The 128,257-nt window shown below is 30.5% G+C and overlaps 6 protein-coding genes across 6 annotated transcripts; 5 read left to right on the top strand and 1 right to left on the bottom strand.

The window, feature by feature from the left end:
- Positions 1-4,657: 4,657 nt before the first annotated feature.
- e(r) (enhancer of rudimentary) lies at positions 4,658-10,029 on the bottom strand. The gene is made up of 4 exons (XM_075381220.1): positions 9,888-10,029; positions 9,103-9,190; positions 7,504-7,624; positions 4,658-5,054 (listed from the first exon to the last, which is right to left on the bottom strand). The coding sequence occupies exons 1-4, from the start codon at positions 9,888-9,890 to the stop codon at positions 4,946-4,948; spliced, it is 321 nt and encodes a 106-aa protein (XP_075237335.1). The 5' UTR covers positions 9,891-10,029; the 3' UTR covers positions 4,658-4,945.
- A 251-nt stretch (positions 10,030-10,280) lies between these two features.
- On the top strand, positions 10,281-16,799 carry LOC142333748 (uncharacterized). The gene is made up of 2 exons (XM_075381219.1): positions 10,281-10,712; positions 16,239-16,799. The coding sequence occupies exons 1-2, from the start codon at positions 10,413-10,415 to the stop codon at positions 16,593-16,595; spliced, it is 657 nt and encodes a 218-aa protein (XP_075237334.1). The 5' UTR covers positions 10,281-10,412; the 3' UTR covers positions 16,596-16,799.
- Positions 16,800-24,614: 7,815 nt separating this feature from the next.
- LOC142333638 (uncharacterized) lies at positions 24,615-30,881 on the top strand. The gene is made up of 3 exons (XM_075380986.1): positions 24,615-24,871; positions 26,359-26,469; positions 29,571-30,881. The coding sequence occupies exons 2-3, from the start codon at positions 26,386-26,388 to the stop codon at positions 30,444-30,446; spliced, it is 960 nt and encodes a 319-aa protein (XP_075237101.1). The 5' UTR covers positions 24,615-24,871; positions 26,359-26,385; the 3' UTR covers positions 30,447-30,881.
- A 3,196-nt stretch (positions 30,882-34,077) lies between these two features.
- LOC142334013 (uncharacterized) lies at positions 34,078-71,970 on the top strand. The gene is made up of 9 exons (XM_075381680.1): positions 34,078-34,171; positions 38,447-38,599; positions 42,737-42,865; positions 47,726-47,836; positions 48,300-48,428; positions 52,406-52,534; positions 56,911-57,018; positions 58,694-60,116; positions 71,795-71,970. The coding sequence occupies exons 2-9, from the start codon at positions 38,450-38,452 to the stop codon at positions 71,968-71,970; spliced, it is 2,355 nt and encodes a 784-aa protein (XP_075237795.1). The 5' UTR covers positions 34,078-34,171; positions 38,447-38,449.
- A 16,984-nt stretch (positions 71,971-88,954) lies between these two features.
- Sld5 (DNA replication complex GINS protein Sld5) lies at positions 88,955-93,104 on the top strand. The gene is made up of 2 exons (XM_075381130.1): positions 88,955-89,454; positions 92,311-93,104. The coding sequence occupies exon 2, from the start codon at positions 92,311-92,313 to the stop codon at positions 92,950-92,952; it is 642 nt and encodes a 213-aa protein (XP_075237245.1). The 5' UTR covers positions 88,955-89,454; the 3' UTR covers positions 92,953-93,104.
- Positions 93,105-98,278: 5,174 nt separating this feature from the next.
- DCTN2-p50 (dynactin subunit 2) lies at positions 98,279-127,868 on the top strand. Its single transcript, XM_075381591.1, has 9 exons — positions 98,279-98,417; positions 103,404-103,478; positions 106,484-106,623; positions 109,415-109,526; positions 111,358-111,515; positions 116,095-116,311; positions 119,843-120,037; positions 123,377-123,479; positions 124,022-127,868. The coding sequence occupies exons 1-9, from the start codon at positions 98,382-98,384 to the stop codon at positions 124,204-124,206; spliced, it is 1,221 nt and encodes a 406-aa protein (XP_075237706.1). The 5' UTR covers positions 98,279-98,381; the 3' UTR covers positions 124,207-127,868.
- Positions 127,869-128,257: the final 389 nt, after the last annotated feature.

Below are 128,257 nucleotides of genomic sequence, written 5' to 3'. Positions count from 1 at the left end.
ACAGTGAACACACATATATGAACATTCGCCTTTTATATATATAGAAAAAGAAAGTCTGTATGTATATTTGTTTGTATGTTTTGTAAATATATCAACACCGGTGCCGCATATAATTTTTGCAAAAATGTTTCTTTTCACGTAATATATATATATATATTCTGAATATGAGCTAAATCGGACTGTAAATATAATTTTTCAAAAAATCTCTCAACCGCCAGTAGTGCCACCTAGCGGGTCCATTTTTTGCAAAAATATTTCTTTTCACGTAACTAATATATATATTCTGAATATGAGTCAAGTCAGACCTTAAATACAATTTTTCAAAATATCTCGACCCCCAGCACCATTAGCGGGTTCAAACTAATTCAGAAACCTTCACGGGCATGACCACAACACCAAAGTTTCATTGCAATCAGATGAATGGTATAGGAGCGCGCATACGGGACAAACAAACATTCAGTTTATATATATATATATATATATTTATATATACACACAGGTGACTCAAAGAAACGGGAAATTTAAAAAATTAAATAACAATGAAAAATATTTTTTAGAAAATGAATTTTATTTCATGTAATTGTACAAATGTTGCCATTTTAGGATACCTACAGTTTAGTTTATTTTTTAAAGATCACATCTTGCAGGTGACGTCATCTACGTAAACACTCACGAAGTCTCTTCGTTATATTGTTCATGGTTTGATCTAACATCTCGACTGGGATTTCCGCAATTGCTTCTCGGATCTTTGCCTTCAGTTCTTCCGTTGTAGCAGCTCTACTGTGGAACACTTTGCTTTTAAGGTGACCCCATAAAAAGTAATCGCAAGCTGAGAGATCAGGCGATCTGGGAGGCCATCTAATGTCACCGTTTCGTGAAATGAGACGTTGTCCAAACAATCTGCGTACAGCTGCCATCGATATTTGTGCAGTATGTGATGCTGCTCCGTCTTGTTGAAACCAGGCTGTGTTAAGAATCTGCGGAAATCTCTCTTGTTGTTCCACAACAAAGGTTTTAAGCACGGCTATGTAACGTACCGACGTCACTGTAATTGCAAGACCGTTGTCATCCTCAAAAAAATAAGGGCCTATAACACCGTAAGATGACATAGCACACCACACGGTCACTTTCTGGCTGTGCAACGGATGCTGGTGTAGCTGCGTAGGATTTTCTTGTACCCGGTATCTGAAATTTTGCTTGTTAACAAATCCGCTGAGGTGAAAATGCGCTTCGTCTGACATCCACAGTTCGTGAACAAACTCTTCGTTATCATTTACCTTCTGAAGCATTACATATTACATATATTCGTACATTACATATTATACATACAAAATTGTGCTCGCACATCTGCATCGTTCGGTTTCAGTTTCTGGACGATCTGCAACTTGTATGGATGGAATTGCAAGTCCTTCACTAACATTCTTCAAACACTTGAATATGCAATTGTAAAAATGCTGAGAGACGACGGATTGACCGATGTGGGCTTCATGTGACAGCATCATGTAAAGCTTGAACATTCTGTGGTGTACGGACGGTTCACTCATGGCCTGGAGGTTTCTTTTTCATTGCCGAACCAGTTTCCTCAAAATTAGATATCCATGTTTTAATTGCATGTGCTTATGGAACACAGTCGTGCCGTCCCAGATTAAAATGACGGTGAAATTCTCTATGCGCTCCCTCCACACTGTCATTGTTTTTGTAAAACGCTTTGATAGCAAATGCACATTGCGCACCACTCCAAGGATCCATGACAACTAAATGGCAGGTTAGGTTAGAGAGGCTGGCGCCACTTATAAAGTAGTACCAATCGCCACGGCACCAACACAACTTTCAAAATTTCCCGATTCTTTGAATCACTCTGTACATTGAGGCAAGAAGACGGCCTCTCGCCACTCCTTTTTAACTCCGCCCTTGAATTTTTCATGAGAAAATGGTATAAAATAATTCCCAAAAATATAAAAATGGGTACTAAGAAAAACTCCATCGCACTAAATTCCCTGGGATTTGCAGATGACCTCGCTCCTTTAGCAAATAATATTCAAGAAGTCAAAACACAAATCATGAGCCTTCAAAACCTAGCACAAAAGATAGGGCTGCATATCTCTTTCGAGAAAACTGAACTGATGGCCATAGATCCTCTGGTAATAGAGCACATTACGGTAAACAATCAGAAAATTAAAATAGTAAAACAAGTTAAATATCTAGGGGAAATAATAACTTATAATTTAAATGAAAAGGTGACATGGCAAAACAGGACAAATTTTTTTTTTTGTCTTCAGTCATTTGACTGGTTTGATGCAGCTCTCCAAGATTCCCTATCTAGTGCTAGTCGTTTCATTTCAGTATACCCTCTACATCCTACATCCCTAACAATTTGTTTTACATATTCCAAACGTGGCCTGCCTACACAATTTTTCCCTTCTAGCTGTCCTTCCAAAATTAAAGCGACTATTCCAGGATGCCTTAATATCTGGCCTATAAGTCTGTCTCTTCTTTTAACTATATTTTTCCAAATGCTTCTTTCTTCATCTATTTGCCGCAATACCTCCTCATTTGTCACTTTATCCACCCATCTGATTTTTAACATTCTCCTATAGCACCACATTTCAAAAGCTTCTAACCTTTTCTTCTCAGATACTCCGATTGTCCAAGTTTCACTTCCATATAAAGCGACACTCCAAACATACACTTTCAAAAATCTTTTCCTGACATTTAAATTAATTTTTGATGTAAACAACTTATATTTCTTACTAGCTTGTGCTATTCGGCATTTTATATCGCTCCTGCTTCGTCCATCTTTAGTAATTCTACTTCCCAAATAACAAAATTCTTCTACCTCCATAATCTTTTCTCCTCCTATTTTCACATTCAGTGGTCCATCTTTGTTATTTCTACTACATTGCATTACTTTTGTTTTGTTCTTGTTTATTTTCATGCGATAGTTCTTGCGTAGGACTTCATCTATGCCGTTCATTGTTTCTTCTAAATCCTTTTTATTCTCGGCTAGAATTACTATATCATCAGCAAATCGTAGCATCTTTATCTTTTCACCTTGTACTGTTACTCCGAATCTAAATTGTTCTTTAACATCATTAACTGCTAGTTCCATGTAAAGATTAAAAAGTAACGGAGATAGAGAACATCCTTGTCGGACTCCCTTTCTTATTATGGCTTCTTTCTTATGTTCTTCAATTGCTACTGTTGCTGTTTGGTTCCTGTACATGTTAGCAATTGTTCTTCTATCTCTGTATTTGAACCCTAATTTTTTTAAAATGCTGAACATTTTATTCCAGTCTACGTTATCGAATGCCTTTTCTAGGTCTATAAACGCCAAGTATGTTGGTTTGTTTTTCTTTAATCTTCCTTCTACTATTAATCTGAGGCCTAAAATTGCTTCCCCTGTCCCTATACTTTTCCTGAAACCAAATTGGTCTTCTCCTAACACAGGACAAATAAAATGATTAAATCCAAATATTAACTCTGTCAACATATAACAAAAAATGCCTTTTGACAAAACAACACTTAAACATTACAAAACTGTAGTTTAGCCAGAAGTCACCTACAGAAGCGTGACCCTTTTCAAAATCACTCAGAAAAACCGAATCGATAAAATTCTGAAAATAGAGAGGAGAAGTGTCAAAACATGTATCAAAAACACCAAAAAAGAAGGCTGGTGGATTGTGCCAAATGAGGTGGTGTATCGAGAAATAGAGCCTGTTACTGATACTATGCGGAAAAAAGAATCTCTTTCTTTGGTCATCTCATAGGACACCGGAAACAAGACTGTCGAGAAATATCATTGAAAAGCTCTGGTTCCAAAAACTAAAGGTAGGATGGATCAAAGAAATTAGAGAAGATATGAAAGAATTGGGAGTTTCCCTGACTGACCTACAGAATAAAACTGGAAAAATTACAAAGCTAAAGACAAAAACATTAGATTTAAACAAACGACAACATACAAGCAAGAGGCTGTTTACAGATGAAGAAAAGAAAGCAAGATCTGAACGGATGGAGAAATTCTGGGCAGCTCAGAAGAGTAAAATAACACACTTTTCTCAGAAAAGATCTAACTAAAATTGACTTAAGTGGTCCCATGTTGGCTGTAAAAGCATAATAAAATATATATATATACATGATTTGCCCATTACCTTGATTTATGCCTTATTATTTGAAGAAAATTAAACATAAAACTTGGGATTGAAATCTTAAATATTTACTACCTTAAAATATTTATAACAGGCAGCCCTTTAATGAAAAATAGAATTTTGACATTTGCTTACTGACGTTTCATTTAAAAGACAAAAATATAACCCATTCTTCTTACATACGAATATATTTTACTTTACCTGTTTTTGTGATTAACCAAACAAATTGTATATGAATTTTATAATAAAAAATTTCTGGTAAATGTGAATTATATCTTGAATAGTTTTCTGTCAAATAGTTCTTGAAAATTTAATCGATGAATTCCTACTGGGTAATAAATAAGTTTTGATATTTGACAGAACATAAATAAGGTAGTTCAACTTACATTAATTTTACTGGAATAATAAAATTTATTTTTAAATTAAAGATTCATAATAGTAAATAAAACTTAGTGATTTCAGTAAAATAATAAAGAATTAAGTAAAAAACATAATAAAGAAAAAACACAACATGAGAATTTTAAACGGTGTGTTTGGTTGTATTTATAAGTATAAACAATAATACAAAATTATTGATGTAAAATATAATAATTAAATAATTATTATGCCAGTTTATGACAAATTAATGGAAAAATGATGGTCATGACGATATATGATGACACTAAAAAAAATTTACAATGTTTCAATGAATGAATGATGATGATGATGACAATGTTTTTAACTTGACTGATAAAATGATTCTATTACATTAATACCAAGGAGAGAGGTGGAGTGGAAGAAATGAGATAAAATGTTAATGTTTAACCAATTAATGATCTTGATGAAGCCTGTCTCCTTAATAACACGTAAATTTTTTCTTTAATCCATTCCTTGTTATACGGTGCATAAGTGTTTGTACTTTTCTGATATCTGGAAAAAAAAACAACAGGGAAACACATTAATGATAATATAGTTAATATTAACAATAAATTTATAATATTAGACAAAAAAAATAATTACAACTATATGAATCTACAGAAAAACCGAATCGATAAAATTCTGAAAATAGAGAGGAGAATTGTCAGAACGTGTATCAATAAAAACTCTCTCTCCTACAATAAAAACATGACCATACACCTGAATCTTGTAGTTTCTTCACAGTCAGACTTTACCTTTTTTCTTTTTGCTTGCCTAAATAAAAAAAATCTAACGTGGACACCACATGACTTCCTTGTACACCTATTAAAATACATATATACACATTTTTTTTTAAATGAAAAGTATATAAATACATCAGAAGTACGAAAAGTATATTTCATTAATAACTTTTGATATTTTTTCATTTTTTTGTTGTTGAATTATTTATTATTCAATACACATTTTTTTTAGATTAATAATTATTAATAAATCAATATATTTAAATGAAGTCTGATTCGAACCGATGTGACTTCCCCTTAAAAGATCCAAATATTTAATTAAAATTTCATTTGGTTATAACTTTCTTTTTCCTGTTTAGCCTCCGGTAACTACTGTTTAGATAATACTTCAGAGGATAAAATGTATGAGTGTGAATGAAGTGTAGTCTTGTACATTCTCAGTTCGACCATATCTGAGATGTGTGGTTAATTGAAACCCAACCACCAAAGAACACCGGTATCCACAATCTAGTATTCAAGTCCGTGTAAAAATAGCTGGCTTTACTAGGACTTGAACGTTGGAACTCTCGACCCAAATCAGCTGATTTGGGAAGACGTGTTCACCATTAGACCAAACCGGTGTGGGTTCATTTGGTTATAACTGGAACCAATGAAAATACCACTTATGATATATCATTTAAAAGCTCTCAATGAGGGCTTATTACTACAGTTAAGAAAAAATCCAATTTTTGGGGATTTTGGGCTTTTTTACACACTTTTGGTTCAGTTGATTGCGGATGAATGGGAAATCATGCAATGTTTTTGCCAGTTTTTTCAAGTATGTACTTTCAGAAAATGTAACAAAAAAATAAAAACCTAACAAAATGGTGCAAAACTAGATGTTGCAACAGTCCTAAATCCAAAATTAAACATCCTATGACTAATCGTTTTTTAGTTATTCAAGATACATATGTAAAGATGTCATGCTGTAACTATTCAAAATGGATATTTCCGTTGAAATCTGAAAATCAAAATTTTTCGATCACAATATTTCCTTTACTTTGTACAAGGAAGTAAAAAATGGATGTTGTTAGTTTAAACTATTAAAAGGATTGGCTTCTATCGCAACTATGGAAACCAGCATTTTCTCCCTAAAGTGAATGCTCAGTTCAATATTAGAAATTTGGAAGAATAAAAAAGATGCAAAATATGAAAATAACTATCAATTTATAGTTAAAAACATTTCTTAAAAATTATTTTGAATATCTAATAAACTTTTGGAAATTATTGTACTCTAACTATTACTGTAATATTTCAATAATTACCAATTATTGTTATTCTAATTATTGTAACAAAAACAGTGATCTTCTGTTCCATACCTCTATTAAAAAAAAAAAAAATTTCCATATGTGCAATATAAGCCACTATAATATAAATCACTAGTTTTGCAGCACAATTTGATTTTGAAGATGTGTAGTAACTTTTTTCTGCCAGGGTCAGGCACTGTCTGATCTCTCTCTGACCCAGCACCTGCTCAAATCATTGACACATTCTTTATTATTTTTTATCAAGCTTTGGTCCAATCCTTCAATTTGAAGTCTCGGTTAATAAAGTAAAGTAAGTTTTTCATGTGTCGCATAGTATTTTTTTTATTTTCACCACTTCACAACCGCCTAGAAGTGTGACATTTTCTTGATATTCGATTTCCAGGTCTGATTGATATAGGATTGGTCTGATTGATGCAAAGGTAACACCCAACTTGCTGGTTACAGTCTGGAATAAAATCAACTTCAGGATGTATGTCGCATTACAAATGAAAAACATATTGAATTAAAGTGAATGTTGGGTGACAAACTTGATGAGTTTTTATATGAGATGAGACCTCAACCGAATCTGTAAGTTATTTCAATAAATGTGTATATACTTTTAAAGTTGTGAAGTCCTTTTTGAATCGCCTAGTAGTTTGGTAAAAATTATAATCGATAAAAAAACCCCAAAATGTTTAAAAAATGTGGAATATTTTTGTTGACTTTTAATGATTGAAGCTTGCAAAATACTTTCCAGCTTTACCTGCAAGGATTTGTAATGAAAGTCATACAATGTTTTGCCAGTTTTTTCAAGTATGTACTTTCAGAAAATATAAAAAAAAAATTGATTTTTTAACCTAACAAAGTAGAAACTCCTCTAACAAACACAAATAAAAAAGCAAACATATAATATAAACGATATGAAAATTAACTTACACAAGACATGATAAGTCTGTCAAATGGTCAATAAAATCGAATAACTGGCTGATGTCATATGTAATGGCTGGTGTATTTGGATTTAATCTTTTTAAATGCTCTTCGTATATCTTGCATACCCCTGTAAAACATAAAATTATAACAAACATTCAAGATTAAATAAATTAAAATTAATGTTATATAAATTATTTATAAATAACATTTATCAATTAGCATAACTTACAGAATACAATTAAAATTTAATTTTTATTACTGATTACAGCCAGGTTAAATTTTGTTATGACAATAAAATTCATTTAGTATTTAAGAGATTATATAAATAACAGCAAAGTAATTGAAAATATTCTTTTATGGAAAATTCAAGGGGTGGCTGAAATGTAATGCATGAGAAACTTAAAGGGATATCAGTATTAAACTGGGGATCAGAATTAAAATTTGCACCAATATCTTCACATGAACTTAGGATAATTTATTTTGTACAACACTGAGAACCCACATATTATCCACCTTAAAAACATCATCTTTAAAACAAAAATGAAATACTACTACTGACCAGGCAAAGAACATACAGATGCATGTAATGGTATGGAGATATATAACACAACATTCTTTGATTTCATCTACTTTATAATGAATATTTAACTGATTTTATTATTTTTAATGTCATCGGTTTACTTGATTTTAACCATTCGGCAATTTCTGATTTTTGGTCAAAGCATTTGGAATTTTTTCTATTTCCAGGCAAAAACCACTGCATAAAAATTGTTACCATTCATCTCATCTTGATATTCTTGGGAAGACCTGGATTCAAAAACCTATAAAACGCCGTTAAAAACCCCACTTTCACTCCCTATGTGCATTAATATTAATCATTTACATTTTCCAGCCTACCTTGGTTGATAAACCTATTAGCGCTCTCTATTTCGTTATACATCAATATATGTCCTGTATTAACACAAATTTTACCTAAATAACAAATTGTCTACCCTCTTCACAAAATCACTTAATTTCTCTTAAATGAAAATTCATTGATTTTATAACACAATGTAATGTACTTCAGGAATAATTTGACTGTTCCAAATCATGGCATTTAATATTTTGTTCAAGTCAGGAAGCTTGCTAATGAAATAAAACAGATTAACATTTTTCCTGATAGTGGTTTTATAAATCTTTTTAAGGCTAACATGTTTACCATCAATATTGTGTTTATTTACAATATTAAAAATTGTTCTTTTCACTAATTCCTGTTAGGCTACTTGCTTTCCAAGCAATGTCTCTTGACTGGAGCTTCAGGGTTATCTTGTTTTCATATTATATATACATTGTTATTTTTTTCACAGCTATTTAAGTTTTCTTGGTTTATGTTTCATGACAGAATCATTAATTGTTAAAACCAGATATGCAAAAAATACAAATTTTTTCTGATTCACAAGTAAATTAAAATTAATGAAAATAACACTGAATAAAACTGTTATAAAAATGAAATATAAAACTGTATTGTACCGTACAAGGCCAAAGAACATTAACTTTATTTCAGATTTCTCCTGAAAACCTACAATCTACATTAAGATATTTTTGACATAATCAATCAATACATACCTTCCATACAATCGTTGACAGACTCATAATCTGAATAAGTCCTAGTCTCAGGTTTGATACCTGGCTGAATCAGTAAAATGGTATGGCTCTGAAAACATACATTTGAGGCTAATCAGATAATCCACATAAACAAATACTTAAAAAAGAATAAATGAATACACAAACCACACACACACACACACAGAGCATTTAATTTTGGCACAAAAGTGTGAAATATTCTTCAAATTTTCAATGGCAAAAAATTTATCGAGTTTTTCTATCGAGACAGTCAAAAGATTTTGTATTTTTAAATAAATTAACACCTTTAAAAGAACAAAAATATTTTTAATATAGGTTTACACCAACATTCTGTAATAAACAAATACAATTTTGTTTTCGAATATCTACATGAAACGTATAAAACAAGATTTGATATAAGTTTAACAGAATCGGTAATTTATACTTGTTCTGGAATGATCAAGGCAATAGTAGAGGGCAAAACAACCTATGTTTACATGAAATTAAACAAACAGGCTTAAATGAAAGTTCATTTAACAGACTGTAAAAAAATTCTTACGAAAGCACGGGCACAAATAAATTTTTAAAAAATTTGATGACATAATGAATGAATTAAACTATTTTTCACAAAATACTAAAAATTAAAAGCACGCAGTCCCAGCCGAAATAGGAAATAAAGAAAAACACATCAATCAGAAAAAAAAATCCCCACGTACAATAACAAACCACTAAAAATAAGTGTTATTTAAAAAGAAACTTGTAATAAGCTACTTGTATATTATACTCACCATTTTTCGTAAACTTTACAATCAACGACACTAACGAACAAAAAACACGGTAATACACAGTATGGCCGCCGTCGCCGATATTATCCGAAGCAGACTGAAATATTTGGTTAATTTTTCTAAGTTCATCGTTTACGAATTTATTTTAAATTTTGCATTCTAATATTTTATTAATAAAGTGTGTAAATTCTTAAAAAGAAAACCTTAATTTATTTTACATGATTAAATATATTCTTTTTTATTTGTTTAAATATTACGTATTTTTTAAGTTTATAAATTGATTCCCTAATAAAAGCTTATTAAAACACAATCTATGTCAAAATTATTTAATGGTATAAATGTCAATATAAAATAGGTTATAGATTTTTTGTTTTTACCTGAGACTTAGTTGTGCGTATTGGCAACATTGTTAAAGTAATGTATGGTTTAGTTACAGCTTCGTTTTTGTTTGTGTTTTATTCTTTGTGTTTGTTTTAGTTAAGAGTGCTATATTAATGCGTTTGTTGTAATAAAAGTAATTGAAACAAAATGAATCGCAATCAGTTTAATTCGCCGTTCAGTCAAAATAATAGCCCGGACGCTAGATGGAGGTCATCGTTCGGAGAGTCTCCGAGTCCTGATTTTATACCGTTTGAATACAGTAGCCCACTAAGTAGTTATAAACAAAATTCTCGAAAATTTAGAGCATGTTATCAAAATAATCAAATGAGAGTTTACGATAAAAGTTTCAGTAGTCCTCCAAGTTCTGCTTCTAGTATGAATAGTTCATTTAATAATTCGTTTGGTTTTTATCAAAGCAACAATTCTAACAAAAAGCATGACTCTTCTGTAAGTATTAAAAATATTGTTTTCAAGTTAAGTGGGTTATAGTGACTCGAAATAATTTTTATTGAATTATATATAAACGATAAGTGATTAATGATTATTCATTTAATTTTTTTTTTTTTTTTTTTTAAAGGTGTTAACCTGTTTATCATCTGTACTGCTAATGTTTTCAGTTTATTTCAAACTCAGTGAATATTGCCATACCATGGTAATTTATCTGTAACCTCTCTTCGCAGATTGAATTAGCATCTGAACAGGTCCAAATAACTAACAAACTGACTAGATTACTGATAGTGCAGTGCAGACTTTGACCTTTCTGGTATTTAGGATCATGTTTTCCTGATCCCAAGCTTATCTGCTATGATGTATTACAATATGAGCAAAATTGAAAGGGATCGAGTAATTGCTCAGAATTATCCTTATTTTTATTTTTATTTTTTTTAATTTGAGGGGTTTGATTGATTTTAGTCATGAGAAAATATGTGTTGATATCCTAATAAACAGAATTTTAATTAAATGTAATAGATTTCATCATCATTTCAAATGTAATTCATTTTTTCATTTTAAAGATTTCTTCTATTACTGATTTCTGTATATAATTTTGCTATCTTTATTCTCTTACAGACACCTACTTGTTTTGTTATTAACATTTTTATTGTTATTAATTTAACCTGTTACAAATTATTGTTAATTTAAAAAACTTCTTTTTTTAAAAATTGTACCTGTTGCTAACTATTGTGTCTTGCTTGAATTGCAATAATTACTTTCATTGGACATTATGCTACAGGATGATTGAAAATTTTAGCAACTCATATAGGAAAAAAACACTGAACTCAATAATTTCATTCTAAAAAATTTCATTTAATTTTAATTTCATAACTTAGTCATTCATTCTGCTATAATAAATGATCATAATGTCCACAGTTCACAGCTATATCTGCATTAACATGTTTCTTTATGTTAGCAGCCACTTTCTGATGGTTGCAGTACTGATAATGGGATATTTTGGTTCATTGATTTAATTTGATAAGTTGTGGGAGGATTATTTCTGAACACTTTTTTAAATAACCCCCAAGAAAAAATCTGTGGGAGATGAAATCTGGTTACTTAAGTCACTGTTTATTGAAATTGTCAGAAAACTAACAATCTCAGAAATCAACAGTGATGAAATTAAATTTCGTACAGTAAATAAAAATAATACATATAAAAAAACCATTAATAAGTAAAATCTGAATATGATTGGGTTTTGATGGAAATAATAAATTTAATTTAAATTATACACAATTCATAATTTACATTTAAAAATTATTATTATCTTTTATGACCGCATAGGATGAAATAAAATAACCGACTTCAGACAGTCCATTATCCAAGTCATGTGACTGTTTAGGCCTTGCGATTCTCCCAGTATGTTTTCATACATTTCGATCTTTGCCTTTTTAGTATTGATAATGTTGTGAGTGTGAAACAAGTGTTTTTGTTCTTGATTTTCTTGTTTACTTTTACCTTATCTGTCATTTTTTCTGGTGTACGGCCATTTTCCTTCAGATCCTCTCTTATTTCTCTGATCCGTCTGCATCCTGTCTCGAAATTTAACTGTACTATTTCAGAAGTTTTGAATTTTGCATCCTCATGATATGTCCAAAGAATCCTAGTATCCTCTTACACATGTGTCAATGATGGGTTCTAACTCTTTGTACATGACTTTGTCAGGCACAATCCACCATTGCCAGTCTTTCTGCTACTTTTTATTGATGCGAGTTCTTCCAGTTCTTTTGATTTTCTGGGGTCAGTCTGTCTGATTGTTCGTTTAGGTGGAAGAGTATTTCTGCTGCATCTTTTTATAACTTCTGATTTTTTATAACTGTGTTGTAGTGTCTTATTTTTGGGTTTATTGGTTCTTCAAGTATTTAAATCGGGTTACTATTTTGATTTTATTGCCATTTATGTTTACTTCTTTTAATAGTGTCAGTTTTCGGGACATAATTTCTGTCTTTTTGAATGATATTTTGAGGCTAATTTTATTTGCTGTGTTTTGAAGTTCTAATATCTGCGATATAGCTTCGTTGATGTGGTTTGCTAGCAGTGCCAAGTCGGTGAAACCAGGACATTTTGTTTTAATTTTTCGGTCTGTATTTACTTTTGGGGGGCATTTTTTGAGCCATTCCCTCATTACTATTTCCAGAGCGCATTTGAATAATAGCAGTGAGTGCCCATCGATTTGGTACAGTCCTGTTTTGATCTCAAACGGTTCCAAAAGCTCACATCTGAAATTTATCGTGGACTTAAGTATTTGTGAAGGTCAGTTTTATCATGTTTATTAATTTGGTATGTAGTGCGAGGTGGAGAATTTTTAGTAGGGATTCTCAGTGGATGCAGTCGCAAGCTTTTGTGAAATCTTCTAATTTTATCACCATGTTTGTTTCTTTCCCAGTTAATCCATTATCTTGAGACTCATGATCTGGTCTGGACAGCTTCTCCAGTATCTGAAAACAACCTGGTACTTAACTAGTTCTTTCTGAAGTCGTGAACCGATCCTGTTGAGGATGATTCTTGAAGGAATTTTGCATTTTGTGCCTAGGAGTGAGAGTCCCCTGTAATTATTAGGGTCTGTTTTGGTCCTCTTTTTTGTGTAGCAGATAAATGTGTACATTTAAAAATATATGGTAACAAGATAATTATTTCATTTCTACCAGTAAATTATAGAAACAGTATAATTTATTCATTTTATGTTGATTTTTGGAAATAGTAGTAAATAGCTTATTCCTGTTACCTGTTTCAGAGCAAACTGTTTTCTTTTGCTGTAGGTAGCTATATTACTTAATACTGATGAATCTCTAAGGCAATCATTTTCTATTATTCTCTGTTACAGTAATGATTATTTCTGAGTATTTAGGTCTTTCCTGTTATGTTCCCTGCACTTTTCCCCTCTTATTTATAAGCTTGTTTCTTTTTTCCACATATTTGTTTATTTCAGAACCTACAACTATTGGAACACAAGACTTGCACTTTTCACTCAGACACTGAGAATTTACAGTAAAACAGGACAATTTTTATCTCTTATAGTCGTGTCTTATATAACAATAACAATAGTTTTATACCATACTATTATAGTAACTAACAAAACATTGTAATAACTTTACAAAGAAACATATGTCTAAAATATTTACAAAATGCACTATCCGCTTTATCCTTTCACTTACCGCTTTGTAATTGGTTCATCCAAAAGCAGACTTTTCTTATGGAGAAAAGTAACCCTTTAAAAACTTGCTGCAAACTGAACTAATAGTTATAACTTGTTCTACACACTTAACTAACCTAAAAACTACTTCCAATAACTAAACATTATTGTGCAGATACGTTAACTTTTGTGCACAAAACAGCAAGGTATTAACTTGACATACAAATAGGCAATACCAGATCATTGTTACCTTACCTGTAAGTCATACAGGACAACAAAATTAAAATAAATTAATAATAGTATAACAAAATTATTTAAAAAGACTATTTAATCATTTAATATGATTATTTAAACAATATTAAGAACAGAGTGTGGGTTGGATAATAGAAAAGACCTGACTATTTTATCACAAAATTGTCAACTTTTTTTTTATCTTGTCTTGTTCATTACAACCTTGTAAATCAAATCTTAAATGTTTATGGATTTACAAAATGTACAGCATTGTTCTTTTATACTTTTTCTTGTTCATCTAGAATGATTATCTTCCTCAAAAATCTGTTGAGGACACCACATGACTTCCTTGTGCACCTATTAAATTATGTATACACATTTTTAAAAGTACATACAATTTGATTTCATTAATAACTTCTTATATTTATATATATATATTTTTTTTTTTTTTATTGTTGTTATTGAATTATTATTTATTGTAAAAATTTTTATAATCAGAGGTTAATAATTATTATTATTAATAAATCAATATATTTAAATAAAAAGAAGTTAAAAAAAAGGAGATGAAGTCTGATTCGAACTTCCCCTTCCCCTTGTAATATCCAAATATTATATTAATTAAAATTTTATTTGGTTGTATAACTCTTGAACCTATGAAAATAAGTATCATTGATGATATATCATTGAAAAGCTCTCAATTGAGGCCTTATTACTGCAGTTAAGAAAAAGTCCAAAATCCAAAAAAATTTGTTTTTTGGGCTTTATTGGACACTTTTGGTCCAGTCGATTGCAATCAAAAGGAGAGGTGCACAACTAGATGTTACAGCAGTCATAAATCTAAAATTTCAGCATTCTACAGCTAATTATTGAGTTACGCGAGATATGTATGTACAGACTTCACGCCGACCCACCAGGTTGGTCTAGTGGTGAACGCGTCTTCCCAAATCAGCTGATTTGGAAGTCGAGAGTTCCAGCGTTCAATTCCTAGTAAAGCCAGCTATTTTTACACGGATTTGAATACTAGATCATGGATACCGGTCTTCTTTGGTGGTTGGGTTTTAATTAACCACACATCTCAGGAATGGTCGAATTGAGAATGTACAAGACTACACTTCATTTACACTCATACATTTCATCCTCTGAAGTATTATCTAAACTGTAGTTACCGGAGGCTAAACAGGAAAAAGAAAGACTTCACGCCGAAACTAGTCAGAATGGATATTTCCATTGAAATCTGAAAACCGAAATTTTTCACAGTACTTTCTTTACTTTGTACAAGGAAGTAAAATCCTCTTCTTGTTTGTGTACTTGATCTGTGTGGGTTGCAAATCACATTCTGTAAAAGATAACACAAAACTGATGGACGGGGAAATAATGAATTACATTAAAACTTTTAATGCTGTATTGTATGGTAGTTAAGCATACATATTGAAACCGATTAATAATAACGAGTCAGAATTTTAATTTGTTGGGAGAAGGTGTTATATTAAATTAAAAGATTTTTTTCCAGGGGTGGCTGAAAGATAATGCACACGGATACATAAAGGAAAAAATGTCACACTAAGCATTATGTGCTGTCATCTTACAGTTTCATTCTCTTGCTATTAACTTTCCAAACTCTTTACCCACCTCTCACCTGCTGTCAGTTGTTATTGTTAAGAAATCAAACACTGCTATGTCAGCCCATCTAAAACAATGTGCTGTGATTGAATTTTTAACAGCAGATAAATTGAACACTAATGACATTCATTATTCATTATTATCTAAAAGCCGTTTATGGTGATAAAACTGTTGATCAAAGTACTGTAAGTAGGTGGGCATTAGAAAACCGACAAAACAAATTTTTAATATGAATCTTGTAACGGTTGATCGGTTCCTGTAACCGATAAGAAACATCAAAAGGAGATAGATGGATCGATTCAAAATGACCATCATCACACAATAACGCATCACCACCTTGATAGGCATATAAGATTTTTAAGCAAATTAAATTTTTTTATTCCATATTTGTTTCATTTATGAGTTACATGCGAATGACTTCATTATATTTCAGCCACCCTTCCTAATATGTATGTTTATATTGCTATGTGTTATTTATTTGTTTGTTTTGTTTTCAGCATAAAAGTAGGTATAAAAAAAAAAATAATAATAATGATAAATATGATTCATCATTATATTATCATGAGTCCATGATTGAAGATCCGTGGGAACATTTAGAAAAAAAATTAATAGAAGAAGGTGAAATAAAGATTGATGAAAATGACTGTGGAAGAGAAGAATCAAATGCTAGCGATAGAAGTAATTTAGGTAGCAATAGCAGTAATAGTAGTAATATAAGTACAAAACATAAAAATTCTAACAAAGAGACAGAAGAAATACAGAAAGATGACAGAAAAGCAGTTTCTGTAGCAGTAATATCAACAACAGAAAAAATTCCAACAATTATTGATTCTACGGATTCTGATTTACAATAAGAGACTTTTTTATTTACGTTATTTTTATCTATGTTTGCAAGTGTGTGTGTATAATAATTTTATTACATTTTTGTAATACTGTAATATATAATCGATTTTCATCCATCTGTTATTTTGTTCAGTTTATTTATTTATTTTTCAATAAATAAAATGTCTACTGAAACATAAAATGAATAGAAAAAATAAAATATGATGTTAATTGTGTACTGTATGCTCTTTAATTATGTACCTTATTCATTTACATTCCCTCTCCCCTTCAAATAAACCACACCCGATTTATTTTTTTTTAGTTTGATTAAAATAAACTTGCTCAATCCAAATGTGTATGGATTTTATTTAGTAGCTGTACAAATAGGTTCAGAATGAAATATGTATTATACATTTCATAATACTGGGTATACAAAAAAATCAGGGTTTAATTTGTTATTTCTCTTGGATGTGGTGTACGATGTTGATTTATGGCCAAATTAAACAACAAAAAGCTGGTTATATACAGAATATTAACCAGATCTATAACAAGTATATTGCCTTAAAAAAAAATGAATGAATCCAGTTTTAACATTCTTATTACCTTTACCTCATGTTTTACAAAATTTTCAGGGGCGATCTAACCCTACTTTTTTAGGGATAAAATAAATGTCTGTTGATGTAGTAATAATAATAATAGAATTTACCAAATTATTTCAAATGTTATTATTGTATTGTAATGTAATAACATTGTACCAGAAGGGAAAGTATTGACTTTTTGTAAAAAAAAAAATCATCCATAGAGTTATACATATGTTTTCTGATCCATGGTACATGGTATACGATATCCAGTTAAAATAATATATGTAATATGTGTTGTTGAAAGTATGATAAACCAATGGCTGAAATGAATGAACGGAAACTGCAAAGAAAAACAGCAAGATGTATTATCAATATTTATAAAATATACAAAATGATATATTTTAAGTTTTGTTATTTTTCCACAAAAAAAGGGATAATTTTTATTTGTAAATTGAATTCATAATTTATTTATAAATATTACGGTTTAAGTTTCAGTAATATTTATTTATATATTTAGAAAATTATGTCTTAAAAGTAAAAAAATCCTTTATTGAAAATTTGCGTTTTAAGTGTACATTTGATTTAAACATTTTTTTTTTTTTTATTTAAGTATTTCTCAAAATTTACTTAAAAAAAAGAATGGTAATATCTCTCTCTCTCTATATATATATATTTTTTTTTTTTTTAAAGATAATGAATAAAAAGTTGCACAAACTTTAATATTTATTTTTATTGCCTTCAATTGAATCTGAATCAGTATTTCTTGAAGGAAAAGTTCAATTAGATATTTCCCTGAACTGAAAATAAATCTGTTAATAAATAAAATACATTAGTTTTAATTGTAATGTTTAAAAAAATTGCTAAATTTATGATCAGAGGACTGAGATTATTGTCCTCATGCTTGTGAGAATAATACTGATTAATAACAACTAAATCCTGTTAAAATTCATAAAAACTATTAGTGTATTGAAATTTCTGTAGAGCAATAGTTTGGTCAACACAGGATTCAAAATCTTGAATCTCAAGTATGTGGGTTTCAGAATAGTATCATATCATCCCTGTAGTCATCTTAAAACTAAAAGTTATTACTGGTTACCTGTCCTTCATAAAAGAAAAAAAGTATTTTGCATTGTTCTTAGAGATATGTGACACACACGACTCATTTTTTTGTTTTGTGTTGTGTTTTTAGTCAAGTAACAGAAGGCAGGTCTAGCCAATCGTATCACATGCACAATAATAATGGGAGTCAATGGCTGTGTTTGTTGAGCTGCCACACCATTCATTGTTGCACCTTTAAAGCTACTTTTCTTCATAAATGAATGAGATTGAAAAAACAAGGGATCTTTTTTTGTAAAAAATTTAATTTCAAATACTGCAAGCGGTCTCCAAATTCAGTTAGGTCAAAAGTTTGACTTTATTAAAGTTAAATGTCAGCAATGAGGATAATCAGATTGTTACCACAACCCATTAAAACGGCCACAATCTTGAGATGATGACACATTTTGTTGAAATTTACGATGCAATCACTGAGTTAGGTAATCGCAACACAGAAGTAAATTTTTGCTGGATCCCTAGCCATGTAGGGATTCCAGGTAACAAACAAGGGGGTTATCAACCCCCTTTCACTACCAGAGTTACTACTTTTGATTTTATTAATCGTGTAAAACAATTGCTGAGTGCAAGGTGGCAAAGTGACTGGGTGACTACCATCGATAATAAACTCTGACGGATTAAAGATTCAGTGTTACCATGGGGTGGCTCCTCTTACAGAAAAACTCGTCGTGAGGAAGTGGTCCGCTAATATAATATAAATAAATATAATATTATGTAATATCTAAGAATTTCTTTTTTTTTAAGGTAACTAGTAAAAGCAATAAGGAAAAATAATTTTAAAAAAAGGTAAATATCTATTTCATAGTTAACTGATCATAATCATCGTATCATGGAAAGAAATGACAAAAAGGAAAAAATCTTTGGGTTTGTTATTATTGCACGTTTTCTGAGAGGATTACTTATTTTTGTTACTATTATCTGATCCCATATTTTCCCTGGTTCTATACAGGATGTTTCTAAACCGGGGTAGGCTAGCTATACTTTTTCAGGTTCTACTTGTAAACTAAAAAAAAAAAATATCCTAAGGAAAAATGGCAATTTCTCCTTTGTTCTCCCCTTGTCTGCCATTTTGTTATTTTGATATAATAATTTATACCTCAAGTTTGGATAGATGAACCGTATTAATATTTGGTAAGCGTCTTGGTAATAAAGTTTTAAAATTAGCAAAAAATCAGACAAATTTAAATAACTTTGTAAATTATAAAATGGTGGCCATGTTCATTTTCAATTAGTTTTATCAAAATTTATGTTATTACTAAAATATTAAGCCTTTTATTTTGAACAAAATGATGTTTTATTATTTTAAATCAGTTAAGAAATAGCCAAGTTATGGCAGAAAATTGATGTAATTATGTTTGTTTTTATGTCCTCTACATAACATTCAATTCGATGAAATATTGTTTTTATTTATTGTTAATTCTAGAATTGTAAATTAGTATCAGATTAAGTAATAATTTTCTCACAATAATAGACCTAATAATTATGACATAACTCAACATTTTTTAATTGATTAACTATTTACGATTATCAATTATCAATCTTTTTTTTGTTGAGATGAGTGGTTTGGTCATTTTTTCCTATGAAAATGGAATTGTAACATGAAAAATCCTATGCCTGATTGACATTCAAACCCAGGACCTCTGGATGAAAGCCTGAGAAGCTATCATGGATAGTGGAATTATCAGTCTTGTCATTTTATTGTAATAAAATTATTACCATTTCCAAAACATACAAAAAACAATTTCATATGATTATTAAAAGTAAATAAAACAAAAATAAATGTTTTAATACTGTGCTCTAAGTACACACTGATTGGCAGGAGAAAAGTTACTTTTATTGAGGTGTTGAAATACCAATTAATCATTTTGGAAAAAAAAATTTTTGTCAGTCCGTCAAAATTTCTTCATAAAAATTATAGATGTAAAAGCATGCAACTTTCTTAAAAAATAATATTTTAGTGATGCAAGATATTTATTAAAATACTGGATTTAAAAAAAAAACAATTTTACATGAAATTAGCTTGTTAATATAGTATCCTGATATTATAATTAGTACTTTTCTGTTAATTGTCCCCCAATCTGGAATTCTTTACTCAAACAAGTTGTTAAGCTTATTAATTTTGAAAAATATAAATGCCTATTGTATAGGCCATTGTCATGTAAAATTTGTTCAAGTCGATTGATGTCTGGAGAATAATCATACCATCATAAAACGAAATTCATAAAACGAGCTATCCAACATGGCATTTACTGTGATCCTGTTACATTTGTGTTCTCCACAATCTTCTAAATAGTTGTATATTGATGAGATGTTGGATTAACTAAATATTCTGTTAACTTTAAAATGTGATAATGCTTATGCCAATTATACATGTTATTACATAATTAAACCACTTATAAAATCGTGTTCCTGGAGATATTATAAATAATTGGGATTATTATATTATAGCTATGATCTCCAACTTAAAATAGGACAAACCTTTTTACTTATTCCATCAAATTAAAAATTGAAGGTATTCATAATAAGCCAACCTTCAAACCACATTTTAGATTTTATTCATTACAAAAAATAAAGCAATATTCATAATAAGCATATCACTTTGCATTTATATAAACACCTCAATGGAATTCTACTTTTTCACAGAACATGAAGATTTTTGCTGGATCTTTCTAAGTGTATGGAAGGTAATTATTTTTTATTGATGGGTAGGTTTTAATTTCATGTTGTTTTTAAAAGGGTGGTTTTTGGGATTGTGTTCCAATCCTACTTTTTGATTATGATAAAATTTAAATTGGGTTATTTCTTGGGAGAATTGTAAAATTGTTCTGGTGCAATTCCCCGTTAATTCCAATCTCTGAAGACCTATCAGTCTAGCAAGAAAGTCACTGGTGGAGTCATAGTTTAGTTGAGGATGTAATGCACTCCATTTATGGAAATAATTAGAGATGGTTACCCGCCTTTTAAATATTTTAAGAGAAATCTGGGTTCTGGAGATTCTTTTTTAGTGATCTGGGCTATGCTGTTTCTGCTTTCATGAGAGTCTTCTTGCTGCTTCATTCAAAAGAATTTATTTTCTGTTAGCCTCCAGAACCACCGTAAGGTATTACTTCAGAGGATGAATGTTTTCATTCAAAACACCTGAAATGAAAACGCTGACATTCTACATTCCTATTCATTCATTAGCATTATTTAGATTAAAAATTTACAGCGGATTGCTAAAACTAAACTGGTTTATGTAGAAAAAATTTTGTTATAGAAATTTAAAAAAAAAATTCTTAACTTATAAGACAAAATTTAGTTTCTCTTTTAGGAATATTTGATAATAAGTTTTAATTTGGTTATACAGCTATTTTTTGGTAAAAAACATTACCTTAAAGTTTTTTTTTCAACTGATAATGAGAAATGACAAAATAAACACAAACATTTACCAAAATTGATAGCAGAACACTTTCAAGTTTAACAGCATAATACTTTGGTGTAGAAAAATGGAGTTTGGTTTTTCAGTTACCAATTTTAATAAATTGCCGAATATTCTAAATTATCTGATCAATTAATAAATCAGATCCTTTTTACAGAAATGATTTTACTATGTTGATGAGGATTTTTTTAAAAGGACAAAACTTTTATACTCCTTAAGAAATGGAATTTTTTTTAACTAAAATCAATTTTCATTGTTAAATAGGTTATAAACGTTAACAGAGAATTAAAAAATAAATAAATTGTTTGTGAAAGCCAGGTAATTTATGTTCTTTTAAAAGGATATCAGATAGAACATTTTACTTCATTAATAACTTATATTTTTTTTTTATTTTCATTATTTATTATAAAACATTTTTACAATCGGCAGTTAATAATTAGTAATAAATCAATATATTTAAATAAATAAAAAAAGGAAATTAAGTCTGATTTGAACCAATGTGTCTTTCCCTTGTAAGATCCAAATATTTTATTAATTAAAATTTTATTTGGCTACAACTCTGGAATCGATGAAAATAAGTACCGCTTATGACATATCGTTGAAAAGCTCTCAACAAGGGGTTATTACTGCAGTTAAGAAAAATACACCATGATTGCAATCAAAAGGGGAGGTGCACAACTAGATGTTACAGCAGTCCTAAATGCAATATTTCAACATCCTACTGCTAATCGTTTTTGAGTTATGCAATATACATACACAATATGTAAAGACGTCATGCTGAAAGTAGTCAAAATGGATTCAGGGATGGTCAAAATGGATATTTTCATTGAAATCTGAAAACCGAAATATTTTGTGATCACAATACTTCTTTTACTTAATACAAGGAAATAAAAATATAGTAATTTAATTTTAATTAGGTAGTTATGTAATTTTAAATAGCAATTACATTTAGCTACATAAATTCACATTGCATTTGAGACATTTGAATGCCTCAACAATTTGGTTTGCTACACCTGCTGTTACAATAGGATTGTATAGATTGCCTTGCTTTCTTCTAATAATTGAAGGTAAGGGCAAGCCATTTTTTCTCTGACTTTCTGTAGAATTTGCATCTTCTTCCTCTGTAGTTTCTTTTATATCATTCTCTTTGATAAGTTTTTTCCTATATTCCACCATATATGAGCGCAGTTGTACAATATTTTTTCTTGGAACGTATTACTTATTCATTTCTACTTGGTACTGCAGCCATGAATTAGTTACTGCCAAGTCTAACAATTGGAGTATCACTCTACTGGTTCAATTGTGAGAAGGACAGTAGGCACATACGGTCAGTTAAATCAACTCCACCCATACTTTTTATTGTAGGATTTTATTACTTGGAGCTTTTTAACAATATGAATTTATTGGCAATTTTTGACCATCTTTTAACTTTACCCACTGGAGAGTCAGATTCATGAGTGGAGAGCATTGTAACTGGTTTATCAAACCATTTTGTTGCTACTAATTTTCCATCATTACTTTGATAACATAACTTATGCTTTAAATTACTATTCAAGTGATATGTGTTTTGAAAGACAGTTGTTCATAATAATGCCACAAAGTAGTAATTGTTCACAGTCAGTTTAACACTTGAAAAGTATTTAATACTTGTATATGGCTAGGTACTAATGAGCAAGACAGATGTAAAACTGCAGCTGTCGCAAGACCAACCCCTTTTTTGACTTCTTTGGGAAATCATGATATATCCAAAAAAAACAAATGATTCCATTTGGGTTTGCTTGTACAAAAACTTTCAGCCCAACTGGATTAGGTTTATTTGGCATGAATTGTTTCATACCAGAATTTCCACATAATCATTTCATTGAATACAACTCTTGATTTTTAATTTGTTTCATGCAACCAGACTTTATTTTATCTAACAGTGGCTGTACTTTTCACAGTCTATCTTTCTTTCTTCCTCATTTATATCATTGTCAAAAACTTATTTTAACGAAGATCTTATTTGGAAAAATCTATCTCTTGATATAGCATCAGCAATGATATTAATTTTACGTGTTTTTATACTGTACATCCTTCCCTCTTGAAATTGTAATGCTGCCATTACAAAGCAGCAGCCGAGCGAAATCTTTCAGCCTGTATAACTCGCTAACGAAGCGTTTTTGAACCTATGTTTATATGAACTTTTTTCTTACTTTTAGCCTCTAGAATGAGTTGTCAAAGTATTGCCCTATCCTCCTGCATCACTCTGTATATAATATTTATTTATAAGAACCACCAAACTTAACTTACGTTCGCTAACGAGCGTAGGCTGTTTGGTGGTTCTTACAATAAATAAATATATATATATATATATATATATTTATTCAAATAACCGAACATGGACAGATATTTATAGTGGTGGTCATATTACTTATGAAACCCTAACTAATATTTTTCAGTGTTAGTACTTGTGAAAAAATATTGGAAATATTTATATTTCGAATGAATCATTCGATTATTTATATCATTCTATTACTAATATCTCGATTGTTAAAACGTTCGATTTTGCCCATCTCTAATTCGACTACTTAACTTTTAATTAATGGATTTTGTAACCACCTGCTGAAGATTTTCCCACGACCTCCTTGATTCTTCTAGATAAATGCTGGAATAAAATAATTTTTTATTTGTCGGATAAATTACCATTTTTTATGCGATATGGATGATATTATGTTCTCAAGATAAAGTATTTTTTACGGGATTTCATTAAAAGCATACAGTTTAAATCATATTTAAATTTTATTTTATTATTTCTCTACACTAATACTTTTTACTTAAAAAATCGTGAAATGTACCCGTAGCATAGACTTTTTTTAAATTAGACAATTTTTTTAAATTAAGGGAAATTTACATAAACATTTAATCGTTACGACTTCATTTTTGTTGCCTATTTTCTCAGCTGTTATTGACAACGGCTGTATTTACTTTTTTTAGGTTAACCTGAACTGACGCGTAGGTACAAAGTTTGTAATTCGTTGACTATAAAGAAGTTCGTTGTTTATGAGTCGTGTATTTCTATAAAAAAGATTTATATAAAATTTGACAACTTGAAGTTGAAATGCCACTTGTGAAAATAATTGTAATGTTCAGCTTCCATGACTTATGACCTATTTAGATTGTTAATGAGTGTTGTTTTCAAACATAACTTAACGAAAAGGTAAATTTATGGAATGTATTCGTAATTATTATTATAAAATTTATTTTATGAAAAATTATTTTAAGTAATTAACAGCCCTTATTGTGCAGCTTTAAAAGATAACTTTTGCAGAACAACGGCAATATATCACTGTTAATGAGTTTCCTTATGTTTTATACAGAAATCTTTCTACGTAAAACTATATTACATTTTAACACTATATTTTTTTTTTTTTTGTAAATAACAATTAATTTATACTTCAATACAAAACTATACTTGGGTACTGTAAATATTTAATGTTAAAATTTATTTTAAGGATTCTTATAATTTATTTATTTATTCATTGGTAAACAATAGAGCAAATCTACTTACAGTAAAACCCTATTGTAGAAATGTAATTTTTATTGCATATGAAAAATCCCATGCCTGACTGGATTCGAACCCGGGACCTCTGGATGAAAGATCGAGGCGCTACCATTTGCCACGAATATCGGCTAATATAGCTAACAGGAAAATTTACCCAAATAATTCATTCTTTTTGTTGTTAACTAGCATAATGTATTACTCAAAAGTTATTAATTATTAAAACTACTCACAGATTAATGGAACTTATTTTACTTAAAGTGCCGAAGGGCTAATTGTCAACATCTTATCCAAACGTTTTTTTAGTAGTTTGTTAATGGCACTTGCCAAGGAAAAGGAGAGGAAATCCTATAACTATAAGTTTGGGTGAGTAGCAAGATGCTTTGTTATGTTGAATTTTTAATTGCAGTTATCTATGTTTTATCAGGTTACTTGCAAAGATATAATTACCTGAATTTAAAACTGTCGACTACACCACTCTACTATTTTATTTAGTATATCGAAACTTATGAACAAGTACAGTTGTGAGAAAATCTAACCTTAATTCATTTTAGGTAACCAGTGTTGCTGACATCAAACTGAGTGATTTCCCATGTTTCAGTCACATCACTGAATAAGAATTTAAATACAGCTTTAAAAAAAAACCTTAAAATTTGTTTAAGAAATAATAAAGCAAGTCATTTTGTTTTTTAATAGTGTATTATTTGTTATGTTATAAATAATAATAATTTACTGTTAGTTTTCAAAATGTTAATGCTAAATTCCAGAAAACATTCAATGTACATAGTTTCATAAAAATAAAAACACATGCACAAATATATATTTTTCTTAATTTTTACATTTTAAATAATTTCTATAACAATTGATGAACAGCAACATAATTAAACTGCATTATAATAAAACAAAAATGAAAGTACTTAATATAAAAGACGCTTTCAGAGCTACTCAAGAATTGTTTCTCAGAATACAGTGACATCAAGTAATTGTCTATGGAGATCAAGTTATAGGAGAGAATTATTTATAAATAAGAATCTATTATGAAATCATATTTATAAATAGCTTTCCCACAGTGAGATTTTTCTGTTAAAACAAGTTAAACTCAATTTTTGTTACTAAAAGCATTTTATTTACATTTTCTTTTTCAGATTAATTTAAAATCAAACGGATAATTGATGGATGCAACGATTGAAGAATGTAAGGATAGTTCACAAAATAGTGATAAATTTAAATATGAATTACCAACAGATGACTTACAGGTATTTCGGTTTTATTTATCTATCGATACAGATATAAATTGAAAAGTGTATTTATTATATGGATGACTTGTGTAACATTAATTCTCATATTTCCCATATATTTTAAAAGCTTAAATTTAGCTTAATCGGGTGTCTAGGAAGAGTAGGAAAATTATTTTAATTAACAATTCCAAAAGGTTAAATTAAAATAATTTGAAAAGGTGTGGTAAGATCAAAAGAGTTTCAAACTTGGAATAAATGTTCCTCTAGTAAGCTACCCTGCTGTTAAGAAGGGATGTGCTCCTCACATATTCCTTGGGGTGAAAAGATGTGAATCATTTTATGAATATTTATTTTATTATGAGACACTGAATTTTGCATACAATGTAGTTAAAATATAGTAATATTAAGTAAAAATATTTGAATATATAAAAATGAATTTTATTTTTGTACATAAATATATATTTACATAAAACAAGATGTTTATTCAGCTACTTAGAGACAAATGGATATAGTGGACAAAGCTATTTAACATTAGTTATGTCTATTAATAAGCTCAACTACCAAAAAGCCTGTTTGAGGTAGGTTCCAAGATGGTTGACTCAAAATCTTGAAGACACGTTTGTATGAAACTTTGGTTTTTAGTAGAAAATATTGTTTTAGAGTAGACTGCAGAATAACTTGTAATGATAGTGTAATTTATTGTTTTTAGCCTGAATCCAAAAGTGGAAACAAAGCAGTTCTTCTGCCAGGAAAAAACTATGCAGCAGCCAGTAAAGTGATCATAACAGTGTTTTGGGACTTTAACGGCCCAATTTATTTTGATAATTGGAAGAACAACATACAGTCACTATACCTACAATAAATGCAGTACTATTGTGATGTACTAGAAAATAAAGCGAAACCTGCAGTATAGAGGAAATTGTCCTGGTTCTTTCTCAAACAGCGTAATTCGTCTGCATCATAATGTCTGCCACCATAACTCCCAAAAGATACTGAAAGCTTATTCAAAACTCGAGTGGGAGGTGCTACCAAATTCACCTTACCATCCTGATCTGGCAGCATTTTTTTTTTTTTTTGATCTCTGATGTTTTTGTGGCACTGAGTTCAACAATAAGTAGGTAAAAAAACGGCTCAGTCATGGTCTACAGTTCTTTAGAACTGGAATGAGAAAGCTTAGATCACTCGTCCATCTTTGTGTAAGCTAACCTAAATGTTGCAAAGGATTATAGTTTCATTACCACTGAATAAAAATAATAATTTTTCTGCAGCAATTTATTTCTTTAATTTTTGAATGACCCATGTATGTTCTCTAATACAGGATGTTAAAATTAAGGATGTAGGACTTACCTTTGTATCTTGACAAATGGTTGTACACTTACATACAACTGCTACCACTGTTGAAAAGTGGTAATGTGTCTTGTTCATATGGAAAATTCTAGGTTCAGATCCCACTTGGATATAGAAATTTTGGTACCACAAAATTCATCTCATTAAAAACAAACAAAATTGAAGCAAAATGAATAAATAAATGTGTTCCACAATTATGTTTATTCATGCTTTTGGTAGTCATCTGATTGATTGAAGGTGTCCATCATACATATAAGATTTAAAAGGTTTTATAATTTTTTTGTCACCAGTCATTTGAGTGATGTGGTGTTATTATGTATTTCTTTCTGTTCTGCGTTACTCTTTTAATTATCTATTATTTATATTATATAATGTATAAGATGATTTTTTTCCTTGCTGTACAATATTTACCCTCTACACTTCTCCGTTTTACCAGATTAATTAAATCTGGATGTCTAGATTAATTAGATAGGTGTTAAGTCTGTTAATTTCTTTACAAGATTTTGCCACAAATTTCTTTCTTTACTATTATTAAGACATTTTTATTTGATAGTTTATTGCCTCGCATAATTTTCAACATTCTTCTGTAACACTGCATCTTGGTTTTGTTTCATGGTTTTTATCCATGTTTCATTTCCATAAACACTTACTACAACCTACACAAATATTTAAAAGAGAATTTTCTGATTGCTAGGTCTCTATATTTGATGTTAGCTGACTTGTTTTTCATCAGCTGTCTTTGCCCTTGCTTGTACCAGTCTGCTTTTGATGTATGTCGTATTTTGTTGATCCTTATAGCCTAGTTAACAGAATTTTGAAACTTAAGTTATATGAGATCTGTTAAGAAAATAACTGAATATTTTTAATTATGTGCCAATGCAGTTTAGTGATGTGCAGTTGGCAGCATTGTGTTCTGCATAACCTCTTCTGTAATCTGTAACCATATGTTCTTGGGTTGTTGATATCTCATTTAATTTTTGTGATATTGTTTTTGTCAGTCTGCCGAATTCATTTTCAAGTGTCCCTAGAAAAAAATGATTTTTTCCTTATATCTCTAATAATTTCTCAGTCTCCTTGTAAAGTTTTTTTATAGTTTCCATTCACCTCCAATTTCTTTTGGCCTTAGGATTCTTCATTCTCTTTTTCTATTTCAGCTGTCTTATTCATAGTTGAACATTCAGCTGTACAGAGACTTTCATATCTGATCTTGCATTGTAATATAGAATTTTTGGTTTTATTGAATGGTATTCTTTTGTTGTAGGCAGTTTTAATTAAATTATGTGCTATTCTTGTTTGGTTTGATTATTTATCTAAACCATTGATTCGCATCATTTCTCCCAGATATTTAAATTTATTGACTTAGTTTTTTCATATTTTGTATGAGTATTTAAGGACTGGGGAGAATGTTATGTCGGTCATGAATTCCATCTCTTGAAGAAAATTTTTAGCTCTACTTTCTCAGTGATTTCTTGTAGGTGGTTTACTTGTTCTGCTCAAATTCTGTTTCAAATTTTCTGAGAAGATTTCAATATCGTCGGCAAAGGGTATGCAGTTAACTGCATAGTCATTCAGTTTTGGATCCAATTTTATTTGGTGATGTGCTTCAGTTTACTTCATCTTCTTTTCCTATTCTGTTATTACTTTTATCAGTTAAAAGAATTTGTGATAAACCATTCTCCTGCATATATAAATACAGTTTAGAATTATTATTATTATTTTTTTTTTTTACCTGAAAATATAATTATTTATTTCTGTTCTCATTTTATTTTCAGATCAGTAAAGAAAGTAATATAATGATCATTAAAAATGAAGAACAAACGAAAGAAGAGGAAGAAGAAAATGAGGAAAAAATAATTAATTATAATAATAACAATAATGACATAAGAAGTATTAATACAGAGTTGTTAAATAGTGACAATAAGGCTCAAGTTACAGTTTGTGTAGAAAATGATGTTAATGTACAAAGTAATAATGTTTCATCAAAAGATAACGAACAAAATGCAAATAAGAAATTAAGTACTTTAATATACATTAATGGTAAACGATTTTTTAAATGTAATGTTTGTTTAAAAAATTTTACAGAAAAAAGTAATTTGAATAAACACTTAAAAATTCATAAAGGAATTAAGAATTATAAATGCAACGAATGCGGAAAGTGTTTTATACAAAAAACACATCTTAATAGACACTTATTAATACATTTAGGTAAAAAAAATTTCCAATGCAATGTTTGTTGTAAATATTTTATGCGTAAATCTCATCTGGATGAACATTTAAAAATTCATGTGGGAGATAAAAAATTTAAGTGTAATATTTGTTTAAAATCGTTTATTCGCAATATCGATTTAAAAAATCATTATAAAATTCATACAGGTAATAAAGAATTTTCTTGTCATCTTTGCGATAAATCTTTTATACGTAAAACGAATTATAAATCGCATTTAAAAATACATACAGGTATTAGAGAATTTATTTGTACAATTTGTCAAAAATCATTTATGCAAAAAACTAATCTTGTACGACATTTTAAAACACATATCGGTAATAAAGATTTTACGTGTAACATTTGTGATAAATCATTTACTAGGAAAAATAACTTAGCCGCTCATTATAAACAGAAACATGAAAATGTTGTTGATTTTATGTAATGTTTTGTAATTATTATTTTTATTGTATTATAATTATTGTTGCTGGTAATGTTTATAAAAATGTTTTTCAATACTTCATTTATGTTTTTATCATAAATCCATAAATCTTCACAAAGAGCCTTCATTAGGAAAGGCTAATGGGTTAATTACAAGTGAGATGTATAAACAAGATTGTGATTTAATTTATTGACTAACTACATTGGTTTGTATAAAGAAAATCATTCTTCACCTAAAAATATTATATATATTTTTTTTTTTTATTTTTTTTTGGGTGGAGGAAATGAAATATATAAAAAAAAATTATTTATTGTAGTCCTGTACACTAATCTTAACATAAATAATTTATTATTTATTTAACAAGAAAAAATAAAAATCTTTATGTATCGTTTTCTTTAGTTACATGTTCTTTCGATAGGATTAAAACTTAAAAAGCTGTGTGTTATTTATTTATTTAATTAAATAAATCTCAGTAAATTACTTGGCTTTATTGACTTTTAACAGATAATTTGGCCATCTGAGGTAGTGATGAAAAAGAAGCAATAAAATAGATAAATATTTTGAAAGAGGTAGCTGAAAAAGCAGGCTAACTAATCTTTTTCAAAAAGATCAAATATAAGTCTAACAAAAAATAATTCCCCATACAAAAACTTCATATGAGATATAGATCTATGAAGAAAGTTAAATATCTGGTCGAAATAATACAACCGATGAAGATGATACAAAGACTAATTAATAATTACTATAAAATGCCCATCAATATTTTTAGCACCAGAAATAACAAGGAATAAGAGTGGGTTTGGATTGAGGCTTTCGTGATGTGATTATGGAGAAAGAAAATAAAATGGACAAATAAAATGTGAAATGAGAAGTAATGTACAGGAGTAAAGAAGACAGTGCACTTGTGTGGGGAAACTGGTCGGGACATGTGGTTAGAGGAAGTTGAATTTTGACAGCTGTATGGAAAGAGTCGAAAGAAAAATGTAAGCTAGGAAGAAGGATATGAAGTTAATAGATGACATGAAGATTGGGGCAAAGGGGAAGGCTTTTCTTTTGCTTGATATCTTTGGTCTCCATCAATAGATGTTTATGAAATTTTGCTCGACGACTTCAAAACATCAGTCATCGATACTGATTAATTTTAGTTACAATTGATGAAGGTGGGGATATATGATCAAAATGGGCGTTTTATCTAAAATGTTGCTCAAAGAGGTAGAATATTTTTTACGTATTCCGTAACTAGCATTTTACTTTTTCTAATTTTCCTCCTAAATAATAGTCTATAAAGTTCGAAGCCCTACAGCTAGATAACTGGAGCGGCAAGTCTTTTTTTATTTGTCATTATTTGCTATCTTGTGATTGTAAAATGTTAGCCGAAAAGGTAAGTAGATGCCAACTAACGAGATTTTATTCCTTATAAAACAATTTTCGTAGTAATTTCTTGTAGAATTTATACTTTTTTTATAAATAAATATTTACTGTGACAGGAAAATAAAATACATCATATAGATCACACATTAGTGTACGATAAATTGTAAATATAAAAATAAGTAATATTGATTCCATAAAAAAAAAGCTTGTAATTTTAAATAGATTGGTGGGATGCAAAGATTTTTCAACACAATTTATCAAAAAGGCAGAGTATACACATTTGTAAGTATAAAGAAAAGTACTAATTAATGTAACTAATTTTCTAAATATAGGTTTTATACAATTCATACTTACGAGCATTAGATAAAGATATAACAGCCCATTTTTGTGTCGTAAAAATACATTTTGAGTTTTTGATGAAGTACCAAGAGGTATTCTTAATGTGAGAATATATGCTGGCATAAAAAATATTTAATTATGACCAGCACAGCATTTTATTTTGCACTGGATTTTTATTTTACATTTATATTTTATTCCTTATCCATACTCTTGCTTCTATTCCACTGATTTTATGTATTTAATGCTTCATTAAATCAAGATTTACGATTACGATGCCTTTCAGCCATCTAGTTTTAATTTTATAATGTTACAGAATATTAACAGGTTTAGAATTACTTACCATTAGGTATCCAAATTTATAGCACGGTGAATAAATTATATTACCCCTTGAATTATTACTGCATTTCATGATATCTGGTTAACTGTTGTATATAGTTTACCTTTAATTTTGAGGTTGTCTCCTCCACTGGTTTATCCATCTTGAAAATTATTAATTAATGTAAATGATTAAAGTGTAAAACCACAAAGCTCATCGTTATTGTGAACAGTCGTACAACTGTGCGAGGGATTCCGCTTTACTTTTCAGATACAATCGTTAGATAATAATTTCATGTTATTAATAATTACTAGTACATAACTATAACATTTCTTTAATGGATATTGCAAATATCTACTTGCAATAAAAAAAGTTTACACCAGCTGTTATTTATTTCAACCACACTCTAAAATAGGTTAAATCGATTTAAAAAACAAACTGCCTAATAATGTCATCTTATGCAAGTTTGAAACAGCTGCGAAGTAGACTACTCAGTTGCTGTCAGGTCATGGCTGCTTCAGGTTGTACATGTAGTGCAGTGACTACGATTTTTGCCCTTATTGTGGCGCCCTTAGCATCCACATGTGATCTTTGTTTGCATCCAGGATTTGAATCCCAGTCAGGCATGGAATTTTCACATGTTATTTGTCATTCATCTCGTCCTCTAAAGCAATACCTAACTGTGGACCCAGAGGAAACCAAGGACGAAGTATGTGACTGTAAGGGACCCGCTAGATACGAACAACAATCGAATATGATTTCCGTGTTAGTGAGGATCATCACTGTGTGTAAGGGAGCGGGAGAATAGAATGGTGGCTACTGAAGTGGGGCGTCCACCTGCCACAGTTAGGTTTGGTTAGACCATGTTCCGAAGGCTAAACAGGAAAAGAGAAAGTAGTCTAGTGGTGAACTCATCATCGCAAATCAACTGATTTCAAAGACGAGAGAAGGTTCAAATCCTAGTAAAGGCAGTCAGTTTTATACGGATCGTGGATACCAGTGTTTTCTGGTGGTTGGGTTTCAATTAATCACACACCTCAGAAACCGTATACCTGAGACAGTACAAGCCTCCTTTTTATCCTACTGTACTAGGATATGAAGAGAGAGGAGAGGCCCGACGCGTATGCAATAAGTACGTGTTCTATCAGTACCCGTGGGGTGCGTTATGTTCCTTGCCGACCACTTTTTGACAGAATCGTTTTTCACGAATTACTTTTTGTTTCTGCGCGGGGGGGGGGGAGACTAGAGGATGAGAGTCAAGGCATTAAAAAAAAAGACAACTAATTTTTATGAAATATTTAAAGTATGTTTCTATATAATATATATAAATTGAATTCGGTTTGTCGTTACAGAAGGGTGTACTTTAAATTAATATCACCTTTGACCGTCACGGACAAAAGTCTACAAGTAATTAAAAATGATTACTGGTTGTTTAATTTATTAAAAATGTTTTGAATTTTTACGTATAACTACGACGTTTTTTTTTTGTTTTATTACTTTTATGTTTAACAAAAACATTATTATTGTTATTGAAATTTATAACGGGATGTCGTATGTATTGAAGTATACAATTGCATGTGTTGGCATCATTGATCAATCAATAATTGTGTGACGATTGGCTAAAAGCGTCCTTAAGGAGAGATCTATATTCTAATATCAGTTTTATTTGTTTATTGGTGTTCACTTTTGTTTATCTGACTTAGTAAGTAATTTTATAGCATTCTAATATAAATTAACAGAATGTAAGTTTGAGTTTTATTTGTTGATTAATTGATAGTGGGGGCTTTAACTAGGCTTACCATACGCCCGGATTAGCCTGGACAGTTCAGGTTTTTTAGTGCGGTCTGGCGTTTGGGAATTTTATGACGCGAGGATTTTTTTTAAATTTTGGATATATATGTTCGACATCGCATTTTTAAACATTCTCTTAGGCTTGTGCATCTCGGCCGCACTGACGTCGATTTTGTGAGGCGTAGCTACCGGTCTCGCCACAACTTTATTCTTTGGCAACACAAAAGGGAAAGGTGTTTATGTTGTTTTCGTGTGTGAAGTAACTCGTCTACACGTTTTTGATCTTTTGCCTCATCGTTTAGCAGTGGGCAAAAGAAAATGTGTTTAATGTTAACCTGCAACAGGAATACAAATTTTTGAAATTGTGTAATAGTAACGTTGAATGTGCTCAGTGCGCACTATGTACTGGAGAATTTTCTGTTGCGCATAAAGGAAAGGGTGATATTGAAAAACACATGAAAACAACTAAACAGTAGTGTTAATGCTTACTGCTTCAGCAAACATAATAGATTTTTTTAAAACCAAAGATGAGAATTGACAATAACAGTGACCTGGAGTGTAGTGCTAAAGAAGCTACATTTTCATATTACACTGCTAGACACAAACTCTGTTTCAAAACATCAGACTGCACATCTAAATTAGTAGAGTACCATATAAAAATTTCAAAAACAGTTGAAATTTTTATATGGTACTCTATATATTCAATTCTATCACAGCAACAGAAACTTTTCAGACATTCTGAATTAATTTGTCAGCTTCAAGAAAGAAAAACCCACAAATTTATAAAAGCAATTATTTTAAGAAAATAATGATGTTCAGGAACAAAAATTCTTCTCAAGTATAGACAATTTTTATAATTCTAGTATCCATTACTTAGAGTTGTGGAGAGCCAGTTTAAGTTTCAGTGGATAAATTTACAAACTGAAATTGCCTGGTCTGATTTAGAAGAGAGTGCACAAGTTATTAATGAAATTATAAAAGATTCCATAAATATTGATTACCTATTTTAAAGTCATGTCTAGTGAAAAATACAAATAAAGTTTAATGTGTCTGTAAACTGTTAAGAAGTAAGTTCAAAAATATGTCCTGGGTTAGACCAAAATAAATATAGTAAGCCTAGTTTTAACCTGTGATGTAAATTCATTTGAGTTCATTGTAAAATTGTTTATGTAATCATGTTAAAAAATTCATATGTTGTGGGCTTATTATTATTATTATTATTAGTTGTTTTGAATTAGTAATTTTGGTACTTGTGCAGTTTGTTTCACCCCAATGTTTTTATCTAATGTCATTACTCACTTGCTATACGTTTAATTGCTCTACAATGTAAAATCATTTCTTAAAATATTACTGTGTTAGTCAAGGTTACTGAGCGTAGGTTAAGTTTTGTTAAATTATATTTATAATATAAATGGCCATAAAAATGGTAATATAATGGTTATGTCAGGTGATATTAACAATAACCCAAAAATTTGCTGTTTATTATTATAGACATAAATTAACTAAACTTAATCTACGCTCGCTAACCTCGACTAATTAACAGAAACGTTTAGATTATTTAAGTTTTAAATAATTCCAATAATTACCGAATTTATTATTTAAACACTGAAAACATTAACAGTAAATGACATATACTATAAAAAAGCGTTGGGGTGGAACAAACTGCATAAGTGCCATAATTTTCTTTATTTTTATTGGAAATTATAATACTTATTTTTTTAATCTGTTATTCTCAGATACTAATAAAAAAGAACAGTTGATAGTTCGACAGTTTTGTAATAGACTGTTAAAGCTTTCAATTATGTTATAATTAATTGAAAACAGATCTGTTTCATGATAACTCCTAGCAAACCTTAATCGTTATTGGTAGTGTTAAGAACGTGCTAAAATAAATGGCGATAAGTTACAAAGAACTATTGTGACATTGAACAAAGGAAGAAAACCATCTTCACAACTTTATTAACATACTCAATTACTCTGATAACATATATATTTCAGAAAAATACCAAATATATTTAAATAATAATAAGTTAATAAATGAACTGATAAAATTGGATAATTACATTTTATACAAGCAGATATTAAATAGTAGTAATAGATTTTGTTGGCCAAACTAATCCATATCCATTTTAACACAACAGTTGAGACCACCCAATTGACAGGACATTTACGTTGACTTAATTTTAAAACGTATGACGACCAACTGTTATGTTTTAAGCAAATATCACAGTTCTTTATGATTTACATGTGAAGTTTTAATTACTATTACAAATAGCTTGAATATGAGAGCTCCTGAAGATGGAATTTAATTTTGAAAGCGCTTCGAATTCAATTGTTGGCATGAGGTTTTTTGTATATTAACTTATACCAACATGCTCAACAAAATTATTATAAAAGATGTACACACCAATATTATGAATTTGTTTCACAAACATTACAATAATATAATGAATAAAAGTTCCATAAACTTGTCCTTATTGACATCCATATGCCTAAACAAGCTGGCATTTTTCATTTTTGTGAATTCTGTTTAATCTGATTAATTCTCAGTTAGTATGTTAGTATTTCCCCCCATTTTTGGTAACCTTTATTAGTGTGAGCATGTTAAAAAAATATTTTAAAATCAGGCCTTTCTGGAACCCCTTTGTCTGAACTTGGTTCTTTTCCAGCATATATCATTTCCATGCATAACCACAGACCAAGGCATAATTTAAAAAATTTCACCCCGTGCTGATGCTTTTTTTTTGGACATTATTGATGAAAGACAAGCTGTCCCCTGAAAAGAATTATTTTTCATCAATTCACATCTCTAAATGAGGATTCATTGCATGTTGAAACTTTGGCAGAATCTAGACTACGAGTTGTTAAACTTTGTACAGTCTTTCATCCTATAGGATGCATTTCCATTATTTGAAGCATGGAACATTCTCAGAAGAATCTCGAGTATGATACAATAAATTAGCTTATTAACTTGGTTAGAATACAACAGACTTGCTATTTATAATCGGCATTTTACCAAGACCCATCCACAAAATTTTCTCATAGAATCTTTTCATTTCATTTATGTCAAGTGGATTCCATTTCTTTAGTCTAAAATTATTTTATAATTCTCGATTGCTCTATTTCTCTTTCCAAACTCAATTTTTGTTTTGCATAATGAATTGTTTCATTGACTAATAAATTGAAAATGGCATCATTGATGAAAAATGCATAATATACTTCTTGGGGGTTGACGTCTGTACCTTTGCTGTAATTTCATCATTAACTAATAGTGGAAAGGTATTGGGATAAGGTAACACGGTACTTACATATTAACGCCACCGCAGCTACACCTTTGTTTAAAAACAAAGTAGTCAATAGGATTTCAGTGGAAAATGGGCTGATATAGAGTTTAACATAGATTCAAAACAGTCTCTTTATTAATTTTAATAAATGGTTATTTATATTTATTTATTTTATAAATATAATTTAACCAAACTTAACCTTCGCTCGCTAACCTTGACTAATTAACAGGAGTGTTTTGATTATTTAAATAATAAATGATTGCAATAATTACTGAATTTATTAAATAAATACTCAAAAAATTACGGTGTTAATTGTTCATTTTCCACCGAAATCCGATTGACTACTTTATTTTTAACTAAAGCTGTAGCTGCAGTGGCGTTAATACGTAAGTACTAGTAACACATATATTTAAGTTATTTACTTCTGAGGATATTAAAGTAAATAACATCTATTAAAATTTAGTTTAATAAAATTTAAAAAAACCGAAACTAGATCTGAACCAAATGAAAGCGAATAGAAAACTTATCAATAACAGAAATAAATGAATAAACATATATTAAAATAATAAAAAAATCACATACATTACTATGAATCAAAGAATCAGTGAGCAAAGAGCCATGTCACATGGCCTCATAGAGAGATTTAATGTGAGCCACGTATGGCATCATGTATTAATATTATTCACCTGTTCTTATGTTTTTATCTTTTTCATTGAGAAAACTTACATCAGTATCACATAATAACCTCATTCAAGCCACCATAAAACATGATCAAACAACAATCATTAAAGAATTATAAGAGCTGTTTATGAGAAGTGTAAAAGATTCAACAGTATTTTTATATATACATTTTTTTTTTTTATTATGGATATTTATTTTAATTTTTGTTTTTTTTTTTACAGATAATGAATGAGCCTGTAAATAATACTTTTAGTAATGAAGCTCTGTCGCCTAATAAAATTATTAAATTAGAGACTGAACAGCATAATGTAACACAAATGATTTCCTTTTTTTTACCACATCACATGAGTGAAACTGATACATCACATGAGCATGTAAGCTTATTTTAATTTTTTTTTTGTATGTTGAAGCAATATTTTACTTTACATTCAATTCTCTTCTGCATATTTTCTTTCCTGGTTTTCCAACAGTTTCATTCTTTTGCTTTATTTTTTCCTTCTCTCTTCGGACCAAATATTGTTTCTTTTTTCTATTTTTTTTGAAATCTTTATTGGTTTTCTGAACATTGTTCTATATTGTACTATCTACTTCAAATAGTTTCATTTCATTTACAATTACTGAAATCTGTTGATTTCCATTCTTATTTCTGTAATTGTGGTTGAAAATCTTTTTTGCAAGACTGAAAAAGATTTGACATTTTCTCAGTTTCATTGTATTTGTAAATGTCTTTATTACTTGTTAATTTGCATCCATTTTCTTGTATTCGTATTTATTCCAGAATCTTTCTAAGTTTTTACTCTATTTTTTATTGGATTTATTTACCTGATTTCAAACTGAAGATGCATCTGATGCAAGCAGGTCCTCTGGTTTGATTACTGTATTTTAGTGCCTGATTTTGGCATCTACTGAAATGTCCTTTTTGTTGAAAATATCTTTTGTAAGTTGGTCGGTTAATTTTATTTTTCCTATTCTTGTTTGATTGGCTTTTTTATGTAAATCATTATTTTGGATTATTTCTCCTATATATTTAAATTTGATAACTTTATTGATTTTTCCATATTTTGGACTTGGAAGGAATCTTGGTTGATCATGAATTCTCCATTTAAAAAAAAAAATTTTAGCTATTTGTCCTTCATATCAGCAAAAGGCTAAACTGTTAATTACAATTCCTTTCAGTTTCAGACTCAATTTTATTTAGTGGTGTGTTTCAACATTTTTCACCTTCTTTTCCTGTTCCTTTATTGCTTTCTCTAGGACACAGATAAAAAGAACTGATGGTAAACCACACCACCCTCGTCTTAGTTCTGTGTTAATTTGTGATTCTTCTTACACTAATATGAATTTTACTTCTAATTTTGTGTTTGGAAGAGTCTGTTTATTAATGTTAGTTGTGTTGGGATCCACACCAAATTCTTCTAGGATTAAATAGTTGTTCTATAGATTGAGTTGTATACCTTTCTGAAATCTATGAAGACAATTTTTATACAGACTGTATTATATAAATGTATGACCTAAAATTCTGCAGAGTTAATATTTCTAAAATTTGTAGAGAATCTCTTAATAAAATTGACTATTTTTAGATACAGTACAACCAGTGCATTCACTGAAGGATAACTTTCTATCAAAACATTCAGCTAAGTCTTCAATATAAGATACATTTTGTATTGCAGTATTATTTTGTATTATTCAGTTGCATAGTTATATCAACATTTGCAAACCTTCCAAATTTGAGTTTGAAATCAAATTTTTTTTTAAGTTAGAAGAAGTACTATTTAAGTTAAATCATTTTTACACAAAGTTCAAGTCAATTGGAAGTAACTGAATATCAATTAGATTTGTAATAGGCTTAAACAATTTCTTATCATCTGCTAAAAAAAAAAAATGTGAATAGCGTATGAATATATTAATGTCATTTATAAATACTATGAAAATTGGAGAACCTAAATGCATGCCTTGTCTTGCTCCACATCTAACCTATAAGTAGATTTAGAGATAAAATTATCAATTTTAACATAGGGAAGTCTGTTTGTACAAAAGGAATGTATCCAAGATGACAATTTATTATTAATTCCACACGCAGCAAGTTTTTTTATAAGTAATTTGATATTAACCCACATCAAATGCACAATGAAAATCAGTATAAATTGCATCATGATAATTACCATCATTTAGTGCAGCAACAGTATCTTCCATTTATACTCACAAGTTTGTTCACGGAGATTACCTTCCAAAATCCAACTTACTTTCTTTAATGTACCCTGTTTTAGTCGAATTTGTAAGACATTTTATTAAACAACTGCCTTTTTGATGAATATTTTAATGTTAATATCTTATCTTTCTTTAAATCTTGCCATATGTATTTTATGAGAATGATTTTCATTAACCCATGTCTCATCTATGTAAAATGTACGTCAATCATCACAAGACGCTTTTAATTTGTGAAGTGCCTTTAAAGATTCAATTCTTTTTAATACAATATCAGGTTTTTCCATCAAGAAACGTTGACCATATTCAGTTTGTTTTTTATAACAAAAACCAATTTTTTTCACATTATGACGAAAGGTCGTAGATGATAAATTTGCATTCAGTTTTTCCTGTATTTTCCTCTCTAAACTTCTTAACAGTAGGGATTTCATTCTGAATGGTAGTGGTTAGTACTGATCTATGATTCTGTGCAATGTTAAAATCGTCCAGTAACAGATTTGCATTTCGTGTCCTATTTTTCTCTGGTGTTTCAAACTGAACGCAACTGTTGTTACTATCGCACTCCTTAGCTGTCCTACATATCCTTTGTACTGATCTATAACTAATGTTGCATTTTCAGCATTCAGTTCATCAACTTTATCCTAGTAAATCATGCTATGGAATTTAAAGTCAGATAGCTTTTGGAAAAATTTATATTCATTGTAGATTACATTTCTCAAACTACTTTTAATTGTATGGCCCTGTTGACCAGAAAACAAAGGTGTTTCAATCTCATTCATATTAGATTTAAGATAGTTAGAGAAAAATTACAAAAAAAAATCTTTAACTTAAAACCTGATAAAAAAATGTAGATTAACTAATGTAGCACTGTTATATAAACTTCCTACGAAACCAGCACGATCTGAACATATGGAAATAAAAAATCCATATAATTTATTAGATATCACAGCTAAGTACCTCATGAGCCAATCAGACTGAAGACTGGCATTGTAGTTATTTATACTAATATACAATGACATAATATCAATATATTATTAGATCAATATTGAGAGTAAACTGCTCACTGAGACTGCTTCTTCATTGTTTCATATATTGCCACAATTTTAAATCAGTTATTATGATTCTCACTATAAAACATGAATGTTTATTAATTCAGCTCTACAAATAAAAAGGCTACAAAATTAATGCCTGATATTAATGGAAATGTTTATTTTGTACACCTAATGTTAACTGAAATATGACTTTTTTACTTGAAACAACCTGTACACTCAAACAGTAGTTGTTTTGGGCTAAATTTTAATTACAATTATTGAGAAACAATGCTTTAATGTACTTAACAAAAGTAGAAAATTTTTATCTCTATTCGTTTGGATTTTATAGCAGTTCAAAGTTTATGTCAAAAAAAGTGCAAAAAATCTGCTTTTCATGCCCCTAATTTTCAAACAAATGGTTATAACTAAAATCAGCCGAATCCAGTTCACAAAAATTATTACAGTTTCGGATGACGTTCATTTTAATTATGCGATGCAATAGTTAAGTACAAGGCCATCTTTTGTTGTTTTTTTTTTTTTTTCGGCAAAAAATGCTTTGACATTAATAATAATCACTTGGTCTTTCAGTGTTCACTGTAAGAGATAATTGCAATTCCTCTGAAAAAATGTCTTTATCATGATCAATGACAAATTCTGGTCAGGTGTGACATTTTTCATATGCTATAAAATTGCATTTCCATATTCCACACACAAGCTTCAAGCTTGTGTGTGGAATATGGCAGCACAATAAATAAATAAATATTTACTATCAAACTCTCATTTATTAAATGTTGAGTCTTAAAAAATTTATATTTTTATAATCTGGTATGTATTAATCAGATATAAGATTAGAATTCAGAATCTTATGTAATGTTACCTCTAAAGGTAAATTATATTTATCACAGAAATTTTACCATAAACAATATTAACACTAATGTTTGTAAGATTAGAAAAAACTGAATCAGGAGAATTACTGCAACAGTTTACTAGATTATTTGATTGTAAAAGATTACAAATTTTTTGTAGGAAAAAATCTGTCAGGTTTTTTAACATTTAAATTTGGATGTTAAAATTTGACGTAAGAAACATTTTCTAGGTTTTCCCATATAAAACCTGGCCCATTAAAGTCACCTAATAATAGTAATTTGAATGTGGCTGCGCTGTTAATGTGTGTGGTCTGTGAATTAGAGATACAAATTATTTTAATTTTATAAATTATACAAAAATCATGAACATTTACTTTGTAGCATTCATTTTTTTTATTTTGTGTTGCAGCAAGAAGATTCAGTACAACTGAAAGAGGAACTGGTTGATATGATTAATGATGATATTCCAAAAGATCCTTTAGCAATTGAAGAGACCTACTCAGTTAAATCAAAAAATGTAAAAGCTGAAAATGAAGTGGTAAGGGTGATAGATTTTGCATGCAGTGGAACACTAATTACACTGATAAATATAATTTTTGTTTCCTAACATGCAATACATGATGTTAATCTGTTTTTTGTTGTTGAAAACAAATATGAATTCAGACTCTTTCTATCAGCCACAATTTTTGAAAAATTTTTATATTTTAATTAAAAGATTTTTTCATTTTTTATTGTTTAACCTTGTTAACGTAATTTGTAAAGTAATACAAACAATACTAGACAAAGAATTAAATCATATCATAGTCACATATTATGACATCGTATCTAATAGAAGAGTGAGCCTTCATGATAAACAAGATTAATCATGTCTGTGCAAGTCAAAACATGTAGCTGAAAACACAGCGATGTTGTTTGTACTAAGCACTAGATATAGGAATGAATTAATTTTGTTCAGTCTTATTGCTGTCTTAAGTTTGTTAACAGTGCAAGTGTCATTATGTCTCAAAATTGTATAAACGATGTGGATGTGTTTTGTTGTATATGTGGTGAGTTACCTTAAAATCAAATAGAAAAAACGTTACACCTTTAATTAAAAAAGCATATCATTTGTACTTTCAGTATAAAATTGGTGATCAGGGTAAGATGTGGGCTCCTCATATAGCATGCACTAATCGTTCTGTTTATTTAAGAGGATGGTTGAAAGGTACGTGGAAGACTTTGCCATTTAGTGTACCTATGGTTTGGCGTAAACCACAGGATCATGTAATACTTTTGTGTAACAAATGTGTCTGGAATTTCTAAAAAATCTAAACATACTGTAAAATATCCTTCATTGCAATCTGTAATCAGGCCTATATCTCACAGTGAAATTATTCCAGTTGCTGAGCCACTTGTGAATGTATGTTTCGAAAGCAGTGATGAAGAATCTGATAGTACTGAAGAAGACAAAAATGATTTTGATTTTAAATTATCTTCCAATAAGCTGTATCTTATGTCACAGGTTGAATTAAATGACTTTGTTAGCGATTTAAATTTATCAAAAAATCAAGCTGAACTGTTAGGATCAAGACTGCAAGGTTGGAACTTACTTCAAAAAATACAAAACTTTTGGGTTTTCGAAGCCAACAGAAAGAACTTTCTTGGTACTTTATTGATGAAAATAATTTGTTTTATTGCACAAATATTGGTGAGCTTATGTTGCACTTGGACAAGTTGATAAACCTGAGGACTGGTGCCTTTTCATAGATTCATCCAAGTACAGTTTAAAGTGGTTCTACTACACAACAGTAAAAAATATCCTTCAATACTAATCGCTTCTGTTATTAATTTGAATGAGACATACAATTTGATGAAAGACGTTCTTGGAAAAATAAATTATAAAAAACATAGTTGGAACGTATGTGGTGATTTGAAAGTGATAGCTATTTTGTTGTACTTGGTATAGTCTAACTCCAAGCCACATATACTAAGCCTAAAACATGCACTAAGTATGTGTGTTTTTTTTTTTGCAAATGGGACAGTCAAGCTAGGGATAAATATTACGTAACTTAACTCCAAATGGGAAAAATATTATTCATGAGCCCTTAGTTTAACCGAAAAGAATATTTTTATCCCCTTTCCATATCAAGCTAGGTCTAATGAAAAATTTTGTAAAAGCAATGAAGTAGGATAGTCCCAGATTTTTGTACACCAGGCAGTAATTTTCAAATGTAAGTGAAGGAAAAATTAAAGAAGGAATATTTGTTGGTCCTTAAATAAGAGAGTTAGTCAAAGATTATGTATTTAACTCAGTGTTAAATAATGTGCAGTTCATTAAAGAAGTTTCCAAAACTTTTCTCAGCAAACAAAAATTTGACAATTACCACGATATTGTTAATCAATTTCTTCTTACTTCATACAGAGCTGTGGGATGTAATATCTCTTTGAAAATACCTTTCCTCCACTCGCATCTGGATTTTTTCCTGGAAACCTCAGAGACGTAAATGTTTCTCATCATGCTTATCATCAGTAATATCCCCCAAGAAAATGAGAGTCACTCTGAATTACTATCAGCTAAATCATTTAAAAGTTTAGTTATATCACTATAATTTACACATAATGAACAGGTCATATTGAATATGTGCTACTAGCGCTTCACTGTTAAAATAGAGTAAAAATGGAACTAGATTTACACATGCTTCAGTAACCCATCAACAGAATAAAACAAGTCAATTCATAATGATGAATTATTTAGAGAGTGGCACTTTTCAGTAAAAAAGTAGATTACAAATTATTTCATCAAGGGCAATTTTTATCAAGGTTAATGAAGAGTTATTTCATCAAAAACTGTTAGGGGGGTAAAATAACTATTAATATCAGTATTTGGTGTCATAAGTTACACAGTTTGTTTGGCTGAATTGCAGTTTTAATCTCGCTTGTTTAATCAAGTTGCTTTTATGTACATGTTTTTCCCTTTCTTTCATATCTCCTTCATCATTTTCCAGTATTTTACTTTTTTCTTCTGTCCAGGTAAGAAATATTTCTATGGTTTTTCTTTTTCCTGAAGACCTGAAATATTTTGTAATTCTTTCTCATAATAAATGTTCTTTGTTGTCTTGTGTTATTTTCATTTCTTTTATGTCTTTTTCAGTTTCTCTGTTTCAGTTATTAGTTTCTAAATTTTTAAAGTGTATAGATAGCCTGTAGGGTTCATTCTTTGTAGATGACCATAAAAGGAGATTCTTATTTTTCTGATAAAATCTGATATTTTCTCCATGTTCATGTAAAGTTCATTGTCTTTTTTTCTGTCTTTGATTGGCTGAAAAACCTTCTTTTTTTGAGTATTGTTTGTTTCTTCTTTTTTTTTGTTATTAGAAGGTCAAATTATTATTTATTTTGTTATTTGTTTATTAGAAATTTTGTTACTAGAAGTTGTCAAATGTCAGACGTTCAGTTGGATATAGAGCTTCCGATCAGATGACTGTGTAGTAGTGCATTAGTTTTGCATTCAGTGATATTACTTTTTTACTGCAGGTTTTCTTAGTTAATTGATAAGCTAGCCATTTACTGATTTTGGACCTAATGTCTTCTTTTTCAGAGTTATTGACTTCAATAGTCCTTCTCTGGGTATTTGAATTTTTCAGTTTCTTTCATTTTTCCTGTATGTTATTTGTTTTTTAAACAGCTGATTAAATATCATAAGAAATTTTCTAGAGTTTACTTTATAATGTAGTAATAATAAAAGAAACTATAAAAGTATGGTTTATATTAGTTATTCCAAAAAAAGTTAATAATTTATACACAGTTTAACAAAGTTAAAACAATTATTCAAATTATAAAAATATTAGTGTCATTGTATGACCTTGATTGCTATTTGCTGATACTGAATTTGCGCAGTTATATTGTCTTATATACGTGCGATGCCGATACGGTTATTGGGCTTTGTAAGTGTGTAATATAGTGAGAGTGTATAAAAATCTCATTGAGGGCGCTGCATTGCCCGACCCCTGGTGTAGACCATTCATTCTCAAAGTGAGCGATACTGTCCCCTTGTAATCGCTGGTGGCTTTCAGGGGTGGTGGTGGTAGAAAACCCACAGAAAATTGGAGGCGGTCAGGTGGTATAGGAAGGTAAGGGCTGATTAAAAAAAAAGGCAGAAATTATGTTTCCTGATATTTCAAACTAAAATTAAATATCTACTATACTAGTACAAAAAATTAAAGGGACGCCTATATTTTGTGATAAAAAATGATTGCATTCAAACTGCTTTAACTTTGCAACAAAGAGGCTTAGAGAGACAAATAAAAAAAAAATTAAAGCTTGAATACTTTTTGACAGTATGCTTCAGATTTCAAAAATCATCAAATTTAAAAAAAAATCGGTTAGTTTTTCTTTGTGTTTGATTGAGTGCATGGGGGAAACTAAATTTTCAGTAAACTGCATTAAAATTGTTTGAAAGCTCTTAAGACTTTAGCTTTAATTTCTTTTTTTGTATGTCTGTATGATTTTTCTGAACTGAAATATTCGACTTTAAAGAGAAAAGGACACTTTTATTTTTAATGCTCTACATATCTCCCGATCAAGCAACGTATTGATACAAATAGATAGGGAAATTAAAGGGTTTTTAAATGCTGTTTTGAAGAGAAACAGCAATTGCAATTATTATTTTTAACAGATGGTAAGTTTAAAAATGTTGGGGGCGCTAGAAATTTTTGATTCTCAATGTGGTCGGTGGGTGGAAAAGTTTGAGAATCAATGATGTAGACCTATATTTAGAAAATTAAATGTCCTATTCTATCCTTGTTCATATATTTATGAATGTATAATCTTTACTAAAAACAATTGTCACTTATTGTTAAAAAAATAACCGTGTCCAACTGAACTGAACCAGACAACAATACTGTTTTCACATAACTTGATACAATACTTAAGCTTACTAGAAAGAGTTTTATTGTGCATCTGAAAAATCTTCCCACCAGTTTATTTAAAATACAATTAAAAATCTCTTTTACGGAAACAACATTCCTCTGTTAATGAATTTTTAAATAATACTAATTAAAAAAAAAAAAAAAAAAAAGGCGCAATTTATCTGCATTCCAATCAACATATATTTAAATATATGCTCAGAATAATTTTCAATAGTTCCCTCTAAGTTGTGAATTATCTTTTTGTGATTTTTTAAGTTTAAATATTTACCTAAACATTATTTCATGTGTTGTATGTAAACAATATTGACTTTAATCATATCTATTTTTATCTTATAATTTGTTTTTCTGTTAATAATTTGTTTTATGATGACTGGATATAATTATATAATGGTACGACTAACTTCCAGTCAGAATAAAAAAAAAGATTATTTTTTGAATATTAATTACTTTTCACATTTTGTAAGGTTTTTTCTTTTATCTTATTTTTAAAGGAATCTGAGCAAGTTTTACCACGGCTTAATCTTAACATGAAAACCAATGAACTTGAAATAAATCATTTACCCACTGTGAAGACAGAAGAGATGGAATTCTATCCAGGTCATGTAAGTATTTTTGATTATTGGATATTGTAACAAACAAGATTTGTCTTTTGTTAATTTAATTACTTAACAAAAACAATCCCTTTGTTATTGTATTTGTCCATATTCCCCTCTATACTAATATCTAAAGTAAGTGATGTTTATTGTGCTATAAAATTTCACCAGAAGCATTAACACTAATGTCAGAAAGATTAGAAAATAAAAAATCATGAGAATTACCGTAAGAGTTTAAACAATTATTTAGATTAAACAATTATAAGATGAATAGCAGCATTTTTTGATAAAATTTAGCAAAATTTGTCATCTTATTCACCTAATAATAATAATTATTATTTAACTGTAAGTGCACTATTTATATAAGTGGTAAGCAATTTAGAGATGCAAAATTTATTTTTATTTCATAAATTATACAAAAAGTCATAAACATATTTATTTTGTAGCATTCATGTTTTGCTTTTTATTACAGCAAGTACATTTACTACAACTGGAAGGGGAACAGCTTGACATTAATAATGGTGATATAGAAAAAGATCCTTTAGCAATTGAAGAGACTGACATGGTTAAATCAGAAAATATAAAAGTTGAAAATAAAGTGGTAAGGGTATTAAATTTTGCATACAGTGGAACACCAATTATACAGATAGATCTTTGCAAGACCAAGTCTGTATAGTTGAAAAGGACAATTTAAAAAAAGGTTTTATCATATATATTGCACATATCAATGTTTAATAGATACACACTAAATATAAAATTTTATATATATATATATATAAAGTAAATATATTTCAGTAAAATTAAAAAGAGATTTGGTACACATATATAATCTAACAAAAGAAAATTCAATAATATGGTTAAAAAAATATATTGTGTAGAGAAATTTACTTTTATAATTAGTTTTACAAAGGCCATACATGTGTGTTTTTGCTAAATAAATTGAAAAAAATTAAATTAAAAACCCAGTAAAATTAAGATAGATTAAAAGAGTTCCTATTGAAGGGAAGATTTACTTGAATAGTATTTAAATTTTTCAAATAATCAGATGATGTACTAGTATTTTTTTAAGTTAAATAGTCTAAAGCAATCTCAATTAGTTGGACATCTGGAAAATTGGTGTTCCACTGTTATCTTTTAGTCATAGATTACTATGGTCGTTGGCTCCAAGTTTTCATTATTACCATTGTTATTATTACTTTAATTTTTTTCATTATTATTACCTAATATGTATATTTTGGATTACATACAGTATGTTTCTTAACATATATATATATATAAAACTTTGTGAAGGTTCAATTAATTGTCAGCATACTGATCGCTCTACCAAATAACCTCGAATAACAAAAAAAAAAAAAACCACCATATACAGTAACAGAAAACTAGAAATCTAATACCAAAAGTTGACATTTGTGAAATCCTGCATCATCAGTCTAGAAAATTTCATCAAACAAAAATAAATAAATAAAAACTAAAATTTAGAAAACATAAACCCTAATAATGACAAAACTTGAACACACCTCAATACCAAATGGAATGATAATCATTCCATTTGTTCAAGTTTTGTCATTGTTAGGGTTTATGTTTTATAAATTTTAGTTTTTATTAATTTAAGTTTTGTTTTTGTTTGATGTAATTTTATACTGACTGATGAAGCAGAATCTCGTGAAAGTCAACTTTTGATATTAGTTTATTAGGTTTCTGTTACTGTGTGTTGTAGTTATTTTTTTGTTATTTGAAACATATATATTTATCCCACCAGGCTGGTCTAGTGGTTAATTTTATGCAAATCAGTTGTTTACAGCTATTTTTGAAGTTGAAGGTCCTCAAGTTCAAATACTAGTAAACGTTAGTTGCTTTTATAGGATTTAAAAACGAAAGAGTGGATACTGGTGTACTTGGTATTTAGGGTTTAGTTAACCACACGTTTCAGGAATGTTTGGCCGTAGTCTGTACAAGACTCCTTTTGTTTACATGTCATACTTATCATTGTCATCTAATTGTGACATGGTGAACCAAGTTGATATGATGATGACTGAAGGATGTAAATGTTCATCTTGTATGCATGTTTTTCTCAAAATAAAAAAAAAGATATCAAAAATGTAAAAAGATGTCTGCAGAAGACATTTCATGTATATTCCTGCTAAATATATAGCAGAGTGAACAAAAAACTCCTTAATGAAATAGATGAGTGGGTAATAATGGTGTATGAATTATTTTTCCAAACATGTTTTTTTTATCCTAAATGATACATAATTAGTTAATTATTTAATCCAATCTTAACAACATTTTGGTTTTTTTTTTAATATAAAATCCTTTTTCAGAGCTAATCAAAACTAATAAAGGAAAACTTAAGGGTAATTTATAATTAAGGTCATAATAATATTAATACTAAGAATATTTGGCATATTTTGTTGTGTTATTTAAATTGTTACAAGTTAGTGTTAACAACATAACAGATAAAACAATATTCATTTTACTCCAATTTGTTCAATATACAAAGCATAAAAATATATACAACAAAATTTCTACATGATCAATATCACACATAAATATCTACATTATTTTCATATTCTTGTATCTTCTTCATATTACTAAATCTAGAATGTTGAATTTTAATGCACAAGTACAGGTGGTCCTTTTTTATAGTATTATTATGTTTATTTTTATTCTTTTATCATATTTTTAACATAAAATTTTAATTAATCTCAGTCTTTAACAATTAATTTTTTTACTACATCATATACTTACGTAGGACCTTTTAGTTGCTACTGTTTATTTAAAAATAGTTTTTATTTTTATATCCCCGTTTTTATAAAGTGGCTCATGCCTGGGCATAGTTATCCTTTGCTGGTATTATGTTTCTTAATTATATATTGTAATTCTTTTTTTTTCATTTCATATTTTGTACAATGGAAATAAAGGTTTATTCATTCATATATGATACAAATAAACACTTAACTTTAAAAACTTTTAATAAATTAATTTTTATGAAAATGGTTCATACATATTTATGAATTTAGGCAATCGGATCAAGATCATACAATAACAGCATACATTCACCTTTACCTTTGACAGAACTGTTACTATATTTCAATTTAAAACTAGTTTTAAATAATTATTTTTTTAAAGTGAATTAAATATGAATTTAAAAAATTTTTGAAATATGAAGATTCTTTGAGAGATATTGTTGTATTCCTTCTTAGTGTGGAAATTTCTAAAACGAGGGGCAGCACAAAGACCGACATGACATTCATAGCAGTAATATTACAATTCCTATCTAATGTATTTGTTAAATAAACATCATCTTGTTTTGTTCAAATTTTTTTCTGTATTTTGAATATACGACTGAAAATGCCATTACACAAAGAATGAGAGGTTTATCTTCTTCAGAGGGCCTACCTTTTTTGGGAACGACATTATGATGAATTTCAACAGCCACTTTTCTTATGTAACACGAGCATTGAATATAGTGATATATAAAAGTTGGCAGAGCTGCTTTTATATCGCCCTTTTTCTTTTGATTGGGTATGTGCTCAGCATTTGATCCATTCTATCAACTATGTCCATAAAAATATAATCATTGACAATATTTGGAATTATCACCTTCTTTCCTCTTTCTGTACTATTTCTACGCATTGTAATGTGCGTTTAGTTGTTAAACACAAGACATCTCGTTTATCATGCGATTTCAACAACATTTTACCCTCTTTATCACACGCTGAATGAATTTCATTTTTATTTAATTTTAAAGTAGATTAAAATTGCTTTTGAAGATTATGGAAGTTTTTCTCATTTATAATTTTGATAGAAAGTTTACTGGAGAACCGCTCTGAAAATTAATTTTTCAGTAAATAATTTTGGTACGTGACAGTCAACATTATTATTAATGCATAGTTGTAATTCCCTCACAAAAATTTTTGTACCATCAATATCAAATCCCAGACAGGCATTTACATATTTCATACGCTATAAACTTCCATTTTCATGTTCCACATGCAAGCTTCATACTTATTTAGCGATGTAAAAAATAAATATTATTTACAATCAAACTCATTTAGTAAATGCTGAATATTACAAAATTAATATTTTTATAATCTAGTAAGTATTTATGAGAAATAAGATTAGAATTCAAAATCTTGGGTAATGTTATCTCTGATGATGTTTGTGATAAATATAATTTATCGCTATAAAAAAATTTCACCATAAGCAATATTAACACTGATGTCAGTAAGATTAGGAAAAATTAAATCATGAGAATTACCAATACAGTTTAACAAATCATATGATTATAAAAGATTACAATTTTTAGAAAACAATACCACCTTACAATTTGGAAGGTGAGTAGCCGCGTTTGAAATACTTAAATTTATATGATAACATTTAGCAAGAGAAACATTTCCTAGGTTTTCCTGTACAAAACCTGGCACATTAAAGTCATCTAATGGTAATAATAATTTAACTGTGGCTGCAATGTGTGTGGTGTGCGAATTAAATATAGAATTTATTTTAATTTTATAAATTGTACAATAAATGAAACATATTTACTTTGTAGCATTCATGTTTTGCTCTTTATTACAGCAAGCAGATTTGCTACAACTGGAAGGGGAATGGCTTGATATTAATAATGGTGATATTGAAAAAGATCCTTTAGCAATTGAAGAGACTGACTTAGTTAAATCAGAAAATTTAAATATTGAAAATAAAGTGGTAAGATCAGATTTTACATACAGTGGAACACCAATTATCCAGATAGCCCTTTGCAAGGACAAATCTGGATAATTTAAAAAGATTTATCTTGCATACTGCACATATCATAATGTTTAATTGGTAAGACAATAAAAAATTGTTTCCAGTAAAATGAAAAAGAAATTTGGAACACAAGTACAATATAAGAAAAAATAGATTTGGTATATCGTTAAAAAAATACAGTGTGTAGAAAAAGTTGCTTATTCTGAATTTGACCAGTCCAGTTAGAAATCTGGAAAATTGGTACCCCACTGTTATCTTTTAGTCATAGATTGTTATGGTTTTTAACCCAAAGTTTTCATTATTATTACCATTTTTATTATTTTAATTTTTCATTATTATTACATAATATGTATATTTTGGTTTACATACAGTTTGTTTCTTAACATATATATATTATTATTATTATTATGCTTTTACGGCCAACATGGGACCACTTAAGTCAATTTTAGTTGGATCTTTTCTGAGAAAAGCGTGTTATTTTACTCTTTCGAGCTGCCCAGTATTTCTTCATCCGTTCAGATCTTGCTTTCTTTTCTTCATCCGTAAACACCCTCTTCGTTGTATTTTGCCGTTTGTCTGTCTTTTGTTTAAATCTAATGCTTTTATCTTTTAGCTTTGTAATTTTTCCAGTTTTATTCTGTAGGTCAGTCAGGGAAATTCCCAATTCTTTCATATCTTCTCTAATTTCTTTGATCCATCCTACTTCTAGCTTTTGGAACCAGAGCTTTTCAATGATATTTCTTGACAGTCTTGTTTGCGGTGTCCTTATGAGATGACCGAAGAAAGAGATTCTTTTTTTCCGCATAGTATCAGTAACAGGCTCTATTTCTCGATACACCACCTCATTTGGCACAATCCACCATTGGCCTTCTTTTTGGTGTTTTTTATTGATACACGTTCTGACAATTCTCCTCTCTATTTTCAGAATTTTTTCAATTCGGTTTTTCTGAGTGATTTTGAAAAGAGTCTCGCTTCCGTAGGTGACTTCTGGCTGTACTACAGTTTTATAATGTTTAAGTTTTGTTTTAGCAGAAAGGCATTTTTTGTTATATGTTGACCAAGTTAATTTTTGGGATTTAATCATTTTATTTGTCCTGTTTTGCCATGTCACTTTTTCATTTAAATTATAAGTTATTATTTCCCCTAGATATTTAAATCGTTTTACTATTTTAATTTTCTGATTGTTTACCGTAATGCGCTCTATTACCAGAGGATCTATGGCCATTAGTTCAGTTTTTTCGAGAGATATGAAGCCCTATCTTTTGTGCTAGGTTTTGAAGGCTCATGATTTGTGTTTTGGCTTCTTGAATATTATTTGCTAAAAGAGCGAGGTCATCTGCAAATCCTAGGCAATTTAGTGTGATGGAGTTTTTTTTAGTACCCATTTTTATATTTTTGGGATTTATTTCATACCATTTTCTCATGACAAATTCAAGGGCGCAGTTAAAAAGGAGTGGTGAGAGGCCGTCTCCTTGCCTCAATCCAGTTTTTATGTAGAAGGGTTGAGAGAGTTCACCTCTGAATTTCACTCTGGACTGGGTATTGGTTAAAGTTAATTTTATCATGTTTACGAGTTTAGGGTGAAGGCCCAGGTTTCTCAGAATATTCAGCATGGATGGTCGGTGTATACAATCATAGGCCCTTTTAAAGTCGACGAAGGTGATTATTAGTTGTTTTTTCCGTCTTTTATATAAATCCATCATAAGTTTTAGGGATATTATTTGCTCCGGGCAACCTCTCCATGGCCTAAATCCGCCTTGGTATTCCCCAATATATATATTGGTATATATAACATATATATATATATATATATATAAAACACTTTGTGAAAATTCAATTAATCATCAACATACTGATTATAGGCTGTGCCAAATAATTTCAAATAACAAAAAAGGATAATCACCACAGTAAAAGAAGCCTAAAAAAAAACTAATACCAAAAGTCAACATTTTTGGGATCCCATCATCAATCTACAAGACTTCATCAAACAAAAACAAAAAATAATAAATAAAAATTAAAATTTTGAAAACATAAACCCTAATAACGACAAAACATCAACAACAAATGGAATGATAATCATTCCATTTTAATTTAATGGAAAATTTTTATTTTTATTTATTTTTTGTTTTTGTTTGATTTAATTTTGGAATTTTGTTACCGACTGATGATACAGGATCCTGTATGAGTTGACTAGCCGGTGTTTTTATTAAAAAATTCACGCAAATTAAAATCATTAAGTTTTATTTAATACCGGATAAATGTTTCTAAAATAAAAATAAATGTATTATTACATTTTTAATAAAATTACCTAGCAACAAGCAAACTTATTAAAATGTTTTTAAATCTCTAACATAAACTTCATTCTTTTCCTTTAACGGTAACGATAAAGGACGTTTCGAATATATTTAAAAATGATTGAAACATGGTTTATTTTTTACTTTGATTTAATATATTTATTTAATAAATATATTACTTATTTATGTGCTCGTAATTTTACTAAAACTTTTGAAACCTTTATTAAATATGTTTTCTATCCTATTAATAGGAAAAACAGGTCAAAAAATGGAATGACCTCTAATCTAACGTCCATAAATCTTCAGAGATTTAATGAAGCTCTATTAGAAGTCAAACTTAGGGCAAAATTGGGGTTCAAAATTTGGTTTGACCTCTAATCTAACGTCATTAAATCTCCAGAGATTTAATGAAGTTCTATTAGAAGTCAAACTTAGGGCAAAATTGGGGTTCAAAATTTGCTTTGACCTCTAATCTAACGTCATTAAATCTCCAGAGATTTAATGAAGATCTATTAGAAGTCAAACTTAGGGCAAAATTGGGGTTCAAAATTTGGTTTGCTAACAGCAAATCAAGCCCAACTGTACTGCGGTTCATTAAACTTTCTTTGTATATCTCTCTCGCATGCGATACGACATCTGATAAAGACAGAAATAGGGTGAGGACGTAGAGAAGGAAAAAAAGGAAGCCTGACTACACGAACGAAGAGAAGAAAACAAACGGTCCAATGAATGGACACACACAAAGATAAATAATATAGAGAAAATAACATAAAATTATTATCACTACAATGAACATTTAATAAAAGATTCCAGGGGAAAAGGCCCATATACACTTATAAGACTATTTTTATACAATCACCATTTATTTATTTATTACTAGCTGTCACAACCAGCTTCATCAGGGCCTTCTCATCACTTGAAGTCCATTAAAATAATTAATACTTTTTATTTTTAATAAAGTGATGGTTATATATTTTTATTTGTCAACAATTAAGTACCGTCTAATATTTTTTTTTTTTAATGATACTTATTCTTGAGAAAGCTTTGAACGACCTTTACTAGGAGTTGCGGTTCTCTTATGAGCAGATTTTATGTGGCATGCACTTTCAAAACTATTCCGGTTTCAAAAAATTGTTTTCACATTACTTACGTATATTTTTATCACTTTGAGATTTTTTACAACAGACTCGCATATGATTTCTTTGTTACAACAGTCACCGATTTTGTTTCAACACGCACAGTGCTTTGTCTTGTGGCAACGCCTTGTACTGAAACCAGGTCTCATAACAGTTTGGCCTGTGCAACAGTCTAACGCAGCTGCTATCTGACAGAGAATGTGTAAACTAGAATTTAATTGTGGTTGCTTCAAGATATTGATGAATAAAATACGTATAAAAAGAAACCCTATTAACGAACTCAGATCCTCTATAATAATAATTATATTACCACTGGACTAAATCAAATCTATTAAAAAAGAAAAATTAAAATGTCATATAATGCTAAAGTGATTCGTTGCAGATAAAATTAAAAGGTAATAAAAAAGTTATATTAAATAAACTTTTACTAAAATTTGTTTAAAAACATGTAAGAATTTTTTTTCTTAATTTAAAAAATATACGAGTATATTACAACTATAATATTAAAGTAGTTCTTATCAGACAACGAATAAATGAAAAATAGACAAAGAAGTAGAGGAAATGAAGGAAAATTTAAATTGTTCAAATACTGTTAGGTAACACAGTGCCACCAACAAATACAATTTAATTATACTGTCTAAAAGCAACTAAGTACAGTAATTTATGTTTCCCCGCTAAAATGTCAAGGTTTTCATAGAGAGATATGTACATAGATAGCAAGGAAAGAGAGCGAATAAGAGGCAGGGGGTGAGGTGAAATTATACTATTTTGTTAAGAATTTCACTATTACTTCACCTTATAAATTATATTAACTGGAGTTTTGCTTTAAGAACTTTAATTTTCAGTGAAACTAATAAATATTAATATTTATTTTCTAATAAACCTGTTTTGCTTTTTATTACAGCAAGTAGATTTATTACAACTGGATGAGGAACTGATTGATATTAATAATTGTGATATCGAAAAAGATCCTTTAGCAATTGAAGAGACCGACTTGGTTGAAAATGAAACGGTAAGAATTTTAGATTTTGCATACAGTGGAGGAACACCAATTATCCAGACAATAAAAAAAAAAGAAATATAGTAATATGGTATAAAAAGTACATTGTGTAGGAATTTGCTTTTATAATTAGTTTTACAGAGGCTGGTATGTACCAGCCTGGGTGATTACAGTTATAAGTCCCATAATTTTTCATTCCATTCTCTGGGGGAACCTTTTTAAAATTATTTTCAAAGTGGTGGAACCCACCCTCTGCTATACCTATCCCCTCAAAAATCTTAACTGGCAATGGTAATATTTAATTATATTAATTGACAACCCAAAAAAAATAATGAATTTTGGTGAAAAGAAAATTAAAATCCATCCACCCCTTCGCTTGGTAGGTGCAAAAAACTATTTGGGGTAGTACTTTTTTAAATTCTAGTCCACCAAACTCGCTATAAAATTATTGATATTACTTCTTAAACCATTTGAAATAATCAGAATCTGTAAATTAAAACTATGAAAATTATTTTTAAATTACAAACATAAAATTTCGTCCTAAGTGTTATTTAAATTTTCAGGGGTTGAAAATTTACTTTTTTTAAATTAGACAATGTAGCTTGTGACACTGGAAGGCCCTTTAGTGCCAAGTAATTTTGTACAAATAAAATAAAAATTGGTTTACTGGTATTTATGTTATGATTAAAAATGTGTTTTTTTTTAGGTTATGTTGAGATACAGTGTTACTGACCCAAAGCATTAGGTCTGAAATCATCTGTTCTTGTTAAAAATATATGGGCTTTAGGTTTCTCCAGCATTGAAAAACTGTACCAGTAAACACAGGTCTTTTTCTTTAGTTGGACATCTGAAAAATTGGGGTCTCACTGTGTTATCTTTATATTATTATTATTATCTAGTATGTAAATTTTGGATTGTATCCGGTTCATTTCTTAACTCATACATATTACTATTTTTATTTCCAATTATTCCCCTATAGGAGAGCGTGTGAACTTGAGGCAATCATGACTTTACTTCCTTCTCTTTTTTATTCTTTCCCAAACCTCTTCATCCATTCACTTTGTTACTTCTTTTTCTACTCTGCTCATCTTCTTCCTATTGTTTCTATTTTTTGCTCCTGTTCAGTTTTCTAATTTCAACCCTAAATTTCCTTCTGTCCTTGATTTCTACTTCTGAGATCTTTACTCTTTCCAGATTGTCTTGTGTTTCTTTCATCTAAATGGAGTTTAATATTGCTTGCCTTGACGATGTTGAAAATTTTCTTAGCGAGTCTATCTCACTCAACCTGCATAAGTTTATACATGTTTTTGGTAAATGAATTGCAAGTAAAGATTTATTTTTTCAAATAATTTATCTTGTATACATTTTTTTTTCTGCATTATTCTAAAACTTTCCGCATATATCTTAGATTTATTTATGATTTTATTATATTGAAAACCTTTTAATGTTTATTTTTGCATACTTAGGTATAAGTGTGGTAGAGCACCATTTTCTTGGAAACTGTATCCTGCAGGAATCTGAGGAACAGCAAAGTTTTCAAGCAATTGAGGTACATTTGCCTTGTAACAATGGGCTCATGAAAAAACAGACTGATGGTGCCATTTTTGTTCCGTCATAATCGGACATTGATTTTTGGTTTGTTTCTTTCATTTGCGATTGTAATTATTAGTTATTTTTAATCTTACAGGTTACTATCAATAAAGGAACCATCAAGGGAAGTACCAAGCATTGTATTACCTGCAAGAGATGCATAAATAATTCTGTGCATGATGGAATTATAAAAAAAAAATCCAGTGAATGTAAGTGTGCATATGGTGATGTAACGACAGAAGAAAATTTAGTTGAGAATATAAGCAGTGAAAGCACGTTACCTATCCAGGAAGGAAAGAAATTGATTTGTGAATATTGCAATGAAAGATGCAGTTGTAAATGTTATTTAAAGAGACGCATCAACGTTCACGGTAATGAGTTAAAAACCCACCTTATTGCGCATAACAAAGAGAAAAATTATATTTGTAACTTTTGTCAGAAATCTTTTAATCGGAGTCATACTTTAAAATTACATTTAAATATTCATACAAAGGAAAAAAATTACATTTGTAACTTTTGTCAAAAGTCATTTAATCATGAAAAGAGTTTAAAGACGCATATTAACATTCATACAAACGAGAAAAGTTATGTTTGCAACTTTTGTCAGAAGACGTTTAATCGGAGTTCTACTTTAAAATCACATTTAAATATTCATACCAAAGAAAAAGTTTATGTTTGTAACTTTTGTCAAAAGTCATTTAATCGTAAAAACTGTTTAAAGACGCATATTAATATTCATACGAAAGAGAAAGATTATGTTTGTACCTTTTGTCAGAAGACTTTTAATCAAAGTTCTACTTTAAAATTACATTTAAATATTCACACCAAGGAAAAAAATTATATTTGTAACTTTTGTCAAAAATCATTTAATCATAAAAAAAGTTTAACGACGCATATTAATACTCATGCAAAAGATAAACATTATGTTTGCAACTTTTGTCAGAAGACTTTTAATCAAAGCTCTAATTTAAAATCGCATTTAAATATTCATACAAAGGAGAAAAATTATGTTTGCAACTTTTGTCAAAAGTCATTTAATTATAAAAACAATTTAAAGGAACATATTATTAATATTCATACAAAAGAGAAAAGTTATGTTTGTAACTTTTGTCAGAAGTCTTTTAAACAAACTTCTGCTTTAACATTACATTTAAATATTCATACCAAGGAAAAAAATTATACTTGTAACTTTTGTCAAAAGTCATTTAATCATAAAATGACTTTCAGGACACATATTAATACTCATACTAAAGGAAAAGATTATGTTTGTAACTTCTGCCAAAAGGTTTTCAATTATCCTTCTAGTTTAAAGACGCATCTTAATATTCATACAAAAGAGAAAAATTATGTTTGTACCTTTTGTCAGAAGACTTTTTATCAAAGATCTAATTTGAAATCGCATTTATATATTCATACAAAAGAGAAAAGTTGTATTTGTAACTTTTGTCAGAAGACTTTTAATCAGAGTTCTGCTTTAAAATTACATTTAAATATTCATACCAAAGAAAAAAATTATATTTGTAACTTTTGTCAAAAGTCATTTAATCGTAAAAACAGTTTAAATAGACATATTAATATTCATACAAAAGAGAAAAATTGTTTGTAACTTCTGGCAAAATGTTTTTAATCGTCTTTCTAATTTAAAGGTACATATTAATTTGCCCATCAAGGAGAAAAATTGTTTGTAATGTTGGTCAAAGAGATTTTATACTTTAAAAAGAAATCTCAATAATATCCATATTAGAGAATTGTTATGACCATTAAAAATCTTATATTAAGAAATTTGATTAAGAAGAAAAAATGAATAGCATTCTTTCAAGTTTACATAATTCAAAATAAGTATAACAAAATTTATCTAATGTTTGTAATTTAACATTAACCACCATTCTCATTGATGTAATACCACCATTAGATATTGCATCAGAGGATGAGATGAAATGGCAGTTTTGTGAAACGTGAAAAATACCATACCTGATTACAATCTAAACCCAGGACATCCGGTTTAAAGGCCGAGACACTAGAACCCACCACAGAGGCCAGCCTTGCATATAAACTACTTAAAAAAATTAGATTTATATATCATTAGTTTATAAATATGCAGATGACATTTATGAACCTTTTTTAGCCCATAACCATACCAGTCAGATAATTTGATAGGTAGTGCGGAATTGCACCAGTTCATATAAGTGGTCTAGACACAATGTGTGTAAATTTCACAAGTGAGAGTTGTTTTTGACATTGTTTATCTGAAATGCACTTTCACAAATAACACTGATCTTTAATGAATCTAAAGCATTCTGATTTTTTATTAAAGTTTACTGCTTCACATAATGTATCTTACATTTTAGTATTATTTTCAAATATTAAAACCAAACAAGAAGTATATATCTGATACATGTGCCTGTTATCAATGTTGACCTCAAAATCTTTATTAGATTTTAATTACAAACTTATAAAAAAGTGACTACTTCTTTTATATATCAACTTATGTAAAAATTTTTTTTTATTGTTATCTCCTGGTTGTGAATAATTTTCCACTTTTTCTTTCACATTAACAAACATGATTAAAAATGTTTGATAACCTTGAAATTAAACAAAAATAACATTTTTAAATATACATCTCAGATCACAGTAGTTATATTAAATATATATATTCTGTTCACAGTACTAACAACAGAGGGCAGAAACTTGATGCCAGGTTACTCACTGTGTTCTGAAATTCTATCTGCATCTCTACTATAAGTTAACTTTAACTCCGCAAATATGAATTGATTTTTGAAAGTATATACTGTCAGAAAATATTTTTAAAAATGTTATATATTTTTTTACTCAACAAGGTAAAAATGTTTTACACAACCTCCCTAAAAAAATTAAGAATCTAAAAAAAAATACTTTATTACATTTCTTTAAGAAATTTTTTGTTATCTATTTAAGAGATTTATATTTAAGAATCTCTGAAGAATTCTTCATCACGCAACTGAACATCTATCTGTCCATTCCTCCTCGTGTCTTGCTGCAGTCTCCTCCATGTGGATAATGTTGCTGATCATTTCTCAGCAATGACAGGGCGGAACCACCGGTACACTTTTCTCTTTTCTGGGCCCCTACACCAATTAGCCCGCTGGCAAACTCTCGAGAAATTCTGACCATCCCTTCACAGTAACTTCCAGATCCTCAGAAAACATAGTTGAGACCTCATCTACCACCTCTTTGGCTTTTTGTGAGGATGGATTCCAGTGCGGTACCCTAACTTGCCTAGCCGGGCATCCCCCAGCACAAATGTTACCGCAATATGATCTGTTGCTAACTCTGCCTGCCATACCTTACATCCTGACACCAGTGGCAAGATTTGTTCCCAAACTGCCGTAACATCCACAATAGAGCCTTTTCCTCGGCCAGCGTACATAGGGGCATGACTCCTATTACACGCAATTAGTGCCGCAAACATCGACACCATTTCATAACCCCCTACTCAATAAGGTCCTGCCGCCTAATTCAAGGCTTTCTGAGTACAAGTCCCCCATTAACATTATTGGTTTTCTGCACCTCCAAATCCATGTCTTTAGATCATCCACAAATTCACGAAATTGGGCGGTACCTGAGTTTGGGAAGATATATTCCATACATAATCTGTGAGCTCTATCGAACAAATCTTTTACCTCTCCTTGTCCACAGCTGGACGAACCTGCCCGAGACGTTCAAAATTGCGGCATCTACCTCCTGGTCAACTTCCCAAGTGTGAGCCGCCACTTTCCTTACATTTGGTTCTGACAGCCAATAACTTTATCTGCTCCTTCATCACCATCTTCCAAACTAGATCGTGTGCCACAGCACTACAGTTCACATTTATCTGTATAATTTTCATTGTATGTCTTGAGAATGGGGCCCATCATCAATCAGATGTCCTGCAATGTCAGTAGATAACTGCACCTGTTAGTCTACGCCACCTCCCACCAACGATTATCTAGAACATGTTTTACGACTATCTAGAACACAATCAAAGGTGATCAGAGTCAACAGCCTCGTTACTTTATGCCTTTCTTGATTTTAATTGTTCCGACAATTCAAAATAAATTAAGCGTTAGAAAATGCATTGGAAATTGTTTGTTCAGTTAAAAATTTATCATTTATTTCTATTTCCCAGCAGAACCATATACCTTTTTAAAATTTAATTGTATAATTCTTGTATTTCACCATTCTAACTCAGATTATTAATTTTACACAAGCTATTTGTTCCACCAAGGTCTTCCCTTTCTATACAACTCTGATATATTCTCCAAATTGTTTATTGATTTCCATTTCTCTTCTCTACAACTTTTATAAGATTTTTAAAGGTTACTGAAAGAAGAGAAATGCCTCTGTAATTATTAACTTCTGTTTTGTTAAAAAGGATGAATTTGGGTAAACTGCCATTCTGTGGGATTTTTTCTTTCCTCCAAATGTTCAAAAAATAATTTTTCTAATAGATCATACATTAATCAGTTAATCATCATAATTTCAAAAGTTGCATTGATTCCTCACTGGATGCTTTATTATTTTTTAGAGATCCGATTTCTTTACTTCTTGTTTATTTGGGGGCTTGAGTTTTCTTGTTTACTTACTGGTTTTAACAGTATAGCTTTTCTTTGGATTTTTTGCAGTTAATAGTTCTCAAAAAGTAATTACTAAAATTTTAGTATCGCAAGTTTTTGTGACATAAAAAAAAATTTCCAAATTTTTTAGAAATTAATTTTCTTTGTGAAATAGACCATTTTATTGCAATAAAAAGTACAATTGATTTGAATTTCAATTGTGATTTTGTATGTGTTTTTAATAAATAAGATTTTGTTGATAATGTATAAGATTTCAGAATGATATAGTTTGATTTTACAATGTGTCTGTGAAGTCAAAACTTCATTCACTAAAATATTAGCATTATAAATTAATTCTCAGGTATACATTATTTATTTATTTATTTGTTTAATCTAAGTTATGTATTTTTTAATCTAATTAACAATGTTCCACAGAAAACTGGTTGATTTTTATTTAAAACTTACCCCATTTTTTCATAAAAACAAATTGATTGTATTTTAGTGTGACCAGATGCAAGTTTATTGTTTATCTTTGTACTAGTTAACGATGATTAAAACTAAATTCAAGCTCCTCACTTTGTCCAGCCTTGTAGTGAGAGTGGTAGATGTGTGTGTACATTCAGGTTTTAGGTTTGAATCGTGGTTTTTAATTTTAAAATGTTTTTTGATCAATGTGTTTTAAAAATGATGTGTAATCTTATCCTTTTCATTTAAAATTTTTAGTGTCCCAACCATCCAACCATGGGGGTTTGAGTATGATGGCCTTATATAAAAATTAGGTGGTTTTGAGGTTGTAGCATTTTTAAAAATATCATTTTACTATGTTTATATGTCATTATTGTAATCTTCCTTTATTTTCTTGTTTACGAACAATGTAGAAGATAATTTATTTCAGCATATTTTTTTTTTATGTTTTGGCTCGTCACCTTTTTCTATTTCTTAACTCGTAATTGAAAATTAATTTTATAAGAGAATTCTGATTTTTCATAATTCCCACAAGCGGGAAAGTCTATTTTTAGTAACCATGATCATTTTTATGTAAGAAACTTATTAATTTTTTTTTGTACTTTACTTGCTTTCAGGAAGTTCCATTCCATGATAAATAGAATACAAAAATGTAACCTAAAAATCGTAAAATACCACCATACTGTCCCTCGATATTATACGAATTAAAAGTTTCAGAATCACAAGACACCAAGGAACGGCAATCAATGACAGACATATTTACTGACGTGTGACGTCATCATAGATTCAGCCAATCCAGACCGTTTTCGATCACATGGCGCCAGCTAAAAAAAATTTTAAGTTTTTTCGGGTTTTTAATAAATAAATAATCCATTATTTTTTAGTTATTTTAATTCAAATCACTTTTAAACCCCATAATCTATGCGGTTATCAATAATTATGATATTATTATTCACACTGTCAAATAGCCTATTTTGTAAGCGTGAAGGCATAAACGCTTGTGCAACCAGTTATTTTTTTGAATTGCTAACTGTAAATTTTGCCTTGAAATTGATTTTTCAGGGCTTTTAAACATCTTTGGCGTATATGCCAAAAAGAATTAGAAGAACCACTTTTTGACAGCTTGATAAACACCACTAAATAATCTGAGATGGTTTTTAGAAACCGGTCAAATAGAACATCATATGTTTGTTAGACTGGACCTCCCCGCAGATGCACAGCTCATCAGCTGCCAGGCGGAACTGAAACAAATATTGGTTCAAGCTCGCGTGGTTGGAGAACACCTGGGCACCCGTTACCCTTAAAAACGAAGGAGAGGCATACCATCCCCCTCAAGTCCTGTATAAATCTATCCAAGGACCTTCCCTTAGTCGTGATGTGCCATTCTTGCTGCCATGCATCCGTCGTGAGGCTGTAAAGCCTCCTCCTTAGGTGGGAGATGGGCAACTGAACAAAATTTAGATCCGGTGCATTGTGATCACCTTTCCGCTCCGGTTCAAAACCGTATTCCAAATACCTCGGCCTCCTGCCTCTTCGCAACTTCCACATGGCCATCTGAACTTTCATCACTAAATCGATTGGGAGAGTCTTTCCCAATACGGTGGTAGCCTCGTAGGAGGTTGTTTTTAACACACCAGCGCATACGATTAAGGCTTTGCACTGGGCACTCCTTAAATTTTTAACAAGTTCTCGATTTCTTTCCAACCTATGCGCCCAAACGGACACAGCATAAGAGATCATACCTTCGAAGACATCTCGGTACACCATCTACAAATGACGGCCTGACAGCCGTAATCCTTCCGAGCAATCCTCCTAAGCTTGTGCATCACAGAGATGGCCTCCAATGCTCTACTTGCTGTTAAACAGCTACTTCTCATCAAACAAAACACCTAGATATTTATAAACTCTAACTCGACTGATTACACAGTCTTTATACTTAACATGGGAGTGACGACTGTACGATAATTTGTTTGCACCCTTGAGAAGCATACACTTCGTCTTGGGCACAGAAATCTTTAAATTTTGCATGTCTATCCAGCCCTCTGCAGTTGACAAAGACGCTTGTGCCCGATCTTCTAGCTGTGGTTGTCAATTACCACGAACTAACAGGAGACAGTCATTTTGGTGAAAGCCTGGGCCGTGACCCCTTTTTCTGGAAATGTTAATCCCAGAAATCTCGAATACCAGGTTCCACAGCAAGGGACCGATAATGGAACCCTGTAGGCTTCCCCTAGTGACTGATTTTTCCACATCTAGGTGCGCATCCTTAAACAGAGCCATACAGTTGGACAAATAGTCACATACCACGGCCTGCAGGGCTCATCGGGAACATTGCAATGCCGCAATGATATGGTTAAATTAAATAAATATATATGGATATACCGAAATGAAATGGTTGGGACTAGTTTAGGAATGTGAATCAAACCAGTCAAATGACTGAAGACAAAAAAACCGAAATAAAGACATAGATTTATCTTTTAATTTATATTCTTTTGGTTTCTTAAATGTTTAGAATTTATAAATCTGTTGTCTTGTTCCTCTAGGTTTTAAAACCTTCCTTTTAAAGTGTTTTCTTAAGTGTTGTTAATTAACAGCCTTTTTTAATCAGTTTTTTTTTGTGTAAATGTTTTATAAATAATTATGGAGTATTATTGATTTAAAAACGGAACGCAAGGACTCTCCAAACACTTTTAATATAAAATAACTCAAACATTATTTACACATTTAGAGACAATATCAAAAAAATGGAAGAAATGTACATGAGATTTAGTGAAATAGTTATCAAAATTTTCAGGCTTTCTAAGATTTAATATTTTTTAGAAAACTAGGAAGAATAATTTATAATCCCAAAATGAAGTTTTATTAAAATCTATTTGTCTATTAAAGTGTTTTGATTATAATTTAATTTTAAACTTCATAATGACAAACTAAGCCAATTTTCTATAAATATTTAAATTTTTTTTTTTTAAACGGAAAGCGATTAAATATTAGAATCCCTAAAAAATGTTCTTACCGTTTAATCAGAATATTAAAAATTTTATTAAAAAATAAAATATTTAATTAAGATCTTGAATTGAATCTGGCACGGCGGTCCTCCACCCCATGTCACTTTATCCTACCCCCTCTGCTATTGTTATGATTCTACCATTTCTGTTTTACTTTTCCTCTCCATATATCTTATATTATGTTTATATGTAAGGACATATAAAAGACATATGTTTTCATAAAGTCCTTTTTGTTAATTAAATATTTATTTACTATGTGTAAGTCTGTTTTCTTGTTCCTTTCGATTTTGAAACCTTGCTTTGAACAGTTGAGAAGCTTTCTTTTTCTTAAGTGTTGTTAATTGACCGATTAAACCTTTTTCGATTAGTTGTTTCTTGTAAACTACTTTGATATTTAAATTATCTACGTAGATCTTATTCCTTATTTATAGCTTTGTCTTCTTTATTTAATTAATTAGAAATTATTTTCTTCTTTCCATGTAACCTGGAAACTTGGAAGTTTTTTCAGATTGCCTTTCATTTGTGAAATATTTTATTTCAAGGTGGTTTCTTAAGTCTCTTTTGGTTCATTAAACGCTTATTTACATCTTGTAGATAAATATCTAAAAATAGAAAAACATGATAATTTTTGTGATAGGGTCCCTCCACCCCACCATGCTTAACCACATCCTTCCGCTAACTTTATGGTTTTACCATTTCTGTTGTTATTTTTCTTTTACTTGCATTATGTTAGTTTTCATTTAGTTTAAAAATACCTTTTTCCTTATATTATAGTTGTGTCAACCATTTTAAGTTTTATTTTTCTACTTTGTCTCCTTTGTAAAAACCAAAGTTTCTTCTTAAAGCTTTTGTTAAACTGTTGCCTTTCTTCTATTTAAATGAAATATTTCAAGATTGTTTCTTGAAATATGATTGTTTCTTTATGAAGTCTCTCGGTTTTTTAAATGTTTATTTAAGTTGGATTTCTTGTTTCCCTTAGTTTTAAAACCTTGTTTTGAACGGTTAAGAAGTGTTTTCTTTGTCTTAAGTGTTGTTAATTAACCGATTAACCTTTTTTCAATTAGTTTGTTGCTGTTTTCTGAAGACTTTGATATTTAAATCATCTATGTAGGTCTTTTCCTTGTATGTGGCTTTTGTTTTCTTTATTTAACTGCAAAAGCCCTTTTTTTCTTTTTATATAATCTGCAAACTTGTAAGCTTTGTTAGGCTGGACTTTTATAACTTTTTAGTTTTTAAGCGAAGTCGGATATATGTACTCCTATCAGTATTCAAATAGAAGTGAATTTAAAAATAATGATGTTACTATGTTGGATTAAATGTTGTTAAAGAAAATTTCTAATTTTGTTTCTTTGTTAAATTTTTTATTTAGTTCTAATGTAATAAAAAAAAAAAACATTACAACAGTTGTTTCTGATGCACGGCTTACACACACAAGTTAATTAAAAATATTTATCACTTTATTTAAATAAGATATTTTTTCCTTTGTTTAATTCAATGATTATAAATAAAGCGCGTGCGCATACCGTATTTAATTCACGCAGGTTTGGTAATACTAGTGGCGACGGTCGGCACTAACTAAAATAATGTTATTTTACAAGTTATATAGAACACATTTCATTTGTACGGTCGCCAGACCGGTGTAGCCACGAGGCTAACGCACTAGGTACCGATTCGACCGGGCAATCGAGTTGGAGACCCGGCAGACAGAGTTACATTTATATACACTTTAAATATTCATTTATTTAATTCTACCATTCACCTGAGACGTCACAACTAAGCAGACGACTTCAACAGCATTTTTGGGGCAGGGCTGTGATTTTGCAAATATTGTTATTCTTTAATCGGTTAACAAATTGCCTAAGAAAAATATCACCTTAATCAGACGAAAATTTGAGATACTGAGGGTAACCTCGTTCTACAGTCTCACCTCCTTGATTTTTTTAAGTTAAAAATTTAATAGCATCAACCCCACATATAGAACAAGAAAAAGTTTGATCAAAATCGGTCCTGTTCTGGAGATATAAGGCGATTAAGAAGTCAACACTGAACACACACACACGTACATACGAGCATCCGGATAATTTCCATCTGGTTTTTTGGGTTCCTTAGGTGTCAAAACTTGAAGATCGGTTGAAAACCACAAATGCCCAAATCAGACCGAATTCAATACTTCTCCTTCTAGAACTATATCGCTATACAGACAGGAAAGTGAAAATGTTAATCTTATGCAATATTTGAGCGAATGAATATTTCCTACTGAGTTGAAGCGGTGTATATTGTTTCAGAGTAGAAAGGGACATGTTTACATGTAGCGTTACAATATATGTCCCAGTCTCTTTTCATAACTGTAATGCATATAGAGATAACAAGGCGCAACAGACACCAGTTAGAGTAGACTTCTCCGAGAGCAGTGATGTTTACTATAAAGCCAGCCCCTGTACCAAGCGTAGTGGAAAATCCACTATGCTGAATAGTATGTTATTAGCATATTTATATATAGTTATATATAGCATAGTTATATATCAGCATATATTCACGGATGCTGAATATAATATTCGACGTGATGTAACATTTTTTACGTGAAATTACATGCAAGCAACATATGAGCCTGGCTGAAATGCGTTATTAATCGTGTAAATAATACATCTTTGTTAGTATGAAACAATTCTTAGGTGGTTACCGGGTGGAGCAAAATTCTGTTTCTCTATTTATTAATTAGAAAATAGTTAATACAGAAAACGTTTATTATGTCCAATTCACATCAGAAGAAGAGTTAAAAGTATTATCATTCTGCTCTTATGCGTGTTCATTCAGTATATAACCGATGGAAGTACATTTTTTTTTTAATAAAGTTTTATCCTGATTTATAAAATTAGGCAAAGTATTTAAAAGCTTGAGATGGTTCGGGTCACTTGTATTTAAAGGAAATACCGTATCTTTTTTGTTACAAAAGAATGAAAATTTGCAAGGCGTCAGATTACATGATTGCGGTAGCTATTCAGTTGCGTCAAGATTCTTTTAATTATAGATGTATTTTAAGGAAGCATATGAATGTCTATTCCAAAATACATATTTGTAATTTTTGTCGGAAAACTTTAATTATAATGTTTTAATTACTCGTCTTACCATTCACATTAATGAAAGAAAATTTGACTGTAATGATTGTAAGAAATCTTCTGTTTATAAAAAACATATTAACAATGTTCATATTTAATGTAAAATAATGTATGTTAACATCCTTTGTAGTTCTGTGAGAAAATGTTTCTTTAATTTTTTATTTAAGTGGTACTTAGTAATATATTTCTTATATATCTATTTTACATTCAAACTATAGTTAAGATTATCTTTTAGATTTGTGAAAAAAATTAGTGTTTAGCTATCTTCAAGCGTAGGATAGGTTTTTAAAAAATCTTAATTTTAAATAATAAAAATTCAGGCAGATTTTTTTTTTAGGAAGGGTTAGACATGAATAATGAAATTATATATTAATAAAAAAACTTGCAGTAAAAGTAAAAAGTAAATAAATAATTTAATTTTTTGTTCTGATCAATGCATTATAAATATAGAGTTCTTCAGGTACGGTAAGGTATGATATACCACTGTTAAAAGTTGATCTGCCCCAGAATTTTCATAGATCCATCAAGGGAAACAGTGGTAAAACCTTAATTAGAGCAGAATCATAAAATATTACAATTAATTATAGAATTAGATATGTTTAAGTTATTAATTATTTAAATTATAACCACATGAAATAAAGTAATGAAAATATTAAAAACAAAAAATAATTCAAAAATATTAATTATGAATGTATGTATTATAGAAGTACAAATATCTATTATAGAGTACAAATGTGAAGCAATTCCATTACAAATTAATACCTGAAAAAAACAATGAATTATATGTAATTGGTTTTCTTGTTGAAAAGAAGATTAGTGCCATATGATATAATTGTAAGGTATACAATAAAGAATTAACAAAATTATTTTATTATGTTTATTTTTTTAATGTAGTATTATCATTTACAAATAGATAATTATATTATTTATCTTTTAATTTTTGAATATAGTCTGTAGATGATATTAGTCGTTTTAGTCTTAATATACCTTAAAACAACCTCCTTTCACCTTATCATTTACATCAAACAGTTTCACAATGTAATTAAATGTAAACTTTTTATTTGTATTCTTTAAGAGAAAATATTGCACTCCTCTAGTCAGATACTAAGTTTATAATCTTCTGTTTTAAGGTTGTCACCGTCAAACTTTGCTTTATATCCACGAAATCTCATGCTTGGTGGGCCGTATTCCTTATTTCCATATAACATATCATAACTATATCTATTTCAGTATCTATCTTCCGTATACATATTGAACGTAGTATATGGACATTATTCTTGTGTTAATGTAACTATTGTTAGGCACTATACCAATATGTAAACTGAGAGGAAATACACCTCTGTTATACTCAAATAAGCTGTGAGACGTAAAACCAGCCTGTTTTAGCCTCAGCATCTTTTCTTCCCACTATAAGCTGAGTTACTGAACCTTTTATGCAGTACACACTACAAAAATTACAACATAACCCTTACACTGCAATACAACATCTTACACTTACACCCAATGGTGTCGTGACACCTTATGAAACAATTATAACCCAAGGTGGAAACTGTTAGGCCGATTGGTGGATGAGTCTATGGATGCGTTATAGGGTAACGTTTATAGGTTATAGGGTGCGTTTATAGGATTTCTAGCTCTCTAACTTTACAATCTTCAGTCCTGTCTTTATGCTGGTATCGGAACTCAAATCGCTAATAAACATTGTATTGAACCATAAACTAAACCTGTATTGGCTTTCTTCAAAGGAGGATACAAATTTGAGGTTTGTATTCATATTTAATGGTTTGACTGGAATTACTTGAATTAATCAAAAATATTTGTATAACTATCAGTACGTAAGTTGACACAAAAAACTAATAGCATTCAGTAAACATTTGGTACGTTCTAGGCTGACTGAAAACATTGTCAGTTTAATATAGAAGATACTTATAACTGAAAATATATAAGTTTCTATTTAATTAAAACTAGTTTAGTATTCCAATTAATATATTGTTTTAAAGTACTTTAAATAATTATTTTTTCTACTTTATTACATTGGTAGATTCTAAAGAGGTTGTGTCCGATTCTGAATTCACATTTATAACAAAATTGTTGATGTATACATCATATAAATGTTCGTTCATCTTCAGGGTATTTTTATTCAATGTTGACAAAATTCTTGCAGACATTGCTCCACTCAGCTTCAGACACTATGAAAGTCCTCTTCAGCTAACTTAAGAACTAGTTTCTCAAACATGGTACCGCTGATATGTTTTATTCCGATTCTACTAGTATACTGAAGAAGATGCTTCAGTATACTAGTAGGACAAGGACAGTAATGACTGTTTTTAAATTTTAAATATTTTTTTTAACTTTGACTTTAATACATTAATTTTAAATCCTGCTGATGGCTTCCAAGTAAGCTGAAAGATCTGGAGAATGTATCAATGTGCTGGTAAGGTGGATTATATAAATTGTTAATTTAAGAACGCCTGACATGTTAAGAGTTGTACATCTTTTATCTGTTTGCCCTTTCACTTGGCTCCAAATCATTTGTGTAATTTTATAATATCATAATTTGGTTTTTGTCATAGCAGGAAAACAGTTAATTTATTGTTCAGCTAACTTAATCATATTGCTTTTTAAAGAGTTAGAATTTGGCTGCTTTTGTAGTAGAACGTTGTGATAAGATGCGTTATCTAGTACGATGACCGACCAAAGTGGAAAGTTAGGAATACACTTCTCCCATAACCATTTCGTGTACTTTTCTGAATCCATCAATTTGACCTCCTCCTCTTTTTTTATTTGACTCATAGTAAGTTATTGTTAATGTATAGTTTTTGGATCACAATGACTATGATAAAAACTTCACATAATAGCATGAGATAATAGAACCAAAATAAAATCTTTTCCAACAAGAAAAAGTTCACCGGATACAACATAGGATGCTGCAACAAGACAACATCCAACCCCCTATGCATGGCGATCTTACAAAGTTCAATCTGCAATATAAGCCCCCTATGCAATTTAATTGGTGAATTTTAACCATCTAACGATATTAAATTGTAATTATTATGAGAGCCCGCTTTTAACGCACACAATACTTACTATTTACAGTGTACTTGTGGTCCTTCCAAAGAAGTCCGCAGTTAACACAAGTTGGGCCCTCTGACTTCTTAGGATACTCGTCTCCTTTATGAATCTCATCAACAAAGTGAAAGCACACTACCACCAGATTATTACACAATTCAGCTGTGTGTCCAAACTGGCAGCATTTGTAACAACATTAAACATCTACAAATTCTTTGGCCTTACACAAAGAGAAGTCAGCAAAATTACCTGCCCACAGATTGGACGCCTAAAAATAGTTCAGAACTCACCTGGCCGACGGTGTTCTGCTGGTCGAGAGAGGCTCGTGGTCGGAGGTTGAATTCCAAGTCACTGAAGCATGCAAGATACTCGAGCTAAAGGGGTATGCGGCGAATCGATGTCTCGAACACGAAATATATTCTAAGTCCTTACAGAGACAATTATAAAGGGGAGACAACTTTTTCTCATTTTTCTGACTTCCTGTTCGTCCCAGACCAAAACCACCCCGGATCTCCACCGAACCGGGCCTTCGCTATCTCCTGACCCCAGATCCAAAAATTTCACCCCCCCCCCCAAAAAAAATCTTCGCCAGGTCAAGTCCTTCCGTTTTTAGGCGTTTCACGCCATTTCTGACCTGTTCGACCCCTGACCAAAAACACGCTACCCAAAAAAAGTGAAACGTCTAGAATCGGCAAGATTTGGCCTGGCAAAGATTTTTTTTGGATTTGGGGTCAGGATGTAGCGGAGGCCCGGATCGTTGGAGATCCGGGGTGGTTTTGGTCTGGGACGATCAGGAAGTCAGAAAAAGTGATCCCCCTTATAATTGTTTCTTTGAGGACTTAGAATATATTTCCCTTTGGAAACATCGATACGCCAACTGGCCGCCTCATGCCAAACGGTCTTTGAGGTGCATGATCATGGTCTTCTCCGAGCTAAACGACGTCTTAAATTGATGATCCTTTATCTCGTGTATCCTGCTTGCTTGAGCGGCATGGAATTCAACCTCCTTCCACAAGCCTCCCTCGTCCATCGTCAGCATAAGCAACGATGCGACACCCGCTGAGCAACCTCAGCTTCACAAGTGATTCAAACTTGACTACTCACAATAACTGCCCTGCGGACAGCCCTTTTACAGTACCTTCCCAATTCATGGCTGCCCATGAATTCGTTCAACCAAAAAATAAATCCGATGCATGTCAAATTCTCATCATACGTACGGCCAACAACGTGATGTGATCGTTTGCGAATTGTCAATGATCCTTTCTGCACAGACATGCTAACAGAACCAAAATAAAATCTTTACCAACGAGAAAAAGCTGGCAGTTCACCGGATACATCATAGCATGCTGTAACAAGACATCATCGAACCTCTTACGCATAGCGATCTCGCAAAGTTCAATCTGTAAGCCCCCTACGCAATTAATTGGCGAATTTTAACCATGTAACGATATTAAATTGTAATATATTATTAGAGATCCCATATCATGAAACTACTAAGTAAGAAGATTAGGAAAAATTAGCACATTTAAGAGTTTCTTTGAACAGCTATTTGAAACGTTTACGTTAACTGATGACTAAATCTAAGGGTAGAAAAATATTACTCATTTTTATCCCGATTTGATGTTACTTCATTTGTTGTTAACATGGACATACATTTTTCAGCCCGTGATGTTACAACTTTTTTTAACGTATTTAAAACGCTAATTAAAAAACTATTATTTTAACGAAACAGAATAAATATGAAAAATAATTATCGAATAAAAAGTTTATTTAGAAAAAAGTTCTTCAAAATTATTGAGTTATGAAAGCTAGACGGTCACTAATATGAAACAGCTACATCTCGTTTATTATCCACAACTGAAGATAGTGTTGTATACCACTGGAAATGAAAGTTTTGTAAGCGCAATAAAATGGGATTAGAGATTCTGTAATTTTTTTTTGCGCAGAAGTAGAAACAATTCTCTAAATATTCCCATAGTCCGTGCTACAGGGTATGTCAAATTTCTACTGACTATAAATTCTTCCCCTTCACTATCCTAATTAATCCCAACAATTTTTTTTTTTTTGTACGTTGGCGGACGGGAAAGTTCTATCAGGCTCCGCTTGCCCGTACAACCGGGAGTGTCGGGCTCGCACCGACTAAAACCCCTCCCTCATTACTAACCTACCTTGACTAATATGAGTTAACATAAATCTAACGTAAAAACTAACAATGTTAAAATAAACGGTTGTGGTAAGGTAGCTTATGTAAAAAAACTAAAACTATTAAAACAAAGAGTCGTGTTCAGGTAAAGTCGGTCTTTCTTTCTTTTCCTGTTAAGCTTCCGGTAACTACCGTTTTTAGATAATACGGGATGAATGAGGATAATATGTATGAGTGTGAATGAAGTGTAGTCTTGTACATTCTCAGTTCAACCATACCTGAGATGTGTGGTTAATTGAAACCCAACCACCAAAGAACACCGGTATCCACGATCTAGTATTCAAGTCCGTGTAAAAATAGCAGCTGGCTTTATTAGGACTTGAACGCTGGAACTCTCGACTTCCAAATCAGCTGATTTAGGAAGACGCGTTCACCACTAGACCAACCCGGTGGGGGTAAAGTCAGTTTTAGTGTAACTTAACCTAAATAAACTATAACTATTAAAATAAAGGGTCGAGTTCCGATCGAGGTAGAATCAAAGTCAGGTCGGGGGGTTCTGCATGGTGGTAGGGTCCGACCACCTTTATCGAAATCCGATAAAGGTGAAAGGAGATTTCGATATCTTTTCAGTGGATTGGACTGGGGGTTTGGGTTCTGGGTCAGAAATGAGAGGCAAACTCTCGCCTATATTGATGTCACCTATATATATATATATATATATATAAACCTCGCCTATATTCCTATATTATTTTACCTCGCATATATTTCGTTTTCAGTTGTATTTGCCTAACCTGTATTGACATCGCCTATTCTTGACTTTCATGTAGCTTTTATTTGTCCTAATCGATGGTTTAAAATAAGCTGCTCCATATTGGTTACGTTTGGTGCTGAAAAGAAAATGTATACTTCTGTAAAATAAACTAATTTTTTTATTTTTCAAAATGATTTAATTTATTTTGTTCTTTTTCACCAAGTAAAAAAATTATCTCGTACACGTTATCGCGATCAAGTATTTCAAAACATAATATTACTGCATTTAATGGGACTGTGAGTGAAAGTATAACCTGAAAAGCTGTTCAGCCGTAGCTTTCTAATTATGAACTTATCTAATAAGAAATAAAGAGTTCACACATCGGCCCAAACACTGACGGCTCCAAGTGTTGATCGAATCAAGTTCTTGGATCAAGATTTACCTCAACATAAAAAAATAATGAAAAGCATGTATCTATTCCGCAGGAGATTAGAACATTTTTAACCAAGTAGGAACACAAATAGATGTTAAAGATTTTGTTATAACTAATTTTTTTACAGCCGACTTGATTTTTCTCTCTCCATAATTATATTAAAATTAAAACAGCCGCTTGGAAATAATTCTGACAGTAATATCATCCAGTTAAAAAATAATAAAATAATTGATCCCATCAGAGGATTACACATTAATATAAATTATAGAATTAAAAAGTAAAGATGATCTACGGATTGGTCCGTTTTGATCAGTACTGTATATTTGTTAATGCTGATATTTTTATTTATTCGTTTACGTATACTATTTTAATTTCTGAAATTAAATGGGCACTACCATTTTCTTTATGACTTTATTATTATTTAATTAACATTAAAAAAATATCCAGTTTAAATTTCTGAATGGGCAGAAGAATTTTGTGTGTTTACAGTATCATGTTTCAAACACAAAACAATTATTTTTATTTTGTTTCTCGTTTCCTTTTCCGTATATAAAATTCAGTTCTGTGGTTCTGCCTCTCAGTACAGGTTCTTTTGGGGTGTCGTACATTTTATTACATAGTCGATTAATATACGAGACGATATTTTGTAAAAGGTTTTTAGGGTGATGACGGTTCAAACATTTTCAAGTAGTTGGTTCATATGTGAATAGTTACGGCTAAGATTATCATCTATCACAATATTTAGTACCTCTATTATTAAATTTTACAATGTACAGTACAGAATTAGCCGACTGTATTTCGTTTCAAAATTATTGCATAATTTGTTAAAAATAGAACGATTATTTAATAAGCGGAATTACTAAGAGCGAGGAACGAGGTTTCTGATCGATGAGAAGCACCAAAGGACGCGAATGAATTACTTGAAAATGATCGTAGTAGCATCGCAGTACAAGGCTTCGCCACCAGATAGCAGAAATAAAAAACAGAACATATTATTATAAAGAACACAACTGAGCCGCCGTCAAAGTTTTCACGGTGATACCACGCAAACTTACGGCAGAAAAATCTTGTAACAGCAACGAAAGTAATCTTGTGAACAGCTAAAATACGCCGGTTAGGCAATATTATTTTGAGAAAGGGGATAACTTTCTTTTCAATATTGTCACAGGAATTGAAATTATTGCATTATTATTGAGACGAGAGAGAAACGCCAAAGCACGTAATACCGGCACTACGGTTCACTACAATAAAAAGAGTTCAAAAAAAAATTCCTGTACAAAAGAAAATTCTCTTAACAGTGTTCTGGGATTTGAAACAAGTGTACATTACTGATTACCAGGAGATCGAGTCGGTGCATTAAAAGGAGACATTAAAACACCTTCGGAGATGTGCATCTTATCCAATAATTCATGAAATCGATAATTCTGCAACGCGATAATGCTCAATCATTTCAAAAAGATTCATTTCACCACGGGTGATGAACTGAAGGATGCATCGAGGTTATGGATCTAGGAAAGATTGTCAGAACTCTTCATTGAGAAAATGAAAAAAAAACTGGTTCACCGTTAGTGAAATGTGTTTTTTTGTAATAGGTAAACTGTATCCAAAACACTGAAACAACTCAAAAAAATATGCAATTTTTCATATTTAATGGAACAGTTTTTTGTAGCAAATAACATGTACTTTTATGACATATTTTATTCATTTGACTATTTTCATTTGCAATTTATAACCGACCGATTTTGTGTTAAATCCCTGATATTAGCTAATTTATTAATATATATCTATAACTCTAATAAATCATAGATGTACTATTCAAGATCGATTTAAAATTGATTAATTTAGGGACAAAATACCCAATAGATCTATATCTCCTCAAAAATATGATATTATATATATTTAGTACACACAGTAATTAGACAATGGACTCTTTAAACATGAATACAATGTATATACCTTTGGAATACACTAACTTATTATACATTATGCTAATTCTTTTTTAATTGGTTACTTTAATAAGTTGTTTTACTTATGGATCTCAAGAATCTTAAATCCCTCAGATTAAAGTTGGCGAATAATTTCCCCCCCCCAAAAAAAAAACAATACCAAAAACTTGTGTGTAATAGGTGGACGAAAATATTGTAGTGGAGTTTCGAATGAGGTAGGGTAGAGTGAATGTAAGTATAAAACGTAAAATCCAAAATATCGTTATTTGGTAACAGTTATGCTTTGTTATTGCGTATCAATAATGAGCTCATTTATTTATTTTTTTATTAGTTTTCAAAAACATATTTTTTTAAGTTATACTGTATAATACAGTATATTTTGTGACCCCCCTCACACCAAAACATTCGTCTCCTTCCTACTAAAACATTTTCCCTCTTTTTTATACATTGCTCCAAATATATCATTTCGTAAGACTTGGACAACAATCTAACTTCCTTAGGGTGGTCTCCAGTTCAGCCCCTTTTCTCCTACATACACGTTAGAATGGCACAACCTATTATGGGAAAGTTCTTATGTATCATTTTCTATGTAACCGCATCATATTTAAATATGTCTTTACTAATTACGTTACACGTATTTCTCAAAAAGATCACTTTCCATTACTCTCAACCTATCATATTGATTTCCACAATTCCTCTAAATATATGTTTTCATTCTGTTATTGATGTTTTTTCGGTTAAGTGCATTCGTAGTTGAAATCTTGAGTTTTTAAATACAGTATTTTAATTCTTCTTTACCGCCTCCTGTATTAAAAATTATGTATTTTGACATCGATTAATAATTTTTAAATTCCACTAAATAAATAACCCGGCATATATAGCAGATTTTTCTGAGAATTTTGGCGTCTTTGTATTTTGCTTGGACTAATAGGTAATTTTACATAGAATTTTAAATTAAAAGTAAATTAATTCCCGACATCTTGTGCCGGCTTCTTCACCGTTGAGAGTGTATGTGGTAGTGTGAGGTTGTATAACCCACCGGGTTCGTCTATGGTGAACGCGTCTTCCTAAATAAGTTGATTTGGAAGTCGACAGTTCCAGCGTTGAAGTCCCAGTAAAGGCAGTTACTTTTATACGGATTTAAATACTAGATCGTGGATACCGGTGTTCTTTGGTAGTTGGGTTTCAATTACCACACATCTCAGTAATGGTCAACCTGAGATTGTACAAGATTACACTTCCATTTACGCTCATACAGGATCGGGCATATAAACCTGACGATTTTTGAGGGATAATAATTAAACTGTGTTTCGTACGATTAAAACATTTAATATATCAAATTAAAGATCAATTTTTGAAATTTATAGTGAATTACTTACATAGATTTTTTTTATTTGAATAGTATGTCGTGCAAATGTTTTCCATTACTCCTCACACAGTCGCTTAACCTCATTCTAAAATTTGACATTGCTCGCCCAATCATCACTTGTGGAACTGCTTCAATTTCTCGTTGAATGCAATTGACTGTGGTCGACTACTGAAGACTTTATGCCCCCCACAGAAAAAAATCACAAACAGCCAGATCAAGTGAACGCGCTGGCCAAGGAATGTCGCCAAATCGGGAAATCAATCGTCCAGGAAAGGTTTCTCGCAGAACATCCGTTGCGATTCTCGCATATGGGCGGTGGCACAGCCCAATAACGGTAATTTTGTTTATTCACAAATCCTGACAGACGAAAATGCGCCTCGTCACTTAAAAGAATAATGGCATCCTGGTGGGACATTTTCGAGGATGACCTCGCAAGCTGCTTTGCGAGACGCCCGATCATTTGCATTTAGTTGCTGCACTAACATCATCTTATACGGATGGAATTTCAGGTCGCCGTGAAGAATTCGTCGTACACTTCGATCAGAAATGGCTAGCGCAGAAATTGCTGAACGTCGTGGAGACTGCGTAACAGCTAACCTTACAGCGTTACTGTTTTCAGGCGTTCTCACAGTTCGTTTTCATTCTGTTGGTTTCATTTTTAAAGCAGACTGTGTTCCTAAAATTCTTCACCCGCAACAATATCATATTCCTTCTAGGAACAGACGCATGTCGATTTAAATTGAAATGTCTGCGAAATCGCTGTGTTACAATAACCGAGTCGTTCTTTTTAAAATAGGCTTCGATCACAAACGCTCGTTGTTAACCCGACCACGACATACTGGATACTGAAATAGTATGAATAGACCTGTCGATGTACAACACTCCCGCCTTCTCATTGACAGTGGCGCCAACATAACAATTACTACAAAATCGTCAGATGTATAAGCCGGACTCTCTACATATCATCATCATTCATCCTCTGACGTAATACCTGAATCCCGGGGGCTAAACAGGGAAAAGAAGAAAGCGTGAGGTTGTGCACGTTGCCTGACAACGACGGTGCCACGCTTTCTGCTATTGGTGCAGACCGGACCACGTGTTGCGAACTCTATCCACACTAATACATAATATTTAACCGTTCAGCAGTATTTTTCTAATGTAATCTTCGTGCATTACAAGTTCGTATTGTCCTACATTTGCATCTTTTAACGCTATTTTCGTCTGTCATTTATAGAAATGTGTGTTACTTAGCAGTGTTATGAGCTCTACAAATGTCTATGTTGTTTAAGCAACAACACCAAACCTATACGTTAGTACCGGGTCAAAATAAAAGTAAATTTTACCGATCGCTTAAGACCTGTACCACACAGAAAGGGAAATCAAGAGGGAAGTTAGAATAGGATGCCTTACCGTAAATATAAGAATAGGACATACTTGACCCGTACCGTATCCAATATCCCCGACGGGGAGTCTTATTCTTTAAGACTTTGGGGGTTGGCGTCCCCACGGGCCTAGCCTCTGCAGCTTTCCTTCCCACTATACAATGAGCTGCGGAACACTTTACATTATACACATATACTACACCAAGAACACTACATAAATTACAACATACACACATACACAATTACACAACAACAACCTACACAGATATTTCTTACATTTACACTCGGTGGTGTTGCGACATCTTACGAAACGCAACCGTAACCCAAGGTGGGAACAAATCGTGCCGATGGGTGAATGGCTCTACGTAGTGAGTCTCGAACGATGTCCTCTGGGCACCAGGGCGAACCCAGTTGTATTTAGCTCTAGCTCCAGTACGCGTGCGCTCTGCTGGAGTGGTCCATTTTTCGCCGGTACTCGTGGGACCAAAATTTCAGTTCCAACAACAAACACAATGATGGTTGGTGGTCCATCTGAAAAAACCACCAAATACAGTCTTGTGAAGAGATCTCGGTCAGCTTTGTCTGACGAGGATAAAAGTCCTACTGAAGAGAACCACAACTTGTTAGAATTGAAATATAAAAATATTAGATTCGTTGTTCTCAGAAATGGTCAGGAAGGTGGCTCCCTTCAAAAGGTTTCACCTTTCTTAATTAACAAAACGATAACAGGTGCAAGTGGCTCCCTGAAGAATATCAGGAAAATACGCGACGGATCGATTCTGGTTGAAACATTCAACGATGAACAGAGTCGATCTATCTTACGTCTCCGTAATATGGGTGGTATAAATATAAGTGCAGAATGCCACAAAACGTTAAATATGAGCCGGGGTGTAATTTTTTGTAGAGACCTTCTAGATATAGAAATCTCGGAAATAGTTGATGAGCTTTGCCACCAAGACGTTGTTGAAGTGAAACGTATAATGAAACGGCAGAACGGAACAGAAGAACCGACACCGTCTCTTATATTAACATTCAATCTCCCTGTTCCACCAGAAAAGATTAAAGTGGGTTACCTCTCGGTTCGGGTACGATCATTCATACCCAACCCACGGCGATGTTTCAGATGCCAAGGTTTTGGTCACACTACAACATCTTACACGAAAACTGAGATCTGTGCTCGATGTGGTAAAGAAGGTCACAACGACACTAACTGCGAAGAAAGTGAAAAATGTGCAAACTGCAGTGGTCCACATACAGCTCGCTCCCGAGATTGCCCAACTTTTAAAGAAGAAAAGGCAATTCTCAAAATCTGTACGGAGCAAAAACTATCTTTTCCGGCTGCACGTAGAGAATATAAAAAGATAAACAATTCAAGGAACCTGGTTAAACCAGATGTATCTTTTGCCACCGCTACATCTAAACAAATTCCCACAAATGTTAATAATCAGCAGTGCGGATCCTGCAATGAACTTAAAAAACTTGTTCAGATGCTATCTGATCAAGTAGCTTCACTTACAGCCACTATCTCAGAGCTGACAAAAATGAATAAAAAGTCCTACGTCGCTGTTAGTGAATCAAACAGTGTGATACATACGAAAGTTCCTGTTCACAAAGTCGTACCGGCACGAATAGCGACTATCACAGCTGCCAGTAAGCCACCTAATAAGCTCCCATAAAGGGAACCCACATAACTATCTCCTCTGGGATGTCAACTACAGCATCCCATTCAAATAAATCTCCTCCACCATCACCTCATATACTGGAGGATATGGTTGAAGAACCACCCGACCCTAGGGCATCGGAGTTCTTTAAAATAAAAAATACAAAAAAGAAAAACCGAATCACGTACAACTAATTTTTATACAATTTCCGAAATTTAATTTTTTTATTTATTTTTTACACTTATGAACATTATTCAGTGGAATGTTAGAGGTATTCGGTCCCGCATTGAAGATATTAGAGTACTAGCGCACACACATGATCCACTAGTCATGTGTTTCCAAGAAACTCACCTTCTACAACATGACTGAATTACACTCAGAGGATACTTCTGTGAGAGATACGACTGCCTAGTAGACAGTAGGGAGAGTGGTGGAGTAGCGATTTTCATGAAGAATGGGGTGTCAGCTACAAGAATTCAACTAACCACTGTCATTCCTGCTATTGCAGTAAAGGTCTCTATTCCCTTCAAATTGCATATCTGCAATCTGTATCTCTCACCGAACACTGAGTTCAGTGATTTAGATGTCTCAAATCTCCTCACACAAATACCATCTCCATCGTTAATAGTAGGAGACTTCAATGCCCATCATATTTCCTGGGGCTCAACCTTCTGCTCCACTCGAGAAAATATGATAAACGCATTGAGACAAGATTTTGACCTTTGCCTACTGAATAATGGATCACACACATTCATGTCCTTATCAACTGGTACTGTATCTAACCTTGATCTTTCCATATGCTCACCGAATGTGCTCCCTCATTTTAATTGGTCTGTTTGTGATGACTTTCACGGCAGTGATCATAGACCAATTATTATTGGTTTCGGTGTAGACTGCGAGATTAAAAGAAGGCCACGGAGATGGATTGTTGAAAAGGCAGATTGGAACGGATACCATAAAGCATTCCAATCTCAGTATGACGATGGAGCGAACATCCTCGACCAGTATTCTTCTTTTACGTCCATGATACTTGAGAATGCCAACAGATATATCCCACAAACATTGGGTAATCCTAGACGTCCTTTCGTTCCATGGTGGAACGATGATTGCAAAAATGCTATTAGGAATCGACGGCAGGCACTACGTAAATTTAATCGTAGGCCTACAACAGAACATCTAAATCTATAACGCAGGGCTAGAGCGGTGTGCCGTCGAGTATTCTTGGACGCTAAGAGGAATTCATGGACGAAATACGTGAGCACTATCTCACGCACTACTCCCACGTCTACTCTATGGAAGAAAATTCGTGCAATTTTCGGATCACCGAAACAATCTATTGTTGGTCTTATTGATGAAGGAGAACTCCTTTCATCATCCTCGGAAGTGGCAAATAGTCTAGCAAAATCTTTCCGCTCGGTGTCTCTCACCTCATCATATAATAACGATTTTCAACGTTACAAGATACAAATAGAAGTATTATCGTTAAACATTGGTGACTCGGTTGGTGAATCAAACACTCCATTCGTATTTAAAGAATTGTTACATGCACTTAAAAACTCACGGGACACTTCCCCTGGACCGGACAACATTCGCCTTTCCATGCTTTCACACCTTCCTAATTCGGCACTACAACAACTTTTTGAATATTTTCAACGGTTTATTCTCCGAACAAGTCTTCCCACCCTGCTGGTCAGAAGCATTTATTATACCAGTACTAAAACCTGGTAAAGACCAAACGAACCCCTCAAGTTACCGCCCTATTTCATTGACAAGCGTTTTGTGTAAAATAATGTAGAGAATGGTAAACCGCAGACTTACATGGTACTTGGAGAAACATGGCTTTCTATCTCCAGAACAGTGTGGTTTTCGACAAGGACGATCTTTTATTGACCATTTAGTGTCAGTAGAAACAGCTATACAAAACGCTTTCCTAAATTGGCAGCACCTCGTCGCTATCTTCTTCGATATAAAAAAGGCGTATGACACAGCCTGGCGACGTGGTATTCTTAACACTCAAAGAATGGGGAATCAAGGGCAATATGCTTGCTTTTATCCGGGGATTCTTAAATCACCGAACGGCTCGTGTTCGTGTGGATGATTCGCTCTCAGATAGTGTCATCTTGGAGAATGGAGTGCCCCAAGGTAGTGTATTAAGTGCCACCTTATTTTCTGTAGCCATAAACGATATTACCAAATGTGTGCAGGCTCCTGTCTCATGCTCTCTATTTGCTGACGACTTTGCTTTGATCTACATTGCAAGCCGTTCAGCACCTACAGCAGAGAGACTACTGCAGAACACTATATCTCACCTTGAAGCTTGGTCCAGGATTACTGGTTCCACATTTTCATCCGAAAAAACAAAATGTGTAGTTTTTTCTCGGCTACGAAACCCTTCTATTCCGCAAATATTTCTGAACGGAGAGACTATTGCTATCTCTACTTACGTCAAGTTTTTAGGTTTATTTTTTGATAGCCGTCTTACTTGGGTCAAACATTTAAAAGAATTGAAAACAAAATGTTCCAAACTTCTAGATATGATGCGAGTCCTTACTAACACCAACTGGGGAGCCGATAGATCATGTATGATACGTTTTTACTATTCCTTTGTTCGCTCCCGTTTAGATTATGGTTGTGTCGCCTACTCTTCAGCTCGTCAAACCGTGCTTAAAATGCTGGATAGTGTACATCATGCTTTCCTTCGGCTTGCCACAGGCGCGTTTAGATCAAGTCCTGTCGCAAGCTTACTTGTAGACTGTGGTGAACCATCACTTTGGGATAGACGAGACGAGCTCTTATTATCTTATTTTGCTCGTCTCAGAGGACAGCCAAATCACCCGGTTCTTGACTCGGTCTTTAGAAATCCTAATCTAGGAAAGTATGAAGACCATCCACGTCGTACTGCACCTGTAGGTGTCCGTACCTGGCGTCTGCTGCAGCATATAAATGTTGACACACCGTCATTTTTTCCTATGTATCCTTGCTCATATCCTCCATGGAGAATAAACCTCATAAATTTTAATTTTGACCTGACTACATACAATAAACAATCAACACCATTTATTATCTTTCAGCAAATGTTTCAGTGTGTTCTCTCCAAGATGAAACCAGACGCGGTTGTATACACTGATGGATCGAAACAAAACGATACAGTTGGGTGTGCATTTGTTGTCAATGAGAGAACTTATATGTTTGGTCTACCCGGTATTACGAGTGTGTTTACCGCTGAACTATACGCTATAAATAAGGCTCTAAACATCATTAACCCTAAATATAGAAAAATTCTTATTTGCAGTGACTCGTGTAGTGCTCTCCAAGCCTTAAAAAACTTTTATTCTAAACATCCTATCGTCATTGAAATTTACATCGCAATCGCTGAGTTGAATAATCGCAACACAGAATTAAGTTTTTGCTGGGTCCCTAGCCACGTAGGGATTCCAGGTAATGAACATGCAGATTCCGCTGCCAAAGAAGCATGTAACCAGGCTCCGTTCACCACCAGAGTTGCTACTTCTGATTTCATTAATTATGTAAAACAATTATTAAGAGCAAGGTGGCAAGGTGATTGGACGGCTACCATTGATAATAAACTCCGTCAGATTAAAGATTCTGTGTTACCATGGGACTCCTCATACAGAAAACCCCGGCGTGAGGAAGTAGTTCTCTGTCGATTGCGGATAGGACACACGAGGGTCACACACGAGTACTTGTTTACAAGAGGACAACCACCTCTATGCGCACGATACAACTGCCGCGTGACTGTGCGCCACATACTCGTGGACTGCATATGTTATGCGGCATTGCGTCGTAAGTTTAAACTACCCAGAAACATCCGTGGTATCTTGTGTAATGATAAAGAGGTTTTAAACCGGATGTTTCTGTTTTTGCGTAGTATAGGGTTAATACAAAAAATTTAATTACTCTAGTCCTATGTATTGTTTTTATTATCCGAGTAGCGAGCCTTTTACACTCCCTATCGGAATTTTGTTTTATATATATATATATATATTCATATTTTGTTGTTTTTTTTAATGTTTTTTTAAATTCGTCTGTGATATTAGTTGTAAGATTTTTGTGATATTAGTTGTAAGTTTTATCTCTTTTTTTAGTTTTAAGTTTTATTTAGTTTTAATATTATAGTTTTTAACGTAGTTTTAAGTTACATGTTAGTGTTTTTGTTATCCGAGAATAGGCCTTTTACACCCATTCCGGATTTTGCTTACTGTGATAGTAGTTTTAAGTTTTAATTACTTTTACTTTTACTTTTATTTATTTATTTTCCGAGCGATGATAACGATCAGTCGTTTTTCGCCTTAAAAAAAAAAAAAAAAAAGTATCCAATATGTTAATCTGCTTTACGTGTTTCAAATGATTATCTCTTTTCATTTGCAATTAATGAACAATTGTGCATCGTATTTTAACAACTCCGTTAATGTTTTCATTCATAACTTTTAATTCTTTCATTAAAAAAAAAAAAAAATCACGTATGAAGTATATTTTTCCCAACAAAGTTGGGTACAAGATATATAAAAAAAGTTTGCATTTAAGCTAAAATTATCAGCTTATTCTGCTATTATGATATGTGTGTGTGTGTGTTCGTGCGCGTGTGTGTGATGAATAAATGTTGTTTTATAAATATAATTAAAGTTTTTTCAGTTCCTTTTATTTAAATAAAAGTAGTTTGCAACATTTAGGTTAATGTAACAAATTTTTTTATTAAAAGTGGTAACCATTACTATTGGTAGTTATTTAGTAATTTTGTTTTATTTTTTATATTCCAATAGTTTTTTCCCTAGATTAGTTAGCTGATTGAAAACAATATGTCACAATAAATTATTACTCTATTGTTTTTATTAGTTGCAAATACTTGTCATCAGTTATCAAGAATTCAAGTTATTTAATGTTTGTGAATGATGTACACATTTTTGAACTGAATGACTACATTGTGTTTTGAGATAATGCAGGTTGTGTAATTAATTGGTGCATTTAAAGTTATCTAGATACGAATAAGGGAAAATGTAATAATTACATTTTTTTTTTGAAGAAGAGAATTATTCTTTTCTTCAATCAGTAAAATGAATTCTCCTTACCAAGTTGTACAACTAATAACATTGTTCTAACTCATATTGATAATGCAAGAGATTTTGGATTTATTTTGAAATTTATCTAATTATTAATTTACAGATGTCCAGGCTTCAACAGAACATTAGTATACTTTTATAACAACTCCCCACTATCCAAAATGTGATTGTATATAGCTCTGGGATCTAGAATCCATGTCATGATCAAGGCACTGCCATACAGTGTGTTCAACATTGGTCTCAAATTTGCTTCAAACATTGACTCCAATGTTTATCAGGCATATTTTCAACTAACAAAATCAAATTTTTTTTAAACATCAGTTCATAGATTTCTACCTTCCAGAAGTAATCTGTATTAGTATTGGAAGGTAGAAATCTGCTAATCATTTGTTTTTGTAGCTTAAAATTGAGGTATTGTAAGTTTTACATTTATTTACAGTTTGTTTAATTATTACTGTTTGAATAACTTAATATTATTTTGGTTACATCATAATTATCCTGTTTACCGGTATTGATCCATTGTATCCCATAGAACTTGCAAATTATAATAAGATAGTGTATAATACTGCAATCAATTTTTTTTTTTATGTACTGTATACATTTTATATGCAAATTTAACTACAGTCGAGATAAAAAAATGAGATGTGGACACCACATAACTTTCTTGTACGCCTATTAAATTACATACATATACACATTTTTAAAAGTACATAAAATTTTATTTTACTAATAACTTCTGATTTTTTTAAAAATTGTTATTATTGAATTATTAATTATTGTAAAAAAAATTTACAATCGCAGGTTAATAACTAAATCAATATATTTAAATTAAAAAAACAGTTAAAAAAATATTTGTATATGAAGTCGGAATCGAATTAGATGTGCCTTCCCCTTGTAAGATACAAATTATTTCATTAATTAAAATTTTATTTGGCTGTAAAGCTGGAACCAATGAAAGAAAATAGTACCACTTATGGTATATCGTTGATAAACTCTTAGGACTTATGAGGACTTATACACTTAACTACAGTTAAGAAAAAGTCCAAAATTTTGGGCTTGTTTCAACACTTTTGGTCAAGTTGATTACAATCAAAATGGGACGTGCACAACTAGATATTACAACACTAGATCCTACAACTAATCGTTCTGAGTTATGCCAGATACACACGTACGTACGACGTCACGCCGAAACTAATCATAATGGATATTTCCGTGGAAATCTGAAAAACGACATTTTTCGCGTTAAAGTAAAGTAAAGGTCGTTTTTTAACTTCGTACAAGGAAATAAAAATGTATAAAAAATGTGAATCCAACAGATTGGTCTACTGGTGAAATCGTCATCGCAAATCAGCTGATTTCGAACTCGATAGTTCTAACGTTCAAATCCTAGTAAAGGCAATACTTTTATACCGATTTGAATACTAGATCCTGGATTCCGGGATTCTTTGGTAGTTGGGTTTCAATTAACTACACGTCTCGGAAATGGTCGACCTGAGACTGTACAAGACTGCACTTCATTTACACTCATACATATCATCCTCTGAAGTAATCCTGAAGATGGTTCCAGAGGCTAAACAGAAAAAAGGTAGTTACGAATAACAAGTGCGGAGAAAGAATCTTAGTGCGAGTTAAATTAGTTCAGTGGATACGGTTCGTATACGTATACGTGTACACCTTAACAATTTTGCGCGGGCTTGTTGTGCCAGCAGTGATGGAATGAGAGGAATGAGAACGTGATAGTGGTTTTTAAATGCTTATAATTGTTTTTAACGCAAGTTTACGTGTTCTATAATAATATAATATCCAAATTAATATATATTTTTTATTCGTTTAGTTTATTGTGAAGTAATATAATATTAATTTTGTAATGTAAGTGGATTATATTTATTTTTACGAATACGTTAGGTTATGTTACTGATGTTTTTCGGTTACATTATGAAGTTTGATTAGATGTCAATTTATTTTCTACTAAATTACTTTATATAAATTTATATTATTCAAAAATTAATTGTTTTATTTTATGAATAATTTAGTAAGAATTTTAGTTGTGTAGTTATAGATTTAATTCATGCTAGAAAACTTACAAACTTTCCAAGAATTTATAATTTATTAGATATTTTTATTTCTTAGTCCAAAAATCTGCAACAGTGCAAAAGAATTAGTTTCCCTTAGAAAACAATAAAAAGTGAGATTAAGTAAATAATTATTTTTGTATGTTACGTGCTTAAGGGTTTTTTGCTTCTTTTATTTCAATAAATCAAGTAAAAAAAGAATACTGTTATAAAAGAAGCAAGTTAAAATAAACGTATTTACTAGAAATTCTGATTTTTAAACAGAAAAATTTTTGATTATATATATGGTTATTGTTTTTGATACTTGATTTTCTAACTGAGACTTTCTACTAGGTAAATTGGTCTATCATTCATCCATTAAGCTTCTTACAATTGATGGAAATTAAACTAGCAATTTAGGTGTATTAATAATTGAGAATGGAGTGGATATTATTAATTGTGGGCACAAAGTATCTTTCTTCATAAAGAAATTAACATGAACTATCATTAGTTTATTCAGAACTTTTACAAATAAGATTTACTTTAAATTACATCTGTATATGTTATCTCTATACAGTTTTATCAGTACCCAATGTATTTGGACTTTCTCTTCCATGTTCAGAATAAAAGTTATGAAAACAGCATCCAACAGCAGTTTCCAGTTCATCAACATTTCAAAAATCTTTCAATTGTGCGATTTTTACTTTGATTATGCCCTGAATGGAGTTGTCACAGATTGTTTAGTTTGAACTTTTAGTTGGCCACTGAATTTCAGAGCTTCTAGAAATCTATTGCCCTTCAAAATGTTCATTTTAAAAAAGTCCTTCATGAATGTGCATAAAAAGTCTCCATAATCACACCGATCTGTTCTTGATATGTGCCTTATTTCATGCACTTCCTAAATAGCAAAATACTATAATTTCTGGTATGTTTCACTTATTTAGTTTTTCATTATTCTCTTAGACCCTAAAACCCTTTATTTTCTCATTATTATGTAGCTAATCTTTGATTTCTACTAAAAGAGTTGTGTCTTTAACACAATCTTAACATAGTTTTTTTTCTATTTTTTTGGTTATCGTCCAATTCCTTCATTCTTCTACATGTAAGTTAAAAAGCAATGACTACAAGCTTTGCCCCTCATTTCTGAATTAAAACTTGCCTTTTCTACATCTTTTATTTTTATCATTGGTAGTTTAATTCGTTTACAGATGCTATAAAAGTCTTCTTACCTTATAGTTCACCCCAATTTAACTTAAATAAAGTTAAGTAAATAGTTGTTCCAATCTAGATTATCAAATGCCTTCTTCATAACAATGTTTCGTGGTGGTATTATCATTTTTGAGCCAAACTTCTAAAACTAATTGTTGCTAGACCCAACTAAACCCGAATTTATCTTCATCTGGTATGCTTGTTCTAATGTATTCTATTTTGGTGTAAATTTTCCGTGATTAATTTTGGTACGTTAACAATTATCCATTTTTATAAAATTTGTGTGTACTCTCAGCCCCTTAAACCTTACATACTAATTTGTATAATACATTCACTCTTGTTTCTCCTTAACAAGACAATTATTCTGATATATCAGTGATCCCTACTGCTTTATTTCTTTTTAAAACTTTGAGAACATTATCAATTTCTGATCTTAAAGTGATACCTTCCTCTAACATTGTTTATTTCTTTTTTCAAAACCTCATCTAAAAATTTTCCTCTCTGTGTAGCCCTTCTATGTTCCTACCAGCTTTTAATTCATGTCTGGTTAAAAATGGTTTTCCACCCATACTTCAAATATTAATACATTTTATCTTCATTTTTCCAAAGTTTTCTTATGTTTTTCCTTTTCTGCATATAAAATTCTCAATTCAAAAATTTTAGTTTTACTTTCCTGGCTATAAAGATATATGCTGCTATAACAGCTGTAGTTAAAATGGGAAAGCATATAGATCGGGAAAAAATATGTAAAAAAATTGGTATTGTTTTATGTTTGTGCTTTAAGGAGACTTTAGAAAAAAATTAAACTTAAATCCATCTCGCAAGTTACCAGTTGCATTTAAAAATTGTAATTTTTTTTTAGTTTTGATAGTTCTTACCATTTAGTATTTCTTGAAAAAAAAAAAGATTAGCCAAAAATTTTCACCCTCTCCTAGAAAATTACAACTTTGTTAATTTAGAATTATGACTATCATTGTGTATTTTTTAAACAATTTTAAAAAAGATCTTTTATAAATTATCATCACTAAGGGATTATTTTCTTAAAAATTAATTTTAACCAAATGCTTTGTGTTAAATATGGGAGCCCCAAATTAAAAAAAAATTCAAATTTTTAATTTTCAAGACACATTTGGTTAAACAAAAAAGTCACTAAAATAACCTAATTTGGGAGCTTCCCTTATTGGGATCTCCTAAATTAAAAAAAAAAATTGAAAACATGTTTAAAATTGTGATGCTAATATTAAACAATTTTAGTTATTGTTTTATTTTGTCGTGGGTTCGAAGATTCAAATTAAAAGACTTAAATATAATCAAACAAGTAATGTGTAGGCGGGAAAGTTATGCAGTCATTGCAAGCTTTTTTCTTTTTCTGCATACAGAATTATCAATTTAAAAATGTTTTATTTAGTTTTTTATTACATATTCTATCTTCTTTTCTTTTTTTTTTTAATTTTTTCTATTTCAGATGGCAGATTTTGCTGACACTGAGGAATGCGATGATCAAATATTAACACCCAATGAATTAATCGGTTTATTTATGGAAGGATGGCAAAACGAGCGTTTAAGTCCAGAATTATTGCCGCATCTCGGGTATTATGTTGATTGTATGATGGAACAAGTATCACAAATGGAAGAAAATATACAGCACTTAGATAAAAAAGATTTACGTCGCAGTATACATAAATTTGAATTACAACGTATGCAATATTTAATTAATAATTATTTACGAACACGTTTAGATAAAATTGAAATGAATGCCTTAAGTATTATACAAGATGAAAACACTAGAGATGATGATGAAAGATATCTTTATCCTAGTGAACGGAAATTTGCTGCCGAATATTTAATGCATTCAAATAAATTATTTACAGCATTATTAGGTAATATGCCTGTCAGCGCTAGACCACTTACAACTAATCAAGCTATGATTAAACCTGATTTAGAAACTCATGTTTTTATACGTGTTAAAAAAGAATCTACTGTTATTGTTCCAGATGAGGATGAGGGTAAGGAAGATGAAATTAAATTAGAAGAAAATTCCCAACATATTTTGCCATACAAGTGTATTAGAGAACATTTAAAAAATGGTGATGTTATGTTAATTTAATATTTATTGTTTTTATATATATATATTTTTTTTCAAATGTTTTAATTATTTAAAAAATAAAATTAGTAAACAGTTTTCTTATAATAATATATTTTTAATATTAGTATAACATTCTTTTCTTGAATTTGTACTGGGGGGATACTTAAAATTAAACTGAGCTGGCTCGAACTGCAATTATTTGAATGTCACTTTTAACACTGCCCTTACTAGCGCCACTATTAGTGGTGTATGTTACTATTCTTGTTTGTTGTCATTTAAAAACTATCCATGCTTCAGTACAGAATAATTTATTCTTTGCAGTTGTGTTTTTCTAAGGTGATATATTCGATCAAGGAAAGGATTGCTGTAGTGGAAGCTTATGTGTGTTTTGGATCCTTTCTAGAAACATCACAAATATTCACAGGAAAAAATTTCCAAATATTGGTATCCCAACAAAGAGAAGCATACCTGATTTAGTTAAAAAACAGTTATACGGTTGGGTCTATTTCAAATGTAAAATGAAAAGGAGGCTTTCATTAGGTCTGCAGAAGTCACTTTTCTAAGAGTTTAATTTACATTTTCAAAAATCTTACACATTGCAGCCATGTTAAGCCTGTAGCCATTTTGGTTTTAAGTAATGTATTATTTCAGAGTTGAAAGGTGGCTGGGGACTGGAAAGCTCTGAGCAAGAATTTTTTTTGTTTAGCCTCCGGGAATCACCGTCAGGTATTACTTCAGAGTATGAATGAGAGTATTAGCGTAAATGAGAGGTATAGTCAGTCGTATACAGTCTCAGGCGACCATTTCTGAAACATGTGGTTAATTGAAACCTAACCACCAAAGAACACGAGTATCTGTGATCTAGTTCCATATAAAAGTAACTGCCTTTACTGGAATTTGAACATTGGAACTCTCGACTTCAAAACCAGCTGATTTGCGAAGACGCATTCACCACCAGATCGACCCAGTGAGTTATCATATCAGAAGATTTTGCACAAAGCCTGGCCAACTCCACTCTCAGTTGTAGGACGTTATGATCACTCAGGTAGTTTCAGATGCATTATGTTTATTTGAGAAAGTGATGAAGCATTAATAAAGTTATCTTTGTAGAAAAATCTCTGCATAGATGTGGCTTGTATAATTAAACTGATAACATCTCTTCATAGATAATAAAGTGCACCTTTTTCTCTTGGGTTTTATAAAGTTGTATAAATGGGTTTTATAAAAGCCAAAAGCATGCTATGACAGAGGTATGAATTTTTTTCAATTGGACTGACAAACCTTTTTTTAGGATGTGATTTTCAGTTATGAATTTATTTTTTATGTTGGTAAGTTTATAGAAAGGAAAGTGTTTGGATTTGGGGCACAGAAAAATTTCACATGAATTCAGTGAATATAAATATGATCCCCGGAAAGTAAAACTGATTATTGGGCAAGATCAAGTAGTTTTGTTTTTATTTTTGGATTTTTTAAAAACATTCCTTTGATATGTCTGAACTCTATATTTCCCCAAATATAAAATGTTATTTTTCAACAGCATTGATGTTCCTTTATAGTGTAAAAAATTGTGTCCCAGATTTCCTAAATGATGGATCAGAAGAGTGATGGATTCTTGTAATGGTCTCCTTTGTCTGCTAATCTTACATTTCTAGACTTTCTGTATTTCAACTTTCAAATTTGCAGCATAGTAACTTTATAGATACTCTGTTTAAACATAAAGGATACAGTAACAGAATGAGATTCAATATTCTTAACTTAGATGAACCAATGGAAAAATACAACAGGGAGCAAACGGGTGAATGGATTTAAGAAACTCCTGACATTCAGAAGGGGCAAACAATTTTTTATTTAAAATAATACTGTTATAAGCAAATTTAACAAAATTAATTGTTTATTTTACTGTAAACAGGTATTAAATCCTTTATTGTTGTTTGTCTGTGAGTATCGTTAACCTTATTGGGGAAAACAAGATAATTAATAAACATTACAAATACTGTAGCCTGGTTGGATATAAGAAAAAAAATGTTTACTTAAATTTATGTTCTGTATAGCAAATTTTTAAAAAACATTCCAATTTTGATGTATATACTGCCATTTATAGCTTGCATACTACTTGACAAATCAGTAATATTAAAATTTAATTTTTTAAATATAAATATAACACATTTAAATAAAAATTAACCTATAAATAAAATTGAAGGTAAATATCTAACAAAATGTTTAATGTGCAAATGAATTCTCTCAACCTGGGGTTTGTGAAATTAGCCTACAACTTTACATGTAAATGGTAATGAGAAGAAAAAATTATGAAAAAAAAACATCATTTTTTATAAACATTTTAGGTATAAGTACACATGTAAGAAAATAAATTAATAAGATAGTTGCCTTTGTTTTTCATTTAAAAGTTTCTCTGTACGTATATCTACATAAGAAACACAAAACATACAAAAGAAAATTATTTTGAAGTGATAAAAGACAATTCCTACATTTAGATTTTAGCGCAACCATAGACAAAAAGCCATTTTCACACAGGCAAGATGTGGCAAAAAGGAATATTTAACCGTTCTGTGATTTTAAATAAATTTCCATATTCAGTTCGACAAGCAAGCCAAAATGTTTCTAAATCTTCAGATGTAAATTGTAGTTGTAATGTTTTATTGCCAGACATTTCAGTAAGCCGGTTGTAAATCTCAACCGATAACTTAGTAGTTGCAACAACATTTTCTCTAAATGGATTCAGTACTCATCTCTTCGAGAAATCATTTTTATCTTGCTGGAAATGCTCCACCAACTAAATTTTTAGCTCATGCAAATGCATCTTCATGCTATCCGAACTGTGATGAATAAGAATGTCTTTATCCAAACTTTTCTCAGTATAATCGGAAGTGAGTGGAAACATCAAAATTTTTACTTTGAAGGCGAATAATCCAGATATCAAGCTTCTTCATGAAAGCATGAATTTTGTCTGTCATTAATAAAATGTTTTTGTCATGTCCTTTTAAATTCAAGTAATTTAAATACAAAATACATCAGCTAAGTAAGCCAACAACTCATTATTATAATAATATAAATATAATATTGCATTATTATAATAATATAAACCAACTATACTCATTATTTTGTAAAAACAATGGTGCTTGTTCATCCTGGCAAAATAGTATTAATTCATCTCGCAATTCCAATAACCAAGTTAACACTTTACTCCATGATAACAATCGGAATTTTGTATGGAAAAGGAGAGATTTTTTTTTCATGCATTTCATCGCATAATTTAGTAAACAGCCTATTCTGTAATGAATGACTTAATAAAATTGACCGTCTTTATAGATTTACAAAGAATTTGTTTGAGATTTTGTAGCAAGAGCATGTACTTGAAGGAAGCAATGTGTCCATTCCACCCATGGTATAAGATCATCTTTCAATTTTTTCAAAAATCCACTGTTCTTTCCTCTTATCACCTTTGCACCATCACTACATATTGCATTACATTTTGTCCAATCTATGTTGTAGTTTTTAGTAGCTTCATAAAAAGACATGGCCAGATACTGATTTGTAAAACAACATATTTTATTAGATTGATCTCTCTGTATTGCATTCATATCTAACAAAACATAAAAACTAAGAAATGTTTGTCACATCTGTTGAAACATAAAATTGAATACTAAAATTTCAGTTGAATTCGCTTGCTGAATTATATGATCATCAAAATCGGCAGCCATGCCATCAATTCACCCACTGTGTTAAAAAGCGGAATTTATTTGCTTCTTCAATGCTTCTCTTTTTCTATTTAGCCTCCAGAACCACCATAAGGTATTACTTCAGAGGATGATATATATGAATGTAAACGAAGTGTAGTCGTCTACAGTCTCAGGTTGACCATTCCTGAAATGTGTATTTAATTGAAACCCACCCACCGAAGAACACCGGTATCCACAATCTAGTATTCATATAAAAGTAACCGCCTTTACTAGGATCAAATTCTAGAACTTTTGAATTCGAAATCAGATGATTTGCTACGATGAGTTCACCACTAGACCAACCCGTTTTGCTTCTTCAACGTCTATTAAATACTGACCATATCAATTACAGCAGGCAATATGAGGTTTTCTGCAGTTGTATGGGGTTTGAACATTTTAGCTATTCTTAATTCTGCAAGAATCTCCTACAAGATGCTTCAAGTGTACTTTTATTAGTACGGCTTGATTTACAAATAGAAGTTTGTGATTTCTCAAAGTATGAAATTTTCTTTCGAAAAATACCTTAGGGTTTGCATTTAGGAACTGGATATTTAACTTCCAAGTGTTGAATTAATTTTGATGGCATCATGCTATCATCAGAGAGGATTGGAAAACAAACAACACCAATGATAATTTAAATAACTCTCATTGTACAGTCTTACCATCTTTTTACCAATCGAAAGTAGATAGCTCACTTCATTTTTTTTTACAAATTATCCATTTCACACAAGAAAAAAACAGTTACAGTTTGACTGCACACTATAAAATCGAAACACAGATTATTATTTTAAATAAAACTATGCTTTTAAAAAATAAAGGCACCAGATGCACGCTTTTCATTCGAAACTAAACTGATGTTTTGCAATACCTTACTCCCGTTTCATACTATTGAGAGCACATCATGTTCAAACGTATCATATACTTGTTCGAACGTGACGCTTGGGCGGCGAATATTATGCTAGCACAACAAATTACAATTAGCATAATATATCAAGTTGGAACCTGTAAATTGCTCTTGTTTGTACAAATTTCATACATGCGTATTCGCTATAGAGCTAAATACTTTTAACAAGGTTTCATTGGGTTGGGGTTAGGAGGTTGCGAAATATTCCTTATATATTTTTTTATCTTCAGGTTGTCGTGGAGCTAAAAAGGCGCTCTGCTCTAGACAGAAATCGCTAAGATTAATCGTTTGGTGAACGATACCATGACTTCCTACGTTCAGATTGATCCTTTGTTAATGTCTAAATGGTATTGTTACAATTGTTCAGACGAAACATTATATAGTAAAGGTTGAATATTTTTATTAAAATAACAAATACAATACGTAATGCTAACTATAATTAACTTCTACTTTGTAATTAGTATTTTTTATTATAATATTCTCAATATTATAACTTTCGTGACGTTTTGTTTAGCGTGTTTATTATTTTTTTAAATGTTATTTTATTTAACTTTTGAAAAATGTGGAAATATTATTTAATAACATTACAACAAAAGTAATTAATTTAGTTTGAAGGAGTGCAGTTTACAAAATTAGCGCTAGTAGTACTCATCACACTAAATTTATTGTATACGTTACACTTAGCTTCGATTCGTCATCGGTAGAATTTTCAGATTTAGAGAACGATTTCATGGTTAGCAGTTAGATGCTGCGATAAAATTCCATTCTATTATTTGTGAAGGAAATTAAGTAATAAAGAGAATTACACTATGGCAGATCCAAAATATGCTAATCTTTTTGGAATTGTAAGTTATTTCAATTTGTTCTTATATTTTTGTGTATATATTCTTATTTTTGTTGACTGATAGATTTGTAAATAAGATACTGTACCATTAAAATCCGTTAATTTGTTTTTATGTTGTTTATAAGATACAGTTTTTGTAGATAGGTGGGTTTTCTAAAAATGATTTTGATTTATGTTTTACAAGAATAATAATATACATTACATTCTAATGGAAATCTTTGAGTTGGATGAAAGTTATTTACCATACGTCTTCCATTAAATTGTTTTTTTCTACAAAAAGTACTATAAAGCATTAATTTATTTTAATATTAATTCTTATTCATGTATTTTTTGTAAGGTAAAAAGCCTAGAGATCCGTATCAGATTTGAGTATTTTTTTATGCAAGTATTACATAATATAAACACTATTTTTGTTACTATATAAAGCAAATAAATTTAAATTCGGTTTTATAGATTGTTAAAATTGTATGTTTTTGTAAGACTTAACATTTATTTATTTTTCTCATGTCTAATTGAATCTTATAATATGGTAAAAACTCAGCAATTTTAAACTGCCATTATTAAAAATATTCAAAATAGGGATTAAAATAAATATTTCAAGTTTATGTCTGAACATGTAAGAGCTAGTGAAATAATTTAAAAAATTCTCCAGAGTCTTACCCATTTCAGTTAGTATGACCAAATTTTTAGAAAACTCCTTTATAATTATTGCCTATTTATACAATTTGAATTTATTAATTACTGCAATATATTAAGTAATAATTTAGCAAAAGTTTTATATTCTAAAAGCATCTTTTATTGAATTCAAAGTATTGTAAAAATGGATGTTAATTGCATTTCTGCTTATCAATAACTTCTGGAAAAAAATTGTTTGTTTTTTGTGATTACAATGTATTCTGATATAGATCTCAGCTGCTTTTGTAATAAGAGATTACTCTTATCAATGCACCCTTGACCTGATATTGTAATTGTGGCCACTAAAGATTCATAACACGCTATATTTGACTTTTATTATCCTATAGATTTGTTTCCCTGTAATCTTGATTATATTATGCATTGTATTGAACCATGATACTGTAACTGTTTTCATTGTAATTTTTAGATCCAATTTTTTTCTAATTTCTCCAATATTTAAACATCCTTCATTACAGTAATTGTGGGCAACTTTAAAAAAATACTTTATTATTTTCACAGTTTAAAAATTATATTTTTGAGATGTAAATAATATATTTTTCAATTGGTTTGCAAGGTATGGTTGTTAAAGGTTTTACGGGTTAGATTTGTATTTTTCTTTGAATGTAAACGATATAGAATTTTTTACAACTTAATCTGCCATGAATTGCTGTAGGTCACACTTTTATACTGCTAACATGTTATTGTTACTTTATAATAATTTGTTTTTAAGCTGGAACACTGTTTTATTATTTAGAAGTATATTTTTCTTGAAGATTATACATTTTCATTTTAAAGTTATTTTATTTAGGTATATTTGATTATTTATTACTTAGATAAAGATTGGAATTTTTGTCCTAGTATAAATGTCATGCAAGGATTACAGTTTTAAATCAATTTTTATTTGACATTTGTAAAAAAAAAAAAAATTTTTATTTGATGCCATTATAGATTTATGTAATTATTTTTTATTATTATGATTTAATGTTATTAAAAAATTCTGTAATAAAATTGATAGTACCCTAATTAAAATAAAGATTGTGTTTCTGATATCAAGTCGTATGAAAAGCGATTTAGATTTCTCTTGTTTTCTTTTCCCTCATTCCCCCTAATTCAGTTTTGTGTCTTAACAGATTTCTGGGAGAAATGTATTATATACTTATAGTTATTTGTTTTATATATATATAAATCTTATATTTTAGAATGGTACCCAAGTCACTTTTATTAAATCTCAAAAATCTTTTACCAAATCTCAATTTTACAAAAAACTGAATAAAATTTGTATTTTTATCTGCACATTGGTGATTTTTTTGTAGGATTTTTATTATCATGTGCATAAGTTTTACAAGTTAAAAATTAAATTTACACCATATTTTTTGTTTGATATTTTATGACTGAGAACCTCTGCAATTAGAAGAAAAAAGAATAATGTTACAATGAAATCTTAATTTATTAATATAAAAAGTAAACATTAGCTGTTTTTAATATAAGTATCATTAACAAAACAACAAAAAATTGTTCAAGTAAAGAAAAGGATTTTTTATTAAATAATTATTATTTAAACAGTCTTTTAATCATCATGTACATCATCTGTCCCATTTTTTATTATAATTTGCCTAGTGACAATTCCACTGTAGAACTTATTATATACTCATCGGGTATATATTGCAAAAACCTACAGGTTTTTTTATTTTTTTCTATTTTAAGGGGGATTGATGCTGATAGGTATACAGAAAGGTCTTTGGTAAATAACTGTCTCCTGTTGTCTTCAGTAACAAAAAATAGTGCATAACTAGGTCATTTATCCATTGAGAAGCCTTTACTGGCTTCTTGACTTTCGTGACTTTCTTTTCAGTTTTTTTTTTTTTGTCCAGTCATTTGACTGGTTTGATGCAGCTCTCCAAGATTCCCTATCTAGTGCTAGTCGTTTCATTTCAGTATACCCTCTACATCCTACATCCCCAACAATTTGTTTTACATACTCCAAACGTGGCCTGCCTACACAATTTTTCCCTTCTACCTGTCCTTCCAATATTAAAGCGACTATTCCAGGATGCCTTAGTATGTTGCCTATAAGTCTGTCTCTTCTTTTAACTATATTTTTCCAAATGCTACTTTCTTCATCTATTTGCCGCAATACCTCTTCATTTGTCACTTTATCACCATTCAGATTGACACTTGGCTTGTCAGTTTAAAGTGAACTTATGTATAGAGTAGACATTAAGTTTTATTTATATACCAGGGTTGTCCAATAATTAAAGTGACAAACGACAACAGCAGAAGAACTATTTAACAGAATAAAAAGAAATGGTCTGATTTTCAAGTTGACACCAAAGAAAATGTCAGTCTTTTCAAAAAATTTCCAGTATTATAACCTCTGTAGTTTTTTATAAAAATTTCAGCTCTGCTTGAAACTTGTACTGTGAAAGAACAGTCCACAGTCAGATAAAATTTTTATTTTCTGTAAGTATGAAACCGGTCAAAATTCATTCACCGTTGTTAAAACAGCATTTTAAAAAAGCATATTAACCATGCAAATTCATAAGTGAATTGGGCAGAGCAAGTATTTTCATTTTAACAGAAAAGTGGTGGAAGTTTAAACATTTCGTTTTGCAGAATCCAAAAAGATCCTATAATGATCTTATTTGTGAGGACAGTCAGATAAAATTTTAAAATTTGCTGAAATTTGTAGTGCTAGTACCAACACCGTCTTACATTATCCACGGTAAGCTGAATTACCACAAAACATGATTGAGATACTTTTGAGATGCTAGTCTCAAAATCACAAAGACTACTCAATTCACATTTATACTTAAACAATTTAATTTTAACGGAAAGTAATGGTTTTTTGGATCACATATTTAACTTGTGATGAAATATGGATTCATCATTTTGAGTAAGAATCCAATTGTCAGAGTATGGGATGAAAATACCTGAGTTCGCTTGCCAAGAAAAAAATTAAAACCTACATGTCAGCCGATAAAGTAATGCTGATGGTGTTTGGTGTATAAAAATCCAATTTATTGCAATTATTTGGATGAACTACAATCAACAATAATCAATTTTGTAACATTCTAGAAAATATTGTGAAAACCACAGTAAGGAAAAAACGTCCTGTTTCTCTTTCAGAAAGCGTAATACTTGAGGTGATAATGTCCGCCCCCATATTGCCCAAAAACTTTGAAATTATTCAAAAGTGGGTCAGAAGGTTTTGTCAGATCCCCTTACTGTCCTGATCTTGCTCTGCTCCATCGGTTTTTTTTTTGTTTTTGTATGGCCCTAATGAGGTTTTACATGGCACCAAGTTCAGCAGCAATGAGCAGGTTAAGAATACGATACAAGAATGGCTCAAATACCAAGGTGAATAATTTTTTATTGATGGAATAAGAAAGCTCACTGAAGGATGGGACAAGTGACTAAGTGTAACGAGATTGTGATGAAAAGTAATGTTCGAGTCCATTGTCATTGAATAAATCATTATTTTTCTACAGTCATTTCTCATTTTAATTATCAAATGACTCTCATAAAAGAACTTGTAATGATAACTAATAATGAATGTACCTATGAAAAAACATATAATTAAAAAAAAATGAATCTTTAAAGTAAAAATATTTTACTGTTAGAGGTGGATTGATTTGAATAATATACTTATATACATATCTGTAAAATATCGTAAAATAAATTTGAACTAAATAAGATTTTCACATACTGTGTAATATTATCTAAGCAAAAATTTGTATATACAGTTTATTATTTAACTTCTGCTAATGTACATAACATGACATCGGATAACTCATTAAAAATGTTCTTTTTATATTTATTTATAAAGCTTTCAAAAGTAATTCATAGGAAATGTTCTTTTATTATTAGATAGATGGTAAGAAAGTATTATTTGATAAAAATATGTCTCATTTTGAATTTTTTTTGGCCAAGTTTTCATTCTGATTTTTTTATATCTATTAGCACTTATAAATGGCCTGTAAAATTTTTTATTGAAAATGGAACTAATCCAAGAAAGAAGGAATAATATGTCAGAGGGAATGATAAACCCTAAGAGGGATTGCATATTGAGGACATCGGTATTGTCTGGTGTAGGACCTTGAGATTTCTGTAACATTTAGATTATTTGTTCCTACCGGGTTATGTTTATATCAATTGGTAAATTCCTTTGAAACATTTTACTTAGCCCCTTGCCGAAAAAACAATGACCCTGAGGTTTTTGCTTTGACAAAATTAAATTATCAAATTATCATTATTTTATATATTTTTCAAGAAACGTACGACAAATGAGAAACTAATTATATTTTATTTACAGGCATACGACCAACCTGATGTTTATGAAACAAATGATTTACCAGAAGCTGAGCAGAATACTGACATTTATGAGGAGGTTAGTAAAATTGTATATTGCTTTATATCTGTATGTTTTCAATAGTTATTAAAACATTTTTACTTTAAAAATTAAGTGTAAAACATTTTTTTTTTGTCTTCAGTCATTTGAATGGTTTGATGCAGCTCTCCAAGTTTCCTTACCTAGTGCTAGTCGTTTCATTTCAGTATACCCCTTACATCCTACATCCAACAATTTGGTTGCCTGCCTGCACAATTTTTTCCTTCTACCTGACCCTCTAATATTAAAGTGACTATTCCAGGTTACCTTAATATGTGGCCTATAAGTCTGTCTCTTCTTTTAACTATATTTTTCCAATTGCTTCTTTCTTCATCGATTTACCACAACATCTCTTCATTTGTCACTTTATCCACCCGTCTGATTTTTAACATTCTCCTATAGCACCGCATTTCAAAAGCTTCTAATCTTTTCTTCTCAGATACTCCAATCGTCCAAGTTTCACTTCCATATAAAGGGACACTCCAAACATATACTTTCAAAAATCTTTTCCTGATATTTAAATTAATTTTTTAGGGTAAACAAATTATATTTCTTACTGAAGGCTCGTTTCGCTTGTGCTATTCGGCATTTTATATCGCTCCTGCTTCATCCATCTTTAGTAATTCTACTTCCCAAATAACAAAATTCCTCTACCTTCATAATCTTTTCTCTTCCTATTTTTATATTCAGTAGTCCATCTTCATTATTTCTACTATATTTCATTACTTTCGTTTTGTTTGTATTTATTTTCATGCAGTAGTTCTTGTGTAGGACTTTATCCATGCCGTTCATTTTTTCTTCTAAATCTTTTTTATTCTCGGCTTGAATTACTATATCATCAGCAAATCGTAGCATTTTTATCTTTTCACCTTTTACTGTTACTTCGGATCTAAATTGTTCTTTAACATCATTAATAACTGCTAGTTCTAGTTAAAGATTAAAATGTAACGGGGATAGGGAACATCCTTATCAGACTCCCTTTCTTATTACGGCTTCTTTCTTATGTTCTTCAATTATTATTGTTGCTGTTTGGTTCCTGTAAATATTAGCAATCGTTCTTCTATCTCTGTATTTGAACCCTAATTTTTTAAAATGCTGAACATTTTATTCCAGTCTACGGTATCGAATGCCTTTTCTAGGTCTATAAATGCCAAGTATGCTGGATTGTTTTTCTTTAATCTTCCTTCTACTATTAATCTGAATAATTTCCCCAGCTATTATTATTATTATTATTATTATTATAAGTCGAGCACTTCCCAATGGAAGATGTTAAGCATTTATGATTCATATTTCTTTTGCCTGACATTCTTCTTTTCCTTCAAAAATTCTTTCATTCTTTTGGAAAATGCTTTCTTCCACTCTTCAGACCATTTCGGACGATGTTATCTATTTTGTTTCCGTACGTGTTTCTGTCTATGATCCCCTCCAGTGTAATTCCGGCATGTTCTAAATCTTTTTGTGTTTCTGTAAGCCAGGGGATTGCAACATTAAACAGAAGATGAACCAGTACTCCAAAGTTGAGTTTCTGGAGCGTTTCAGCAGTGCGAGCAGCAGTATGTGGACAGGCATTGTTGTGCAACAACACAACACTTTTCGACAGCAGTCCTCGGCATTTGCTTTGAATTGCAGGCTTCAGCTTAGCAGTAAGCATCTCATTGTAACCTGCACTGTTTATTGCCGTGCCCCTTTCCTTATAATGTTCCAGTACTGGGCCTTGTGAGTCCCAAAAAATCTAAGCGTCAGTTTTCCTGTGGATGGTTGGGTCTTGAACTTTTTTTTTGCAGGGCGAATTTGGATGTTTCCATTCCATACTCTGCCGTTTACACTCCGGATTGTAATGATGGATACATGTTTCGTCACCGGTGATGATTCTGTCGAAGAAGATTTCTCGTTTGTTACCATAGCAATCCAAATGTTTACGTAGATGTCCAAGCGCGTTTGTTTATGCAACTGTGTGAGTTGTTTTGGGACTCAGCTTACAGACTTTATGAAACTCAAGTCTGTTATGGATGATTTCATAGGCAGAACCGTGACTAATTTGCAGACGATGTGCCACTTCATCAATAGTTACTCGTCTGTCTAAGAAAACTGTGTCACGTGCACGCTCAATGTTTTCCTCATTTGTGGTGCTAAACGGTCGTCCAACTCCTTCGTCGTGCGTAACACTTGTGCGATCATTTTGAATTTTTCAATCCATTCGTAGACACTCCGTTGCAGCAACACACTGTTCCCTTACTGTACCGAAAGTCTTCGATGAATTTCGTCCTCTGATACACCTTCCGACCATAAAATCGCTGAACGTTGCTCTTCTTTGGTGCAAATAGAAAGCGGAGCAGCCATGGTTAACGGCAGGGCAGCGATAATGGAATTAACCTAGCAGCATCAAACCTCCACAGACATAACAATTAAAGCACGCATGCGTCATCTACGCAACATGACAGTACTACCAACATAAACAAAAATATAACTAAATTGCCGATAATAATTGACTTACCCTCATATTAGCCTGGAAACTTATGCCTGGGCCACAATACTTTGCCTGCTTTTTTCTTTATCTGTCAGAAATAGTTAAAGTGCTGGTTTAAAATAATTGTGATTTGATTTTTTTTTTTTTTTAGTACTTGATTTCTTTATAAATAGATGCGAAATCATTTTATTAAATATAATGCTGTCTAACCTAACCTCAATCTTGTCATCTTATAAATTATTTGTTAACAATATTATCCAAAATTATTCACTGTGCGATGTTTGTTAATGAAATAAAATATTTCTGGGAAATTATAAAAGTTAATGCAAAAAAGAATGAGAATTATATTATTCTCTTAAAATATTGTTCTAGTTGGGATAAAATAGATAGGTTTTACTGTCATCAAAGATTAAGGACATCTAATCAATGTCTACAGATTTTTTTGGGGTTAAGTCTGGTAGTTGTTAATTAGTATTATGTATCATAAATACTATAATTCCATTATTACTGTGTTAATTTATATTTTCTTACCTTCCAGGATACTGATTCTAATATTGAAAAATTACATATATCTGCGCCAGAAGCATTTTCTAAGTTTAAAGATAAATCACTTGTAGCTAATAAAGTTGATTTTTCTGATCGTTTAAGTAAAACAAGAAGAACTGGTTATGACACAAGGTATATTTCTTTTATTATTGTTTGTATGTAATTAGGTTTGATTTGAGACTATACCTTTAACTCCATTTATTAATCTATTAGAGCAGGTTTGCCTTTATACTCACAATATTGTTGGGTTCAATATATAGATGCTGCTTTACCATGGGTAAAACCGTTTATTTTAACATTGTTTGTTATAACTGATTAATAGACTTTTTGTTCAATTAGTTTTTGCTTGTGACAATTATAATTGTTTATAACAATAATAATTATTAAAGATAAGTGTACAGATTGTTTTGAAAAATGCCAAATTTGACTAGAATATTTTGGATAAGAGATAAATATCTATCTTATTAGCTGTATAGTTTCATTTTTAACAATTTATAGGATATTTAATGTAATTTAATCATCTGATGCAATACTTTTCAGATTTTTCAATTTGCCTGTGTGATCTTTATACAGGTTATGTTTTAGGTGCCATATAAAAAGCCACCTTCATTAATTATCCTGTTACAGGAATTTTATTCCTTTAAATGTAGGATAAATTAACCTTCATGCACTGTTATTTTAATTTCTAATCGTGTCACAATAATTTTTCTGTTTAATTTGAAATGCAGTTTTGTTAAATTTAAAAGAATCAGAAAGTAAAGAGAAATGTCACCTTGAGTTGTTTAATATTTCTGAAACTGGTCAAATTCTGTTGTCAGTCTTTTATACGATGTTGAAAGTAAAAGAGGCCCATCACTCAGTATTTTATACTAAATGCATATATTGGTGTCAGATGGGTAAAGTAGTGTGGAAGATGTTGGTATGACTACAGCTGGATTGGGGAGGACTGTTTATTGTTTGCAGCTTTGTGTATTGCCAGTTTATATTGAGCATTAGCTTTTGAATTAGGTTGAGCTATCGTATGTTTGTTAAAATGCGGTAAACTGTTGATGAATGTGTATTCGTGATGGAAATATATTTAGAGATGAAATCTCATGTTGTGTGTCTGTGAAAGTTCAGGTAGAGATTCGAAAAGGAAGAACCAGTGAAAAATGTTATTGAGAAATTAGTTAAAAAATCTGTGAAACAGGTTCGGTATTAGACCAGAAACGTGCTTTATACAGATCAGTTTTAATGATGCAGGTTGTACAGGACATAAAGTGATGGTTACAAGAACTCATAAATATTTGTATAGACTAAACCGAGAAAAGAACATTTCACTAGGGTCTGCCCACACTGCTGTGAGGTGAATCCTGAAATATTCATATCAAATGCATGTTTTCTATGGGCTAACTAATGTTGATTATGCTAAAACAAACAGTCAGCAGTTCCAAGAAATTCATTAGAGGCATCATTGGCATTTTAGATCAAGTATTTTCACAGATGAAGTGTGGTTTCACTTCGATGGATATGCCAATAGAATAGTCAGAACTACAGGACCTGGGAACACTTAAAATCCGCACATTTTCTTTGAATCAACCCTGCATCCACAAAAAATAGATGTATGGTGTGTGGTTTCAAGGCAACAAATAATAGGATCCTTATTTTTTTTTAAAACTGGTTGCTGCCATCTATTAAGAATTTTTCAACACTTCATAGCCTTACTGCAGGATGAAGAGGGAGACTGCTGTTTGCAAAAGGACAGTGCCACTTGCCATACAGATCGCTCTACTGTGGAGATACTACATGATTTTTTTGGTGTAAGAATTATTTTTAAAGAATTATGGCCACCAAAATCCACTGATATGACTAGTTCAGACTTCTTTCTGTAGGGTTACTTAAAAGAGATCATTTATAGGATCAATCCACACATCATGTGGGAATTGAAGACAACTATTACCAATGCCATCCAGGAAATATGCGGGGTACAGCTAATAAGAGTAGCCATGGTCAAACATGTTGACAAGTGCATAGAAATGGATGGACATCATTTTCAGTTTTTGGTAAATACCTTTTGGTATTTCCTCTGGCATGGTCGGTTCAATTAGATTGTTGATTATCAGCAATTTACCTGCATTTGTTTGTCCGTATAGTACTAGTTCATTTTTTTTTTTTTATATCTTTTAGTTTTTATGATTTCCCTTCATGCACATAGTTTTGTTAGGTTTATCTCATTGCATTCTAGCATGTATTCTATCCATTTATTTTTTTCAAAGGCAGTCTTTTCTAATTCATACGTTTCTGTGTTCTGATTGTAGATTTCTATAATTACTTTAGTTTGCCTGTAGTATTTAATTTCTTTAATTTTTTGCACATTTGTTGTATTTTATAATTTTGTATTTGTATGAATTCACATTCAGCCAAAACTCCTGTATTAATTGCTTTTTTGCAGCTCTCTTTTTTTTATCTCCCATTTTGCTGTTGTTTTGTTTTCTTCTATTTGACTCTAGTATGTTCACCTATCCATATTTTTATTTTTACTTATTCGTTTTTGTTCTTTTCTGCCAAAAATTGTTTACACATAGAGGATTCAATTATACTTTCTTGAGTTTCCAAAGTCTCCAGATATTCTTGCAACTTTTTTTGAGTCCAATCAATCTAGTTGATCACTTAGCTCCAAATTGTTTGAGGCTGCACGCACTGTTGTGGATGCAATACAGATTGTATTGAATACAATCTGTATTGTACACCTCCATCGCATGTCCAAGTGTTTGATGGTGTTCAATGTGTTGAAAGGACATTAACCATCTGTTATTTTCATGTACATTATATATACTGTATATATGAAACAATAAATTCTTTATTAAGTTTCTATCTCGCTGATAATTAATTTTAGTGACAGAATTAATTTGTTTATAATACAGCAGTTTTATTTTATGTATAGATCTGGTGAGTGGGAATTAGCTGGCAGTGATGAAAAAGAGACTATTTCCCAAAAATATCAACGTTTACAATGTGAAATGAAAGAATTATTAGAAGAAATTTCTGCTCTCAAGGTTTGTTTTTTTTTTTTTTTATTATGTTTACTGTAAACATGCCAGTTATAGGACTGATGAGAGAAAAAAGTATTTTTTAAATAGATACAAGGTATATTGTGGTTGGGGAAAACGTCTTAAGTATTCTCCCAGTAGATGGCTTTAGGATCACGTAACTAGAAATATTAATCAAATCACTCAACTTTTCATGCTTTTAAAATGAGAAAAAATATCACTGGAATATTTTTAGGAAAATTATGTATTAGTTTATTTATTTTAAAGTTACTGGAGTGAAAATAGAGAAGAGGTTGGATACATTTTGAAATGTTGTTAACAAAAAGGGGAAATATAACACTGGCTACTAAAAAAATTTGTGATGTTTATGAACATAATGTGATATCATTATGTGTGGCACAAAGCTGGTTCAAGCATCTTCAGTCTGAAAATTTTGTTATCAATAATGCACTTTGCTCTGGTTAGCCGATGATTGAAAAACTAAATGAAATTGTGGAAAACATTGAGCAAGATTAGCACATTGGCGATTGTGATATTAGTAATGAACTAAACATCAGTTACAAAATAGTTTTAAATCCTACATACATCAATTATATGATTTAATGAAATTGTAGTAGTGCATGAGAGATGAATAACTTTTAAAAGATTATTGACAACATAGAGTAAAAATTGTTGCAATTCTCATAGGAGTCAACCTATTAAAACTTTACTTTCCAACTATTAATGAAATTAATTAGACAACTTACTATTAAATCATTTTCATAGTTCATTAAAAATAAGAAAAAACACATGTATATTTTAATGTATGTAATTATAAAAATGTTTTTTTTTTTGGATCAGACATAAGCAGTAATATTTATTATTTCATAACAGGCAAGACTACTGTTACAATAACATACATTCTCACATGGCACCTATTCATTTCATAGAAAATAAGATTAAAACAGAGGTAAATTAAATGTAATAAAAAGGGGATTAATGAGGAATAAAATATTAAGATGGGGAGGACAGAATAACCCAAAAGCAAGAGAATTTTGTTATTTAGGGAGTAAAGTTGCAAAGTAATGCAGATATTAAAAGCAGATTAGTTTTATTAAAAATTGTATGGGTTGATGAAATTTGAAATAATTATATAGTTCAAATACATAAATAAATAGTTAAAATACAATTTGAACTTGATTTGTTTTGGGTATGTGTTAAGTTATCCAGATGTAATTTAACAACTCTCATTTGGTCCCTCTATTATCAATTAATTTGGTGATAGAGGGACGTCTAGAAGGAAAACAAAGATTGGAATATATAAAACATAACCGTGGAAGTGGGTTGCATAGTACGTTGAATTGGAAGATCGGTACAAGAAAAAGGAATAGAGAATAGCATCGACTCATTGACAATTAAAAAAAAAAAAAGGCAAGAGAAGTGTTCTTGATAAGTTACGGTGATATTTTTTTTACATATTGATTGATTTACTTCTTCAATTTTTTATCATCCATAACCCAGGTTCTTCCAGCTGAGTTCTGTTATCGATTACATGAGAGTAAGAGAGAATTAAAAGTTAAAAAAGCCACCTAGTAACAGTGTAAGCTCTTAATAAGATGTCAGTTTACATTTGTTTTAGAGTAGAATCATTTATTCGTCAGTTAGCCACCTGAAATGAGCAATAGTGTGATAAAATGTTAAATGATTATTTTTCTCATGCATACCTCATCATCTGTTCATCAGGTGCGATCTGTATAGCAGGCCGCATTTGTGTTTATTCCTTGGACTTTGACTTTAATTAATTCTAGACTTCTGATTTGCATCAGACTAATCTTTGTTATATTTTTTATTTCTTTAGAGTACTGCCAAAGAAGGGGCACAAAGTGAAGCTGCTCCTTATTCAAATTTTTCAACGCAGTTAGAATCTATGTTAAAGCAGATATCTAATCTTAATTTACAAGAAACATTAGGTGGCGAATTATCTGATTTGAAACAATCTCATAGCGATCAAGTCAAGTAAGTAATGTTTAAAATTTCATTTCTGTTTGGCTTTTGTTTTTTTATTAACAGTGTTTGTTGCTCTTTGTAGTTTTTATCAAGCGACTGATTTATTACTTGCTAAGATGCTTGGGAATGATATTTTTTTATCGGTCATTATTTATCTCATTTTCATGCATATACAAAACCAAGCACCCTTTTTTTAAAAATAAATTGGGGTTGCATATATCCAAGTTTATATTAATGTATTTACACTGTATTAAAGATACTTTATATTTCTAATTTAAATACAGATTTACTAGTGGAAACCAAACGAACTACGTAATTTTTTACAAGTAATGTTCTTTTCTACTTCCTTGTACTTTGTACAAGGAGGTATTATGATTGTGAAAGATTTTGGTTTTTAGATTTCAACAGAAATATCCACTTTGACCATCCCTGAATCCATTTTGACTAGCTTCGGCGAGATGTCTGTATGTATGTACGTATCTCGCATAATTCAAAAACGCTTAGCTGTAGAATGTTGAAATATTGGATGTAGGACTATTGTAACATCTGGTTGTGCACCTCCCCTTTTGAATGCAATCAATTGGACCAAAACTGTCCAAAAAATCCAAAAAAATTGGTTTTTGGACTTTTTCTTAACTGTAGTAATAAGCCATCATTGAGATCTTTTTAACAATATGTCATAAGTGGTACTTATTTTCATCGTTCCATAGTTATAGCCAAATAACATTTTAATTAATGAAATATATTTATCTTACGAGGAGAGCCACATCTGTTCAAATTCGACTTCATTCCTTTTTTTAACTTTTTTTTTTTAAGTTAAACATATATTGATTTATTAATAAATTATTAACCTCTGATTGTAAAAAATTATGTACAGTAAATAATAATTCAATAATAGTTAAATTTTAATAGTGAAGTAAAATTTTATGTACTTTTCATTTAAAAAAATTGTGTACATGTAATTTAATAGGCGTACAAGGAATTCATGTGGTGTCCACATCAGATTTTTTTTCCATTAGTTACTGAACAGTAGAATACATTTATTTATATTAAATCTAAACTTTATATATTAACACTCAGTAATTGGAACTTTACATGACAATATAAAATAACTTTGATTAAATTTGACATGCTTTGAAATAAATAAGGTAAATCCTAGAAAAAGTTACTCTATATTTGCTACAGCATTTATTTAGCTACGGCAAGTTGATCATAGACTTGTCATGGGGATGCTCATTTCGAGAAGTTAAAAGTACAAATAGAACCACTACCATGCACTTTACACCTTAAATATTACGTTTAAAGAAGTTTTTAGGAACCAGTGACAACAATTTTTTAATAACATATTTCTTAGTAAATTCATACCTTCAGCCTTGGAATAATAAAACGTATTAAATTTATTCAAAAGAGTTATTCATACAAGTAGTATTGTTAAATAATGCTACTTTTGCAATCTCTGCAATGCATTTGATTAGTTTCTGGAATTATTACCATCTAAAATTATAGTCATGATATTAGAAAAGCCATTTACAGCTGGTTAAAGTTATATTTACTAATTATAAAACAAGTAGTTGAAATTAATTTTTTTTGTATTGTTAAAATATAAAGTGTTTTTGATAATACTAAAGAAATTCTCAATCATTACATTTAAAAAAATTTCATTATTGCAGTCTGATTCTGAAGTAGACATAATATTGTTTTTCATAGTGTAAAATTTTCGAGTGTCTTGTTATGTGGCAAATTTTTGGAGAATCTCATTTCCACATTTTATTTATGCACATATTTCATTACTTAAAAAAAAACACTTCATAGTTGTTTCACTTTAAAGCATCTTAAAACATAAAGTTTGTCATAATGATTAAATATTTATTTTATTTCTGCATGTACATTCCTTTATAAAATATAATGTAAGAGGGAGCTGAAATATAATACACATGTAATTAACAGGAAAACAAAATATTGCACAAAGCAACAGGTGCTGCCATCTTGTAGTTTTTATTTCCTATTATTTACATTCCAAAACAAATTATTTTACTCTTCATTTTCTGTCGGATGCAATATTTTACAGAGTCCAGTACATCTACTATGTCAGTGCATCTAAAAAGAGGTTGCAGTTTTTGTCTTTTTAATAATGAAAAAAGTGAACACTAGTGAAATTCATCATTGCCTAATAGCCATTTATAGAGGTGAAACTGTTGATGAAATAATATGAGTAGATAGGCGAGGCATCAAAAGCTTTTAAAGTGAACATGAAATATTGTGATTGGTTTATCACAATCAAAAAAAATCTCTTAATAGTGTTCTGGAGTTTCACACACATGTATAAGACCGACTACTTGGAATCCAGGTCGACTGTAAATTCTTTGTGATAACATAGAAATGTTAAAACACTAAATATTTGTAGTGATCTTTACATTCCACATGATAATTCTGAATACAATAATTCGATAATTCTGAAGTACAATAATGCTTGGCCGCCACACGCATCGAGAATAACTGCCAAAACTATTTTGAAGTTGGAATTTGAACTTCCATACACCAAAATCACCCGATTTGGCGGCGAGCAATTTCAATTTCTTACTTCAATTAAAAAGGGGATATTAAGAGCATTCGTTTCAACATGGATGATGATCTGAAGGACACAGTGAGCTCATGGGTCGAGGAAGACCTCCAGGAATATTCATTGACAAAATGAAAAAACTGGTTTACCGTTGGACAAAATGTTTACCTGTAAATCATAATTATGTGGTAAAATAAATTAAATTTTTATAACAAATAAAATGTGTTTTTAAGTCATTTGTTTCATTTCCGAGTTATCCATTACATTTCACAATCTCCCATGTTATATTATCTAGTTTGTTAAAAACAACAGAACTTGTAGAAAAATGGCTGTTTACTTATTATTTGGTACCCAACATGAGTCGTGTAGATCAATTTTTGGTAAATAAAAAAATTATAATTATCCATGAATTTGTATTTTCAAATGTGCTGCCTTGCTTTATGAAAAAATTATTTATTAAAAATAAAATTATTTCCACGTCTCTCAAACTAGCAAACAGAAATATTTTCATGTTTCACAGTTTAACATTTTTAATTGTTACATTCACTTATAAAACAAGTTTACGGATATGATTCTTGGGTTCATACGCAACGTTAGAAATGGTTTTCATGATTTAAAAGTAGTCGTCATTGGATCGAAGATTATCCTCAACCAGGAAGGTCTTTGACTTCAATTGTTGACACCTGTGTACAGAAAATCAACGATCTGGTACGTGCAAATCACCGATCAGCTGACAAAGAACTTGGAAAATAGGTTAGCAGCATCTCACTTGGATAGTGCAGTGACATTTTGACTGAAAAATCGAACATGCATCAAGTTACAGCAAATTTTGTTCCTCATTTGATGACTAAACAGCAGAAAGAACATCAAGTGGATGTTTCTCGGCAACTTCTTGAACGAGCTGAAGACGATGAAACTTTCTTGCAAAGGATCATAATGGCAGATGAAATCTGGATTTACGGTATGACAAAACTTCAATTGTCACAATGTATTGGCAAAGGATCTCTATGCCCCAAGAATGCACATCAGTCTCAATCCGATTCAACCTGATGCTCTATGTTTTTTTGGATTTTAATGAAATTGTGCATTTTAATTTCTTGCCTCAAGGTGAAACAGTGAACCGTGTGTACTATCAAGGCATTTTACAACAATTACGTGAAAAAATCTGCAAAAAGAGACCTGAGTTGTTGTGAGACAACTCATGTGGTTCCTTCACCACAACAATGCACCCGCATACTTGGTTTTGTCAGTTCGTCATTTTGTGCAAAAATTCAGATGACTGTCCTCCCTCAGCCTTCTTACTCGCCAGATATGCTCCTTGGAATTTTTTCTTACTTTCATAACTAAAATCAGTGATGACAGGATGCCATTTTGAGGCTATTGATGACATTAAAGCAAAATCGTCACAAACTTTAAAGATCATTTCAAATGAAACTATCCAGGACTGCTTCGCAAAGTGGAAACACGATTGGGAAAAGTGTGTGAATAGGGGAGGGGAATACTTTGAAGGGACAAGGACCAATAATCTGTGAAATTAATAATAAAGGTTAAAAAAATAAAGTTCGATTATTTTCTGAGTGGACTTCCTATTACCTCTGTATACTATTATTTTATATACTTATTATCTTTACGTTTTAATATGGGGTTTAAACATTGTTGTTTTATATTAGTATTGTATGAAACATTACTTAGTTTTCATTGATCTTTGTAAACAAATACTGGAACAATTTGTTTTTATCTATGTAATTGTGTATCACATTATTTCTTATTTGATCTATTTAATAAATACTTATATACAGATGTGATTGAAATGTTTTTTGTTTATTGGCTTGGTCGGTACTATCTTTCTTAATTATTGATAGATATGTCTATAGCAAGCCATTAATAAATTTGGAACTTGCCGATTCTATATTTTGAGTTTCAATGTAGATAGCGATTGGTTCCTACATAGTTGTGAAACATTTTTGTAATCTGTTAAGTTATCCGTAAACGTATGGATTTTATTTCTTTTTATTTTCTTGTTTTAAGGAAACTGTTATCTCAGTTGGACCAGATAAAAGTTAGTGATGATGATGATGATAAAAAGGACATAGAGAAAGCAGATGAAGGAAAAGATGCGGTTATTAAATATAAGTTATCTGTATCACCAGGACAAGCTGTGCTTGCACAGTCTACTAGATTAGCTGATTTAGAACAGCGTTTAAATAGAATTGAAACATGTATTGGAGCTTCTTCACCAAAATTGGTAATTTTTTAAATCGTATTAATTTTAAAGAAAATTATTAAAAACATGGTAGTTAAGCCTTTATTTAATTTATGACTTCTGTTTTTAGTGCACTAAACTTTTCCGGTTATTTTGATTGATTTGATCTGTTCTAAGAAGTAGAGTCATAACATAAGTGTTTGTGTGTAGTGTTTAAAGTAATTTTGTCTTTAATGATTTATGATTGGCATCTTATTGCTTTTCTACTATGACATCCATTAAAAAAAATGAGTACACTTTCCAAGTGAGGCTGTTAGGGGTGTTTTGGTTATCTCCACACATCTGTCAACTGAGCCCAGTTTATAAACTTTTCCTACAGACATTGTTATTGAAGAAGCAGTTTTTGTTTATAGTTTGATTTTAATGTTGAAAATGATGAACCGGCTAACTTTTAAGGAACAGATTTATGTTGGAAATTGGAACTAGCTTGTTTGGAAGGATGTAGACAGTCTGATTTATTTCTAGTAATATATATTATGTTTTGATGCTTATCTTATGGTATGATGTAAACAGAAACAGCCTGCCAGGTTCTACACTGGCAAACCATATTAGTTACAATAAAGATTAATTATTAATTGATTCAGTAGAAATTTAAATAAGATTGATGCATGTACAGGAACTTTATGTCGCAGATGGGCCTATACGAAGTGGGCACCTCCACCATACCTGCCGATACAGTACCGCCCTCACCGATATCCACTTCGCAACTCAGTTGCATGCTTTCATCCTCGAAAGAACTGCATGACCTCAGGGATGCGACTGCAGATGACACCTGCCGGTTACTTTCAAATATCTTGCTCCGTGCATACTTACGTCCACTCACTAGCGGCAATGGATCAACGACTCGTCCGGATTCCACATCAATGACCGCAGTGAGATATGAATTACAGGTCTTCAACTTGGGTAAACCAATGCCTCACAAAGGCTGCCCAGAATCATCTGTGCCGAGTGGAAAATCATGGGACGATTCATCTCCCACCGGCCCCTCGCCATTCACAAGAGCCAAATGACAACCCTTATCAGATTTAGTGCCCTTGAGATCAGACATCATAACAGTCCATGTACAAAAATTTCAAAGTCGGATTAAAAATGTAATTAAACTTGAAAAGTCAACGAAACGAGAAAGAACACACCAAAATGAAAAACAAAATAACACAAGAACAGGAACAAGAACAAAACGAATGAACAGTAAAACTGATACAGGTCACATGAAGAGGTTAAGTACGTCCATATGCATCAGACGCACAACTCGAACTCTGAACTGGTGATTAGATACAGGTATCTCACATTATGGTTACAGTGAAAAAAGAGTTGAATATCATTTGTCTTTACAAGCATAATTTTTTAAGACAATATTTAAATAATGGTGTAAATTATCTTATAAAGTAGTTTACAGTGACTGTAATGGGTGATAATCAATTTTTCAGAATGTAAATTCACATTTATTCACATAAATGTGAATTTATGCGTTTCCTAGCTGCTTTCATAGTAATTAGCTTAGCTGACACTCATGTGATTTTTTTATACAGTATATCTCAAATGCACATAAAAGAACTGTAAAAAGTATTTCACCTTATTTGTTTTCATGAGAAACTGCAGTAGTTAAAACAGTTAGATTTAGCACAGTGCTGAAGTTTACCATGATTTCTAGTCTTTATTAGTAAAATTCAATCACCATTTTAAGTCTTTATAAATAATTGTGTTAAACCTTTTATTGTATTAACAATATATTCATGATGATATTGAATATTTTAAATAATATTACTGTTTTCAAAGTTTGTCACAAGCTTGGGGATAGCCGTACTGAAATGTATATAAGATTTAGCAAGAATTTATTAACAATTCAGTATGTTTAACTAGGTGAAAAAATGCTGTAATTACTTTTGAGATGGTCAAATCTTAGGAAGTGATCACTCTTCTAGTAGCCAAAATCGTTTTATTTTCTATTACCTTGAATATGAGTAATGTGACAACAATGTGATTAAAAAGGTCATCCATTTACTCTAGAAAAAACAACTGAGAATCTATTTTTTATAGTACCTCCAAGCACGCCTAACTGCAAATGTCTTGAAATAGATATTTAATGTTGTAGTTTATACAATTTTCAAAGCATTATATTAGGTATCTTTTGTATCTGTGAAATTAATTGTGTGAGCTTCTTTTCATACAGTTTTGTAAACATTGTATTCATTGCTAAAAAAAATAGTCACTAAGTCTGTACAATAACATTGTCTATCAAACCAGACAGTAGAACTTGTGTTCATGTTACTCAGCATGGTACTTTAATTTACAAGAAAGAGCCTTATTATGCTTCCATTAGCATTTTTAATTAATTACCAAATCATTAAAAAAAAACTTTTTACCAATTTATTAAAAGCATAATTTAACAATTTTTTATAGAACCAGTGTTACTCTGGATGATTATTGAAAAAATAAAAATAACTAAAATTTTGCATCCAGTTCAACATTTGCTCAAATAATATTCATTCTAGACTTGAAAATTGTGAATTTTTTGAATTTATTCTTTACACTTGGTATCTTGGATTTAATCACATCTAATTTTTATTTTATAATTGTGTGTTTTGTGGTGTTGCTTAATTAGTTAATTGCTTAGTACAATTTCCCTTTTGATTCATCCAGGAAAATGGTGGGGCAATTCCTTTTTTTATCCATGGATAATATATTTATTTATTTTTTTTTGAGGTGGGGAATTTTAATATGGATAGAGAGTGTTGGAATTTCAACAGGTTCTGCTTGATGTTACTTAGTGCGTATGTGCCTTTGCATATCAACTAAACAACCACCCTGCCATCCTCCCTGGAACTGTCGCAAGGCATTGCTTTGTATTCGTTAGGTATGGATTGCCTTTGGCTGCCATCATGGAGTAATATATCTTCCCATTCCTGATGTGATCTATAAAATGCATTGTTATTTATCGATCAGAATAAAAGTTTTATTTATAAACTAATTAAGCTCTGCTCGATTGATTACATTGCCTTTAAATGCATACTACACGGTATATATTAGCACCTTTTCCTTTTTTTTGGGATTGTTCTAGCAAACAGTAAAGTTTTTATACTTGTGAAAAATTGGTAAAAATTAAATAAATCTTTCTACTTTTTTAAAGCTGACCTCTTCAAATTTACATCATTGAATAAATCCTCTTTCCCTGTCCACCATCGTCACTTCTTTTCTCTTCTTGGTTATTTTCAGAGTCCATTTGTTGTTCCTGTTCTCTCTATTTGTTTAAGGCAAGGCTCTTCCCGACAGACTTCCTTTTTATCAAGTTTATAAGCTTTCATAATGATTATGATCATATCCTTAATGGAACTCGCAATTCTTCTCACCCTCCTGACTTATAAGCAGTTATTAAATCTGGAGTGCTTCTTCCTGGATGAAAACCACATTATTCTTTATTCAGTGCTTTATTATCATCTTTATTTCTTGTTCAGAATAATTCTAATAATTTTTTTGATCTTTTTTTTATTTTGAAGTAAACTCTTTTATGTTTAGGCGAGGTTAGCTGGTGGTACTGAGAGAAGTTTGATAGAAATAGCGCAATATCTTAGCGCTAGAGCAACTTTACTTGATCCAACGTTACTAGAGGCGGCTGATTTACGAGTCAGTTCACTCGCTACAAAACTCGATCAAGTTCTTGAAAAATCTGCAGTGATATCTGGTTCACAAGATGCTGATAAAATGCAGAAGGTTTGTATTCTTTTATTTTTGAATTATATAAGAAATAAATTATTTTTATTGTACTCTGAATTTTATTTGAGTGATGTCTTTGGCTTAGCTATGAAGATAACAAACCCTCAAAAATTGTACTTTAATCATCTTCCGAGATAAGGTTGATATATAAAATATTTTACCTGTGGTACAGCACTTGTTCTAGATTTAGTCATATGTAATACTATATTGCAAAAAAAATCATTTTTTATGTGTGGATTAAAATTTCAATGTTTCATTCATGGAAACTTAGTTCATTAACGTTTTATAACGTATATGTTTGAATGTAATTATCATTAAGAAAAAATAAGTGCAGAAACGTAGATACAAATAATCATTGAGGTAAATTAAAGTTAAAATATATTTAATTCTAATATATAATAAAAAAAAAAAAATTTGTGGCTATATCTGGTTCACAAGATGCTGAAAAAATGCAGAAGATTTGTGTTTTTCTCTTTTACTTTTGAAGTATATAAGAAATAAATTATTTTTATTGAACTCAGAATTTTATAAGCAATGCCTTAATTCAGATGTCTGTGATTTTGAGTCACTTGTCTTGGAACCTGCCTTGAAAATGTTTTATGGTAATTTAGCTTATGGATAATGGAATAGACATATAGATATTTCATTCTTTGTGAAATTACTTTGTGCTTTTATAACTACAACAAAACTTGAATTTGCTGCTGCTGGAGGGATATTTTTGTTTAGGCCAACTGTATTTTTCCCTCCAATTATCTGTTTTTATTATTTACATGTGATATTTTTTTTGAAAAGTTTGATTATGAAATGTCATATATGTAATTTTGAATCTTACTTTTTTTTGTGATTTTGAGGTGATTGATTAGTGAATTATTTATATTAATACATATTATGTTACATTAGTTATTTTTGAGTTAAAATGGCAAGATCACAGCGAGTTTTCAGTAAACAGATTTTTCATGAGGATAAGGAAGCCTGTTGAAAACAAAAGTCAGGCTAATGGCAGCAAGTCTGAACAATAACTAAGTTCTTCAGGTTTTAAATTATCCAAACATTTTGCAGAATGTAATAATTTTAGTATAGACAATGAAAATATTACTGTTTATAATAATTTAAATGATATATTATCAGAAGTAGCAGTTTGTAAATTTTGAAACAAAAAGTTTTCAGTTTCGTCATAAAGGGCCTTGCATCACAGGTTACTTTTTTCATGTAAAAATAACTGTAGTATTGATAAGAAATTGTTTTATTCTACATCCCTTTCCTGTGAAATTAATTGCAAAAAAATAATGCAAAATGATGTAAATGTTAATTAGTTTATTTACCAACGTTGTTGGTAAAGGTCGAAAAGCCGGAAGTATTTTTTGTGATATAATGAATCTTCCCAATCTCCCTGTTAGATTTAACAAATACATTAACGTAATTAATGCTGCAGTAAAACAAGTGTGCAAGAATTTAATGCGGAAAGCAACTGAAGAGACTTGTCACTATAAATGGTAACTGCTGTAATATACATATTGCACTTGATGGCAGTTGGCAAAAGTGTGGTTGCAGGTCATCAAACGGTGTCATCATAGAAACCAGTGTTGATAAAGTGTTGAAGTATTGTTGGTAAAATGATTGGTTATCATGTAATGTGTAAATATTGTAGGTACAAAGGTAAATATAATAAGAAACATTTTGATATCTGTATTGTTCATTATGAAGGAACTAGCGGTGGGGAGGAGATAGAAGCTGCAAAAATTATCTATGAATGTTCTATTTGTAACATTATTTATGTGCAATATCTTGGAGACGGAGATTCAAAAGCTTTTAATATTATCAATGAATGAAATATTTATGGGGACTTCTGTTCTGTGTCCAACTGGAGTGCATTGGTCACATTCAGAAGTGCATGGGCAGTCGTTTGATAGCATTAAAGACAAGAATGCAAGGACAGAAATTGCCTTGCCTAATGGAAGGTCTCTCCCAGGTGGTGCTAGATTGACTGATGTAGCAGTAAATTATCTTTACAAAAATATTATAGACAAGCTATTAGAAGGAATGACATATTTGAAGGTACAAAAAAGGATATTTGGGCTCTGTATTTCCATGTTAAATCTTCTAATTGTGATCCACAATAGGGCTGTATTTGAAAGACGAAGGGACATGGTGTAAATTCGTTAAAGCTCAACAGAGAAGATAAACGTAAATGATCATGACCAACATTTTTTCATTCAGAGCACTGTTATGCAAGCAATTAAATCTATATTCAGGGATTGAACTATGAAAATCTTTTAAAAAATAGTTCGCATAAAAAGACTTTGAATCCTAACAAATTTTTAAATTGCGTTATCTGGTCTTAACTACCAAAAGTTATATTTGTTGCACTAAACTCTCTTAAGTTTGGTGTTCTGAGTTTGGTACGATTTGCATCTTTAATGAGGGTTGCATTGTAAAGTGCATGGTATTTCAAGAGATTTGACTAAAACCTGGAAGGAATTGTGTTCAGATAATTATGTTAGTAGACATAGAATGCATATATAAAGCAGAGAAAGCAGTTGATGAAATTCAAAGACTGGCATCTAAAAGAGCAAAAACTGCTAAGAGAACACTATAAGATATACAGGAAGCTAAGGATACTCAAGTTGGTCATTTGTATGCATCGTTGTTATTAAAAAGGTAACTACCATTAAAAATCCATCTTGCAATTTTTCGAAAATTAATTTTTTCAACTTTTATTTTTATTTCTTAGAAAACTGCAGAAGAAATTAGTTTTAACTTTATAGTGTATTTCTTGTGGAAACTAATACTTTTCATAAATATTGTACATAAACTGTTTTAAAAAGTAAAAATCTAAAAAAAAAAGTTATAAAAATTAACAAACTTTTTTTTTAAATAAAGAAAAAATTTATAGATTTCAGAGTTTCTGTATGTAAAAAAGAATACCTAAAATAGGCACAAAAAATTTTAAGACGCTAGCCTAAGTAGTTTCTAAGGAAAAGGAATGTAATGTTTATGATTTTAACATTTGCATATAGGAGGTACTGGAACCCCTTAAAAAAATATTAAAAACTACATCAATTGTGTATTTTACTGAAAATGGCAATAAATTTTACATATTTCCTTAAAATTTCATCATAAAAGTTTCATTGTCAGTTTAATTCTCATTGAAAAAGTAATAATTTTTCTACAGTCATTTTCTCTTTAATTGTAGAATAACCCTCGAAGACGTTCATAAAATGAGATATTTTCCTATTACATGTTATGTTTCCATAAATTTATTTCAGTTACAATTGAAAATTAGAAGTAAAATTCTTTAATTTTGTAAATTACGTTTCATTAATTTTTGTTTTTTAGATTGAAAAACTGTATGAATTAGCTAAAGAAACGGAGCAAATTTCTAACGTTTTACCGCAGACTCTGGATAGGATGAATGCTTTACAAGGTTTACATCAACAAAGTGAGTATATGTATTTATTTTTTTCTTATAACTATTATAAGTTGATATAACTGCATTAATCATAGACATCCTGATAAAAATTATTTCTGAAATAAAGTTATCAGTGCACAAGAATCCATTCAAGGTATCCTAGGAAAAATGAGAAGTGAAGTGGTTTTCTATTTTATTTTTTATCAATTTAAATATATTGTTACATATTGGCTTACTAACTGCAAGTAGTAACAGGTGATGTATATAACATATTTTTAATGGTTTTCTATCCTTTTTTTTTTTTAAATTGTTGAATATTGTTTATCGATTGCAGTTTGCTGTTTAACAGATCATGTTTATTCTGGTTTTATTTCCTTTACGTTTTTTCTCCTTAAAATGAAACTTTCAAAACTTTTTTTATTGTTTCAAAACAAAATTTTACGTATGAATGACATACCTTGTGACCATCATGCTGTTGAAAAATTAGTTAAAAAATATTTTTATGTTTATATAAATTTATATATTTTAATGATTCTCAGTTCTGTAATATTATTTAATGAATGTTTTTACAGGTAGTGAATTTACGAAAACTTTAAGTGAATTAGAAACGCTTCAAGCAAGATTAACTGCTTCAGCCGAAACGAATTCAGATATGTTAAAACAAGTGGAAGAAGGTTTAAAAACTAATTTAGCATCTATTAAAGCAAATTTAGAAAGTTTAGATAATAGAGTTAAAGCTTTAACCAATAAAAAATAGCATCGTTCGTAATTAATTGATTATTTATTTATGTACACAAATGTAATTGTAAAGGTGCAGTAATTAATTATTAAATTATCATAGAAATTATTTTTTAATTTTATGTTGTTAGAATTTATGATAAAATTGTTATGTACCAATTTTTTTAAATGCCATTTATTATATGAAGGAAGTTTTAAAAGTTAATCTTGGCTTAAGAAAAGAAATTTATGATTTATCAATGCCTAGCATAAAGTGTTGATTGCTTTGAAAAGTGGCAAAGCTGTTTTTCCCTTAACCCTAGAAGTGTGGGTAAATTAATAGTAAATTTTTGTTCTGGTGAGCCATTTGTTAATTTTAATATATTTTTGCTTATTTTGTAAAAATTATATATATATTTATTTGTATGTAACCCAAAAATGATAATTTATTTTAAACGATGGAGTTTTATTGGGTAATTGTGTTATATATTATTTAACAACTTAGCAAATATAATATAAATCGTGTTAAAATTTAGGTAAGGGATAGAGTTGAGTTAAAATATAAAAATATAAGGTGTATTAAAAAAAAAATAACCAAGCATCTATTATACAAATTTTTAGGACTTATTTTTAAGAGCTGTGATATATTTTGTCACAATTGAGCCCTTCTCCTCTGTTTATACACTTATCCCAATATTATTTATGTTTCACAAAAAGGTTCAGTTGAAATCACCTTTAGTGCTGTTTACAAATTTTTTATATCAATTATTTAAAGTCTTATATTTTTAAATTTATTTGAGTCTTGGAATTGAAAATGTCGGTGAAGCCAGGGCGGGAGAATGCAGGGGTTGTGGAAGAATAATTTACATTTTTTAATAAAACTTGTGGATTAAATGCAGAAATGCATTATCAGGTGCAGCAGTTGTGATTTGGAGTAGCAAGGTTTGAACCTATTCCAAAGGATGTTTATCAAAGATGTTTTAAAACTTTCAAAGTATAATGTAGGTTTACATTTTGTCCTTCCGGCAGAAATTTATAATGAACATCATAAAAAGCAAAATAACCGTGATATATTTGATCGTTTTTTATTTATATTTTCTACTAATAAATTTTTATCTATCAATTACAAAGACTGAACTCAAGTTTTTAAAATGACTGTGAATTCTTAATTAGTTGTGATATTATTTAAAAATATGTTACCATCGTTAGCACAATATAATTGCTCCTGACAGATTTCAATGTAGTAATGTTTTTAGATTGTGAGATCAACCCAGTCTTTGCTGCAACATTCAATACAGCTTCATATTTTTGAATAGAATATCATGACATGAGCCGATAAAAATGTTGTACATATCATATTAATTCCCGTACAGTTACATGGTGATAGAATTTATATTTGTGAGCTGAAAGGTGTCTGTCATTGTTAGCCTTACTGAATGCAGATGATTGATAACAAAATCATATCTTCAAATTGTGTAAACCTTTCATACATCATCATCACTGTAAGCTTGTATTGACAAACCATATGTTTCTATAAATGTTATTCTGAGTTTCACAAAAACATTCTTGCTCATGAATGCTCATGCTACTGCAAATGCAAATTTATGCTCATGCCAATTGTTCATCGCCCGACATTCAAAGAAGCTCTTAGCAGGATTAAGTTTTGCTTATGATATCAATTTATGTCAATAAAATTCTGTTATACTTTTAAACAAACTGTTATGTATGACAACATTTGAAAAGTTATAATAAGGAAATACAAATTTCATCCAAAAAGTAGCGGTTCATTTTATGATTTAAAAAATAACCGACAAAGAATTTTTGAAGAAAACTTTTTATTTCACATAAATTAACATTAACCCACTTTTCTACATAATTACTGTATATATTTAAGTGTTTATTATATCGTACAGTGGGTTTTTTTTTATTTGCCCTTATATTCCTCTAAAACCGGTTCATTGAAACAGAATTCTTTAGTAACTTTTCTTCAACTCCAAAATGCTTCCTTCTCAAAGACTTTTAGTGTGGTAAAAAGAGTCAATAGGGGCAAAATTAGGGCTGTAGGCTGGATGATTGAAAATTTCCTACCTAAATTCTACATGAATGAGTATTTTCTGTCTGGCATGAAGTCATGCATTACCTTGTAACCCATCCTGCACAGATTTTTTTTTTTATCCTTGAAATGAATTTTAATGATTTAAGCGTATGAAAAACAATCATACAATTTTCTCTAATTTCTCAGATGCGATACACTGATCCTGTTTGATAAACTCATTAACACAATACAGAAAATCAATTGTAATGACAGATCGCTGACCAGTTTTTCATCATCATGGGTGTGCATTAAAATATAAACACCATCGCTGTACCGATTCATCCGTCATATCTTTATAAACTTCCTTGATTTGACTGTAACTTTCATACGATCACATGTTTCTTGCATTAAGAAATTGAATCACCAGTCATACTTCAGACATCGTAGCATTTTTGGTTTCCTTATTAATTTTAAATATGCTCACAAGCATAGAGAATTCAAAAAGAATAAATGCAGATTTAGTAGAAGTGGGATATGCGACTGAGACCCAATGAATAGTAGTGGATGTGCATAAGCTACCTGTAGAGTAAGAAAGCACAAATTGGGGTATTGCTTTCCTTATGATCCTAGTTTAAGGAAGTGATGTATACATTGTTTAGAGTAAGTTTTGTGATTTATTAACCAAAGATTTCTTGAATGTTTATAATATGAAAAAAATAAATAAAAATTTATAAGTTTTTTTTTATATTAAAGAACTTCACTTGCTGTAAAAATCCAGATTTATTTTTTTGGTATGATTTCCTTATCCCAAGTGTAAGTTTTGCAGCACTTATTATTATTATTATTATTGGCATATAGATTTTTACTCTTGTCCAGTTAATCGCATGAAATGTGTTCAGAAGTAATATCTATATTGAAATTTAGAGTCCTTATCATTAGTTTCATCAGCAGTACTTTACAGAAAATCTGAATTATTTTAATTACCATTAAACTTATGTTATATAAACGTAATTTCACTTTCTTTTAAATATTTATTACATATTTTTATAAATAAAAAGTAAAAAAAAAACAATCAAAATTTAATTTAGACACTAGTACACAAAATGGAGTTACTGTAACATTTCTAAAACTTTGAATATAACCTAACAATTAATATATTTTGATATATAATGTTTTCTTCCATCAATTTTTTTTTAAATATCTAATACTTGAAATAATCAAGTATTATTCTTTTGACATTTGCATTTTGAACCGTACCGTATTATTTGGTAATTTGATTGTTCCCACTTCCAGAGTTAATTTATGAAATTTCTCTTATTTTAATATTAAGAGAGCCCAAATTGATTAACAACAAATCCATCTATCTTGCACCTGTTTTGATATAGCATTAATATTTTACTTTAATATTAATATTTATTCAATATTAAAATAACTGTAATATATATGTAACATTTAAATAATTCTTTGGGGTTTACTTTACATTACGTATGGAAGTAATCTCTTACGGTTTATTTTATATTTTTCAGTACTATCAGTAAGTGTTCTAATCTAGGTTACATTAGCTTATTATATCTCAATAATTTTATTACTTTATTGTACAACTAAAAGATTATTTTATTCTTGTAATTTGGAATATCTAATAAAATTAAAACAATGGGATTCATCTATTTCTCTTTTTCTTTAATTCAGTTAACATCATTAAACTAAAATGTATCTTTGTAAAGTTGGTCGATAGTGTAAAAAAATGTACTGGCTTGTGATAGAGCAATGCAGTTACTTATACAGTGAGCAAATGGTTATGCAACCTATACGGAAAAAAACATTAGTGAAAACCAATATATGAAAAACTGCTACATTTTAAGAAATAAATATTAAATAAATTCATACTTTAGTAATAATGTTATATATGTTCAAATATCATCCACTTTTAGCTATGCAGGAATCAGTATGTTTCTTCATATTAATATCCACATTTAGTGGTTGCAGCATTGATGTGCATGCGATATTTCAACTTCAGTGTTCTGTTTGAGTTAATCAATTGTGTGAGCATTATTTC

This window comes from Lycorma delicatula, chromosome 13, assembly GCF_047948215.1.
Source record: "Lycorma delicatula isolate Av1 chromosome 13, ASM4794821v1, whole genome shotgun sequence".
Lineage (NCBI taxonomy): Eukaryota > Metazoa > Arthropoda > Insecta > Hemiptera > Fulgoridae > Lycorma > Lycorma delicatula.
Note: the sequence above shows the minus strand (reverse complement) of the source record. Positions and strands in the feature narration are given on the sequence as shown.

Excerpts from the sequence above, each read along its gene's own strand:
- LOC142334013 (XM_075381680.1), top strand. The coding sequence starts at position 38,450 with ATGAATGAGCCTGTAAATAATACTTTTAGTAATGAAGCTCTGTCGCCT. Across the intron at positions 42,866-47,725 it reads TAAAAGCTGAAAATGAAGTG|GAATCTGAGCAAGTTTTACC; the intron begins GTAAGGGTGATA and ends TTATTTTTAAAG. Across the intron at positions 52,535-56,910 it reads TAAATATTGAAAATAAAGTG|CAAGTAGATTTATTACAACT; the intron begins GTAAGATCAGAT and ends TTTTTATTACAG.
- DCTN2-p50 (XM_075381591.1), top strand. The coding sequence starts at position 98,382 with ATGGCAGATCCAAAATATGCTAATCTTTTTGGAATT. Across the intron at positions 106,624-109,414 it reads AGAACTGGTTATGACACAAG|ATCTGGTGAGTGGGAATTAG; the intron begins GTATATTTCTTT and ends TTTTATGTATAG. Across the intron at positions 116,312-119,842 it reads GAGCTTCTTCACCAAAATTG|GCGAGGTTAGCTGGTGGTAC; the intron begins GTAATTTTTTAA and ends TTTTATGTTTAG.
- Sld5 (XM_075381130.1), top strand. The coding sequence starts at position 92,311 with ATGGCAGATTTTGCTGACACTGAGGAATGCGATGATCAAATATTAACA.
- LOC142333638 (XM_075380986.1), top strand. The coding sequence starts at position 26,386 with ATGGATGCAACGATTGAAGAATGTAAGGATAGTTCACAAAATAGTGAT. Across the intron at positions 26,470-29,570 it reads TACCAACAGATGACTTACAG|ATCAGTAAAGAAAGTAATAT; the intron begins GTATTTCGGTTT and ends TTTTATTTTCAG.
- LOC142333748 (XM_075381219.1), top strand. The coding sequence starts at position 10,413 with ATGAATCGCAATCAGTTTAATTCGCCGTTCAGTCAAAATAATAGCCCG. Across the intron at positions 10,713-16,238 it reads ACAAAAAGCATGACTCTTCT|CATAAAAGTAGGTATAAAAA; the intron begins GTAAGTATTAAA and ends TTTTGTTTTCAG.